Raw genomic sequence first — 144,179 nt, 5'->3', positions numbered from 1 at the left:
AAATGGAAAGGAAATGAAGAATTATTACACAAGAACACATCATGAATGCATTTTTTTTTTTTTAAATTGTCTTCAACGAATAGCCAAGACTGCGGTGGAATATTAACTTTTATTCCGGCAGGTCTGACTAATTCTGGCTTGTATGACTTGTTTTTTGGCTGACATTAATCTAAACTCTCTCTAGTGTTATATAGACGTATGTTCAACGATATGTAGGGCCTACTTTCCGTTCATCTGAAAGAAGACAAAAGGGAGAGGGGATTCATGGCATGCACCACTAAAATTTAATAATAAACCTTTTTTGTTTGATTTGATTTTTTTTTTTATTTTTTTTACAGTTGCACTAAATATAATCGGTTTCATCAAGCTATAGAGCTTCACAAATAAGCACGTGCGTCATAGGTCAAATCCCCAGGGACTGAAATGCCTGTATAGCCAGAGGCTGCTCCAAAAATACTGTGTGGAAAAAAAGCAAGCCATTCATTAGTTTTGTCTGTGTTTTGATGTTATTGTCCGATTTAATTAATTTGTAATAATAATAATAACAACAACAACAAAAACAAGAGCATAATTGATCATTCGATTTCATTCAGTGAATTGAATGTCACTTATTTTGTAAAATAATAATAAGTGTCATTCAATTCACTTTATGAAATCGAATGATCAATTAAATGCTATATTTTTTCGTTTCGTCCGAGGTTTGTAGCCTGTAAAAAGTGATCAGTTGACAACTTTACAAAAACATAAGAAACACGTTGCCTTTAGGCTAAACAAACTTCGTGCGTAAATGAAATTAAGTTAGGCGATTTGGAATTGTCGAGCTCACATAACTTATTTTCTTTTTATAGTTTATAAATTTTAAGGCAACGGTCGGTTTCCCTTTTTCGTTTTACAGTGTATTTGGCCTTAAATAACGGTATACGTAGTAGCCTATACTGTCAGTTGACTTTGGTTTTATATGAAGTCTGGGAAAGTATTTTGGAAACATGGAATATTTGAAATAAAAGCACGTGCACGATTGAAGGTGTGTAATTGGATTTTGAGGCATGTGTGGAATTCCCAGATGTCTATGAAATTTAAGCTGCCTTCAGCAGGACGGGAAGGTGGGGTGGATGAAGCTGGACTGTATGCTTTGCTGAGCATTAACTGTAATGTTAAACTAAATAAAAATCCTTTTAGGGACATAAACAATTACGTAAAGTTTTATTATTAATATTATTATTTAGGAATAATTTATCGTGGACAACTTTTCTAAGTGCCCAACTGGTTTGAATAGTGCAAATTTCTCATTTGGACAGACACGTCATAAAGATCCCAGTGAACTTTAGGAGAAAAGTTTTGAGTTCATTTCCACTTGTAAGGCTTTTGGCAGATGGATGTTAGAGGCACACGAATGAAACTTATTTTGAACAGATGTTAGCATTTTAGAGTCACGTGAATTGAGCAGATGTTCAGATGTTGAGGTCCGCCTTTAAATAGACTATACTGACAATCTTAGAAACAAAGCTTCGGCTTTTCATGAAGGAATAGACGCGCGTGGAGTGACGCTCGTTGTCCTCGGAGATTCGAGGTCTATACGGTGATTTCAGAATTTTTGCTCTAAATCACGGCCCGTGGGATCCAGTGTCGAGAAGAACGCGAGCGAGTTTCCCAAATAGGCAAAAGAAACCCGTGTAGAATTGCTGTTCCAACAGGTACTGTAGCCTACATCATGGTGATGCTTATCCAACGTCATTTTGCATTTGTTTGACTTTTGTTTGTTTGCTTGTTTGTTTGTTTGTTTTTATGCGGTCGAAACACGAATGAGTTTGTGGCCTACTTAGCCTATCTAGAACGCCAGAAATAAGAATATTTTTAGGCTATAAATAATAGGCGACACTTAACTATGTTCGATAATTCTGATGTGGTGTCACGTTTAGTTAATTTTATTATGACCCGATAATGATCGTTTGACGCGTAAATCTGCTCTGATATCAATAAGCTTTCCTAAACCATGGCTAAATAACAGACCAATATTAGCATATTATTATTTTTTTAACTGTTATTTCTAATACTGTGTTAAACATAGGATATTATTCAGATTCATTATGTGAGTTATATATGGAATTTCAAGGTACAAACAAAAGTAGTATAGGCTAATTCTATAGCCATTTGAACTAATTCTAGTCTATTCTTTTCCAACTTTTTAATTTAAAAAAATCTATGATCTGCTATGGCCTATTAAAAGGTTGTTCTTTGTTCCGTGGAAACCATGATTTAAAAAAAAAGTAGGCCTATTTTTAAAAAGCGAAACTAATCTTTAGTAAAAAAGTAAAAAAGAAAGAAAGTGGAGATCAAAGCGAGCACTTGTTCATCTCCACAGCTGGCTCGCTAAAGCTAGCTCAACAACTGCTGGAAATTCACTTTATGAAGGAAAATCATTTTCCACTAAAATGCCAAGCAGATCTTCTTCTCCTGGAAACAGGTGCAACTTGCAGCAAGCATTTTCATATCACACGCAAAAGCGTGCGAAAACCGATGCTACAATTAATCTTTAGACCAGATGCGCGGATTTAGGCCTACTTAATCTTTCAATATAATATTTTGTAGGGAAAAAAAGACACCTCATGCATGCGTAGTGATTTAGCGGAAGTAGGCCGTGCAGCAATATGTTTTATCATTTCTTTTTCGGTTATAACAAATAAGCCCCAAATAGGCTATTTCTTTCCCTTGAATTATGCATTGCAAACCATATATTTTTATGATCAAGATTTAAAACTTGTATGTTTTCAGTTGTGCATTTATGCACTATTAATGATCATTTTTTGAAAACTTATAGTTTAAATGTTAAAACTGTTTAACTGTTAACCGTTTAAACGTTTGTGGCTATGATACTTGTGCTTGCAAATTAATAAATAAAAGTACTTTAAAAAACATTTGTCATCTGACATGCTCCTATTTCTATATTAAAGGCTTGGGCTCTTTAGACAGAGAGGGACAATCTGGAGATGGTGCAGGGTTACAGTTACGCTCAGGTCAAGGTTTGTTCATAGAGTAAGAGTTAGGGTAAAGCAGAAACTGTAGGCCTACACCTTAAAATCCCTTAACGTCCGATTTATCTGAGCAAAGTGAATTAAGTCACACAATTGAATTTCAATATAATAATTTAAAAGCAAAACATCTGATAGTAAATCTTAAAATATAAAATCCTTTAATAATTCATGTGTAAAAAGTTAAAACAAAAATTAGAACTTTTAAACTTAGCTTATAATACACTCTGCTGTAAGGTCAAAAATGTTGTTTACGTCAATAAGAGGATTTTATCAATACCCTATAATAAGTCCCCTTTACTTATAGCAGTTTATTCATTACAGATTGTTATAAAGCTTTACAGTGATAATAGGAAAATTATGCATTTTGGCTGATGGTCAGTTCAGTGTTGATTCAGCTCCACTGTGAAGATCATCAATTATTAAATTAGTTCATTTAATCGATAATGCAGTTTTGCAATGATGTCAAAATGATGTCATTGCCAGCTCAGTTCAGTTCTCGTTCAACATCAGTTACAGTCAGATCAATAATATTGTTGAATATTAAGTACTAAGCAAGCCAGAGGTGACAGTGGCAGGAAGAAGGAATGGAGAAAACTGTTTTGTAATCGGATGTTGGGATGCTTTAAGGTGTTTTGAGATCTAGGCCTAATACTTATGTATATCGTCACCTTGGAATTATAAGGTTCTATCTGATATTTTTTGTCAAAATTGAGTTATTCACATATTCTTATTCTGACTTATTTACATTATGTGATTTAAAAAAAAAGTTGTGTACATTTTGTGACTTTTAAAAAACAAAACTGATCTATTCACAAAGGAGGATGACATCCCCAAACTTTAAAGCTCAATATACCAAAACTGCTCAGAATGCAGATTGGCCTTATAATTTGGCGATATATATATATATATATATATATATATATATAGGGCTGTCAAACGATTAATCATGATTAATCACATCCAAAATAAAAGTTTGTGTTTACATATGTGGGTGCACTGTGTATAATTATTTAAAAAAAAAAAATAATATATATATATATATATATATATATATATACACACACATGCATGTATATTTAAGAAAAAAATAGTATTTATATATTAAATATTTATATATAATATAAATTATATATAAATCTATATACATGAAAATATTTCTTAAATATATACAAGCATGTGTGTGTATATATAAATATAAATTATACATAAATTATTTTATATATATAAAATAATTATACACAGTGCACCCACATATATTATGTAAACACAAACTTTTATTTTGGAAGCGATTAATCGCGATTAATCATTTGACAGCTCTAAATATATATAAAACCAAATATGCTTTGTCACCAAAGCGGTTTAATTTAATGTCATTTCATATAGGAGGCAAAAACAGGCACATTATGGGTCTTTTCATTACAAATATCCAAGCTAAATAGTGCATTTAAAATCCAAAAATCAAGAATGAAAAATGTCTTGCTTGCTTTGAGAACACTACCACTACCACTGAGAAAGCTGTCATGCTTTTTGCTTTTTGGGAATGAGAAAAACTGACAGTTTGGTTGCCTTTGGCCTAGTGCTGCAAGTGTAGCATTAAGAGTGACAGAGCACCAAAAGTCCCCTTTCAAACTCATTCAACAAAGAGAGCGCTGAACCCCGAATGTTTACGGAATGCTCCGCACACGCCACCCAGGGAGCACACAAGACACGCACCGTGCTGCCGCTAGGGGATACACAATGATGTCACACACAGGAAATGGCTGGAGAGACTTGGCACTTCGCGGTGGTTGGCCCAGCATCCACTGGCTCAGGAGGGCTGCTGCGAAAATAAACAGGCAATCAGAACACTGCACGAGAAGTACACAAATCCATTGTAATGTTTCATGGGTAATAAAGGCAGAGTTTTCATATCTAGAGAACTGTTTATTTGTGTAATCTGCTTGTCCATAAATAGACTTGTCTTTTGCGGGACGGATAAACAGAACGTGGAATTTAAAGCAGTTTTTGGTCCTGCTTTCAAAGTTTCCTGTTAATGTTTAGTGATGTTTACCGGGTGCTCAGACAGAAAAAGAATAAGAAAAATTGGATTCGTAAACAAGCTTAAGAAACATCCTGGAAGCCGATTGGACCTAAAATATCATTTTAAGCAACATGATCCTATAATTATATGTATTTACCTAGTACATTCACATTATGATTTAAGGAATAGTTCTACCAAAAATGAAGATTTACTTAACAAAATCACATCATTTTCGTCTGTCACAAAAAAAGATATTTGATACGACTCAGCTGTTTTTGTCCGTATGTCAATGGGGTCCAAAGGTTTGATCAAAAACATTGATTAACTCGTGTATACAGAGCCCATATCAAATGTTGCAACATATTTAAATATCAATAACTTCAAACAAGTCGATCAAGGATTTAATTTGACCGACTTTTGGACCCCATTGACTTTCTCTGTATGGACAAAATCAGCTGAAACATGTCCCGCAGAAGAAAGGGACGGATTGAGGGTGAGTAAACGATGACAGAATTTTAATTTGTGGGCGAATTACTCCTTTAATAACATTGACGTATTATCCATTCATTTGTAGTACTATTGCTTAGCTTTTACTATTTCAGTGAATTGGTACTTATGTTGTGTTAAATGGTAAAGTCAGATTCTGAAATTTGATGAAACAACTCGTATTGCATTCACTTAACACTATATCTTCTGTTTGGCAGTAAAGTACCTCATCTACTGTAAATTAAAAGTGGTTAAAAGTCAGTTTAATGTAATTCATAGACATACACTAGACGTCACCTTGGGGTTTTAAGCATGCATCAAAACCACCGCCATCTTGGAACAGGGGTCTTGTCATAGGAAATAGCTAACGCTGATATCTCTGCCTTTACTTTGAATTAATGGATGGTGGCGGACTTTTGTGCTCCGTATGATGTTTACGAATGAAATCTGAACTAGGAATATTTTTTTTTTTTTTTTAATAACTTTTTTTCTGGAATCAATGATTAATACATGTCTGACCGTTGGAACGAACCAAAGAAACAAACAAAAAAATTGCATTCATGATGATTTATGGTGATTTTATTTCGGTTAGACCTTTGTCTACATTGACGTTGATGCATAAAAGTGGAGGAGCTCCCCTGTTCCAAGATGGCGGCTCTATTGATGCATTCGTTCCAATGAACTGCCGTAGCCAAGGTGACATCTAGTGCATATATCTATGAATGCAATTTAAAGGAGTAGTTCACTTTAAAAAAAAAAAAAAAAAAAACATTTGCTGATAATTTACTCACCCCCATGTCATCCAAGGTGTCCACGTCTTTCTTTTTTCAGTTGAAAAGAAATTAAGGTTTTTGCTGAAAACATTCCAGGATTTTTCATTGTTGACCTTTGTTATTTATTTATTAAATGAGCGATCGTTTCGCTCGATAAGACCCTTATTCATCGTCTGGAATCGTTTAAAGCCCTTTCAACAGTTTGCACTGAAACTGTCTTCTGGACATTAAACTGTTTTGGTTCCCATTGAAGTCCATTATATGGAGAAAAATCCTGGAATGTTTTCATTAAAAACCTTAATTTCTTTTCGACTGAAGAAAGAAAGACATGGACTTCTTGGATGACATGGGAGTGTATAAATTATCAGCAAAAGTTTTATTTAAAAGTGAACTACTCCTTTAAGTTGAAATTACCTAAACAATACCAGTTGATTGTACTTAAAAAGTTGAATCTTGTAAAACTTTTTATGTTCTGTGCAATCAACTTGGATGACAACAACATATGTTGTCATAACTTATTGATCATATAATATTTTTACAGTGTATAGTGATAATACTGCTAAATGCAATAATACAACTTGCAGCACTGACACGAAATAAGGCCATTGTCAGGCAAAAGAAAAGAGAACCGAATGTTGACTTTCATAAAGGAGGCCGACTCATTAGAATGGCCAACTTTCTGACAGCCCTGTTACATAAACACAAGTCTAAACATAAGTCCTTTCAGACATCTTAAAGCTTCTACAGAGCACCACAGATGTCAAATTAATGCACTTTTCCAGAATCATTTACTGGAGCAAAAAACTAACCTTTGGGTATGTTGTGCTTGGCTCATTATTAAAGCTCTCCATCTCATGGTATTTTAGCTTGCCTTGAAATGTTCAGTACTAAGGAATCTTTCAGAGATAATGTGTGACTGATGCTCTTACCAGTCAAGTGGCCCACGTCACTTTCCCCGGCCCAAGGGCACTCTCCCTAATGACACCCCCCACTCTCCCTCCTATGGGGTCGGCTCCTGAACAGCTACTAAGCTTCATAGAGTCATTAACCTGGAGTCCACCGGAGCACTGAAACACAGGCCTATTTTCACTACTATATGAGGAAGATAAGTGATGTGTTGTTTCTTGGGCATTACAATGATTCCCCTTTTCCTTCCTCTGGATGTCAGGAAGCGTAACTGGGGCTAACAAGACAAAAACAGCCTTGAGGTTAAAACAGGAGCGTCATTATCATTTAACCTCTACATCCTATAAGCGTGATTTGGCAAACATGCTAATAATTTCCACATTTCATGCTTTTATTTTGTAATTATATAGCTAGATTTTGTATTCTAATCTGGAAACTCGTGCATCTTAACACTAGTACCTGTCAAGAGTTTAGACATGTTACAATTAGTTTTAATGTTTTTGAAAAAAGTCAAATGCTCACCAAGGCTGCATTTATTTAAAAAAAAAAAAAAAATAATAATAATAATAATATATATATATATATATATATATATATATATATATATATATATATATATATATATGAAGAGTTCAGATGCAAAAGCCTCTAAGTGCCATTTGAAATTTTCTTCTAAAATGATCATTTTTATCAAGCTTGTATATTTAAGTTCAGTAATTTCACTTAAATGGCAATGAAGATTACCTATTAATTGTCATTTAAGTGAAATTACTGAACTTAAATATACAAGCTTGATAAAAATGACCATTCTAGAAGAAAATTTCAAATGGCATTTAGAGGCTTTTGCATCTGAACTCTTCATATATATATATATATATATATATATATATATATATATATATATATATATATATATATATATATGATGATGATGGTTATTATGATTTATTGTTAAAGGTGTCACGTTTCAGTCCAGCTATTTTAAATCCATAACCTGAGATGCAATAATTAGAGATGCACAAGCAAAGTTTTGATTGCAAATGACAGAATTATATAAACAAAGTATTAACATTCAAAATAAATAAGATTGAGGGTAGTTGTACACATTTATTCCAGAGAATATTTTTAAGCAAAGTTTATTTAAAAAAAAAAAGAAGAAGAAATTCTTTATACTATAAACACGGAAATAGCACATAATAGCGAGCCATATTGTCACATGAGTTGTCACTAACTGCCATTAAACAGCTTAATACAAAAATGTAAAATGAAATATTATAATTCATCAACTGTTACAAAGCATATAAAATGCATCTGACAACTATCTCAAATTAAAATGTGACATCTTGTCCTGGCATTTATGAAAAGATTAGTTTTAGTACTTTTGACTCAAAACCTTATACTGTATTTATTGAACTTCACTGTATCCCCTATTGTTATTGTTATGAATTTCCAATAGTAAAAGGGTTAAATCAGAGCACATCTGTTTGGTATAGAACAAGAAATTCTTTGTGGGGGTTTGAATCTCTTTATATTAAAGACTACTAGGCTTTATTAAATTTAAACAAATATACATCAAATCGAATAAGAATGTGACGAATCTCAGATCAGAAAGTTTTGATGTGATATGTGTACAAGGTCATTCTGTTTCTTATTCTCAGTGGACCTTTGATGTAGTTTCCCAAAAATCCTGCAGTGATTGTAATTTTGACTGTGCATAATGCATTTTGGTAATGTTGAAAGTCTGGTTTTCATACAGTATAGACTGCTAGTAAACCCGACCTTAAAGGGACTATTTCTATGTGCTGATCTCTGATCTCTGCATGGCAGCTTGTTAGTTAATCTCAAGTCTCTTTGACGTAACATGATGACATGAGCTCTGACTTTTCTGTGTGTAAGGGACTGGCGTCCCCGGGGAACCGGCTCCAACCTGCAGAGAGGCAAACCAAGTCACTTGTGACCCGGGCACTAAATCAAGTTCAAAGCATCCCACGGCATGCTCGCAGGTTTTGTGTTACGCATACGCTGTTGGGATCTGGTCAGCCTGCCTTATGTTTGGTCAACCCCGGGGTTGCCCCTTTGACTCTTTCTCACAGCTTGAAGTGTGCGGAGGAACATTTCTACTGGCAGGAAATACTCATTCAGACCTTAAAGGAATATTTCAGATTCAATACAAGCAATTGACCGCATTTGTGACAGTGTTGATTACCACCAAATTTGATTTCAACTTGTCACTCGTGAAGTCTCAATGCTCACCAAGGCTGATTTGCATTTCTGTGAAATGTTATTACAATTTAAAACTGTTTTCTATTTGAATGTATTTAAAAAAGTAATTTATTCCTGTCATGACAAAGCTGGATTTCCAGTCTTGCAGGATCCTTATCAATAAACATTTCTTATTATTATCAATGTTGAAAACAGTTGTACTGCTTAATATTTTTGAAGAAACTATTTCTATGGATTCTCTGATGAATAGAACGTAAAAAAAAGCTTTTATTGAAATGTAACATATGTTTTTACTGTCACTTTAATCAATTTGATACTTACTTGCTGAATAATTTACTATCTTGTCTAAAAGGCTTTCCAGTGACTGTAACCATGTGTCTTTTATTGCTTGTGGTGTTCTTAAAGGGATAGTTCAACCAAAAGTGTAAATTTTGTCATTTACTCATTCTCAAGTTGTTCCAAACCTGTATGAGTTTCTTTCATTGTTGAACACAAAAGAAGATATTTGGATGTCGGTACCGTTTTTTTCCTACTATGGAACTCAATGGCTAGCGTCAACTGTCTGGCTGAGACGCAGGTTTGGAACAACATGAGGGTGATTAAATGATGACAGAACTTTCATTTATGGGTGAACTATTCCTTTAAGATGGCACTGAGGTCTGTGCTTTAGGCCAAGCTGAGGGCCTTTGTCATTGTTGTATTCGTCTGCTTGTATTAGGTGTCTTTGACTGCTATGAAAGTCACCTACATAAAATAGTATTACTAAAGTATTCATTTCTTTACCAAATAAATAAATACATAAATCTTACTGACTCTAAACTTTTCAAGGGGTAGTGTATTTATTATTACTTTAATGCCATGACAGCGTAGTGCCTAAAACAAGCATCACATTTATAGGAACAATTTCACAACTCAAATAATACACTAGGTAATTCATGTAAATGCTTTATAAAATTATGAGAATCAATTTTCTACTTTTAAATAGTCCAATTACTTCTACTGTGCCTCTCTGTAGCCTTGATTTTTTGCTTATTTGGAAGAAAACAAGGGACCAGTCGAAACTATTTTTGGTGATATAATCAACATTTTGCCACAAATTGTATTGAACCAGTATTGTTCCAGTATTTACCATCTCCTGGCTTGCATATTTAAATGCATACACATAAAAACTTAAAATGCAGACTGTGATGAAAGCTGTTCGATGGCCGTGTTGGCAACACGTGATCAATCCTCAAAAATCATGAGAATTGCATAACTCATTGAGAACAAAGCAGACCCATTAGGTCAACAGCAGCCCATTAAGACGTTCTGCCTGGAATCGACATGTTAAATCTGCCCGCTGGCATCACTATTTTCCGACTGCACATACCACGAGTCCGATAAGACGAAACTGTGGGGAAACTAGGTTGAAGAGGCATGGCAGAACGTAACGCTGTTTTAAAGCTCAACTGTCTGGCACCATTGATCGTGTTGATTAGCCTGCCTAAAGAATGTGGACATTCACGAAAAGTGTGGAGCGTTCTGAAATGTGCAGTGGCATGGGACAGTAATTACTGCCTTTTCCTTGCGACACACCATTAACTCTTCATGGGCTGTGGATGAGTGCAAACTACCAGCCTTGAAGGAAAACTCCATTCCACCCTCCTTCCTTGCCGTTTCACTAACAATGTAAAGCTGCATGATGAGCACAAGGATTGATTGAAGAGTTATATTTAAATTATGAGCTTAGATTGGACAGAAATATGGAGAAAGACATGATTTAAGAGAATAATACCAATTTTGCATGTAGGGTTTGCAGGTGCCATATGCAATTATTTTGCTATGATGTTAAGATAAATGTACTTCAATGCTGAGCCAAAACAAACTGTGAGTAAGATTTCATATCATTTTCAAGAACTCATCTTAATCATTATTTTCAAAGTTTTAAATATATTTTTTTCAAGGTAAAACCTGATCAAGGTTAAAATTTGCAAATATCATGAATAATTAATTCATAAATATGCCTATCATTAGTCACGCCACATGATAATTGCTAATTTAATTTGTGATTTATTGCCATCTCAGGTTGGACTGGATATCATGACTTTGACGTGTTTTACAGAGACGTTTTACAAATATTAATAAGCAGTTTCTAAGAAATAACTAAAAGATTTTATTTTTATTTTTAAGAATGCATTTTTTTTATTCTGATATCAAGACAGTTGTAACATTCTAATATTTTTTTTTATGTTATGCCCTTTCGATAATATTAAAATAAATTTTTATAAACAAATTAAAAGGTTTTTATAAATGTAATTCTTTTAATTAGGCTATTTTCATTCTGATATCAGGACAGTTGTATCACTTTGTTATTATTATAAAATATTAAAATGATTTTGAATATACAGTCTAAAAACTGCTGGGTTTGTTTCAACCCGTTTGGGTCGAATATGGTCAAACCCAACCGTTAGGTTTAAAAAATGAATTACAAAATTTAAACCAATGGTTGGTTTCATCCAAATTTGACCCAAACATGTGGTTGAAACAACCCAGTATGTCTAAAACCCAGAGTGTAGAAGTCTATTTAAGGCCACATCGACACGAAGCCAGTTCGTTCCCCATCCAATTATTTCCTCGTTCAAAAAACAATCCGTAAACACGGCGCCGTCTCAAGAAAATTCTGCGTACACACGAAACCACTGAAACCGACTGAAAACGGTGTAGTATATATGCCAGACCAGTATGGGGTGCTGTAATTCTGCCACAGAGATGCACTATACACGGAGAAGAAGACTTTGAGCATGCGCATAACCTTTTGCGCTGTATCCACAAGTAAAAAATGTAAAAAATAAAGTGGGTGAAACTTCCGGTAAGGCGGCGGAAGTAGCATTCCAATGGTATTCTGTGTGTTAGTTAGCGAAGAGGCTAGCTGTTTTTCTGAGAATTATTTTACTATTTAAAGACGCAAATCTTTATGAGAGATGCCGTTACGGAGCTCAGGGACAACATGTGCTGTTCGCGGTTATGTATAACCGGACTAAACTAATTCAGTGGCTTAGACGTGATTGTTTTGAACATAAGCCGAAAACGAAATCAGATTGATCCTGCCAACGACTGTAGTTTCCATCACCTCCCAAAAGACGACGAATCTTCCTGTGTACATTTGTTTGAATTCTTAATGTTCTATAAACTCTATCAGCATGTGATTGGCTGTTCGCTATGATTTTACACCTAAACTCATGATCAAAGCCTGAGTTGACAGAATACCAAATGTGCCAGTTAATGTATTCAAGTAGCACATGCACTTTTGATGCAAGGTCTCATGGGGCGTAGGAAACTTGTGGATACAAGGTAGAGCTTTTGTGTGAGTGAATGTACAGTACATGTGTTGTATTATTTTTGTTTTGTCTCGAGGACCCCCTCCAAAACGAGATGTTTCATCTCAAGGGGTTATCCTCAACAACAACAACAATAAATGTACAGTTGGATACGAACCAAGAAGAAGAAGACAAAGATGGCGTGTGACACAGCCGACATCATCGTTTCACAAAATGTACAGATTGGCTGTACACACAAAACCGCAAGGGTGTCGTTTTCAGATTTATCCACTTTGGGACCTGGTTTAAAACAATAGCGGTTTCACTCTCCCAAAACGCCGGATTCATGTGGACGAAACGGCAATACGATAAAAAATGTATACGTATACAGCGAAACGCGTCTTCGTGTGGACGGGCTCTAAGTCATTGTGTATAATTATTTGAATGTATTTTTAAATCAGTTAATAGACAGGACAAAAGAATGAGTGTCACTTCCTTGACACAAAGTGGTTAGAGTAAAGCCGAGTTCAGACTGCACAATTTAGCCCCAATTTTGGCTCGTCGTCAGGTTGAGAAATCGACAACAAATGCCCGAAATCACAGGCAAATCGGTGCGCGTTCACGCGATTGACAATCAAGCAGTGTGAATGAGCAAAGACGTGATCTGAGAGAATCGCCCACAAGTCGCCGGCACCGCATGCTTAACATCTGGACCTGCCGGCGATTTAAAATCCTGCCATGTGAAAAGTGCTCTGACTGAAAACTACATCGGCGATGATCGACAGCCAAAGACAGAGCAAGATACAGGACAGCATGTTCGGGTGGAGTTAGACCAGAATATCAGTATTTAATAGACATTTTTACAATTATATCAAACAGAAACAAAGTATCCTCTGTAACACATTTGCTTAACCAGCAGCACATTGCAAAATGATTTTTCTCGTATCCCCAACCAACTCTCGTATCCCCAACTCCTGCATAATCTGTTTTTCTTTTCTCCTTTTCACTGCAAATCAGTGCACAGACCATTGCGATCGCAAGCTTCTTGCAGGCTATCATTTTTAATAATAGAGTCCCGCGCGAGAACTCCGGTCTCACGGGCGCGTGATCTTGTGTTATTTCCTTCTCACTTCAGTTCTCGCGTGTGTTTGGTTGTGAAATGTAGTTTGCGGACCAGGCAGAAGTTGTCGAAAACCTCCTGTCGCCGAGCCATCGTTCAGTGTGAACACGGCAGCAACAGAATGTTAACCCAGATAGCCACGCAGTGTGAAAAGAACAGCGACCCGAATACTTTGAAAATCGTGCAGTCTGAACTCGGCTTAAAGGAACAGAGAAAATTCATATTTTGTTGCACACATTGTTCTCCAGTTTCTTCTTCCACCCACACATGCATACTTCTTCTACCTTAGGACAGAAAGAAAGGCCTGGATGTCTTGGAGTCTTTCCACTTTATTCCCATGATTGTTTGCATCTCTTAAAACTAGTGGCCTGATCACAATCAAGTATTTTGGTACTAGTACAGTTACTTTAGCTTCTGTGACGGATGCGATTTGGTGATTGCAGCTTTTAAAATCTCAGATTAAACCAGTTCAGGTGACCTTTGACACTGGGCCCAAAACCACACGAATGCCCCAAGGCACATATAATAGCTGTTTTCCTTCATAATAAAGTCAGCATTAAAGTGCGCAAATTAGAGTAACCACAGCAACCAAATTAGAAGGCCAACAGCTCTCGAACACTTTTTTTGCTACTTCAAAAGGTCTGCAAGCCACAGACTATGCAGGGTCTGGAAGAACTGTGCCTGGTTTAAATTAAGAAGCGACTTCCACATGCCTCGCAAATGCAAACTCAAGAGAGACAGAAAAAAAATAATAGAAGGAAAACCAAAAAAAAAAAAAAAAAAAGTGAGAAAGGTCCTGGGGAAAGCCTCACTGAACCAGCTCTCTGGATTCTATTAGGGCCAATTATCTTATCTGTTTCATTTCAAAGGCTGACCCAAGGGGCTCAATGGCATTTCAATACTGTGTTCATAAACAGACTGCAGCCTGCCGACTGGGTCATTACAACACTCAGACCCCCTGCCTGGGGTGATTAAATATTTGTGTGCTTTTGTAAATAATGCTTAGTTTTTTTGTGTGTGTGTGCCTCCCGACAGGAAACAAAGGTTGGGTTTTCGTGCAATGTATTTCGCTCGGCAAAGTATTTCACTTCTGACATCTGGAACTGATAGTGCGCATGCATTTATTTCCATACATTATATACTGTATAATCTGTTTCGAGCACAAACAAACGTTTACTGCTTATCTTTCCCCTCATTGCACGTTTTAAATACATTGTTTCACAATTCAAGCCGTTCCGATAAGGTGAAAACTTGCAGACCCTCTTGGTTTCGTTCCCAGAGTCACTGTAATGGCTCCCAGTTCATGCATCAACTGTATCAGTGTGAGGAATGCAGTCCCTAAGCAAATCGATCAGTCCAATAGTATACTAGATGACAGTTCAAAGTTTCCACCCAGTAGTTACATAACACCCTTATGACTTAGTGTGATTTTCCACCCATGCTATTCTCACTGCTCTTTTCTTAAAGATGCGTCTATGTATGCAAGTTTCTTTTTCATGATTTACAGTATATCTGATGAGATTCCTCTAATTATGGTCCAATGCATAAAATAAAGTGTTTCTTCGAAGTTTTTAATCAGTTACATATACATTACGGTTTTATTACATCCAATGTTTAAATGTATGCATTTTATTGTCATGTATTGCAATGATGGTGTTTTGTATTTGTGTGAATGACACTGTAAACTTTATATTAATGTTAACTCTCAGCTTGTGGAAAAGCTGCTTGTGATGATCTTTGATTCATCCTGTGACTTTCTCATCACCACCTGTTTTTGGTGGTTGTCAGTGTATTACAAAGGTACAAAAGTTTAAGTTGGTATATTAACATTATATACATTTTTTAACTGTGAATTTGAGTGTATGCTTTCTTAGTGTGAGATGTGTGTGTCTTTGACATGCACCTCATTTATATATATATATATATATATATATATATATATATATATATATGTGTGTGTGTGTGTGTGTGTGTGTGTGTGTATATATATATATATATATATATATATATATTGTTTTAACTTATATCAATGCTTTAAACAAAGAATCATTGCAGTATGGGTCAATGACAAATAAGTGTGCCTGTGATAATACTTTAATTCAATAAATCCCTTTTTAATTTGTGCCATAAAGTCAAAAGTAATACAAATGGTGTCATAATGAGGGGGGAAATCTTTATTAAGAATCAAAATCTTTGAAAAAGAACCCATATTAACCAGCTTGGTATAAAATACCTAAATAAACAAAAATGATGATTAAAATGTGTAAGGAAATGATTCAAGGTAGAAAATGATATACGTTTTGCTCGATGTTCACAGTGCACTTTAAAAACAATTCAGTTGAAACCAAATAAAGCCAACGTAAATACAAAGAGTACAAAGTTGGCACAGGTGTTTTAAACTCATTTTCATTATCACTTATTCATCACTGACCCACAATGATTCTTTGTTTAAACACACAGAACAATGACGAGCTCATAGGGAAAAAACAGCGTTAAAGGACTGGCAATGAAGTAAGTACTGGATACAAAAAAAAGAACCCATAGGCTAAAGGCCAATTTATACTTCTGCATAGGGTGCGTGCAGTAGGTACGGCATAGCATACGCACAGACACGTACCATACCGCGTACCCTTCGCCGTAGCCTGACGTGCACCTCCTCAAAAATGTAACTACATGTCGCGACGATGCGGACCGCAAGATCTGTGATTGGTCGGCTTGGTAGCATAGCATTTCCTCCTACGCATTTCCGCACGTACCATCTCCTCCGACGTCTTCCCTCGTTTCTGCCTTTTAGTTTTAGTAATTTCACGAAAAATTAACTGTTTTTCCACCTCAATAAGCTCCAACTCCAACATGATCCGCTCTATTTCAGTCGCCATTGCTTGTAGTAACCTAGCCGCGAGGAATCTAAACACAGTGGAACAATAAAACCCTTCGCCACCAACTAGCGTTTTGGAGCAGTACTGCAGAACAACCAAGACCTGAACGCAGAAGTATAAATGCTCACGACGGCGTGCGTAGCTGGAGAAATTGGCCTTAAGCTCTGCTAAGATATTTACCTTTGTGGGATAGTTGACCCAAAACTGAACATTTTGTCATCACTTACTCACCATCAAGTTGTTCCAAACCTGTATGAGTTTCTTCTGTTGAACACAAGGTATTTTAAAGAATGTTGGTTGCCTGACAGTTGACGACACATTGACTTCCATAGTATTTTTTCCTGCTATGGAAGTCAATGGCTACCGTCAACTGTTTGATTACCAACATTTTAAAAAATAATAATAAACCGTCTCTTGTGTTCAAGTTCAAGTTTGGAACAACTTTATGGTGAGTAAGTAATCAAAAATGTTTCCAGTTGGGTGAACTATTGCTTTAAGGTAACAGACCACCTGCCTAAGCACAATCTGAATTCTGGACGCACGTTCCCACATGATGGTTCAGGGAAACATCATCCCAGAAATAACACTGACTGGTCATGCTCTCTGGCCTGCATCATCAAACAGCACATCAAGCAGGGGCCCAATTCATGGGCCCTGACAGGGCCCCTCTCCAGCTCCAGTGTCCAGAGTGACACCCGGGTGTGGTAGGGTCCCATAGGCCAATTTAGGTAATCATACAATTAAGCAGCTCCGTCACAGAACTTAAACAATGCAGGTCTAATCAGGCAGGAGCTCTGTTGTGATTGAACAGTAATGGGGGGAAGGGGGCAGAATGCAAGGGGTTTGGGACCTGGAGCTGAAATAGAGACCCTGCCTCATCATGGAGATCCTTGCCCCTGGAAGAGCCTCCCTTCATCACGGGCACACCAGGAAATGCAAAGGACGGTGGGGTCACCGCCGATTGGCCTGCTATGTGCAGTTGTCATGGCTACCATCCCTGGGGCCAATGAAAACAGATGACAGGAACAAATAATATGAGGTGTAATCACCAAGGTCAGTAGCCTTCACTCCAGTCCACCTCACCCTCCAGTCTGAGCAAACCCATCTAATATTGACATTTTCACAAGCATGTCACAAGACATTTGGAGGAGTTTTCTGTTCATCACAGATTCAGTATGGGTACACACTGAGAGAACCCTGCCCTAACTTTTATATACCTCCTTGTTGCATAATTTTGCTCTTGGTATTCAGCAAGCAAAGTCTGCCACCCTCACAATGACTTGCAAACGGCAGTGCCTGTTTTTAGACAATGGTGCGAGGACCTTCTTGGAATCGCTCTGTTTATTAAGACTTAAATTGTAATGATAAGCTTCCATTAAAATGGATTAAGTTGTCTTTAAAGGTGTACATTTGAATACGAACTTTAAAAACTTGACAAAAGAGCCTCGTCTTACTCCATGATAAAGTCAATAGGGTCCAATGATACTAATGTTCACTCCAAATATTTTTACATACACCCACATGTTTTGATATTTCTATATGACTCATGCAGATTCATTTATTACAGTAAAATCATTATTACAATCAATGTATATTCGAACATATCGCTCTCCTGACCCAACATCCCTGGTCATACAAATAGTAGCCTACAGTTTAATAATAGTGACTGAAAGCTTTAACATATCGCAATCATTGTACTTTTATTTTGTCACTCTGCCAAAGTATTTTGAATTACTGTACAGTTTTTTGAGCATTGTTTTTGTCTTGAAAAAAAAATGATGTCAGAGCTGCATGGCTAAATCTTTTATCACTTGCCAAAAAGAACGAGGGCAAATAATTGCATCCAGATGTGAGGCGTTCTCATTGATAGCAGCCTTCATTTCCTGCCTCTGCTTTTTCAGACAACCTATTACACCTCAGAGGGAACTGCTGTTAAAATATACCGTCATCTTGTAAATCAACACTAACTTTGGGCAAGTGTCATTTAAGAACATCTAAACACATCTCCAGGTCTGTTATGTTTCACAGCGAGTTTTTCCAAGAGTGTGCTGTTTACTATCAATCATGAATGTGATCGGTCTGTCATATCATCAGGACGTGCTAATCAGAGCTCATTAACGAAAGCTGAGTAATTAGTGGGTTCGCTGTACAAAGCTCATCATGTCCCACTGCCATTATCAGGTGATGTGTGAAATGAAGGAGGTACTTTTCCTTTTAATCAACTTTTCAATGTTTTATGCTCCTTTTGTCCTGGTGATTTGAAAATATGCATATGAATGCCAAATAAATACATGGCAATTTTTTTTTTTATAAAATTAAACTAAATAAAACGCTAAACTTTTTATTTGACATCTGTTTTTAAAGATAGGGTAGGCAATTTTCGGAGAGGCTAACATCTCCAAAGCCACGCCTTAACAGATGGCAAACAAAAGTGAAATGAGAGATGGCGTCAAACTACCTCATGTCTCAAAGCACATAACATTACAATTAAAAATGAAAATAAATAACTTAAAAAGGACAATGCCGGCGCAAAATTCCGAACCAAAGGGTTAATAACACATGGGTACAGAGTCGACCGTTCTTTGAGATGTGTTTTCATGATAATCGAATGTACCCAGTTTTAGCTCGAACCACTGATTAGCTTATAACGCTAGTATATAGGGCATAAAGTAAAGACAAATCGCTAGTTAAAGTTTGGTATTTTACACTTAAAGACCTGTTTTAAGATCGTTTCTGATAAAATAGAATTGTTAAGATTGAAATTTGGACACATGCTTCTGGGTGCTGGCGTGAGCATTTTCGGTTTCTGAGGAGCCATCTTTGGTAAACGGTCTTGACCAGTCAAACCACGAAAAGTGATGGTCGATAGGAATTACGTTTGTGAAATCCTATCGACCAGCTCACTTGTGTGATGTTGTTGTTACCGAAAATTATCCCCTGAATAAAGTACATAGATCCGACAGTTTAACGTATATGCTTTAATGGTCCAGCGGTAGAACTTTAACCAAGCATGTCAGAGGTTCTTGGTTCTAATCCGATTCTGGACTAAGAAGAACCGATGTTTTTACAGTAGTTGTATATCAAGCCGGGTCACGTTTGTTTGCATTTTGTTTTGTGATTTCACTGGAACGAATAGAGTCTCCGCAACGGATTGAAGCGGGCGTCCCAGTGAAGACTGTGGCCCGCGCCATTGATCGCAGCGGCAATGGGTACTTTGATCACTTGATTTTAAAAACAACACATTTTAGCACTAGACCACCTCTTATTCAACAAACAAATGACAGGAATGCTCTGCTAGAGTTAACTGGAGATGTTTTATTTATTTGTATTGGTACATCCGTGTCGCTAGATGTTTTAAAAGTGGTGGGGACACAATCGACTCTGGCACAAAGCGGTGGGGACATTATGCAAATTACTCCTATGCGCACACGAAAATTGGCCAAAAAGCTCATAAGATTTTATTGTCCAGAGGCCACAAATAAAGTGCAAGGTGCGCAAAACGTTTTCGGGTTCAACCCTTCATCAGTGCCATGTCATAAGGAAAGTGCTTTTGTTCATCATTACTGTAAATGAATCTTTTTTGTATAATATAGATTTTAAAAAAGTAGATGGCTTGTTTTAAGTGTATCTGAAAACGTACAACATAAAAGTGCAGCCTGTGTGCTATATTCATCAATTTTGGTTGCTAAAACAGCTTAAATTACTTAATTTTCAGCCTGTTGTTCACAAAGAGCTACTGTAGTGCACACAGTCTATGGACCACTTTTGGTTTGGTTTCCATATTGTTTGGCAAGAGCTGCACAAAGATTCTATATTTGTGTTTCCCAAGAAAAAGGGTGAAGGGTATAGTGGCAAAGTTGTGGTAAACTATTCCTTTAACATATCTTAAAACTGTATTCAAAAGTATCAACGTTTGATTTCCATTTCCATTATTTTCTCAAAAATAAACAGCCTAGAGGCAAAATTCCATCTAAGACTGATGTCGGGATTGTTTGGAAGCAAAAGTAAACAATACAGTGGGGTTGCCTATTGACTCAGATGTCGTGTTTAGACTGTGATTAGTCTTCACAAAATGAGAATTCCTGACAGAGGTTCTGAGACGGCATGGCATGATAAAATAAACGGAGAACCGCGCTGTTTCAAGGCGAGTTCCACAGACCATAAACTTCAAAATCCATAACCGGGCCCCAGCGCTCATTGTCTAAACGGGTGGTCGCCCACCTCTCGATTTTAATCTCCTTCATTTTCGTCTTTTTAGCGTGTGTACATACTCTCCATCTTTTCACCTCCTTTGCTTATTTCCTCCTCTTTCCTCACTCACTTTCTCCCTTTGCACCCCGTCTCTCCCTCATCTTTCACCATCTATCTGGCCTGTATTTGTGTTGCAGCTTCCTGCTTCTCTCCCACCCACTGTGTGGAGGGGCTGGGAGCTTACCTTCCCTGCGTGACACAACTTTTGGCCGCGCACGGGGAGATGGTGGAGCATGCTTCACTTCTAACTGTGTCACCATCCACCTGAGCAAACACTTTCTGGCGTTACAAGGGAGAGAGCAAGAGGAATGAAAGCGACCTGTCGGGGGACTATCAGTGGAGGCCTGGCATTGGTGCAGCCAATATATCAAAACATTAGTCTTGCGCCGGGCCCAGCTGAGATCTCCTTCTGGACATGGTTCTGCCTAGACTTCTCTTTTTCTTCTTTCCTTTGTATTTTCTTGTGAGGGGCTCCCTCCAACAGAAACACATACTTGTCATGCCTCACTGCTGTCCCTTGTTTGTATTTCTCATTACAAACAGCATTACGTTTGCAGGGCTTAGGCTAAGGCTGGCCAACACACACCAGCCAGATTGTCAGGTCCAATGGTATGCTGAGTTGGACCCAGACTAGAGATTCCCAGTTTCCACTTAGTGCATAAGGATAAGATAAAAGACGTTGTCAAAAATGCATTGGATAGGAGCAATGTTGGGAAGGCTATATGAGATTTTTGTTATTTTTCAAGAAGCTGTCATGTAGTTCAACTCAGGGGTGTTCAATCCTGCTCCTGCAGGGTTTAGCCACAACACACCTGCCTGGACGTTTCTAGTGTTCCTATAGACCTGTATTAGCTGATTCAGGTGTGTTTAATTAGGGCTAGAGCTAAACTCTGCTGGACAGTTGCCCTCCAGGAGCAGGATTGAACACCCCTTGAAGTGCCTGATCAATAACTGAACTAATTGGTTGACCCTTACCTAACACTCACAACTGAGTTGTTGCTTTTAAGATCTGTTCAAAGAAGAAACCACAACAGTTTATACATAGTTTCCATGACAGAGATCAAGATCAATCTTTTCATAGTGGAGCTGCCAGTTTTAAATAATTATTAAACAGCGATTTCAAACATGGCCAAATACAATAGTTAAAGAAAGGGGTCATGAACTGGCTTTTTAAACTGTATTATATTGTTATCTGAGGTCAACTTATGACGTTCGCTTGGTTTTTGCAATCAAAAACATCAAAAGGAATAAGTAATAGGCTATTTTGCACCCAAGTTTTGAGCCTAGCTGAAAAACGCTCGGTTTTTAAGGGCGTCTCGCACTGAAGACTTGGAAGTAAACGCCCACTGCTGTGAGTGGATAACCGTTTTGCATATTATAATGAGTTTAACTCACCATTGATGCACTTGGGGGAAATTGTTTTGAAAACGTCCAATGTTGTAAAATGGCAACCGGAATGATTCGACCCAAAGTACGTGTGTTGCACAATTCCTGTCAGATCCAATATAGACAGCACAGCACCGTTCTTTACTCTTCATCGGTCTGCAAATCCAGTCTTGTTTACAAAACAATCCTCAGTGAAATGAAGCGAACCGTTTGAAAAATGAGTCGTTTGCTGAGGCTGGTGTCAATAAAAGCTTTAATTGGACTAACAAGGACGTTTTCAGTTCTGAAACTTACTGGATATTCTTATAATATGATGACCTCTTAGATGTCAAAAGCTCAAGAAAAATTTGATTTCTCAGTTCATCACCCCTTTAAAGAAAGTGGAAACAACATATACGGATATGAGAGGAGGTCAGAATAACGTGCTCTTCAAATGAAAATAGCCTATCGTAATTAGTATTTACGAATAGGAAACTTTTTTGTAGAAACACGAATCAATAATATATACATCATTATCTATAATATAAAGTATATAATATAAAGTCTGTAGTGAATTAAAATGCTATTTTAATTTAACATGCATCATTTAATCATTTTAAAGGTAGTGTATAGTGTATAATCACTCAAATTTGCACAGTTTGCTTCATGTAACAAACATTTAGTTTTCAAACAATGTATAAATAAAAGAAATTAATGATTTTCCTAAATTTAAATTAAGATGTAGTTTATTGTTCATAATATATTTATTTTGTGTGTTAAGCCTCTGTGTTATTCATCAGACTAAGACAAAGTCTGATAAATATATATACATATATAGGAATAAAAAAGGTGTAATGCCCGACTCGGAAGTAGCTATAATACCATTGCTGCTTTTAGTTAGTTATTCCTCAACATTCAATCAAACATTTTTCAATTGTTCATTTTTTATCAAATAAAAAAAAAAAAAATAAGTAGGCTGCATGTGTGAATGTCTTCAAGCATACAACAAAATTAAATCTTCCACCAAATTCCTTACAAGCCAATGTTGTTAAAGTTAGATTTCACACAAGACCTTGGCAGTGGGGCTATAAAAAGTATTTTGCTGACAGCAATCAAACAAGCGATATATGATTGCACTGTCAGTCTTTCTTGGCCAATACCAGCATTTTATTAATTAAAACCAGCCAGTTGTCTTTCTCTTGATCCTTTTTTTTTATCTTTTGCCAATCCCTGCTATAGAGGCTATGTCACTGTGCCATACCTCAAGCAGACCGGAGCCCGTCTTTCAAAACAGTCCCGAAAAGCCTCATCTCTAGGAGCTGTGGAACATTATGTATTACGGAAAATAACTCATAACTCAAAATAATGCCAGTCAAAATATGTATGTCAGAAATATAGACAAAAATGAAAATTCAATTTCTTTTTCAATGGACCACAAACCATTGTTTATGTTCATGCTGCTCTTATCCGTTAAATTAAAGTGAATGGTGACGAGGAGCTAGACCCCCTGCAGTCAATCATTTCATCCCTAAAATGGGGACTTGCCAAGTCATTTGTTTGCTGATTTTCACTTTTGTTGTCGCATGTTTTCTCATCGAGCTCCCCATAAAAAAAAACTCACTTGCGGCATATTCCTCTCTACCCAGTCTACCGCTGCTCATGTGCATTTGTTTTTATCGGAGCCGGCCAACTTTATCGTGTGGAGCTGTGTCTACCGAGTGGGTAATAGATCATACACAGTATCATAGAATTATGTCAAATTGCCATTAAGCAGTTTGTGTTTCTCGCTCATTCTCGCTTCTCACAAGACTTCTACTTCCAACTCACCGGGATGTTAGTCCCCATGTTGCAAGGTTGGTTTTCTGCCTGGGGATGCTGGGGGGCACGGGGAAAGTCACCAATCTCATTTTTGAACCATTCAAATGATTTCTAAATGTTTTTTAAAAGTTGTAATAGTTGCCAAGTGCCCCTATCTATTTTTTCCTGTGAAAATAAATTTGTTCATGCTTCATTTAGTATACGGATACGTAGACTCATACACATAGGACACATAGCAGCAATTGGCTTGACTAACCTTAGGCTTGACTACAATATCAAACAGCTAATGTGTTGCTCAAGTTACACTTTACCTAGTTCCCATTCACCATTTAGAGTCAGACAGTAGCCTTCTAAAAGTCAGCAAAAAACGCTTTGAACATCATCGAAAGTCAGCGGAGAAAAGCTGTACAACACATTGACGGGATTGGTTACATGATGTCTATGACAGTAGGAAACGAAGGAGACTGTCTTAGATCTATCTATCTATCCATCCATCCATCCATCCATCTTTTTATCGTATGGCAAAAAGCAGCATGAAGATTCAACCTAAAATGTCCTTGTGTGCTCTACTAAAGATTGAACATCAAACAGGTTTGGAGTGATTTGCTGGCGAGTATAATAGAATTGTCTTTTTGGTTAAATTATTCCTTTAATCATTTTGCACCAACAATTTATATGGTGCACAGTTCCAATCCCATTTCATTCTAAGGCTTTTGACTCTTATCCCAGTGCTGAGGTCCATTCCTCATTCAAACAAAAATTACAGTGTCTCAAGCATTTACTACCCCCCTTAAAAACAAAACAAAGTGCCTTCCCTCAGCACAGAACAGGATCCCAAGCAATCTGTTATCAATTTGAGGCTGTGCATCCAGGGAAAAGCACATGATTCCATCTGAGATATAAACGATAACAAACGTGCTTGTCTTGAAGTCTTTTGAAGTTACGATGACCACATTCTCTGAAAAAAAAAAATAATGGTCGAATTTTCTAGAGTTAACAGATATAAACGGATGGGGAAAAAAGTCCAAGATTTCAAGCCTTATGTTTTTTCCTTAGGTGAGAGTTTAAGCATGTGGGTGGAGGTGATTGAGAGACTATTTTTAGTTTAAGTCTGCCATTTCTTTGCATTTTCTGCAGAGATTACATACAGTAAATGGAGAAAACATCTGCCACTCAGTAAATCAGTAAATCCTCCTGGAGGACTTGAACTAATCTTAACACCTCCTTTATTTTCTTTGGCAAGTCAAGTCAAAGTCTTTCCGTCTCTCTCTCTTGTTTTTTTTTTTTTTTTTTCACAAAGCTGTGGACTTCCAAAAATGTTACATTTTAAATAATTAATATTTTGAGGTCAGTGGATAATACAAACACACACACACACTTGCATCATACCCTTTCTGCCAAAGTAACAACGCATCCAACGACGCAGGCATGTGTTGGCAGTGTCATGTGTGACACTTCAGGCATTCAGTCAACATGCCTATGAGGCCAGAGCAAAATTCCAATCAAAAGAATGTCAGTTTCTCCATTCATATGAATGAGACCCACACTAGAGCTCTGATTATAAGGAGGGCAGCTGTGGAAGAAAGCACCTGTTCCATCGCCAATTCCCAGAGTTCTTGGCATTAGGTAAAATTTTTCATGGCAGAGTACCCTTAGGCCATATGAGTTGGCGGTGCCAGCTGAGTTTCAAAATGTAAATCAGGGCTTGTGTTAACTGCAGTACATTGAGAGCTGTGGCATCCAACGACTCAAATCAGTTGATCCCCGTTAATAAAGAGCGATTTCCCAGCATGTTACGACTGGCATGCCATCACCAGTCTCATCAGAGATTCTGTTCCTGTTAGGACGGATGTGTTAGCTTCATAGCACCCCAGCTGACGTTTAACCATTTACCATACAAAGTGACAAGATAAAACACTATTTAAAAATTTGTGGTTATAAGATCTTTTTTTTTAGAACTTATTATAGCAGCCCAGACTGGCCCACATCTGGGGCCTCATTTATAAAACTATGGGTAGGATCCTTATGAAAAATGTACATGTGCCCGAAAGCCAAAAATGGCGTACGCAAAAAAATATTCAGACTTATAAAACCGTTCGTACGCCAGAACCTGCGCAGAGTTCACTTTATAAATCCCAGTCAGTGGAAGAATGTGCGCACATGCTCCTCCTCCCCAAAATAACCATATATGGAACTTACAACGCCTAGTTTTACCATTCATATCCTCATCTACTTGTCATTTGCATATGATTATTCATCCACATGATGCCATGTTTAATGGTACAAGATGTTAGGGAATACCAATTATGAAATACAGATGTGTCACATTACATTAATATTTTTTTTTAGTAGCCTATATCCTTGCCTTGTGTTTGAATAAATATATCAAATAGTGTAAAATACATTTCAGAGAAAGTTTTTCTCAATATTTTCCACTGGCCAAATTGTATTTTTAATTGATTTATATTTTAATTGCAAACAGATAGACATTGTTGTGCATTATTTGCACGAAACAATGTTCTTAGTCAATCTACTTTTATAATGATAGCCATCAGTTAAAACATTAAAATACAGCATGTCAGAGGAAAAGTGTTCAAAAGCATTGCATCCTATTTATTGAATATAAAAAAGTTGTAACTTCTCAGTAATGATTTCATGTAGTTTAAGTGTTACTCCATTAATGAGAATGGCATATTTAATCTAAAAGTTTATATCAGAAGTAATGGGCATGGGTCATTTTGCGTGCAGATGCGCAAATTTTTCCGTCAAGTTTGTTTTTGTAAATTACAATTTATGCGTTGTAAGTGGCGTAGGCATCTTTAAGGGCCTATTTTGTGTGTTAGCAACGATTATAAATGAGGCCCCTGGTACGTGTGAAATCCACGTGTACCAGATGTGGGCTGGACACTATGTTGCTGACTTGGAAAGATGCATTAATATAATAATAAAAATAAAATTCAAGCAATTTGCATTGTTACAAAATCTATTTCAAATAAATAGTGTTCTTTCTATTCATCAAAAAATCCTGAACTAAAATGCATCACAGTTTCTACAAACACATCAAGCAGCACAACCTTTTTTTAATTTTGATAATAAGAAAAGTTGCTTGAGCAACAAATCAGCATATTAGATCAGATTTATGAAGGATCATGTGTAAAATAGATTATAATTGTAATAATGTGTTTACTCTATAAACCTATGACTTCTGACATAATGTTTCTAGTCCTTTAAAACTGTTGGTTAATGTGTGACTGTATTTTGTGCTTGCGGCCAAAAACACCAGGAGACAGCCTTTTAGAACCGTTTTCAGCTCATTTAACCAAGGGTGTTGGGCAGATGGTTGGGGCAGCGGTGCTTAGTCAGCTCTGTTAATTCATGCAACAGATGTGAACACTCTTTACTCATACTGTTTATTTCTAAATGGGCCCGACTTTCACTTCCACAACAGAAGATTGATTATGATTCTCTTTGTTATTCATCACTGGAAACCAGTGAATAAAAAGCATATATGGTTCTGACTGTGAGCAAAAGCATCTATAGGGTACAATCCTTTGGCAGGCCTCTTCGCACTGTAAAAGAGGCCTGCAAATTTGAATGTTACAAAATCTAAGCAGGTAAATCTCCAAAAAAAATCTCTTATCTAAGATATTCATTGGCTATCACATGTACTTGGAGGGAATAACAAAAACAAAATAGAGCATAGTAAAAGCTGGCTGTCACAAAGAGGCCCAGTTTCTCAGACAGGGCTTAGATTAAGCCTAAGTTTAATTAATTAGGACATTTAAGTAGCTTTTATAAATGTGCCTTAGAAAAAATAAACATCACTGGTGTGCATCTTGAAACAAAACAAATTGCTTCCAGTTGAAAGGAATAGTTACCCCAAAATGAAGATGATACCATAATTTACTCGCTCTCAAGCCATCCTAGGTGTATGACTTTCTTCTTTCAGTCAAACACAATTGGAGTTATTTTAAATAATGTCCATGCTCTTCCCAGCTTTAACAAATTAAACAGTGTTCGAGTTTTTTTTAATCCATATGACTCCAGGAGGTTAATACAGGCTTTCTGAAGCTAAGCTATGGGGTTTTTTTGTAAGAAAAATATCCACATTTAAAATTTTATAAACTATAATCACTGGTTTCCTGCAATGGCGGTATGCATGTTCACGAGAGAGAAGTTGAAGTTTTAAAGAAAAATGTTGGAGGATTTTTATATGAGAGAAGAGGAACACGTGAACACGCCAGTGATTATAGATTATAAAGTTTTTTTAAATATGGATATTTTTCTTACAAAACCCATCGCTTTGCTTCAGAATGTCTGTATTAACCCACCAGAGTCATACAGTTTACTTTTCTGTGGGCTGGATGCGCTTTTTGGAGCTTTAAAAACTCTAACACTATTCAATGTGTTCACTAACAAAACTGGGTCATATACACGGATGGCTTGAGGGTGAGTAAATTTAGAGAATTTTCATTCTTGGGTGAACTATTCATATATTAGGTTAGTCGCCCAAAATGAAAATTCTGTCAGTAATCACTCATGTTGTTCCAACGCCTTAAGACTTTCGTTCTCCTTTCGTTCACCTGAACACAAATACAAAACATATTTTTGATTAAATCTAAAAGGAGCAGGATCCCTCCTCCATAGGCTTCTATTGTAATTGAAACTTACCCCAGAAAGTAAATAAAAACATTGTTAAAATAGTCCTAGTGACAGTGGCTCATGACATAACGACTTTATTCAACTATTTGTTTTCTTTTGTGTGGTCCTCAGAGTGAGTTCACGTAGTGTAACAGCGCAGTGCTACGTCAGAATGTAGGCTATTGGCTGACGCTGGTCATGAGTGTGATGCTGGCCAATAGGGAGCCTATTAACATAGCTGGAGTGAGAAAGCTCTCAGATTTAATCCAAAATATCGTAAATTGCGTTCCTATGAACGGAAGTCTCACGGGGTTGGAACAACAAGAGGGTGAGTAATACTGACAGAATATTCGTTTTTGGGTGAAGTGAACTAACCCTTTAAGACTGCTCAAACATGCATTTTAGTCTGGGACTGTATGCTTAAGCCTTTTCAGTGAAACAGGGCAAGAGAAGTTGTCTCAAGGGCGATATAGCAGTGAATAAAAGGTTTTATGTTAAAGGTCCCCTTACACGAATTTGTGTTTTCGATTCAGAACATTTTATTCCAAAAGATTCTGTCGGTTGTTTTCCCAACACCTCTTTCAAATGTATTTTGAAAAATGGATTTTTCACTGGTATTAATATCAAGGTCAGGAACATAACCTCACACCCTCAGTGGAAACAGTATTACAGTACATATGCTTGGCTTTATGTAAAAGCAATGTCTGCACCATAAGTTTAAGAAACAAATTATATTTTCACCGGAAATTTGGCTCTAATAGATTTACACTGCATCCTTGATTTGAAATCCAGCCATTTCAGAAGTGCACTAAAAAGTTAATCTTTGCCAACTTTGCCCCACTAAGCGAGACAAACCTGCTACATTTAATATAAGCTTCAGCCCGAGGCATGCGAACATGAATTTTACAGTGACTTTTATGGTACCCCAGACTCAGCAGTGACTTAAAACTGCAAGAGCAAAGTAAAAAAAAAAAAAAAAAAAACTGGCCCACTGGTTATTCCTGCCAAATGTGTGATGACGTTATTTACACACTTCAAGGGAGAATTGTGGTAGTACTGACAGTTATAGTGTCTTGGGCCTGTGTTTTATGTTTAAAGTGCAAGGTTGCTGCACTGCATGCCTGTGTTATCTGCCTTATCTTCCAAAGTTCTCCTCAGAGAGCAGTCACTGACATATTGAGGATAATTAACACTTTTCTCTCTTCAGCAGGTGAAGAGATATGAAATTTCTTTCTGTTATACAAAATTGCACAGGAAAAGGTTTGTGCAAATGTGCTACAAAATGTTTTCGTGAACAAGCTTTTTTGTCTTCTTGTTAACATTATTTTCGGCGTAATGTTGGCCTAGCCTATATATGAAACTGGCCGTTAGACAGTAAAAAAATGCCGTGACACGGAGTTCTCTCGACTGACATGTTGATATAAGAAAAAAAATTAAAAAGCATTTGACACAATGATTTCAAAAAAGAAGGAAAACTGTGCAAACATGTAGTTCGTCTATTATCACGTAAGGCGTTATCAACTTACATATACAGTGGGCGACATCCTCCATTCAGCAGTTTACGCCCTTCCCTGGCAAAGGCAAACTTCCCCGTGTCGTGCACTCGTGTATGGTACGTCATTGCTTACGTTGCACAAGTGCCCAGTAGCCTACTGGCAGAACCTTCTTATACTGTCTGGCAGAGCCCTTGAAATTTAACTGTGTTTAAATGGAAGTTGGAACGGGTTCACACCGGACGCGGAAGTGGAGCGGAACGAAAAATCACGCGCAGTCCGGTGGCTGCCTGTTCACACCAGACGCGTATTTCGCGGAGGTCGACAAAGCGCTTCTGCTCAGTTGATTATAGCTATTTTTTTTTTTTTTTACATCATGGTTAAGTAACCACTTATTATAAATACACCACATTTCTGTAACCAAGAGGTTTGTACACTTCTTTTATTAATCTGTTGTCGTCTAGACACACGGAGCCAGAGAGAGAATGGTAGACAGTATTGTAGGCTATATACCGTTGAAATATACATCCTCTTTGTTTGTTTGTTTGTGTTCGCATTTGTCACTTGCGGTATTTTAATTTGAAAATTTCTTATATTTTGACAACGACACCATAGGTTAACATGGGCGCCAAAAGGAAGCGGCCTCCATTCTGCGCCGCTTCAGCGTCGCTTCAGCGTCCGTGTGATTGTGTGAACCTTTTCCATTCCGCTTTGCTTCAGCGTCCGGTGTGAACCCGGCGTAAGTCCTTAATCACTTTAAATCTGCGATGGAGTGGATATTGCATGGATATTGTTTTATGCACCAACTAGGCCTGTGTGCTTGGGTTGTTAAAAAATTAAATATAAACAAATATTAATATATATATATATATATATATATATATATATATGCTATTTATATTAAATATAAACTCTAAATATAAGATAACCAGGATTTCCTCGTGGTAGCCAGGATTGCGTGTTCTTTGTTGGATTTTAGAACAAATGACGAATGAGTCGCTATTTTTTTTAATAAATCAGTCAATAAGATTCACGAAACAATCTTGAACTCACATGAGATTTAGATATTTGAATCAGATTCACTCAGAAAGTCAATTGTTCCAACCCGATCTCACGAATTTTACGAGGTGGCTAATTCGTAACAATTCGTACGACCTCACTCGTACGAATTAGTAAATTTTGGCTAAATCGTACAGATTTTACGAATTGGCCAATTCGTACGAATGACCTACCCCTGACCCCGCCCTTAAACCTACCCATCACGTGGGTTTGGACAAATCGTACGAATTTGTACGAGTGAGGTCGTATGAATTAGTACGATTTAGCCACTTTTTAATCACTCGTACGAATTCGTACGAATTGGTCGTGACTCGTGACATAGTGTAGATTGTTCAGAGTAGCTTCTGGCCCTGTCCCAAATGGCACACTTCATATGCACTTTTGGTCTTGTGAACTTACAATGGCTCCCGCGTACACATGTCCATGAGACCATAGGGTGTCCCATTTGTCATCTTATGTTTTGAAGGGTGCACGTGAGCCCGCACTGAAGCAAATTTAGCAAGAGGCTTTCTCCCAAGACTCAAAGCAGCGTTATGTCACAAAAGTTCTGACTCGGAGCAAGACTGCGAATGTTTAGAGTGCCATTTAGGGACAGACAACTGTGGTTACAGTTCCCTCACTGAACTGCAAACAAGTTTTCGATTTAGTCTGATTCGAAATGAACTGGAAACCGTTATAAGTTTGTGAGACTCACATTCGTCTATGTGTAATTAAGGGTACATTTGACAATGATATGCTTAAAATGGAGAAGTTTTTCCTTTGAGCTTTCCACACATGTCAAAACGAAAGGTTAATCATTCTCAAGGATCCACGAAAACGATTAAAAATGCTGTATTCTGCTGCCAGGCCATTAGATGGCGATGAATCACTGTAGACTGAACGTAATGGGCTCTATGCACGGCGGTATTTCCGGTGAAGCATTAGGGATGCTCGATAACTTCCGCCGATCGTAGAGTCCAATGCAATACCGAGAATTTATATTGAATTTTATACTCCATGGTTATACTAAAGAAACGTTAGTCACAAAAACAGATAAAACAGACACCCCTTGTTGTGTTTATGCTTCATTTTAAAATTATATTAAATAAATATAACTATATATAAAATTACATCTAAACGTATGTACGTTTCATTTCAAAGACTGGAGGACAGTAAATATTGAAGACTCTGCCATAATCCCGTTTTCCTCGGTTTTCCTCCGCTTAAATCTCCACAACCGGAAATGGACGAGCATCCTTGCGTCAAATGCGGTATTTATGCGTGCATATAGCCCATACGCATGTGCATGAAGTCATTGTCTTCAGAGATTTGCGTTTTTGTTGTTTACACGGAGACCGTTTTCAAAAACTTGCACTTTCTCAAAAGTTTGCGTTTTCAGGAACCCAAAATGCTGTTGTCGTGTAAATGAATTGCCAAAACGCATACAATTTTTAACATTTTTAATTGAAAACGATGTCGTCGAAACAGCCCCTAAAGATCCCTGATCCAACACACCTTATCAAGTGCTTCTGAAGATATTAATTATCTGGTTCAGTTGAGTTTGATCAGGGGTTGAAGAAGCCATAGGCACCAATTTATGTTTCTGCAGATTGTGTCACCTCGGAGTAACGAAGGCTGTCACAATTTGAAGACTCCTCCAAATGCGGCTTTTGTTTCTTGTGAAATGAAGGATACATCAGATGGATCCTTCGCAGCCTTGCCTACCCTAGAATTCATTGCGCGCCAGTGACAACAGTCACTGAACAGTCCTCCGGTACAGACCGTCCCATTTAAAAACGCGTCTGACCTTCGAAGTATTCAGTTGGCTCCTTTCTTCAGTCTGAAGCCCTATGCTGTTTCTCTGTTCGTCTAGAGAAACTACAACACACCTGACAGGCTTGCGCATGAGTATCATATTCTATTATTACATGTATGCAAAAACACCAACGAGACGGATCCCTCAAACAGAATTATAGAAGTTCGATGATAAGTTCTGAAGTCAAATGGAATGATTTCCATTTTTAATAGGCCGCTCTGTCTGCAGCCCCTCTGCTCCATGATCACACAGGCTGCGAATGACACTTATAGGATTGAACTGGAAGCAGGATAAAACTCAAGTCGCCAGCAGCAAGCAGAAATCACAGTCTTAAGAGTCCTCTGGGTGCTGTTCCGCTTGGCGGTGCATTCAAGCAACACTTTCAAACATGTCCTGCCCAACTAACTCTAGAGGTCCCCAGCCAAAGGTCTGCTTTATGAGCCCTGGAGCTCACACAGTCGGACTGGGAAGGCAGGCACATAAAAAAAAAAACGCCTGGCCACGGATGTCAAAGCCTCGTTTTTTTCTTCTCGCCCGCTCTTTCTCATTGTCTTTTAGTTTTACTTTTTCTGTTTACCTAGGGATCGTCTCTGAAAGCTGGCAAACGTTCTGTAAAAGTTCTCTTAAAGTTGCAAACAACATGTTCTTGTAGTAACATTAATAGAATGTTCTTTCAAAGTGTTCTTTAACTGTCTGAGAGTTAAATCTAACGTTTAGTTTAATAGTTAGCAGTGTTTCATTATAGGTGCTTTGTTGGCCTCAAGTTATTTCGTTTGAATTTCGTTGTTAGATTGCATTTTTTTTCTTAACATGTTTAATCTAAATGAAGTTTGTTATTCATTTTCAGTTTGAAAACAACAATTTTGTGGTGCATTTGGATAATGAGGAAACGAATGTTGGCTAATGGTCTGTGAAGGTTCTCTTCTCATGTTTACCTAATTTCACCAAGTGCACCATGTTCCTGGATCAACATCTTTGTTGATCCTAGAACAACATTCCAATTAACCAATCAGATTTGAGGGACAGGTTTACACTTTATGTGAAGTTTAGGCTTACAACCAGCATTAGGTGCTTTCACATCAGTCGTTTCACTCATACAGTATATTAGGGGTAACTTATGGGTAGGGTTAGCCTTAGGGGTAGGAGATCATAGACTGTAAAAAATATGGACAAAGCGTCTGTGACGTCACCCATAGACTTTCTAAAGAACAGGTTTGAGGCTGTTTATGAGGGGTATGGGCGGCGCCGTATTGAAAAATCTTGGGAAATACAAAATACAAATGTTTAGAAAGGATACAGAGGTGGTATGATGAGTTGTGTGAGATCATAGCCGAGACGTCAAATTCTACTTGGCACAGCCCGTTATCAGCTGTTAATCAAAGTTAACCGCCCTTATTTGTCATACATTTTATATCTAAATACAATCTAAACTAACAAGTTAGAAAAAAATTCACCCCCCTCGGGGTGAAAACGGACATTTTAACATGGGGTCTATGGACATTTGCTCCCTTTTGGGACCTCCCTCTAGCGGATTTTAGATGTATTGCAGTTTTTAGCACTTCCGGGTAGGATTTTTCAGATTAGAATGTTGCCGCTTGGTTGGAACAAAAGTTTTGGCAAAATCATAGTGACCTAAATATTACAAACTCAAAATCACTGCACAATTTTTTAGTGTAACATTCTTTATGACGTGAGTTAATGAATCAGCTAGTCAGCAGTGTTTCATAGTTATGTGCTTTATTGGGCTCTGTTGATTGTATTTGTCCAATCTTGTTTGACATGTTGGAAGTCATATTGTCTAAATGTTTCAGTTCGAAAACAACACTTTGTGTTTCAATGACATAATGAGGAAGTTAAACGTTCTAATAACATCGGAAACTCAATGGCGAGATTACAAAATGTTCTTAAAAACATAAAATTGTTTTTCTGAAAACCTCTTCTTTGGCCCTGACAGACTGGAGTGCAGTCAGCTCTTCCCATGGGAACCCTTATCCCGGGCCACTGCTCTTCCTCACCCTCACCTATCAGCCCGACCAATCTGACTGTGATATACAGCAGGTCCCGCACGCTGCCTGCTCTTTGAAAATCCCCTTCTCCATTCATTTACCTCGTTAAACATGAAAAGGAAGATCAATGCTGTTGGAGTCACGATAACGGCGGGCTGGATGACGCTGGCCAGTGAGACCGATAACAATTCTGTGGGTCAATGTTATGGCAACATTTCTTCCTTTTCAGTCATTGAGGGTGGAGGACTGCAGTTCTCCAAACAGCAAAGGGCGAGACGAAAACTGGCTGTCCCGATGTCTCAATCTCCAATTTTGGCTGCTTGTAATACACTGACGTCTCCTCCTGGATGAGGTCTTGACCGTACAACGTGAAACGTTGCAAAACCACCAAATAGCTTTACATAATGGGTAATGATAACCCAGCATGAGCCACAACGTCCCCATCAAGCAGTTACCACTCTTATATTTTGCTTTGCAGATATATTATATGTCTCACGATGAATCCAATGACAGAATTTCTCCATTGATGTCATGCCCATGATCTGTCAGTTAAGCAAAGCATAGTTTATTGCCAGTCAATCACAGTCGGCCAACTTGGAAGCAGCCGAACAATTGAATGGCACGCCATTTATATTTGGTTTGACAGGCAGCAAAAAATAACACCAACACCAGGCCCCAGAGAACTGGGAATGGACGTGTCTCCAAAATAAATGATTCCACACCAGAGAGGAGCCTTTACAGTTCACACTCCTTTTTTATTCGATATAAAATTTGGATCCCGGGTGGGTGTTTTATAACCCTTTCTTGAAAAGAAACGCTGTTTCCTTTACTGGCTGCCGGGATAGTCTCAGCAGTCTTGTATCACACCTTGAGTTTGGTCAAGGCAAATGGAAAGGACCACAGAAAAACACACACACACACACACACACTGATTTCATCGTCTCACGTATCCATGCCAGTCCATTGAACAACAAAAAAAAAAAAATTACTTTTCAGGATTGTGGAGTTGTTGGTCTTTCTAATGTAGATGATACATTAACACTTACAAGATAAATGTTGACCATGTTGATCAAGATGGATCATTAAAATGTATAGCGACAGGAAAAAAAGTAACATTTTGGAAGTGAATTATTAAATACTTTCACCTACCCCTGATTAATAAGTTGTTTCAACCCAAATTTGGGTCAAATATGGACAAACCCAAATGTTGGGTTAAAAATTTAATTAAAAAATTTACAGTTGAAAGTGAAAGTGTAAGTTGGGTTCAAATTTAAAATTACATTTTTAACCCAACATTTGGGGTTGTCCACATTTCACCCAAATTTGGGTTAAAACAACCCAGCATTGTTTAGAGTGTAGGCAATTATGATGTTGAACAAAAGTCAAAAATGTATATATGTCATTTTTTTTCTTGTCTTCCAAACATTTCTGTTTGGGGCGGAACTATCTATTTGTCAACCAATGACAGATGAGAGGCGTGGCCATGAAACCAGTTTGAAGACTGCCATTTTCTTTGCAAATCCGATCCATCACGTCAGTGGCTCAGAAATTACACACTTAATTTATAAAATAGGTCATATCTAGTCAGAGAGCATGACAAGTGTTTTAAACAGAATTATATTTGATAGTTTTATAGTGAGTTATATTAGGTGAACGTTCCGAAACAGTCCAAAAATATAATCAAACTTTTAGAATTGCAGACATAAAACTGGCTATCAGTCACTAACACTGAAAATTTAAGATAAGACCTGTCGCACAAGTTTAAAAAATTTGCAATTTATTAGAGTCCACCTCTCTATATTCAAACTATTTGAATCAGACATTTGAGACATAAACTACTCAAACTGAAATTCTCCAAAAACAGCCTATTTACAGGTGGCACACTGCAGTTGGATCACCAGTTCAGACTGGGAATTGTCCAGGCTCCGGCTAAGCCTACCTTGCATAATTGGTTAAACTTGACCTGGTCGCTTTAACCCAGGTTATATATCACCGTCTTGAGGTTCACTTTATCTTAACATCTTTAATGCAGACTTAGGGAAGCTCTCATGTTCACTTCAAAGCCTCGTTCCGAAAGCCTTCAAAGTCAGAGACTAAAACCTCTGGATTGCCCTTAGAATCAGAAGCCGGACTCTGGCTGAGTGTGGGAAAGTTTGTCAGGGAGCGACTGCATTTTACACTTTATGTTTGGAAATTCACTCGACAACATCTTCATTGAAAAGATTGTCCAGAGAAAGTACAGGATGGAAAATAACTTTATTTATAAAAGGTGATTTGTGACAGAAGGGAAACACGTATGGTTACAAACTGTTTGTGGCGATCTATCGTTAGCGGACAGTTCTTATTAACATCCAGTGGAAAAGACAACAGGAATGAAACAGGCCAGCTCAGGTTGACTCACAGGCTATTTGTAGACATAGTGATGGCTCACATCAATTAAACATGGTTTCCTCTTTAAGTTGTTTTTTTTTTTTGTTGTTGTTCTTTTTCATTCACAAAACATAATATCACACCAAAAGCTTGAAATAAAAAACGAGGAATACAGGAAAGATGGCTCGCTAACAAAAAAATGACAAAAGATTCTTGATCACGCAAGTTGATCTGAGCACTTCATGAAGAAAGACGGCCAACGAATGGCAACACCGCCTCAGGAAAGAACAGAACGATTACCTTTTTTTTTTTTCTACCAAAGAAACATCAAGCCTGCGTGTCGTGGTAAACACATCACGTGGGAATACGGAGGAAATGATTGGTTTTAAAAGGGGGCTCCCCCCGCCGTCTCCTCACTCACTTTGTAATTTGCCTCAACAGTAAATCAGAGCTCACTGCTGGGCCCTCTGACTTCAGCGTGGAGTTGTCCTCTCCCAGCATTCCTGCACTCATGAATCATTCTGATTCCTGGCTTCCACCAGGCATTTCCTCTACAACTCTCTCCCTCTGAAAATTCAGCAAGGAGCAGAGTGCCTTCGGTTCGGGCCACGGGAGAACAAGGAACACAGAATGTCATTCTAGAGCTTTCCAGATCGCGTTCCAACTGTTAAAGGAATATTCCAGGTTCAATGCAAGTTATTGGCATAGTATTGATTGCAAAGAAAAAGAGAATGGGGCCTCTAATAAAATGCTCAGTTTTATTAGTATAACCAGATGTAAACAATATGCTTGTTAACATGTTAATGACCATACAAATTAACTTTACAGCTCAAATAATACACTACTTTCAATAGAAGAATATTTACCATTTACATAAAATTATTATATATTATTATTGACACTTAAAAAAAATGGCCATTAACTTTTAACCTTTTATTTATTAATATATATATATGAAGAGTTCAGATGCAAAAGCCTCTAAATGCCATTTGAAATTTTCTTCTTTAATGATGATTTTTATCAAACTTGTATTTTTAAGTTCAGTAATTTCACTTAAATGGCAATGATAATTACCTATTAATTGTTATTTAAGTGAAATTACTGAACTTAAATATACAAGTTTGATAAAAATCATCATTAAAGAAGAAAATTTCAAATGGCATTTAGAGGCTTTTGCATCTGAACTCTTAATATATATATATATATGTGGCAATCAAAATTATACCACAAGTGCTGTCAATTAATCATAATGTGTACTGATTCCGGAATATTCCTTTAATTTCGTCCTTGTTGTGTGCATTTACCGACTTTGTCCCCAGACGAAAGTCTTTCAGCAAACAAGAAGCTTACTATTACGTACTGTAACATATATCTTTATAATAACATTCATATAAAGCAAAGTAAGATCTATAAGAAATCCATAGTGCCATGGGGAAAAAAAAAAAAATCACAGAAAAATCCTACAAGAGCTTTGAGTTGCAGTTTCTCAAATGTGTGGATAGAAAGTAGAAAGATTTCTTAAATTATAATTTCAACAAACAATCAAAAATTGCTTCTTAGCATTTAAAAGACCAAGTGGCCTAAAATTCTCATCTTATTCAATTATATACAAAACATACAACGTACAATACACAGATCACTTCACAAGTTCACGAATGAGACCGGTTCCGAAGCTCCCAAAGCAATGGCTCTGTGTCGTGTAAGCATGTCGCGTGTGTGTCAGCCTGTGCCTTCGTGTGCAAGTGTGAAGATGTATCTGTCGTTTCATATCATGGCTTGTATCACCATCCTCCCGTTCACCTGGTGTATGTAGGAGCTCTGCCTGTCGGCCAGGCTCTGAGGGGCCATTGTCTCATCATTGCTGGCATCGGGCTCCTCTTTGACCCGGATGACCCCCCGGTGAGTGTCCAGTGGCTCGATGATGGGTGATCCGGAGCTGCGGTTGCTGTCGGGACTGTGCCTCCTGATGACACCACCAGAGGGCGAGCTGTCCTCCTGCATGGGATGGTCATGAAAATCCTCTCCCTCTTCCTCCTCTGACTCCTGCAGGTGAACGTTCGGCTGACGGAGCTGCTCGATGGATTTCGATAGCATCTGAGGAAGAGAGATACATGGTTTATTGTTATTGGAGGTTCTGTCAACATACTTGATCGCTTCAGTCGATGAGTGATTTACACAAACAGTGTCATTTACCAGAATTGGAACAGCTAAATAGAGAGGAGGAATCTAAACCTCATGTAAATATAGCCTACGTCATGTAAATATACGGGAATAAGTAGCATACTTTTTTATATCTCCAACTAAAGCTGGATGTAAAATTAAACAGGTGCCCTTTTTAGCACATGTAAAAACCTTCAGTTATTAAGGCAGGGGGCTAATCCCTGATTTCACACAGCATTCATGACCTTGTTTCCCTCAGAAATCATTTACTGTTTCAGACTTACTTATCTGTTTTAGGGTTACAGACCATCCAAAGAGAGATTATTTGCTCTTCAGTTGCTAAAAAATAGCATTTTTTAAATTTATTAAATTCATACACTGTATGACTTACAGTATATAAATCTCTTCTATGATAAGCATGTTTTTAATTTCTGAATTAATTTATTTTTAGATTTTTGGGGGTATTACAAATGTCAAGGTGATACAACTGTCCTGATATCATAATAATAATACAAAATTTATTTTAAAAAAAAGTGAAAATTAACATTAATGTAGCATGTCATAATCTTTAATACCTTTGAAAATATAATCGTAATAATATTTGGAAGAAAAAAAGTCATGTGGTGCAACCAAACCCAAACATTATATTATATATGTCTCCTACAATGTCAAATTGATCTTTTTGTGGCAGGGCATATTTAGGTGGTAAAATAGGCGGTCTCAAAAAAATGTATGACATGTAATTATTAATTAATGATATTTGTAAAATAAACTTTTTACCTTGAAAAACACATTTAAAAACCCTTTTGAAATGAATTGTTTCCCCCTCAAAGCCTTTTTTGTATCATATCTGTGATTTGCTTGTCTGCTATAAATGAAAAAAGCTAGGTGAACATCCTACAAGTGTGGCGACTCCATAATAGAGCACATATATACATAATAGTGCACAGGGAAAATGTTTAAGACCTCATTGCATTTTTTAGAATCAACAAAGTTTTCTTGAAAATGGTATAAAAGTTTTTCAAATTTATACGACACCAACATGACTCGAAACAGGCCTATATACATTTCTAAAAATCTGTTTTAAACTATATTTAAAAAAAATCTGCACTCTGCAGTTGACTCGTTTTCTATTTAAATATGATTCACATCATTTAAACATGAAAAACAAATCAGTTAGCAACTTTCAAACTACATTCATGCAACTATTCCAGTCAGTCATGTGTGACCCTGACCAGACTTCTTCTTTTTTTTTTTTTTTTTTTACATCCCCCTGGTGACTGAGGCTATAACAATAAATAGCAAAACAAGTGCTCTCTAGGTACTTTTGATCTTCATGTCTGAAAATTGCACATGTAACCTTGAATTTCCCATAGCACTCTCAGCAGCAATAATAAGGCAGATCAATCTGCAAGCTCCCGCTAACAATGGAGTCTTTCACAGCGCGAGCCTCCCGTGTCGCTAACCTTGCATGCGCGGCAGAATAATTGCACTTAAACGGATGGCCAGGTCACGGCTGCTGGTGCACAGAAACACAAATATTTCCTCAAGGGAACAAAAGTATGTATTCTATCCACTTTGGTGCACATTTGAACTTGTCCCTATGCAATTTTGTGGTGTTAGCATGCAACTGATGCCTTAAGCTATGCTAATTCATACGCCGCTTCTGAACCCAGTACATGTTTTCCCCCTCACATAATGGAGATGGGCTGTCCAACTTTAGTTCCCATGTGAACCCAATGGTATTTCAAGGTAAATGTGTTTTATGATGACAATATAATCATTCAGCTTCATCCTCATCTTCCCATGACAGCACTAAGAGCATTCTTGGTTCGGTTCGCTTTCATAAGGCAAAATGTTTTGATGTGGATCCAAGTGCGATTGCCATGATCAAATTTGCCTAAACGAACCAAACTAAGGGAGAAAACGTGCCAGGTTTTGAAAAACAAATTCTCCAAATGAGCCAGGTGAGAAAACCCCTTAAAATCAGTTGGCTAAATGTTTGTACCTTGTTGATGTGGATCTGTTGCTGGTACTGTTTCTGCTTCTCCAGGAAGTTCTGATGTTGCTGCTGAATCACAAGTTGAGCGAGTGTGCTCTGGGGCAGCGGAGCAGATTGGGTGCGGTTTAAGGGCCGGTGACGAGGCAGTTTGGGTCGGGTGCTGCTTGGAGAGCTTTCCATCATGGCCAGCGGAGAGGGAGGATGCACAGGACTCTGACCTATGTAACAAAACGTACGCATCTGGTAAATATAAATGTATAGACAATGTTATATTGTTTATGATGTGTTTATAATGAATAGATTTAGGAATACTAAGAAGGTTACTGTATAACTTTAAAAAATTAATCAGGGAAACTTCAAGGGTAGTGAAATATATCCTAGGTCGACAAAGACCTAAGGTATGCGTGTAAGGGTTAATGACACAATCATAATCTTTGGGTGAACTATTCCTTAAAAAAAAAAAAAAAACTTAAGGCCATAAGCTGAAAGGTTACAGGTTCACACCCCACAAGGGACAATCTTGAGCAACCAACGTTGTGCTGCTGATCAAGGCACTTAACCCCATGTTGCTCCGGGGGGCCTGTGCCCCATCTATCAGAAATCTACAGAGTTATACTATTATCCCTGTCCCAAAAAAGGTTAGATGTAAGGAGAATACTCATCGTCCAGTAGCACTCACTTCAATAGTAATGAAGTGTTTTGAGAAAAATATGATTCATTTTGTAAAAACAGAGGTTAGTGATCTACCAGACCCATTTCAATTTGCATACGAGGTACAGATGATGCTGTTATAGCTATTACACATTTTATAAATAAGCATTTAGAGGATCCAAGCTCGTATGCACGTCTTTTATTTGTAGATTTTAGTTCAGCTGCAGTCGTATCTCTTAAGGTTGAGTGATTTTAAAGGAGTAGTTCACTTTTAAAAAAACTTTTGCTGATAATTTACTCACCCCCATGTCATCCAAGATGTCCATGTCATTCTTTCTTCAGTCGAAAAGAAATTAAGGTTTTTGATGAAAACATTCCAGGATTTTCTCCATATAATGGACTTCAATGGGAACCAAACGGTTCAAGGTCCAAAAGACAGTTTCAGTGCAAACTGTTCCAAGGGCTTTAAATAATTTCAGACGATGAATAAGGGTCTTATGAAGCGAAACGATCGCTCATTTAAAAAAAAATAGCAAAGTTTAAGTTTTATAAGCTCAAATGGTCGCCTTGCTCTGTTCTGTGATGCGCGTTCATGACTCTCCTGTTCGAACTCGTTTATCAAAATGAATGAATCTTTTTTCGTGTCATTTGGTTCATTAAACGAACGAAATGAACGAGTTGACTCTGGAAAAGATTTGTTCATTTTGATGAACGAGTTTGAAAAGGAGAGTCACGCATCACAGAACAGAGCAAGACGACCAATTGAGCTTATAAAACTTAAACTTAGTTTGTTTTTTGTTTTTTAATGGGTGATCGTTTCGCTTGATAAGACCCTTATTCATAGTCTGAAATCGTTTAAATCCCTTTGAACAGTTTGCACTGAAACGGTCTTTTGGACCTTGAACCGTTTGGTTCCCATTGAAGTCCATTATATGGAGAAAAATCCTGGAATGTTTTCATCAAAAACCTTAATTTCTTTTCGACTGAAGAAAGAAAGACATGGACTTCTTGGATGACATGGGGGTGAGTAAATTATCACAGCAAAAGGTTTTTTTTAAAAGTGAAATACTCCTTTAAAGTTCATCCACTTATTATAAAATGATATTATTCCTTTTTGACCAATCATAGGCAGTGGGTACATTATCTGAATTCAGAACATTGAGTACAGGAGCCCATCAGGGTTGTGTTAGTTCACCGGTTTGGTTCACTTTGTCTACTAATGAGTGTAGAAGGCAGTTTTCTAATAATCACATCATTCAATTCTCAGATGATACTGCAATTTTAGGTTTATTGAAAAAGAAAGAGGACATTGGTAGGTTTGTAAACTGGCGTGAGGACAACCACCTTGCTCTGAAGGCCAATAAGACAAGGGAGATGGTGTTTGACCCTAGAGGAGTTGGTGATCACAGACGCCTGATGAAATCATCATACAGGTGCCTTCATATAAATATCTTGGGGTCTCTTTTGATAATTCACTGACATGGAATATTTATGTAGATAATCTTTGTAGTAGGTTACAACAAAGGTTGCACTTCCTACGTTGCCTGAGACTTTATGGTGTGGACCAAGGGTTTATGATCATTTTCTATCAGGCAGTCTTTGAGAGCTTAATTAGATGTAGCATTGCAGCCTGTTTGGTAATGTGTCCGTACAACGTAGAACTAAACTGTTCCGGATGATCCACACTGCTTGGAAAATTATTGGAGTGAAAAAACAGACATCATTACGGACTATTTATGAACATGCTACTTTAAAGGAGTAGTTCACTTTTCAAAAAACTTTTGCTGATAATTTACTCACCCCCATGTCATTCAAGATGTCCATGTCATTCTTTCTTCAGTCGAAAAGAAATTAAGGTTTTTGATGAAAACATTCCAGGATTTTCTCCATATAATGGACTTCAGTGGGAACCAAACGGTTCAAGTTCCAAAAGGCAGTTTCAGTACAAACTGCAAACTGTTCAACGAGCTTTATAATGAATCTTTTTCAGAGTCAATTCGTTCATTTTCTTTGTTTAATGAACCAAATGACTCAAAAAAAGATTCGTTCATTTTGATGAACGAGTTCGAACCAGAGAGTCACAAACGTGCATCACAGAACAGAGCAAGGCGAGCATTTGAGCTCATAAAACTTAAACTTTGTTATTTATTTTATTTATTTTATTATTTATAGTCATTCTGGAATCGTTGAAAACCCTTTGAACAGTTTGCAGTTTGCACTAAAACTGTCTTTTGGACCTTGAACCGTTTGGTTCCCACTGAAGTCCATTATATGGAGAAAAATCCTGGAATGTTTTCATCAAAAACCTTAATTTCTTTTCGACTGAAGACAGAATGACATGGACATCTTGGATGACATGGGGGCGAGTAAATTATTAGCAAAAGTTTTTTCTAAAGTGAACTACTCCTTTTACACAAGCTAAAAAGATTTTCGGTGATCCACTCCATGTTTTGTACAAAGAGTATGAGCTGCTGCATTCTGGGAGGAAGTTTAGGGCTCCTCGCTGCATATTGAATAGAGTTGAATTGACTGCAGCCCAAGACAAATTTCCCCCTGTGGGATAATAAAGTTTTACCTCCTTACCTTACTTTACCTTACCTTACCTGTAACTTAACATTGCCATCTGAAAGCCATTGAAATAAAATGTATTATATTCTATTGACCTAGAATAGAGAGTTCTGAAGTATTCTTGTTATGTTCTCACCAGTAGAGAGGATCTTTTGGTGGCGAAGTTGTTCCTTCTGGAGGAGGTGCTGCAGGAGAGCTTGGTGGCTGCTGCTCACTTTGGTCTCCATCGCAACAGACAGGGGAACTGGACCCAGAAGGTGCGTGGGCAAACCCTGAATGACCGCTGATACACCACCAGCCTCAACATGCTTCTCCTGAAGTCCTAAAGCAGCCTGACAGGTCACAGAGAGAGGACATGGTCTTTTTTTTTTTCCCCCCTTGCAAAAGTTTTGAATATACTGATTCAAACCTCAATGTGTGCGATGATAAACAAGAGATCACGTATTTATTTTGTCTTGAATATAGCATTAGCCAAATACAGACAAATTTATTCAGGTTTATTTAATTTTCTTGGGTAAAGAGCAAAAAGATATTTAAACTGCAAATTAACTGAAGATTAAACATTTTTTTGGACCTACATTTAATTATCCTGGTTTGGCTGGACTTTAAACAGCAGTAATGGATGAGGTGCATGGGGAGGGCTGGAGTGCAACTGACACCAGACACTTAAGCACAATATTTATCTAAGGCCTATAAAATCCCCCAAGGTCAAAGGCCAGCACCCTGAGGCTACACATATCATCCAGCCAGCCAGTGATGGCTAGTCTTTCAACAGTCAAAGCAATATGCAGCTGAGCCAAGGCCATAAACTAGATTTCTCCTCATTTATCAGCGTAAAAAAATCCCCATAAAATTAATTAAAAGTTAATCAGTTTTGGATGACAAGAGTTTGAAAGAGACATTCAAATTAAAAATCTGATTTAATCATTAGTCTTTTATTTTGTATTTCATAAAATATTAGAAAATATGTCGTTTTGCAGATCATCTTCATAGTTATTTTGAACAGTCTTGATCACTAGATATATATACAGTATACATCTATGTATATACAGTATATATATATATATATACACACACACACACACACACACATGAACGTCCTCTGTACTCATTACAGTCTAATTCAGTGTGTTATGTTATTCATGCCGAAAATCCAGACTTTTATGAATGAAGATGTCATTATTTCACTTGCTAGATGAAATGAACTAATTTAACAATTGATGGTCTTTACAAATGAACTGTATCGACACTGAACTGACTTTGAACTGTTTTGAAACAATCTGTATCGTATAAAGTGCTATATAAAAAAAAGGTTCCTTGACTTACACTGATGGGAGAGGAGGCAGCCGGGAGACCCAGGGAGATATTGGGAAGTGATGGAGACGTATAGAGATTTAACATAGACATTGAGCTTTCGGGCCCCAATAACTTCGACTGTGACGGCCACCGCTGTGATGGAAAAAGAGAGAGAGGGGAATGGAGGAAAGGGAGAGAGAAAAAGAGATATTTTGAAATCCCACTATGGACCATTGGAAAGCGCAACAGCAACAGAACAATAAACGTTAATGTACTAAAACGAATGACGGTTTTGTTCCTGCCACAGCGGAGCTGTATGAGCTCAACGTGGAGGATGTAAAACCAAGGCAACGGAGAAACCCACATCTCTATCATTTCACGAACTGTATTCCACTGATCAGTTTTCGACTGTACTTCCTCCACCAGCATGTGGCAGAGAGGCTGTACTGTTTATCCTTCAATCCCTCCTGCTTATTCACTGACCTGTATGTGGATATCCGGCCTTATTTGACCCAGGGGACCAGTTCCCTCTGAAAGAAGATACCCAATGTAACGGATCACAAACACGGCTCGCTTTCGAAACTGGCGCGCTGTCTGCGGGTAGCAACTCGACCCAGTGGTCCGATCCATGAGACGTCAAGCTTGTGTCAATACAATAGCGATCGGGCGTGTTTGTGTTGTTAGCGTGTCTTTGGCTACCAGCGGCTGGTGGATCAATTAAGCTCAACCACCCACCACCTCGACCCTGGATCACAGCGCAATAAGCATTCCTTCTCGGCTATTGCATTGGAGGTCCATGGGAGTGTAAACAGTGGTGTTAAAGAATAACACAGCTGCTAAGCTGAGGCTTCACAGAGACATGTCACATTTGCCCAGAATACACCTCTTTGTGAGCAAAGTCCACAGGGACCTGGAGGAACCGAGCCGTGAAGCCACCAGGAAGTGAGCCAGGGGGAGCTAATGAACATTTTGGGTTCAATACGTTATGCTCAATCGGCAGTAGGGATTCGCGATTTGGAGAAGAAAATATGTATAATCGCGATTTTTTTTTTTTTTATAAAAATCTCTAAAAAGAGCTTGTTTGAAGGGCTGAGTACTTTTTACCCAAAATTTTGTGATCATAAATTAATAATATTATGAGATTATTATTGTTATTATTAGCTGCTGACATATAAACGAACACAGTGTTGCGCTTCACCTTTAAACACGCAGCGCATATATTCATTTCATTAAATAGCAGCCAATTTAAAATCTGACATTCTTTAATTTATAAAAGCTCTTCATAAAAAATCAAATAAAAACTCATCTTAACATATATTTTTTTTATATTTAACTTGTGCTCATACTTTTGAGACAGTGAGTTTTTTAACATTTACAAATTTGTAAACCAGAATTTAGATTTTTTTTTAAAGAAATGGAAGGTCAAAATTATTTTTGTGGTGATCAACATAACAACAACAGTGCTGTCGATTGAGCATAACTTGTACTGAACCTGGAATATTCCTTTAAAATGCAGGCTGTATTGAAGGTGTAAATGTCTGGCTCAGATGTAATGTCTGTAGCTTTGTTTCAACCAGTATCTGATCTACGCTTTCTTGCCCTGCACTTTACGAGAGCCGCAGGCAAAGAAAACCACATAGCTGTGCCAGTAAATGTTAGCGGTTATAGAGCGGGAGTTTGTGGGAGGAAGTGAACTGACTCTTTATTGTCTGTGCTGGGAGCCGTTTTCATTGGACTGCGACGGACAAGCAGGTCACATGCTGTAGAGACAGAGTTCTGTTTTCATAGCTGCACAAGGACAGGCTGGGTTTGTGTCGAGGAAACGTATGGGTGTGGCCTGGTGGCCATCAACTTTTCTTTAAGTCGTACAGGGTCTAATCTTTCAGGAAAGCTTTGATGAAAATTCTGAGAGAAACCTAAACTGTTAGGGTTTTGTACCTGTAATAAAACATGTTTAATGTAAGTACCTCAGTGCGTGTGGTGACTGGTAATGAGGAGGGTCCGTTTTCAGCCCCTAAGGCACTGCAGGCCCCGTTGGGTGAACTGGGCCCCGATCCTGGTGCACTGCTACTGGCTGTGGATTCTGGGGAAGATTCAATTAAACAGACATAAGTTCAAGTGTATACATCATTGGCATCATCATTTATATACTGTACAGATCTATATATATATATCAACAAAAGTTTTCAACTAAGTATATTTTACCTGCAATTTTCAAGGTAAAAGAATTTATATATATATATATATACACACACACACACACACACAATTATGTAATCAGATTGCAAAAATTAAACTTGTAATAACAAGTACTTAAGTACTTGTAATTGAGATTACAGTTACTTTTTATGGATCTTTTTATGGACTTTTATGGATCACATTATTATATATTATTCCCACAATGGCGAATGAATTTTTATTTGTTTATTTAAAAAGATTTATTTAAGTCATTCAATATATATTAGATTTTTTTATGTACTTTAAAATAAATGAATAAATCCAGGCAAAAAAGTGCTGTCAAATCGATTAGTCATATCTTCTACCATCTTCTACTATAATGTGTGTGTGTATATACAATTATGTGTTTCTTACAATATATATATATATATATATATATATATATAAAATTTAATAATAATTATACACACATACAGTATAAATATGTGAACACACACTTTTAAGTTAGATGCGATTAACCACGATTAATCGTTTTGACAGCACACAAAAATCCATGTTATGTCATTGATCCATCTCTCTATGTATTATATGAGAAACTGACTGGCATCTGGCAAACAGCAATAGAATGATATCACATTTCACATCTTTACATAAGATTTACTGGATGACAATCTTCCCACTGTGTTTTTCCAAACCCAACCACCAACTGCTGCCACTGATACGTTATAAATATACATAAGCGACTGAAATACCATGGAAAAATCATTCAACCGGCCAAGGCTCCAAACCACATTGGATGGCACTCCGGATTACACCTGCCAGAGCGGCCGTTACATAATAACACTGAGCTTCACAGACAGTGGATGCCAACCAGTAGGATGTCTTATTGTTTATGCCCCAGGTATATTGTCTAATGTGAGATGCATTATGGGACGGCACTCCTACCCAGAAGCTCCAGGGCTCTCTTTTTGTAGGGTGTCATGATGCTCCCCTCCTTTCTCCTGAGAAGTGGGCTGCTCCTCCTCTCTGCAACCTTCTGCTTTAACCTGGACCGCACCTTTAGATTGGGCTCTGAGACTGAAGAGAAAACAGTGACACATTTAAATCAAATATTCCCAATCTAAAATCGACTTTAGATTCTATGCTTTATTTAGCTAAGTGTTGTCACGGAAATGTTTTGATGTATTTGTAGCTGTGCCTGTTAGTAAGCAGGAAAGGGGAATCCACAGTGTGGTGTAGTAGCATTCCTGTGCTGTGATGTTGTCGGTCTGAGATTAGATCTGTGGGCATTTAAAGGCTGTTTTCAAAGAGTTCAATCATCACCTGGAGTAAATTAGGCTGAGTAACACAAAGGTTTGACATACACTAACCATCAAAAGTGAATAATAATAATAAAATATATAAGAAAGAAAGAAAAATGTTGGAATGGATAATGTTTGAACATGGTAAAATAGTAATTTATAATATTAGTTTGGGCTCAGTAGGTTTTTTTTATTTATTTAAAGAAATTAATGCTTTTATACAGCAAGGACATATTCAAGTTATTAAAAGTGAAGACATTTATAATGTTTAAAAATATTACTATTTCAATCTTTATTCTTCAGAGAAGGTTTCCACAAATTCATTTTTAACATTGATAATAACAAATCAAACCAACATTTTACTGTATTTTAGTTGAACAATTTGTTATTATTAATGCAAATATATTATTATATTAAGATTTGAATAATATAACATTTTTAAAAATACTACAATAATAGTCACGGCAACTTAAATTGATATTATTAATCCAACTATTAAGATTATTATTAAGCCAATTTTATGGTTTTTAGTTGAGTTTTTTATAGCGAGTCTCTGTACAATAGTAATTAAATTAATAGACAATGTTGGCAGATGTTTTGGCGAATTAAAGTAACATGTCTTCTATGGAAAATCATATTAATTCAAAACATATAAAAAAAAATTCGACAAAAAACTATTTACATCATTATATTCAAATTACACCCAATGGAGCATTTTTTCATCATTTAAATACCGTTGGAATTATGGAGAAGTGTCTGTTTTGCATGACTGTAATCTACGGGCAAGTGTTTCTAAACAACTCCCTGATGGGAAGTGAGTGAGTAAGTCAGCCACACATTCAGTGCCTCCCTTTGGAAAACACCCACATCACAACTAGCAGCCAGAAATACGGAAATTTTGTCTCATTATTATAAGTGATGTTTTATTTTTTTCCACCATCAGTTCCCCATTGTGCAGTAGTACCACCCAGTGAGCAACTCATTATGTTGATCAGTGGTTCTCAACTGGTTTTGCTTCACATCCCCTATATATATATATATATATATATAATCCTTTAGGTGAGTGTATATGTGTGTATGTGTATATATATACACATACACACATATACACTCACCTAAAGGATTATTATGAACACCATACTAATACTGTGTTTGACTGCCTTACTTCAAAGTGGCATTGATTCAACAAGGTGCTGAAAGCAGTCTTTAGAAATGTTGGCCCATATTGATAGGATAGCATCTTGCAATTGATGGAGATTTGTTGGATGTTGGAGATTTGTTGGTTCCACCACATCCCAAAGATGCTCTATTGGGTTGAGATCTGGTGACTGTGGGGGCCATTTTAGTACAGTGAACTCATTGTCATGTTCAAGAAACCAATTTGAAATTATTCAAGCTTTGTGACATGGTGCATTATCCTGCTGGAAGTAGCCATCAGAGGATGGGTACATTGTGGCCATAAAGGGATGGACATGGTCAGAAACAATGCCCAATTGGCACTAAGGGGCCTAAAGTGTGCCAAGAAAACATCCCCCACACCATTACACCACCACCACCAGCCTGCACAGTGGTAACAAGACATGATGGATGTTCTCATTCTGTTTACGCCAAATTCTGATTCTACCATCTGAATGTTTCAACAGAAATCGAGACTCATCAGACCAGGCAACACTTTTCCAGTCTTCGACTGTCCAATTTTGGTGAGCTCTTGCAAATTGTAGCCTCTTTTTCCTATTTGTAGTGGAGATGAGTGGTACCCGGTGGGGTCTTCTGCTGTTGTAGCCCATCCGCCTCAATGGTGTGTGTTTTGTGGCTTCACAAATGCTTTTCTGCATACCTCGGTTGTAACGAGTGGTTATTTCAGTCAAAGTTGCTCTTCTATCAGCTTGAATCAGTCGGCCCATTCTCCTCTGACCTCTAGCATCAACAAGGCATTTTCCACCACAGGACTTCCGCATACTGGATGTTTTTTCCCTTTTCACGCCATTCTTTGTAAACCCTAGAAATGTTTGTGCGTGAAAATGCCAGTAACTGAACAGATACTCAAATACTCAGCAAATACTCATACCGGCCCGTCTGGCACCAACAACCATGCCAGGCTCTAAATTGTTTAAATCACCTTTCTTTCCCATTCTGACATTCAGTTTGGAGATTGTCTTGACCAGGACCGCACCCCTAAATGCATTCAAATAACTGCCATGTGATTGGTTGATTAGATAATTGCATTAATGAGAAATTGAACAGGTGTTCCTAATAATCCTTTAGGTGAGTATATATATTTTTGTATTATTGTTTGTTCGCCACTTTATGCCATTCGGCCCTCCGGTTAAGGTCTTATGATCTTGATTTATTTTAGAAACGTATTGTTGCCATCCTAAAAAGACAGTTGACCAAATGTAAATGACCTTACAGATGACTTGTATGAGCAGAGGGAGTCATGGGAAGACACAGCTGTAAGTAGTAATCTCAAGGGAAAGAACTGGACCGCAGGCTGAGCTGCTATTTCAGGCCTCTTCAAAAGCAGAGGCAAGACTGTCTGCTCCCATCCAGCAGTGCGCTAATGGGATGTAAATCCCGCAAGCGGAGTGGGCTGAGAGCGAACTGCAGGGAGCCCTCTCCAATCCGCCTTGCACCCCACACTGTCCTGATTGCCTTCTATTTTTATATCGGCGCTACAGCCTGTCACCACGGGAACGCTACCCTATTGCTGTGGAGGTGGAAGAGCGATTGTTGGTGGGTTTAGTAGGAGGCTGTGATCGTGATGCCATGGGAGAACTCATCACTCTACTCCACAGCTTCACTAAAAACAATGGCCATCACTCTGTCGGAGAGACAGGCCCGACACCTGCTTGATTTTTCCCCGAGCTGACGTATATGGCCTGGATGGCAAGCCAAATAGGAATATGTATGAGGCAAAGACTTAACAGGCCTATAAATCAATCATATGATTACCTTTGAAAGCAGCACTGGAGGGTACACACTGCCGAGTTCTATTTATTGTGTTGTCTCAACTCCAAGATGAAGTTCCTCTCAATATTGTGTGGGTTAGCATGTGTTGGACAAGTGTGAGGAGTGTAGCCTATATGTGTAAAGTGTCAAAAAAGATAATCTCTACTAAGATCATGGTCAATTAACACAGTTTTCCACGCAATGTTCTCTTACATCACCTTTCTTTACCATTCGATGCTCAGTTTTAACTTCAGAAGATCATCTTGACCATGTCTACATGCCTAAATGCATTGGGTTCTAGCCATGTGATTGGCTGATTAGGTATTTGTGTAAACAAGCAGTTGAACAGGTGTTGCTAAAAAGTGGCCAGTGAGTAGGTTGGATTCAATAGGTGTGAATTAATTCTATAGCCATTTCATTCTTAAAGCTACACTGTGTAACTCTTTTAGTTTATTCTTAGCTAAAAACACTTAGTTCTTTCAAAAATATATGTGCTCATTAATGTATATTTACTTCGTTCAAGTCATAAAGTATTCTCGTGAGTGTATAATATGCCATTGAAAATACATACGGGTAAGGGGTTCTAATGTCGGTCGCCATGTTGCCCCTCCATCTTGAAAGTACATTAGCCAAAGAGGGACATACCCGTTAATTCAAGCTTCGCCTTTCGTGTTTACGTTTGAGTTACACTCATGGACGAATTTGAACTGGAAGCCATAATCTTGGACTACATTGACCACCGAAATCGGAATTGAGAGGAACAGAAACTAATATTCACTGGATGATCATATACCTTTTCACCGCTAGATGGGGGTAAAAATCACACAGTGTAGCTTTAACCAACAAACAATTGGAAAACGGAATACAAATCTAGCATTCGAGCAACCGAACACACACCTTCAACCCATATTGCTCTGTGATGCGTCAACGGTCGCTCTGGCCAGGTCGTATTTATAGCATAAGAGGCGGGACGCTTTAGATTCTAGAGAGCATTTGATTGGACAGAAGAAGTCCTTGGTTATGCACTCTCAGAAAAAAAGGTACAAAAGCTGTCACTGGGGCGGTACCTTTTCAAAAGGTACACTTTTGTACCTAAAGGTGCATATTGATACCTTCATGGTACATATTTGTACAATTATGGTACCAATATGCACCCTTTAGGTACAAAAGTGTACCTTTTTGAAAAGGTACCGCCCCAGTGACAGCTTTTGTACCTTTCGTTTTGAATCCTTATATCTCCTAAATGGGAATTTTGTCATAGTTTTGGAACACACTGGCATTTTGCATAACCCTAAGGCTAACATATTCACACTAAAAGCTAAATAACTTAAATTTTGATTTCAGGGGGCCTTTAAAAGAAGAGCAGAGTCAGACCTTCTAAAGATAACCCATCTGTGCACACACATTATCCTGTCTATGGCCTCTTTGATACTTGTTTCTCTCATTAGTAAAAATACAAACACCTGTTTACCCAGGAGATGAGGGCTTTGTGATGCAACAACACTGCCCTTGCAAACATATTACTTCATCATTGGATCATAATAAATCATGCCTGGTCAGACGGCCCAAAATATCCACATTTAAGACACACAAACTCATATCCCCTTTATCTCAGTTGCACCTGCTCAACATGGTATGTGGGTCATAAGAAGGAGTTTTTCCCAGTCTTCAATAAGCTGGGCTATTCTTGCCCGCAGCAGTGTCAAGTGCCCCCACACCACACGGATCTTTTTGAGTCCAGAACTTGGCACAAAGTTAAACAAGCTAATCATGTGATTCTTTGGAGATAAACAGCTTGTTTTTCTTTGACAAGTTTAATCAAGGGTTTTTTCACAACAGTGAGAACAAACCAAAGCCACATTGAGCTATGTAGATGATACAGCATTGAGGACCCCCGGGAAATTAAGGATTACCTCTTGAAAAAGTGTCAGTTCTTGTAGCACTCACAAAACAGCCTTGTTTTGGTTAATTCTCTCTACAGCGCTAACCTAAAACCTTTGACATATGCCAGTCAAGCATCTCCCATGAGATGCTGGAAACAACCAGCATCTTTGTGTGGCTCCTGTTGTGTGCATCTAATGGAGACAGACAGGAAGAGAGGGGGAGGGGTCCTTACACGGGTGTGACCACATATAGCCTAGAGTTGGAAATCCAACTAGCAGGAAATACGTTTTAAAAGGTTTAGGCAAATGGATAAGATTAACACACATAAAGGACGGGTTATTCCTGACACTTATTTGGCTTTCGGTAGCATATATTGATATGATTTGGCAAACATTAAAAGTTAATTCTCTATGAAACGGTTTATTTCCAAAAATGTGTCACTTCAATAAGTTATATAATAAAAAACGTCGAATTTGTAATATAATTTAGTATTTTCGTATTTAAAAAAGTCATGTCGTGCAACCAACATGCCGAAACATAGAGACAAAGAACGTAAAACAGGCAATTATCATCGAGTGTCTGTCAAGGTCAAAAAGTCTCTGTGCAAAACTAGTAAAATATTGTTAGAGTTAGTAAAAAAAAAAGAAAAATATATTTTAAAATTAAGATGTATACACAAAAATACAGTTACACCACATGACATTTTTAGAGTTATTAAATTTAAACATTTTGTAAAATGTATAAAAAGGTTTTTTCAAAACCGCACAAACCCAATATAAGAGACATTTCTAAAAAAAAAAAAGAAAAAGAAAATTGGCATGTGTTTTAACAAGATTTTCCCTTTCCTTTATCATGGCCTATCAATAATATGTTACTGATCTTAATAATCTGTAATAGGGACCAAAGCAGTCCATATTTGTAAGTTTTCATAACAGCAACAGCTCAAGCCTTTTTTTCTTTTCTTTTTTTCTTTGTTGGGACTGCTTTCTCAGCAGGCTGTTTGGATTCCAGAACCTTCCGCTCCTTTAAGTTCTCAGGATATTGGCTGGTTTCAGTGGAGCGAAGCAGAAATTGATGCTGAAACTGGGAGGTTACTGTTGAAAAGCTAAGACAATAAACATGTCTCTTTCATGTGTCCATAAAGAGCTGATTTGAACAGAACAACCTACATAATTAACTTAGATTAGTTTACATTTGGCACACACAGTCTGCATAATTTGGGATTAAACCTCCATTGCCTGATCCCTAAATTACGTAAATACACAACATGCCAACCCATATGGTGAAGCATTTAAGCAGGTATAATTGTTTACCATCATAATTCAAAGGGACACAAAGGGGAAGGAATGTAATGTCATTTCCGTGACTTAACAGCATAGTTATGAACAGTTCGCCCTTTGCGAGAACTCGTGACTGGCCGGCCAAGTGGGAGTCATAACTCACACTAATACTGACTTCCTATGAGACTCCCTCCAACATTGAGTCAACAAACCTGTGGTGTTTTCTTGTGAAAGTCAAGGATTTTCAAAATTATTAAAGCCTCTTATATAGCTGAAAATTATATACCTTGTAGTGTTTTAGGAAATTTGCGGTTCAATCGCTTGCTATGAGGGAAAGAAATCCTACTGTGGAAATCTATTCATTTACTGTACTTAAACTATCCATTAAATAATGCAAATACGGGTATTATCTCTCTCAAGGGATCCTGTAATTCTGGGAAAAACACTCTAATCAGAACCCCTCCTTAGTGCAAGAAGCAATGAATTGTGGGCAGAGCTACAAATTAAATATTGTATGTGCAACACACATTTTGGCAATATCACAAAATGATATGGGAACGGATTGTGTGACTTTTGAGACAAAAAATGGATTTTGCGCGGCCAACTTTTAGAAAGCTACCTGTCTTCCTCAGAGGAAAGTCGTCCCGGCAGTCCTGTGGGGAGGGCAGGGAGATCTTGTAGGAGGAGGACGCGCCTCCCAAAGGAGGTGAACTTTGCTCCAGAGAGGTGTGATGGGAGGCCCTGAACAGAAAGGAGATGCAAACTGAACTCCTGAACTTACCTCACAGTCATAAATACAGCTGACAGCCCTTATGCGCTCTAGTACCATCCACCTTAGTATCACTTTATGGATTATTAGCTAAAATCAAAACTGTATTACGTTGGAAAATCTGAAAAGTGCTTCCAGTCTTGCTTAATTTATTTTATAAACAATAAGTAGCCTACATTTAACTTTATTTGTATTTAATATTTTTAAACACTACCCTTTAAAGTTGGGGTTTTCCCTAAAAAAAAAACCCTCTTACTGCTTATTGATAGTAATAAAGTACAGTAGTTGCTGTAGTAGTTATTTTAGGTGTTAGTATGCATGCTAATAAGCAACTAGTTAATAGTGAATATGTCTGAATAGTGAATCTAATCCATTTAAAATGAAAAGTCTGAAATAACACATTTCAGCTTATTTAAAAAAGCAAATGGTTTGAGGTTTGTGCAGGTTACTTACGTGTACCACATTTTGGAGCCCTGTGTGATTTTCTGGGGGACCCCATTCGACATGCCGTCTTTGGTGGATTTACTCAACAGAAACTCTTGTAGTTTCTGCTTGACCTCAGTGCTGGCCGCTGCACCTGTCAGACCAGGAAACGCACACAGAGAAATCATAAACATCTTGGGGTTTAATCAAATTATATTTAGATTTACAAGGCATTCAATAAAACTGAGACAATCCTGACAAAGCTCAGCTAGGTCTCTGGTTAGAGTCACTGTAAACAGAAAGAATGCTTGCAGAGTTTTGGCTTCATTTCAAGGTCAGAGAAATGATTGTATTACTGCCACTCCCAGACACAGCAGGATCAGCCTCAACTCAAACAATAGCATCTCTCCTACACATTCACCCACACGCTCTTCTCAAAAGCTACAGTTCAGATGCCTATATAGCATTATTGGCTAAATATGTTTGAGCACATTTAAACAAATGAAGGAATATCTCCCTCTTCTGGACAGCGGGAGTGAGGCACCATTCATGCATCGTACTTCATGAGCAAAAATGAAGTTCTAAGTGATCCGTTTATGGGTCAACCTTATGAAACCTGTCCAGAACATTCATATTCAGTCATATTTCCCATTAAAAGTGATTATGTCATGCATATAGAAAAGGGAGCCTATTGAAATTAAGTCTATTAAAATTTAATGGTCCAATCAAATTGTATTTTAGTTTGTTTTGTTGTTTTTTTTGTTTTGTTTTTTAGGGCTGTGCAGTGCAAAGATTAATTGCGATCAATCGCATCCCAAATAAAAGTTTGTGTTTACATAATATATGTGTGTGTGCTGTGTATATATTTTTTTGTATATATAAATATATATGCATGCATGTACAGGTATATATTTAATAATTATTTGTTTGTAAATACTATATATATATATATATATATATATATATATACATAATCAAACATAATCAAAACATAATCTATATTATATATAATTTTTTTATATATGAATAACACATTTTCTTAAATATATACATGCATGTGTGTGTATTTATATATCGAAAATAATTACAGCTCACACAAATATATTATGTAAACACAAACTTTTATTTTGAATTCGATTAATCGCAATTAATCTTTGCACAGCTCTAGTTTTTTTTACATTATGAGATGACAATTTCACATTTCCTCCCAAAATTTTTATTAATCTGTAATGAAGTAATTCTATATATTATTTATGCACATTTATACATATTAGTTGTAAACCTTATATATACACAGTATATATATATATATATATATATATATATAGTATATATAGTATATATATTACACATACATACATATTAAAGGGTTTACAAATATATAAATATGTATAAACAATATATGTACATAAAAATATATGTATTCTTTTAGGGAAAATGTAACATTCATACACTGTAAAAAAATATTTTCAAGATTTGTTATCACAACATATTTTCTTTTGTCAAATCAACTTTATAATAATTTATTTAGTTGAGATAACATATAATTTTGAGTTTCTGATGATTAAATCATTCTCCTTCATTGTATTAACTTACTTTTTCCAGTTCAATCAACTTAAAATTTTAAGGCAACCAGGTTACTTACTTTTTTAAGTTAAACAAACAATATTTTTTTACAGTGTATTCACCCATATCCGTTTTTTGCATTTGTTTTATAAAATAAACATACTGTTAAGGTTTAACTAATATATACATTTATTTGAAGTGGCATTGGTCACATTTACCCACATTTTACCCAATTACGCACATACATGTACTTTACCTTTTCCTTTGTTATTTTCGATGTTGCTTTTTCAAGAACTTTTACCCTCCATTATATTTACTTTTTAATGTCATTTGTTACATTTTCCCTTTAAAAAAATAAATATAAACCGGCGTACAGTTCAGATCTAGCCGACTATATATAGTAGTTTTTTGTCAGTTTCATCTTGTGTTAAAAGACCCAGACATCATTTGACTGACTGATGCCATTTTGATGTCATTAGACACAGACAGGTTGTGCAGTGTTTGAGTGTTGTGTGGGTGATCGTGATGATGAGCTCTTACTCTCTCTGCTCCGCTCTCTGTTGCGGAGGACCAGGACTTGTTGTTCACGCCGATGCCTCTCCAGTTCTCTCTCCTGACTCTGTAGCTCTAGTTTCCTCTCTTTCTCCAGCTGCTCCTGTTGTTGCTTCATGACATGTAGTTCCTGCTGCAACTGAGAGGCAGATGTTTATTACATATTCATTTATCTAGTCAGACTGTATGGTTGTATTGCACTTCTTGCTTTTTGCGTTGTATCAACTTAGTATGTCAATATGGTTGTGTTGTTACCTTCAAATGCTCCTGTATCTGGGCCTGGTGCTGGCGAACCAGGTTCTCGTGCTGTTTCTGGAACTCACTGATGAGTAACTGTTTCTGAATCTGCTGCTGCTTCTGAATGAGGAGCAGCTCTTGTTGAAGCTGTCTTTCCCACACAATGGGGTCCGAAGCAGAACCCTGCATCCTAACGTCTGTACGCAAGTCCAACGGGGAGCCTGGATCAAGAGCCAGTGGAACTTCTGGCTTAATGTCCACTGAGAAAAAAAAAAGGGGGCGAGAATGCAAGGATTTAGTACAGATGTCTTTATATGTTTTGAAGGGTTATTATTATTAATCATTCAGAGATATTGTAACGATCAGGTATGACATTCTTTAAACATATTACAATATTATTTTGTAACAAAATATGGTCTTGAAATTCATAATATTTGAAAAACATTTGGTGCAACCAAAAAAGTCATGTGGTCTAAACAACATGCATTAAAATATCAGAAAATTTGGCTTTTTTCTATTTATGGCAATGTCATGTGGTGTAACTTTTTTTCAACGGAACTTTTAACCTTGACAAATGTATTTTAAAAATATATAAAATAGAATAATGCGAATATATATGAATTAAAATGTGTACACTCACAAGTATTCAAGATACGAGGAAAATATGCTACTACTTTTTTACTTAATAGTTGCACCACATGACATTTTTAGAAACATTACAATGTAAAATTTCAAAAAATCTAAAACGTATGAAAACAGCATGCATTCAACGAGTACATTTCTAAACACTTTGCAGAATTGCGAGATATGAAGTCAGAATTGTGTGATATAAAGTTGCACTTCTGTGTTATAAAATCAGAACATTTTTGTTTTTTGCGAGTTTTTTTATTTTGATTTTTGCGAGTTTATTTCACAATTCCGAGATAAAAAAAAGTCAGAATTGCGAGAAAGTCGCAATTACCTTTTTTATTTTTTAATAAAAAAAGGAAACAAGCTTCCATAAAAAAATAGCAGTAACACTTGCTTTTACGGTCCAGTTACCCATGTAAATACTGTACTTGTACTTATTTCCAATGTACTTATTTTAGTAACTACAATTACTGGGTAATAACTAGTACTGACCCTGTACTTATACCTTATATTAGCCAGTACTTTCTAGGTAAGTACACTGTAAATACACTGTACTGTAAAAAGAAATTGTTACCAAATTAGCTTTAGTTATGTTCAGTAAAAAGTTAAGTCAAGTTGGCTTTCAATATTGTCAATGTTCATCAGCTGGGAAAATTGCTCTAACAATATTATTTGTCATTATATTAATGTAATTATGGTAGAGCGATTTTTAAAACTTATGATAGTTAGAATTTTTCATATAATTGGCCTTAAACAACCAACTACATCTCAAAATCATCAAGAATGTATGGCCTCATAGGAGTTTCTCTGATATAGCAGTAGAGAGAGCTGAAGCAACTCTATTTTTATTTGTTTATTTGCATTAGTGTGTATATAAGAATCTCAGTATGACTAATTCCAAAGCTGACTAGCCATGATTTGGTCCAATGTGTACTGACTCTGGTTTGAAAGGAGACTGCAGTGCCACATTGTTATGTATGTCACATAATAGTTGTGATGTTTGTGTTCCTGCCTCTTATTCCCCTGCCGTTCTTCCCCCTTAGAGCCAGCATCACACCTTCATCATTATGGAAAATTGCTGCTGTAGTCTTCAAGCTGTGCCTCATTACAAGTAATGCACCAGGTACAAAAAACAGGACACCCCTGAGGCCCCAAGAACTATATATAAATATATATCCAACAGAGTGAAAAATCAATAGCAAGCCTGAAACACAGAGGAGATGTTTATCATAAGAGAATGTGTCTCTATGAAAGAGGAAAAGCAATTACTTAGAGATGGGGTTTGGAAAGTGCACGTATGGACAGAATGTTCTATGGGTGTGGAGAACAAAGACAAAGAAGTTTACAGAGAGGCTTGTCAAGATGTACTTATGGTTCAGTGAATCTAGGTTTCACATTTAGGAAAAGTACTCGCTGAAGTGGTTGTTACACAATTGGGAATGATGTAACATCAGGAAGCCCCACAGAAAACAATTCACTTTAAGATCATCTGAGTAATCAAGTGTCTGGAAACATGACTGAGTCAATAGATTTTCCTCTTGGTCAACATGATGGATTAGTTGGCTAGTTTTTAATGAGCATTTTAGTACACAATGTCAATGCTGATAAACTGCACAGAATCGATAACTGAGAATATGGTTTCAGGTTAAAAAAAAAAATAATGTTCTCCAAAACCTGCATCACTCTCTTGTTCTGTAAAACACAAAAGAAGATATTTTGAAAAATGTCTGATTTATTTTTTGTCTGTGCTAAAAGTCAATGTTGTTGGTCCCGTCTTTGATTATGTAGACAAAAAATGTAACACTTGAAATATTATTTTAATTAGACTTCTTTTGTGATTTTTTTTTATTCAAATAAACTTTACTGTATTAATCCAATTGATTTGTCCAAAGTATTCGAATTGACTAAATAAATAAAGTTACTGAAAAGTTATTAAAGTTATTAAGTATTGGGGGTAAGTAAAACTCAAAGGAGTCAGTGCAGGAAAAAAAAAGATACAAAGTATACATGTAATAATTTGAGGAATTTTACAGTGCAGACAAATAAATAGAACGAACGATAGAATGACATGGAACAAATGAATGATAGGATGGATGGATGGATGGATGGGGATAAATGGATAGATATATGGATGGATGGGTGGATGGATGGATAGAAGGGGATAAATTGATGGATGGATGGATAGATGTGGATAAATGGATAGATAGATATATGGATGGATGGATGGATGGATGGAAAGAAGGGGATAAATGGATAGATAGATGGATGGATGGATGGATGGATAGAAGGGGATAAATGGATGGATGGATGGATGGATGGATGGATGGATAGATGGGGATAAATGGATAGATATATGGATGGATGGATGGATGGATGGATGGATAGAAGGGGATAAATGGATAGATATATGGATGGATGGATGGATGGATAGAAGGGGATAAATGGATAGATGGATGGATGGATGGATAGAAGGGGATAAATGGATGGATGGATGGATGGATGGATAGAAGGGGATAAATTGATGGATGGATGGATAGATGTGGATAAATGGATAGATAGATATATGGATGGATGGATGGATGGATAGAAGGGGATAAATGGATAGATGGATGGATGGATGGATGGATAGATGGATGGATAGAAGGGGATAAATGGATGGATGGATGGATGGATGGATAGATGGGGATAAATGGATAGATATATGGATGGATGGATGGATGGATAGAAGGGGATAAATGGATAGATATATGGATGGATGGATGGATGGATGGATAGAAGGGGATAAATGGATAGATGGATGGATGGATGGATGGATGGATGGATGGATGGATAGAAGGGGATAAATGGATGGATGGATGGATGGATAGATAGATGGGGATAAATGGATAGATATATGGATGGATGGATGGATGGATGGATGGAAGGATGGATTGATAGAAGGGGATAAATGGTTAGATATATGGACGGATGGATAGAAGGGGATAAATGGATAGATGGATGGATGGATGGATAGAAGGGGATAAATGGATGGATGGATGGATGGATAGATAGATGGGGATAAATGGATAGATATATGGATGGATGGATGGATGGATGGATGGATAGAAGGGGATAAATGGATGGATGGATAGATAGATGGGGATAAATGGATAGATAGATAGATAGATAGATAGATAGATAGATAGATAGATAGATAGATAGATAGATAGATAGATAGATAGATGGGGATAAATGGATAGATAGATAGATAGATAGATAGATAGATAGATAGATAGATAGATAGATAGATAGATAGATAGATAGATAGATAGATAGATAGATAGATAGATAGATAGTATTTTAGTAAACACACTAGATGCAAGACACTATATTAATTAGCTATGTATCTTTAATCCTTATAAAGCTTGTTGGCATAACACACTACCACCTGTTCAATGCTCACACACGCACACACAAAATAGAGGCAAAGCCTTTAAAGCATGAATTCTATCCATGAACCAGTGTCTCTTAAGCCTAGAATATTCCCCTAATGAGTTGCCATAGCAAGGCAATTATTGTGACACACGCAGCAATTCACACATTAATGGTGAAGCATTTCTATGCTTGTTTGATTGAACATAATGTTCTTCACCATCATCAAAAATGTCTGCATGCGCAACCGCTGATTATAAATAGCAACATAAAAGCAAGTGGTGCAATCTTAGACTATGACAAAACGCACACCCAATCCACCACCCAAACCGGCTGCCATGGCAACACTGGCGACATCATAACGACTCCTCTTCCTGCAGATATTGAGCTGCGCTGTATGGTGTCTCCTCCCCGAGAGCACCCATGGATATTATATCATCCCTTATATAAGACAGAAACAAACACACACACACACGCTCGCTCCCTCTTTCTGTCGGCACTCATACACGGTCAGCTATGCCTGTCAGCTCCAGTAGAGCTCGAAGCAAGCGTTTGAAGCCAACTTCTGGGTGTTTACCAAAAATTCACCTTGGTTTGTTGTCACTTCTTGGAAAAGAGTTTGAAGAGACATTTGCGGCTCTCTGTAGTGATGACCCTAAGCATCCTGGAATGATGGGGGGAATATTAATTCTGACTTGAGAGAGCTCTTCACAAAGAGGAGCTTGTTACAGCACTCATGGAGTCAGCCAATGAGCTTCAACAATGAGTCACAGGCATTGGGCTCGCTGCCCTAATGGAGCTAAAAATAGCCTCAAAAACACCTGCTGGCTTGGAGCGCTTGCCACGGTGATATCTCATTTATCTCATGTTTCCCTGCTTGCCCTCCCCGCTACCGTCGTTAAAAAGATACACTTTGATCGACCATCCAACCAAGATCTCGGTGAAGAAACCTCAGGTCAACTCAGCAGGTAGCAGGCGGTTTGGAGATTAAGAATGGCCAGGTTAGACCAAATGGACCTCTGGATGACACAACTTAACCCTGTTCCAGGCAAAAGGCGTGACATCATTGTGACACATTGCTGGAAAGAGAAGCTTTGACGTCATTGAAGGTCAAAACTAAGACTTCTTCTGATGTGAAATATTAGGCCTAGGGATGGAAACTGTAAAGAATCGAATGATTCCAGTTTTGATTCCTCATCAACAGTTGCATTAACCATTCTTTTAATACTTTTTAGGAATAAATATTTAGGGGGGGATGAAATTCCACTGCTAAATGAGATAAATTCATTAATAAATGTCAAACAATTCTTGCAAAAGGTGATTGGACTTTTTACACTGTAAAACTGTATTTTTTTAAGTACAATCAACTTGGATGTTGAAGTCATTTCAACTTAGATTACAAACTGACCTAACAAATGAGTTGAATCATGAATAACAGTATAATAAAAAGTATAATCAAAAGTAAATTGATGAGACAAACACACACAGAAAGAACTTATTTTGATGAGTTAAAGCAATGTAAAAACAAATGTTGTCAAAAAAACTTGTGTGTGTAGGCTATCTAAACACATTGTCATATGAACAACCAGCCAGTTACTACACTGGGTTACACCTTATATTAAGGAGACATTGTTACAATGTAATTACATAATTAAGTACTAAGTAATATTAATTAATTACATGTACTTACTGTAGGGTTGAGGTTAGGGTTAAGGTTTGGTTTAAGGTTAGGGTAATGTAATTATCCATAATTAACTGTTATTAAAAATTGTAAATAAAGTGTTTTTTATTAACAAAGAACCGACTCATTTGTTTGGGAATCATACTTTACTGTTGCACTGAATGTTACTGAGGGTAACATTTCCTTTGCGTTTTTTGCGTACAGACGACAAAGTTGTCAAAACCACGGATCCACAAAAACGACTAAAACCGCTGTAGGCCTATTATGCAGCCAGGCCAGTATTGTCACTTTATAGGCTAAAGAAACACTATCCGCCACATAATACACATGCAAAAAATTGCGCATGACGTCACCGGTTTCACAAATTCGCATTTTTGAAAAGTAGCGTTTTCAAAAACTTGCACTTTGAAACCCGTTTTTAAAAGTTTGGTTTCAGGCCGCCAAAATGCTGTTGTCGTGTGAATGAACTGCCAAAACACATAAAAGATTTCAATTTTAGTTGAAAATGATATTGTGTAATTCACGACTGACTCACTACGAGTCATTCGTTTGTGAATCAGACTACACTGGTTGTTTTGATTCACTGTTCACTTCGTTCAGGAGTTGCACTACACTGGTCGCGCTGGTTGTTTCATGCTGGAGATTTTCAAGCACTGTTCAGGAAACTTCGGCTGTGTTAGTACAGTATCGCCATATTAATTTTTAGTACAGAAAGCATGTTTTAGACAAACATCAACAGTTTCTGTCATTGGATTAGGTCCATATTGATTGAATCCACTGTGATTTCCTAATTTATTGTTAAAGCAGCTCTATGCAGTTTTTTTACCTTAACTGAATAGATTAGGAGTTATTGCAATGGTTATATGACTATTTTCGGGTTGAATGTTGGGCGTCTCGCCCCCCGGTTGCCTGTGAGCGGAAAAAACACACTTGCAACTTTGCATCAGGAAGTGTCGCGTGATATCAGGTCTTGCGATGTAACGAATTGCTTTACGGCAAGAAAGATCTGCTAAAACGAGCTTCAAACAGAAATAACCCGGCGCCGTATAAATGTGATGTTCGAGGCACATACAATACAGACTGTCGACAGTTCAACAGGGCGCAGCTCTTAAAGGGGCCACACCTTATTTCCACTCATTACAGCTTCCATCCAACTGAACAGGTACCGGTATACAGGGGGAGGGGATCAGGCCGTTAGTGCAGAGACATCTCTGCGTGAATGCTATTTACGACAGTACAAGTACTCCACGGCAACTCTTGGGGTCACAATTTGACAAAAACGGAAATCCTGCATAGTGCAGCTTTAAATAAACGTAGTAAATGAAGCAATAGGTTGGATGCCGTAGAACTGCTATGACGTGCATCTTATTTGTCAACAAGGCACTTGTTGAGAGTACAGTAGGAAGCGGTCCATTATTGCATCACCTGACATCATCACTAAATCAATGTTATGAGACAAAACATGCTCACACCTTGTGTTTTGGCCTCGAGCCTACGCGAGAACATTATGTGCAATGAAGCCAAGACGAGCTGTCGATGTATTAACGCCAGTTGAGCTGAAAAGAGTCGCAAACCAGCAGTAACTGGGCTAAATATAACTGCATTTCTGAGCACACTCTTAATATAGGGAATGTGTGAAAGACTGTCAAACGTGTGGAGCCATCTGGTAATTTTAACTCGGGCAAAAATAAAAGCACCCCGTCAAATTTATGTAAGCTATTGGGCGGCCTGCTCCCACCCTTACCCCCCCCCCCCCCCCCCGCCACAAACATTTCAAGCACCTTAGCTTTCATGAACCGTCTCCTTTAGTTATGGTTTCACTTTATGAATTCTCAACTAAACGGTATGACACGAGAGGAGAATTGTGGTGCAGATGTGGCACTGAATCAGTAAACACAAGTTCAAAGACCGTAAAAGCACCCTGTTTTATTTTTAGCAGGAAGGGATGACAAGCATCCTGGCCTGTGTCCAAACGGTTCCCTTTCCCCCAGAGGGTCAGACTCAAGGGATATGGTGACACATCTGCTCTACTACATTTCCCATAATCCCTTGAGCAATGCATTTCTCATAGACTCATGTTTCTCATTACTGTTGATTTCAGAGATAATCAGAGCGTCGAGTTTGTAGTGCTGCATCCAGCTACAAAAGCAAACCACCCACACACCGTTAAGTGAAAAGGTACTAAATTAGACTCGTAATGAACCGTCTATACATGACACTTTTCATTGGGAGGAATGTGTCACACAAGGATTTGCTACCTTTTAATTTGAAAGGAAATATACTTAAGTTTAATTTGGCTTGACAGAGTCGGTGGTAATGTTGAATACCTAAATTAAATTACATGGTTCATGACATTTAAGAAAAAAAAGCTCATATTTTAGTATGCATCAAATGCTGCATATTATGTTAACCTTTCTTGTAGTGAGGCACAGTTAAATGGAAATCTTTTTTAACCTCTGTTGTCAGTAAGATTTTTTTTTTTTTATGTTGGAGGTGGGGGGTTACGTACGGTATGTTTCTTAGCAAAAACAGGGTGATGCTTTTTTGGCTGTATATGCTGCGGTGACTGAGTGCTCATTACGGCTGATGTTATTCTGAGCTGCAGGCGTGTCTAAAGCAGGAAACGCTGCTGTATTTTTAAGTAGAAGCTTATTCCTCACAGCAAAAACAGGACAGGGGGAATCCAGATCATCCCATTCAGCAAAAAAAAAAAAAAAAAGATATTTTCGGGGATATTTTTGGATGCATTATAAAATATGGGGGGAGGAAATTCCACAAAAAACATGATCAGAAAAAAATATACTGGTAAAATATGAGTGTATAAAATACTGGTTTATTTAAAAATAGCCTTCCCCCGACATTCATTGTAAATTTTATTTAGAAATTTGAGGGTTTAAATAAAATATATTTCAACAAAACATATTTTATATTTTCATTACATATATACATACAGTACATACATACTGTACACACACAAATGTTGGGTTTCCATGATTTATCGGGAAATTCAGACATAATGCTTTTTTTACAGTACAAACTGTAAAACAACAAAAAAAATCTGGGATTACTATCCTTGTGGGGACATTTTAGGAAATACCTAAATTACGCACATATATTTTCCTAGAACCTTTTAAAATTTGGTGAACCAATCAAAATCACTTATTGCAATAATAAATAATCACATATCACATAAAGCTCACGTTTAATAAATGTGATCACATCCATAACATTAAGCATCAGTGAGAGAGTCATTCCACTCATAATGTTGCATATTACATTCATAACAGCCCAACAAAATGTTTAATTTTCGAGTAGTCTGCATGGTCAAATTACTTGCTTATCACTGTCATTAGCATAATCCAAAACTCTTTTTTTTTAAATAACCTGGGGTCATAGAGTGAAAGGTTATAGATAAACAACAAGATGATGCATGAACAGCCATTCATTTTATTCAGAAATATCTTAAAAACCACAAGGATGGCAAACTGCACAAATCATTTAATTGTCACTAATTATCACCTACATTAAGGGACTTCTTGCTCTGTGAGCATAAAATTCCTGCAAGCGTATTAGAATAGATTTATGAGTTCTTTACACTTGAGACACTGTGTTTTGTTTGAGCTGAAATGCAAAAGTCAAATAAACTACAAAATATTTTCCTCCAACGCTGACTTCAACCTGTTCATTCAATTTATTTTGTTGATTCAACACAATATTTAGCCCTCTGAAGTGTTTGCATTAATCCACATAATCAGAATGACTGTGACATTTGTTCAAAGACTAGCTTCAATGGTTTAAAACTGACAGTGAGCGTACATTAGCATTACAAAAAACATCTTCCGACAGCAGCATTGCTCCCATTGATTTCTGCCTCGACTCTTGATCACATATATTCAAAGCTGTTTCATGAGTTAGTGTTACAGAATAAATCCTTAAATCTGCACTCTTAAGAGTTAAACAGTTCAGTTTTACCATTTTCGAATCCATTCATTCAACCATCCATTCTGATTTTCTGATATTTAGAAGAATTTCAGTAACCAGACAGTTTCTCTCACTGACTTCCATAGTATATTTTTTCCTATGGAAGTCAATGAGACCAGAAATTGTCTGGTTACTGATATTCTTCTAAATATTAGAAAATCATCTGAATGTATTTGAAAACGGTGAAACTCAACTGTTTAACTCTGGGGGAGTTGTAAAATGAGCCTATTTCCAAAAAAAAAAAAAAAAATTGGAGTATCCCTTTAACTTGCCCTAATTGCCTCAGTTAACTCTCAAGATCACAATGTTATGAGAACTGCTTAAGATAGGCTACTCTACACTCAGCGATGCTATTTGCATCGAGTATAACGACAGAAATGAAACACAAAAAGAAGAAACAGTCTTTTTTTAAAACAAGTAGACCCTCGTTAACAATAACAGATTTAAACCCGACTGCTATCACATGACGGTGAAAAACTCTGTTCCACTGTTAGGTTATATTAAGAGTATGTGGAGATGGTATGATGGCGAAGCGCCACGGTGGCTAATCTTAGCACGCTAATGCTATAAGCTGAAAATAACATACTAATAATAGCTGACCCATAGAGCGTGCAACAGGCCTGCCTGCCTCACTCGGGTGGCTGTTGTTTAACCACATTCTTCTGTATAATGCCTCACATGCTTGTAAAGGGCTTTGACTAGACAGATGAGCATTAATTGAATTGTTTGGTATCAGAGTTTTGATGGGTGGAACGGGACGCCCTACTGACCTGGTTGGTTGGATTTAGCCTCCTAACAGGTTGCTCCGCAGAGCCTTATTGAAGACGACAGCTCAGTCTTTCTCATCTTTGTGCACAGTACACAAAAATTAGGTTTGGAATAAAAAGGGTTCACTGTAGAACACTAGGTTTCTTGACTCATTTGGTGAAAAGAAAGTTTAAGTTTCTAGATAAGGAGAAATGTCTGTGTATTACTTTCATGTTTAATTGGGGTATTTCATTTTTCTAGTGATAAAGAATGTTTCATTCAGAATATTTGATTAAAATTAATAATTAATGAAAACAAAATGAATTAAAACTAAATCCATGAAGTGATGGGAACCACTGCACTGTAAAAAATATTGTTGGTTTCACTTAAAAAAAAAATTAATGGTTGCCTTAATTTTCAGTTCATTGAAATTGAAAGTTAATACAATGAAGGAGATTGATTTAATCATCAAAAACTCAAAATGTTATGTTATCTGAACCACATAAGTTATTTAAGTTGATTTGACAAAAGAAAAAATGTGTAAAAAAAATATTTTCATGATTTGTAATCACATTTTTTTCTTTTGTCAAATCAACTTAGATAATTTATGAAGTTCAGATAACATAATATTTTGAGTTTTTGGTGATTAAATTAATCTCCTTCATTGTATTAACTCAATTTTTCAATTTCAATGACCTTAAAATTGTAAGGCAACCAGGTTACTTATTTTTTAAGTTAAACCAACAATATTACAATATCATCACAACAGTTTGTCTTTTGTCAAATCAACTTAGATAATTTATGTAGTTCAGATAACATAATATTCTGAGTTTTTGGTGATTAAATTAATCTCATTCATAGTATTAACTAAATTTTTCCATATCAATGAACTTAAAATTAAGGCAACCAGGTTACTTTTTTTTAAGTTAAACCAACAATATTTTTTTTTTACAGTCCAGAACCCTTTAAGATTATATGGAACCTTTTTTTCTAACAGTTTATATTTAGAACGGCGGGATTGCAACTACACTTGTGCTGACTGCTGATTAAAAAATTCAGTGAAATTTCAGCTATGTTGCAACAAAGCTGAAATCTAGGCAGACGATCTCCTGCGGTTCTGCAATGATACGTCCAAGAGACAAAAATCAGAGGTGAAGCAATGCCCTCCACCCTTTTTTCAGGAACTGAAATGACTCCATCTGTCTTCTTATTATACAATTCCCCCATTCCACCCCAACTTTCATATCATGGATTTCCCACCACATTCTGAACAGGTCAGAGGTTGTGAGAGCAGATTTCTGGCAGCAAGCGCAAGTCAGAAACAACAGCAAAGAGCAAAAATGAGTCACGCTCGAATTTTAGACAATAAAGCAAACACGCACTCGCTCAGTGATGTCAGACCCGAGCTCTCAGCAAACAGTGTCAGGTCACAAATAGAACGGGTTGATTGTCTTTGGCAAATGCAAAAAGTAACGTGCCTCTCATGTTGACAGCGCATTTCTCAGGAAGTTTCCTCTCTCCTGAATGAAAGGCTAAAGTCGCATAACATCCTGTACGTGTTCTGTTTTCATGCCCATTATAACCTACGCTTTCTGCCGAAATGACGTCTGACAGGATAATTACACACACCTCAAGCCGCCTCCCTGTTAGTTTAGTGATTTAAGGTTAAACCAACGAATTCACATCCACAGAACGCTGCTCTCCTGAAAACTTTACCCTCAGATATCATGACAAAATCAAAAACACAATCTTACAGTCCTCAAAATCTTGCAACCCAGCAGAATGAAACTCTTTTGATGATGCTGCCACAAGTTTAGGATGATGAATAGCTTACAGAAAATACTGACAGAGATCTAAAAAAACAGTCACCTGAGTTGTTGACGTTGTGCATATCAGCGTTGTGAGGGGTCAGAGGCAGCCGGTGTTTCCCGATGCCGTCTGCAGAGAAACAAGAGTCAGCCTCGTAAATGGTCTGGAGCATTAGTACTTCAGTTAGCAGCACATCGTCTGCCAGCCCTGCTCTTCCTGTGTTGCTGTCAGCTTGTCCCCTCCTCTTCTCTCGGTCTCTCTCTGTGTGTTTGTCTCTCTCTCTCTCACACACTCTCTCTCTCTCTCTCTCTCTCTCTCTCAAAAGAGACCAAGAAACATTCGCCCCTGCCTCCTCCTCCTCCTCCTCTTAAGCGACACCCGAAGAGTGACAGAGCTCTCCCTCACTAACACTAAAAAGCTTCACTCCTCTGCTCTGCTCATCTCCTCTCTTCGATCCTTATCCAGTCGACACCTTAAGTGGCTCTGAGAATCAGCAGGCGAGTCTCTCACACTCTCTGCGCTCTGCCTTCCTCTTGTCCCGACAAAACTGCTTGTTATTTTTTCTCCGTTGTGTCAGATTCACTGATTTCGGTCCTCCCTCCCTCTCAAACAGTTTTTTTTTTTGTTTTGTTTTCTAGTTCTCCAAGGTGGCTCTCGGCTTCATCAGAGTTGCAGCTTCTGTTTATCTCTCTCCCTCTCGTTTTCCGTCAAGTTGCTTGCTGCAGAGAGGAGGAGGCTGATTTGCATGTGAATCAACAAGAGCATGGCCCACAGGTGACAGAAATAGAACAATGGCCGGCTCGGGCTATAAATAGGTCATGCGCGGTGCGGGGATTGGAGCAGCATTGATGCGTTTAAAAATACCACACCAAACACAGCTGTGGCCCTCATCTACAGCCAGAAGGCATGTCTCTGTGTCTACCTCTCTTTCAGTTTTAGTATGCTGTCACTCTTTATCTCTTTTCTCATTTTCTTGCTCACTCCATCTCTCTTCTATTATCATGCTTCTGGCCTCCATAAAAAGACACACTACCAGTTTTTTTTTCTGCAGTTATAAATATAACCTCCCTGCATTTTGCTTGACATGTTGCTGCTGCTCTGAGCCGCAGCGCTGACACTCTCGCAGGGGGTTATGTGCACAGAGAAAAAAATGATACATTTCTAAGGTTGTGTACAATATACATTTCAGAATTTGCATTCAATGCCATATGCTTGGTGTTGATTAAAATTTTAATGTGCATGTTGCATAAGGAACTGCAAAGGCACAACCTGACAGTGCATATCCACTCTATTTATAACAAAAGATATTTTATAGCCTGATACTAGTGGTTTTCAAACTGTTCTGGACGCGCTTACAGGGTTCCCTTCCTAAAATATAAAGGCAGCTGTATATTTTATAAGATTTGTGAAAGCAGATAATAATTTAAATAATTTGTATTAAATATGAAATCATCTTTTTAAAATATTAAATAAATAAAATTACATCACTTTTTTCTAAATTAAATAATCAGGTTTAATTATATTGTACTTTTAAAAATATTATCTTCATATTATCTTCACATTTTATTAATATCATAATTGCTAACATGTTAACTTTGACAGCCAGGAAAAATAAATAAATATATATATATATATATATATATATATATATATATGAAGAGTTCAGATGCAAAAGCCTCTAAGTGCCATTTGAAATTTTCTTCTAGAATGATCATTTTTATTCAGTAATTTCACTTAAATGGCAATTCATAGGTAATCTTCATTGTCATTTAAGTGAAATTACTGAACTTAAATATATAAGCTTGATAAAAATAATCAATTTAGAAGAAAATTTCAAATGGCACTTAGAGGCTTTTGCATCTGAACTCTTCATATATATATATATATATATATATATATATATATATATTAATCATTTTTTTTTTTGTAATTGAAAAATATACATAAAAAAGGGTGATGTGGGGAAAAGTTATATTTAGATGGTTTTGCATTCTCTTCTAAAAATGTTTAATGTTCCCAGAGAAACATTATGTTGGATCGCAAAATTGTTGTGCTTCCCAGGAAACCTTGCCTTTTGTGATGGAAATATGAGGTGGGAAAAACAATATTTTAACGAACAAATGCAAAAGATTTGCAAGCGAATGCTGCGTTTCTCTGCGAAATGAGAATGCAAAAGTCTTGCGAACAAACGCAAAAGCATTGAAGGATTTTTCGACCCATCTTATATTTTTCACTTAGAGGATTCGTAGAACCTTTTGACTTCCACAATGTTTTTTAAAAACATATCAACACACTGACCTGAAGAACCATTAATGAAACACCAAGAACTTTAACCACTATAGAACCAAATAGCAACTCAAGAACCCAATACAGCCAAAAATGGATCTTGATAAGAGAGGGTTTCTTGAGCCTGAGGTTCTGCACTAAAGAACTTTTATTTTTAACAGTGAACTGTATGCGATATTTCATTCCTACTTTCATTGCCAAGTAGTTCTCAGGAGAACACATTCTTTCCTAGCTTGTGTAAACATAACGCACATCGGTCTAAGCTAAATTTGGCTTGTGTTTGTGGTCATTTGTGGAGCAGGTAAGGTGTATATTGAGGCCAGTGTTGCTCTTCAGGAGGGATTTCCCAGCTGGCCAAATGTGTTTAAGATGAATTAGTAGCTCAGAGCTCACAGGGGGAGCCATCTGTGTGACAGTCAAACTTTATTTAAAACTCTCACTCCAATCCCTTCTGTTGTCACACTGCTCTGAACTCTAAACCATATTTTGCTTTGTAATGACAAAACTGATTCTCCTGACATTGACAATTTAGAAAATCCAGTTTTGCATTTTTCACTTCCTCAATTAGATATGCGATCTTTTTATATTAATGCTATATAATTAATGCTATTAACTTATTAAAACATTTCCAGCACTGCCAACCGACATGAAATTTGATGCTGTGTTGGAATTTCTTATCACTTTCATCTTCCATTTCATTATGTCTCAAGATTTAGTATGCATCCCCATGCACCAGCCTACTACACGCGACGCGACGCCGCTAAACGCGATTATGTATCTTTTCCATGTTAATCTGAGATTTTGTCCAGCCGTGACGGTGACACGCAACGGTTTTATTTTAGAAACGGTTTCTATTTTTCGGCGACGTCGCACTGGAATAACAAACACAAAGTGTGCCAATGATAATCTCTAAGGTACTGTTTATGTTCATTATTTAATGTTATAGTGACTTTGAATAGCATTTAGTGCTCTGCAGCTGTAAAAGCAACAATGGATAATTCACCTCAGATCTTGAAATTAAACAAATGGAAACAAGAACGTTCATACTGTGAACAAACAAGTGTATTATTTGACAAATATTGTTTTAGTAACTCAGTAGCCTATGTATTTGAATAAATGGTGTAATATTTGTGAATATAAGTAGCATACTAATCCATCTGGTGATGTGCGCTTGCCGCAAGTTCCGCCCACGCACTGTTCTGATTGGCTGTGGGTTTTGATTGATTTTTAACATAGACAGTAAAAGAAATGGACACAGTGACCCCATAGACTTCAACGGAGAAAAGTGAAGCCAATTAGAAGCACTCACTTCCTGATTGCAAAGCGCACTGCGCAGGCTCAAACTGAGCTTGACGACGTAGATGAGACGTGAGCAACCTGTCTGACAGTTGTACACTGTAAGAAATGATTCTGTGGTGATGTAGATTTGAATTAATGTTTTTGGTTAAAATGTATTCAATATAATTGTGTTTTTGATTTTGAGGCAAATATTTAATTAAATTTCAAATAAAAATGTTTGGAATAAAAACCACCCATTGTTGTTAATTAAAACTTAAGCATTTTTATTAATTTAATTCAAATAAAAATGTTTGGAATAAAAACCACCCATTGTAGTTAAATGAAACTTAAGCATTTTTATTAATTTAATTCCAAATGGAGAGAATATTGAGTGAATTCAAATTAATGTAATCAGGCAAAAGCACTTCCTGTCAAAGTGCACCAGACGGCGGAAGAGATACGTTAAGCTGCCTACAGACGGTGAATGTTCGTCGTCTTCCACTTGCTCATCTTGCAGCTGTTGACTAAGGTAAGAAAACTTATTTTGTTTTCACTGGACTAGTAAAGAACGCATGTAGTGGTTATATGAAAGGGATAATGTCGAGCGAGGCGTTGTTATGGCAAATAGAAAACCTGACAGGCTGATTTATGACCGCGATGCGAAGCGGAGATGAAGAAGGGGTCGTATTCGCTAACAACCACCTTGCTCTATATTTTCCTGCTTATTACATGGCTACTTACCAAATAAATAAATAATTTGACACGATTTACTGATTTAAAAAGGAGTTTATTGATTTAAAAACGATTGTATTGCTTCCGCTAAAGAAAATAGTCCGTTCCGTCTCTACGGTTAAACTCCATATGGCAACGCTTTTGGGAACTTTGATTGATTTAAAAAGAAAACTCCTTATTGTGTCACGCAATGTAGTTTTAATAGTTTTTCAGTCGACAATGTAGTTGTTTAAAGCTCAAATATGTGGTTTGTTTATAAAGATAGAGCCTATTTAAAAATTTGATCTGAAGTTTTCGGAGTTGCTGCGCCCCCGCCCAGCGCTCGTCTCCCCCGCCTGGAACAGCCGTACCACGGCCAGTGCTTCTGACGGTTGCCGCTGGCTCGGATGTCTCTAGTCAAGAGGTTAAACATGAGATATAATTCGTATAATTTGTGTTTATCTTTGGTCTCATTAATCTATTAATGGTTCCCTGGTAAATAGTTTTGGCTGAAGGCAAAGTAAAGTTTCATAACTTTATATTTAGGCTAATTTAACAGTATGTTTGACTGAAGCTACTTCTGTTATAATGGCTAGCCTATTACTGATCAATAAAACTGAAATTTAGCACAAAGAGCTAAATATTAAATATATTTTTTGTGTGTGTTTATTCCGCAGCAACTTTCCAAAGCGGCCATTAGGGCGTCTATGTATATATTATGTCTATGGATACTGTAGCCTACATAGAGAGGGATATAATAGTAGTGGAACACCATAAATCCCTCATTACAATGGAATAACATTTGTAGACTACAACAAACATAAAAAAATAAAGAAAAAAACATCAAAATAGAGAAGAAAACAATTTGAGACCAAGGCCTGTGAGAAAATAAAATGTAATAAAATAGATTTATAAGCTATGAAAACCATAATGAATGTATTGTCTAGTTCTGCTATATGCTTGCAATATACTTCTGACAGTTTTATACTAAGACACTACAATTTTATGTTGCAGGACACTGAGAACTTGAAGGAACAGTTCATAATGGCCATTACTCTGACCCCAAAACCTGAAGCTTCTACAAGCAACTACCCAAAGAACATTGGAATCGTCATCACAGGACTTGGAAATATTGCAGCGGCCTTGCTCTGTCCTCCTTGGCTTGACCTACGCGCTAAATCTCGATTATCACCTTTGTACACCTTTGAGGTATTCCAAAAACGTTTCTTGGAACTGGATCAACAAAGTCCAATCCCTCAAGAGCAAACTTCAGGCTTGAAATGAGACTGTATTGCAGTGCAGACTTTTGTGCTACACAATATCTTACTTGAGAATTGCACATTGATGTTTGTAAGTTAGTACTGATTTTTCCCACGAATGTCATGACATTTCAATTGTTGTAAGTTCAAAGTACAAATGTATTTTACTCTGTACAAATTGCACTTTAAAGGTCCCATTCTTCTCGATTCCATTTTTTAAACTTTAGTTAGTGTGTAATGTTGCTGTTAGAGCATAAATAATACCTGTAAAATGATAAACTTCATAGAACAAGTAAGTCAATCGGGCCGTTTTTTGGACAGTGAAAACAGCAGTATACAGATAAGTAAATTGTGTGAAAAATACAGTTTTTACACGCGAAACATGAACACAATCAAAGCTTAAAAAAAAACATGGAGAACGGGACCTTTAAGGATTTATGGAGTATTTATGGAGTATTTTTATTTTAAGATCTTTATTGACCCAATTTAGTGGCTATGTGAGGTGAAAAAGCATGGAAACAGGTTTATGGATACGTGTATGGCATTTATTTTTGTTTTTACTAAATAGTTTGAAGTCAGTATTATGTCCTTTTTAAATGTCTGGTTTGAAATGCAAGATCCTACTTTTGTCTTGAAATGAGACTGTGAATGCAGTGTACAATGATGTGCTACAATGCGTTGAAAGCACAAAAGTGAATTGTTAATAAAATTCTCATTTGTTAAGTTCTGTACTTTCTGGGCCATTATTTCTAGGAAAGGAATATTTAGATTTAATTAATTGCATTGATTAACTCAAGTTAACTCAACATTTTTGTTTAGATTATAATTAATTCTGTTCTGTTTTCTATTCGAATCTACTCATTTTAAATGGATAACTTTTAAGAGTCTTGTTTAATTAATATTTACTCAATACCAAACCTTGTGAAATTTAATTAATAATATTGCTTGTAATCTGTTGCCTCATTTTTATTGAGTAGATTTGGTGTATCTTTTTTTACAGTGTACGTCTTCTAGTAGCTGTGCCAGGAGGAATCTGAATCATTCCCTCCTGAATCTCGCAGAGCTGGAGATCGTGAGTATTAGCTGTCCGTGAGCAGCAGGATCAACTTTACAACTCTCTATGGGCTTCTCCTTTGACTTTATCGGATATTATACCTCCACGTCCTCCCGATTGTGCGCAAGCTTCTACTTCTGTCTATAAGGTAATTTCTGTACTGCGCGACAGAGAGTCACGTGTTATGACCCAATCGTTAGCCTATTTTTACAAAAACTGCTTCTACAGGGCCATAACGTAAGATACAAGGTAATGGAGCCTTTTATACATTGTTGTGTTTCTTTAGAAATAAATAATGGACAGTTGGAGTCTTTGGACGCTTCAGATGTAAAGTTATTCGCTGTCAAAGTGACACCAAAATGAATGGGAGTCAATGGAATGCTAACAGCAGGTGAAGGCTTGCTAGCCAATGGCAGCCAATCGCGGACTTTAATTTTCGGCTGGTGGATTACCCACTTGATTTTTACGCATCTCGCAGTCACATCGCGTCTAGTGTGAACACACAAATTATTTGTCGCTGGAATCTTATTGCATCACGTCAGGTTAGGACACGTTTTTTTTTTTTTTTACACAAAACTTACGTACCGCGAGAAAAATTAAGTAATAACGATATAAATCTTTTTGTAGAAATCCTGGAAGAAATCAACAGCCCATTCTCATCTCAAAGCGTCATGCACAACGCTTTTGCCAAAGCGTAGACATCCAACGCACATGGCACTCTTTGGCGTCAATATGAGACACAGATATATATGGGGCAGATGGCGCCTCCTAGTGGTCTAACCCTAACCCTACCCCAGACCTAAACAAGGGGGTAATCCATCGACTGGAAGTTGAAGCCTCGCGGGAGCTGACATCTTGTAGCAGAACTTCACTTGCGTTTGCATTTCCATTGACTCCCATTCATTTTGGCGTCACTTTGACAGCGAATAACTTTACATCTGAGGCGTTTGAAGAACCCATTTATCCTTTATTTGTTTCTAAAGAAACACAACAATGTATAAAATGCTCCATTACCTTGTAGCTTATGTTATGGCCCCGTAGAAGCAGTTTTAGTGAAAGTAGGCTAACGATTGCGTCATACCCACGCAACTCTCTGTCGCACAGTAGAGAGATTACTGTATGGACAGGAGAAGAAGCTCGCGCACAATCGGGGAAACGTGGAGGCAAAATGACAAAATAATTAATCAGAATACCTAGCAAAATTGTCCCCTTCTCCTAGCTCATGGACAGCTCCTACTCACACTCTCCGCCTCTGCATGTTTCGGAAGGGAATGATTCAGATTTCTCATGCCACAGCACTAGAAGACAGACGGGTCACTCACGTCCCACTACGTAGTCAAGCTCTGTTTGAGTCTGCGCGTCAGGGACGGAAGTGCTAAAAAATCACCAAAAACGGGCTTCAATCGTCTCAATGGAGTTCCAATGAGATCGCTCTGTCCATTTCTTTTACTGTCTATGGACCTAATACCCATACTCTGTGCGTGTTATATTGACGCTAAAGGGTGCCATGAGTGTTGGATGGCTTTGGCAAAAGCGTCGTATATAACGCCTTGGGATGAGAATGAGTTGAAATCACATCTAAAAAGTTCAATACACTTCCATACTTTGTACTTCCTCTTCCACACTTCCTCTTCATGAAGGTCATATTTGTTATTTTTGCACCATCATCACAGACTTTGTGAGGCAAATTACTTTCGTAGGGTAAATTTTACTGTCCTTCCGATGCAAAACACACTTGTCAAACTACAAATTTTGTCAAAATTAAGTTATGACTGAAACAAGGTTAAGGCTTGGTCATATTAGTGAAACATTGGCAAAATTGACTTTATGTTATAGTTAATGAAACGCAAGGATGTGATGGGGGGGATACATGCTTGTTCAAGTTTGAAACAAGCATACTTGGAAAAGGTTACTGATATAAGTAAATGAAGAGTTCAGATGCAAAAGCCTCTAAGTGCCATTTGAAATTTTCTCCTAGAATGATCATTTTTATCAAGCTTGTATATTTAAGTTCAGTAATTTCACATAAATGACAATTAATAGGTAATCTTCATTGCAATTTAAGTGAAATTACTGAACTTAAATATACAGGCTTGATAAAAATGATCATTCTAGAAGAAAATTTCAAATGGCACTTAGAGGCTTTTGCATCTGAACTCTTCAAATATTATAGCAAGAGCTTAAGTACATGTAACTCAAGTAATTAATGGCATAAGCATGCATCTATAAATAGCGCAAAAAATATATATAAAGCAGTCTGACATCTTGAACTCACTGAGGTAGTCAGTTAATGGCACTTTCTACTACTGACATGCACATTTAATCAACTGCACTATAGAGGAAGGTTACTATCCAAGACAGCCAATTGATTAATCTATGCTCTGACTGGGTATCAAGAAGAACTGGTTCCACTTTAAAACCAGTTCTAAATTTCCAAGAACCATGGATTCGATAAGACACACATTTTGATACTGCTTATCGTTTCCTACAATATGTGTGCATTTAAATAGAATTTTAAACCAAGTGAAAGAAGACGCATACAGAAGAACTCATCTTTGACTCAATAGAAGTCTTTGACTCAAAAAATATGAGCAACAAACTTTAATTTTCTATAAAACAGTTTGCATCGCTTCTGGTTCAGGTATGTGCTTTGATAAATACCAAAAACAACATTTTATTTAAAAGAATTTCAAAAGAGCTACCAAAGATGAGCATAATCGATGTCTATCGCATATGCAGATTGATATCTGAAAGTGTTTATTTTATTTTATTTTTTTCTCCTTAACATTTAGATATTAAAATAGGATAAAACACCAACAATAAAAATAATTATCTAGGTTACCGGACCGCTAGTCCGGTTCTCTAAGTCCATAGATAATCTGACAAGTCGATGAGACTTTTTCCTGTTTGCTCATGTGACGTTCGGCATACAGCCGATTTGCCTTTTTTGTTCATGGTATTCAGCTGCAAAAGAAAGTTTTGCAAAATGACACAGAATAAATATGTTTTAATTTTTTACCTTATTGAGATCAAAACAGAGAATCGATACGCAGAACCGGAATCGCTAAAATTCAAAGATATGCAACCCTACTAATTATGCCATAAGAAGTCATAATCTGTCATAAAAAGTTAACTTAATTTAGACTTTTGTCTGTTTTTGGATGTCAGAATTTCGATATGTAATAAATTTGTTTTGCAGAAAAATGTCATACGACGAGGTTTGTACGACATGAAGGTCAGTAAATGGTGACTTCTGGGTGAACTATCATTTTAAATGTGCATCTTCATAGTATTTCATAGTGTTCAAGAGACTTAGATCACCTCTGACCCCATCTCCTCTGCATAAAATACTCTTTGCAATTTACCCTATTCACTGATAATTGTAATTGCACATTACTTCCCCTGCTGGTTTTTGAAAGGAAAGGGTATGTATTTTTGTATCCATAAAGAGCGAGTAGCCCTGATCAATGGACAGAAAAAAGCTAAGTGGCTGGGGGCCAGTTATAGCTCATCCACGTCAGCACTGGCCTTTGTTCGTTCTAGTCTTATTAAAGCATTTAAGTGTAGCGTCAAAGTGTAAGCTGGAGTTACTCACACAAACACAAATATCCCTGGCTACTGCTGTCACCTCCAGGACATGACCTGGATCAGACAAAAGCTCCTGCGTTTTCTGAATTTAAATGTGAGCTAAATGGAGAGCTCTCAACAAAAGAGGGTGATAGAGAGAAAAGGAGAACAAGAGAGCACATCAAAAGGAAAGGTCGCCACAATGGGCTTTGTGTCGCATCACAGACATGCTCTGCATTTACACAGGGAAAAGGTGATGGAGTTCAGTTTTTATATAGATTTATATGTTACAGCTTTTGCATCAGAAATGCATTCGACTATGTGAAGTAACTCACATACACAAGACTCAATTGCATAATGTCCATTTCTGTCCAAGCACATTATATATACTTTCTTTCAAGGGCACCAAATGTGTTTACTCTGAAAGCTCTGCACTCTTTCTTTGGTTCTTTGCTCTCGCCTCATTCCATATAAAGGCAGAGCTGCATTAGCTGTCCTCCGGGTGAGCAAATATTGCTCTTTAGTTAATTAGATCAGACTGCAGCGTGTTTTTGTTCCATACTGGATGATGACCACTTTGTGTGGGAGAAGAGGTGTCAGTTCCAGAGTGTCTGCTCACTTGTTTTTCTTTGCTTCAAAGATCTCTCTCTCTCTCTTTTTTTTTTTTTTGGTCTGTCTATCTCTTTCTCTCTGCAACTCTTAGATCCAATAAATGGATTAGGTGCACTATCTGAACAAGAAACTATACTTTTTCATTAATGGCAGTATCAAAAGATAATATCAAAAGAAATTAGCTACACCTGAAAAACAACCCTTTTATGAATGTCTTCAAATGAGTAGCCTTAAAGATTCATAATGATTAAACAACCTAGGGTTTACAAGGAATGGTGTGAAAAGGGAAAAACATCCAGTATGTGGCAGTCCTGTGGGCTAAAATGCCTTGTTGATGCTAGAGGTCAGAGGAGAATGGGCCGACTGATTCAAGCTGATGGAAGAGCAACTTTGACTGAAATAACCACTCGTTACAACCGAGGTATGCAGCAAAGCATTTGTGAAGCCACAACACGCACAACCTTGAGGCGGATGGGCTACAACAGCAGAAGACCCCACCGGGTACCACTCATCTCCACTACAAATAGGAAAAAGAGGCTACAATTTGCAAGAGCTCGCCAAAATTGGACAGTTGAAAAATGGAAAAATGTTGCCTGGTCTGATGAGTCTCGATTTCTGTTGAGACATTCAGATGGTAGAGTCAGAATTTGGCGTAAACAGAATGAGAACATGGATCCATCATGCCTTGTTACCACTGTGCAGGCTGGTGGTGGTGGTGTAATGGTGTGGGGGATGTTTTCTTGGCACCAATTGGTCATCGTTTAAATGCCACGGCCTACCTGCATTGTTTCTGACCATGTCCATCCCTTTATAGCCACCATGCACCATCCAGCAGGATAATGCACCATATCACAAAGCTTGAATCATTTCAAATTGGTTTCTTGAAAATGATAAATGAGTCAGGTACTATTTATATAGAGACATGCCACTTCCTCAATCCTTAATACAAATGTATAGGGACAATCCTGGAATTTTAATTCCAAATGGCTACAGGTTATTTTCACTGTGTATAACAGGCTTCAGATAATTATTCATATATGTAAATATGCACAACAAAACAAGGCGATGCAGCTGTTGTGGAGAAAACTAATGAAGAATACCAGTCACAGCAACAATCGTAGTTACACTTTATTTTGATGGTCCACTTTAGACATTCAAACTATGAGTAACTTTGCAACTACATGTCAACTAACATTCATTCAAATATTAGTAGACTGTTAGGTTAGGGTTATGTGTTCGGGTAAGTTGACAAAGTTACTTAAAATAATGTCTGTTAGTGGAGCATCAAAATAAAGGGTCATCAAATATTAAGCAGACCGTCAAGAAATATTTCAATGAGACTTAGTTATAGTTGCAAAGTTATTTATAGTAATATCTAAAGTGGACCATTTTCTCCCCTCCGCCATGTTTAAAGTTGCGTATCAAATTTATCACCAAGGTTCCCAATTTTTGGGCTGAGGTGACTAATTCACATTGAGAGATTGAGCAGGTCTTAGTGAAGGATGGCAGAGAGCAGAGGAGGGAAAACCTCAGGATAAGGTGGGAGGAGAGAAGGAGAGCTGATGCAAGTGTGGAAGCGTGGACCTTAAAGGGTTAGTTCACCCAAAAATGAAAATTCTGTCAGTATTTACTCACCCTCATGTTTTTCCAACCCCGTGAGACCTTCGTTCATCTTCGGAACACAAATTAAGATATTTAGGATATTAAAATCGCTCCTGCATACAGTCCATAGGCTTCTTGAGGGACTGGCTCTTGCTGTCCCCGAAAAGTAATTGAAGACATCGTTAAAATAGTCCAAGTGACTACAGGGGCTCAATCTTAAGTTTATCAAACGACGAGAACACTTTTGTGCGCAAAAAAACAACAAAAATAACGACTTTATTTCAACTATTCACTTCCTTCTCCATAAGCCTGTAGTCCGTTAACGTAGTGTGATTGCGTAGAGCTACGTCACACGTAGGCTCACTATTGGCCGACGCTGGTCATGTGTGTGTGATGCGTGTGACGTACAATAACAGAAGCGTACGCTATTAAACTAGTAACCTGACTCGCGCAGAGAGAGAAATAAACGAATAGTTGAAATAAAGTCGTTATTTTTGTTGTTTTTTTGCGCACAAAAGTGTTCTCGTCGTTTGATAAAGTTAAGATTGAGCCCCTGTAGTCACTTGGACTATTTTAACGATGTCTTTTATGACTTTTCGGGGACGGCAAGAGCCAGTCCCTCAAGAAGCCTATGGACTGTATGCAGGAGCGATCTTAATATCTTAAATATCCTAATTTGTGTTCCGAAGATGAACGAAGGTCTTACGGGGTTGGAACAACATGAGGGTGAGTAAATACTGACAGAATTTTCATTTTTGGGTGAACTAACCCTTTATGTTGCCAGTGTGTCTGTGAGGTGTATTGCCCCAGATGAGCCAGGACCCAGGGGAGAACAGATATTTCTTGTTTGCTTCCAATGGAGAGACATTGAGCAAGTCTAGAACCAACTGTTATAAAAATGTACTTTACATTTTTTAATTTAGTTTTAGTTTGATACAGCAGTGGGATTTCCGTTTCTGTTTGGTTGGTGGGATGTCCCAACCCGATCTAAAGGAATAACAAGATGGCTATTATGTATGAATTTCAATAATTTGACTTGAATGAGAATGTACATTTGTATTGGGATATATATTGGGAAGGCATGCAGGTCTACCCCAAAACATAACCGCCTGACTGGGGCGTAAACATAAAAGTGGAAATAAAAAAAATAATAATAATAATTGTACAAATTCATGCGATAAGATAGTGTTATGTTTTATCTGACATGCGAATCGTTTGAAAATGGTGACGATAACAGAAACTACTTTTTTCACCTTGGTTTTTATTTTTAGTTTTATTTTAAAAGGGGAAAATATTCTCAGTTACTACAAAAAGATGTGCAAATATATTTGTTTACATATGTGCTGTTTATGCATGGCTACGTATATTTGCTCCCCTCAGAGTTTCATCATAATTGTTTGCGGCATTATAAGCGGGATGTTTCAGGTTGCCGTTGGCAGAGGAGCCCAGTGCTGTTGGTGTAGCTGGAAACAAACGAGAAATATCTGTTCTCCCCTGGGTCCTGGCTCATCTGGGGCAATACACCTCACAGACACACTGGCAACATTTCAAGTTCACGCTCACACACTTGCATCAGCTCTCTTTCCCTCCTCCCACCTTATCCTGAGGTTTTCCCTCCTCTGCTCACTGCCGTCCTTCACTGAGACCTGCTCAATCTCTCTCCATGTGATTTAGTCACCTCAGCCCACCTCTATCCTGATGCAGCCACTAGGTCGAGCATGTAGAAGCCCAAAGGCATCAGGGTTGTTGACTGGAGGTCCAAACCCAATAAGCATCTCCATCTGGCTGTATTAAAGGGGCATGTTTCCTGCTCTGTCTGATGATTTAGGCGCTGTGGCTTTATTAGGTTACTCAGTCTAGCCCCCACTGGTATTTCCTGCAGGACATTTAGCTTGAGAGTGAGAGCACTTTGCGGCTCGGATCAGATAATGTGCAGAAAGTGCTTCTTCTGTTTACTTCATAAATTTCAGTGGAAGTGTCTAATAATGAGGCAAGAAAGAAACCTTAACACACATCCTTTGTCATTGTCAAGGGACTAAATGTAAAAATAAATGTAAATGTGAAAATCTGTCATCCATCCTGACTTTCTTTCTTCTGCAGAACACAAAATAGGATATTTTGAAGGTTGTTTCAAGGTGTATTTTGAAGGATGTTTCCACAATGAAAGTCAATGGGGTCCAAAACAACTAGACCCCACTGACTTTCTTTTTATAGACGAAAAAAATAAAAAATACTCAAATTGTGTTCCACATCAAAGAAAAAAGATTGGTAATACAGGTGGGACAACATGTTTGAATTGTCTGTTTTTAAAAAAAATATACAGTATATGGAAGGTATGACTCAAATTTAGAAGGAATAGAATGGGCGGTTACTGCCACAGAAAAACACCTTTTAACCAACAATAATCATGCAACTTAATCATTGAAGATATGAATAGGTTTTTCTGAGGTATTTAGCATTTTGTGAGAAGACTGCATCATTGTGGGTAAAAAGGCTGTTTCTACATCAATGGCCATTCAAAAGGTAGAGTGCATATTTAAAAGCAACCTATAAATGAGAAAAAAAAATTCATGCAATTTTTGGAGGGCCCTTCCGAGGCTGTTTGCATTTTTGATCAACTCCCGTTGAGATGAATAGTAATGTTCTCCAGCTATTACATACCTCCTGGAGAAAACTTGTTGTGCATAAATGATGTGTTCAGGATGGTTTCAGATCGTAAAATAATATTCCTACCACTTGAATATTTTATTTCCAGCAGGTTTGAATAATATTCTTTGTAGATTATTTTAGATCACCATAGATTCTTTCCCCCCAGATGAACGCTGCCATTTGCAAAAGAGATGACATCAGAAATTTCTCCTCATCCCATTTCTATTGGTATTCTCTGTGCATTGCCTGTCTCTGAAGAAGCTTTGCTGTCTGTCCTTTCAGTGCTGTATTGATAAAGTTCTATAAATAGACATGTTGCTGTGCATGTCGCTGGGAGGGAAGGGACAGTTCACTGAAATCCCCCTGATCAATCATCAGACTACGACTGCTGGAGCATATTGATATACCTCAAAATAACAGATAGAGTTCAGCTCAACCACACAGTCCTCTCTCTCTCTCTCTCTCTGTCTCTCTCTCTCTCTGACCTTTAACCTGATCATGAGTATTAGCTGTCCGTGAGCAGCAGGATCAACTTTACAACTCTCTATGGGCTTCTCCCTTGACTTTATCGGATGTTATGCCTCCACGTCACCCCGATTGTGCGCAAGCTTCTACTTCTGTCTATAAGGTAATTTCTGTACTGTCCAACATAGAGACGTGTGTTATGACCCAATCGTTAGACTATTTTTACAAAAACAGCTTCTACAGGGCCATAACGTAAGATAATGGAGCCATTGTTGTGTTTCTTTAGAAATAAATAATGGACAAATGGAGTCTTTGAACGCTTCAGATGTAAAGTTATTCGCTGTCAAAGTGTTGTAAAAATGAATGGGAGTCAATGGAATGCTAACAGAAGGTGAAGTGTGGCTTCGGTTCAGTTTCCGGCTGGTGGATTACCCCCTTGAGATGAACTCGCCTATGGAAAACGTCTATATAAATTGACAAATAGGCACTATGTTTATACATCACATATTTGAGGTCTAAATAGCCTAATGTAACTACATTCTCTCCTAAAAACTCTTAAACTCCATTACGTGACACAAAAGTAGGCTATCTGTAAAAATATGGTAATTTGCTTGTCCGCCATGACACAAAAGTAGGCTATCTGTAAAAATATGGTAATTTGCTTGTCCGCCATGACACTCGCTGTGAGAAATGCTGCAAGTGGAGTGATACTGATTCATATAATGTCATTATATCAGTGAGTGATAGATACAAACCATAGACATATACACTAGACCTCACCTTGGATACGGCAGTTCATTGGAACGAATGCGTCAACAGAGCCGCCATCTTGAAACAGGGGAGCCCCTCCACTTTAATGCATCAGCGTCAATGTAGTAGACACAGGTCTAACGCAAATAAAACCACCACAAATCATCATAAATGCGATTTTCTTGTTTTTTTGGTTTGTTCCAACGGTCAGACATGTATTCATCATTGATTCCAGAAAGAAATTTTTTTTTTTACATTTTTTAACATTTTTTGTAAAACATTCTTCCTAGTTCAGATTTCATCCGTGAACTTCATACGCTGCACAAAAGTCCGCCACCATCAATGAATTCGAAGTAAAGGCAGAGATAGCAGCGTTACCTAGCTACTTCCTATGACAAGACCCCTGTTCCAAGATGGCGACGGTTTTGACGCATGCTTAGAACCCCCAGGTGAAGTCTAGTGTATATGTCTATGGATACAAACACTGAAACTGTTCCCGTGGTGATACTGGTAGAATATCGCATGGCTGGAAAAAGGCTCTCAGCCAAGCAAATCGAGAACCAGAAAGAACAACTGTTGTAAATATTATATTATATTATATTATATTATATTATATTATAATACTGTATAGCCTGAACAAACCAGTGAACTGGATGCAACATGCCACAGTGTTTAGAGATCAGAGATCACAACACAGTAGTGGAATACTGAGCCTCCTCGCTGGGTTAATCTGACTGGTTTTATCTCACAATAATCTCCACATCTCAATCAATCTCTCTGGAAACATTCCATGTCCTCACGAGCACAAATATACACTATAACGTGCACACAAGGACTCTCTCTCTCACACACACACACACACACACACACACACACACACTTCAAGGGCCTTTTTACCCTGCCGTTGACCGTCTAATCCATTACCTATGTAGGTATGTTACTATTTTGGGGATATTATCCGCTTTACAACCAAATTGCTCAATCTCAAAAAATGTTTAATGATCATACTTAGTTCGAGTCTCCCAGCCCATTAATAATGCAATATTAATTTGAAATATCTTTAATGTAAACAATGGGGGGAAAAGCATTAACAATGAAGATGTCAACTGACCATATACAGTAGCAAGAGTCCAATAAATGGCCAATAAAAGTAACTGATCTGAGGATGTTTCTTACAAAATAGCTTAAGCTTCATTTGACTCCTGTAAATCAGATCCAGCCTCTTTTCATTTACAGAAAAGCTTGCAGGAAAGCTCAGTTCAGCACTGATCAGGTCTAATCCCAGTATATTCGTAAAAAAAGGTAGGGGAAAACAGGAAATTATACATTACAGCAAAGGAAAAGGCAGATTTCCTTGACTGCTATTGTCTTGGATGTTACCACCTACGCCATTGTGGCTTTCCATGACCGGGGTGAATCAGGTTTCCTAAAGTTATTCCCTGAGAGAAGTACAGCACAATGAACAAAACAGATGACGAATTTTTCTTTTTTTATTTGCAGAGAAGAATGAATGACATTCTCAAAAGGAGACTCAAGCTTGACAGCAGTATTAAAATTATTTTTAAATAAACCAAAATAAGCCAACTATCTCTTTTCACACTATCTGGCCTTAAAACTGAGCTCAGACCTCTTTTTGGTCCATTTTACTAAGATAACTTGTAATTCACACTGTTGTTACTGTTGTTATTACTGTTGTTTTTGTTTAATTCACACTTTATTGTTTTAACATTATTGTTTTATTGTATTAATTCTAATTTAATTTGTATTTTGTATAAAACAACTACAATAATACGAATTGTAGAATCGTAATTTACAATATTAATATTATTAAATGAGGGGTTCAAACAACTTCCAGTCACTTTGTGTGTGTGTTTGTGTTATATAGGGCATAATATAATATAAAATATAATAATATAATATAATATAATATAATATAATATAATATAATATAATATAATATAATATAATATAATATAATATAATATAATATAATATAATAACAGTTCTAATATGTATTTGTGTTAACAATGCATGTAATAAAAACAGTAATAAGTATACTATATAGATTACTAAATTGTATTTGCCATTTTATTTAGTATTAGTATTACTATTATTATTATTAACAATAATAATTTAACTGTAGAATACAGTTGTATAATATTAATATAGTTACTATCTAAAAATAATACTAATTATAACTGTATTTACAATTACTGTATAAACAATAATGCATGTTGTAATAATAATACCATTATAATACCGCCACTTTTACCATTTAATTTATTACTATTTTTATTAATTAATCATATTTATAATAAAAATAATAAAACAGTAGAATATTTTTGTACAATATTAATACAATTAATACATTAATATCAGTCTCTTCTCGTTATCCCTGTGATGTTGTGTGGGAGGAGCGGGTCTTCATTATTAATTGTTACAGGAGCTCCCAGAAACCTGTTATGAGGAGTGGGACACAGATCAGAGGGTACATAAGGTCAGCCCACTCATTTGGCCAGAAGCTCACAGTGGCGTAACCTCCCACATAACGTTTCTAGAGAGCACATTTACCCCATCCATCCTTAGCGTCATTTATCCTTCTTGATCCCTCCTTTCTCTCCCTTCCGAAAAGGCTCAATACAAATAAAGAATGTCTTAAGTACTGTTATAAAACACACAATTGTGCAGCAAAATAAAAACTGCAACCTAATCATAAAATATGAATCCAAATACACTTCCACTAAAGTGATGACTTCGCTTTTCTGAATAATCGGTGTCAAAGTTCTTTCAACTGTGATTGGGTTTCTATTATTATTTAATGGAAAAAAATATATATTTGTACATTTTAAGTGTGAAGTAGACTTCCAATTCTACTCCAAAGGGAGTTATTTTTAGTTAAAGGGGTGGTATTCACTTTAGTTAGTGTGTAATGTTGCTACTTGAGCATAAACAGCATCTGCAAAGTTACAACGCTCAAAATTCAAAGCAAAGGAAGATATTTGCTTTTAAAGAAAAGGCTGGTACACGAGCTTCCTCTCGGGTTAGTGACATCGGCAACCCTAAAATGTACATAAAACCCCCGCCCTTGTGAACACGCAGTCCATTTTGAGAAAAGAAAAAGTTGTTGTATAAGAGTACATTTGTGAGTCAGTTCAAACCTTGGCATCCATCTTTTCACATGCGATAGAAAATCACTATGACAGAAAATCCTAATTGAAGACATGTTAACTTCACATCTAAACTTTCATTGTTAATCTGATTATTCTTTTGGCAAAATTTTACATTTTTAAATGTAAGTTTGTGCATATCAAAAAAACCTTTAATTGCTTTTAACAATAAGGTAAAGCAATATGTCAACACGATTAAGTATATTCTCTTATTTAAAAGGCAAAAAAAACTGTGAATCTGTGTAAACAATTTGATATCTTTTTGTAAATCTGTACTTCCCCTGGCAAAATGTGATGATGTAAGTCTTTGTTTATGTTTAATGTTAAAACACCCACAATGTTGGAAACTGCACAATGTATTATTTTTATAATGGAGAGGAATGTTCACGTAAAAAAAAAAAAAACTTCACATCAGCAACATAATAAATTCATCCACGAACCATTCAGAGACTTCCTGTTGTATTCTATCTTGTCACTTCTTGAGTCTCTCCATCTTTGCCTGACTCCATTTTAACATTAAAGGCAGAACAGTTTCTGTCATTTTAGTGTGTCTGCGTGAGGTAATTGCAGCTGCTAAGACAGGAGCATTTGCATTTAAATGGCCAGGCACAAAACCTGAGTTTTTTGTAAAACCCTCAAAAAGTGACAACTTTAACTTTAATATCTGTGTGCGGTATTTTGAGCTAAAACTTCACACACACACACACACACACACACACACACTGGGGACATCAGAGATTTATTTTACATCTTGTGAAAATGGCATTTTACCACCCCTTTAAGCACAGTTTCTGAACATCCTTCCCTGAAACACTGCTGGGAAAAAACACAACACAATATTCCTCATTTGAATAATTCCTGCCCAAAGGATTCGTAAAAAAAAAAAAAAAAAAAAATGGGAATGAGTTGTGGGATGGAGCATGACATTTCTAAAACAAAATCACAACACACTTAGCTGACCAATCAGAGCACGTGCTTTTAGGAAGGAGGGGCTTCATAGAGACTGGAACTATTAAAACAGAGCATTACTGATAGACTGGGGAAGAGAAGTGCAGTAATAATATAAAATATGTGCAATATATATATATTTTTTTTTTTAAAAAACATGAAAAATCTTTTTTGGGGCCATTTAGACTTTAGGTCTGAAAAAGTCATTTGAATATGCTTTAACTATTGAATCTTCCCTTTCCCTTTTTTTACCATCTCAAATCACCCCTCCACAAAGGGAAGTGAAAGTTTATGTATAGACATGCAGTCAGTCACATGCATATACACCGCATGCTGTGTTTAGGAGTGGTTTCAGAGAGCCTAACCGCTCCTTTCATCCCAGATCTAGTTCCGCCCTGGTCTTTCCAACGAAACCACTGCGATGTCAGCCACACTAACAAGCTGCAAACCTCTCATCTTTGTTCTCTCGCTCTCTTTTAGACAGTAGTGCTAAGAAAGGCAAGAGATTTGTTGGCTTTCCACTACAAACAGAATCAAACAGATGCAGTTGCAGAAGCAAACATGACATCAGAGCCACTAGCTGCATCCCTGCCCATGCAGGCCAGAAGGACTATGGCAAGGCTTAAAATAGAAACTCCATCGCCTTCATCAGCCTTATCATCAAGCTGCAGATGACAAGAGAAAAAGAAAAACAGAAGACAAAGAGAGATGGAAAAACTGTAGTATTGCCTATCTGTTGCAAAGATGCTATTGTATGATGCATGCACACCACTAGTATAAAGTTTCCTAAAATAAAAAATACAAATACTATAAAGATAAGACAACATTTATTTAACCCTCTGGTTATCTCCGGGCTGGGGTCTCTTCTGGTCAATTTTAAAAAGCTGTTCTTTTTGTCCAAATGGTATGAAACTTTCTACGACTCTTAACATTGTCTAGATCTAATATATATATATATATATATATATATACATATATATATATATATATATATATATATATATATACCGCATAATATACAAAATAATAAATATACAAAATTCATCATCCAAATCAGAAAAAAGTCAGAAAAAACGAAGAAACAAAGCAGATCACATAGACAGAAATAAAGTGGCACACAATGCAAAAAACATCCACACTGCACACTCACTCACACACACACACACACACACACACACACACACACACACGAATACATTTGTAAGGCTATAAAAGTCTTATAATTTGTCAGATAAAATGCAGAACCACCACGAATATAAACTAGTGACACTGACACAATGAAAATGTATACAGACACACACACACACACACACACACACACACACACACACACACACACACACACACACAAACACACACACACACACACACACATTGTGATTTTATAATATTTAGATATGAAAAACTTGTGAAAAGATATGTAGTTTGGTTAGTCAAATAGAAAAAAATATTTTTCCAAAAAAATGTCAAAAATCTTACATTGGGATGTAAAATTATCCATGTAAAATTATCCATGTTATCTCCATGAATGAAAATCTGGGTATTTTAATTAGTGAATTTTAATGCCATTTTTTTAAAGCCTATTTAAAAAAATATTTATTTATTTATTTATAGAAATTTAAAAGATATCAAAAATACTCCCAAAACTGCACAAATGTTGAGTAAAAATATTAATAAACAGAATAAAAATACATTTAGTAAATATATATATATATATATATATATATACTGTATATATATTATGTTACAAAATTGTATGTTATTGTCTGGTGTCCCTGCATGGAGACTCCAAAGATATAATAAATGTATACACAAATGAAGATAATACAAGTTATATATGTTATAATATAATATAACAACGATTAACAAATGTGAGACAAAGCAAGTTAATCGAGACAAGTTCAAGCAAGAAACAATTTGTTCACAACCCTAAACTGTTCCGATATGTGACACAGTCTTAGTCAATCAGAAAATATTTCATGTAATATATGAGATGGGATAATTTGGACCAATGAAATTTCTAAACAGAAACCAAACTAATGACAAAACGTGTGTCCTAACTGCCATGACACATTCTAGGAAGACTCACTGTGTGTATTAGATGGGGATTTTTGCGATAGTGAATGTATTTGCAGGTTACATCGATACACCAGTAGGTGGCAAGAAGTGACTGCGTGGGTTTATAAGCAAGTCACTTAATCATTAATTTAACTAATTGATCCAAAACATAGATTCATTTAGGAATGACACAAGTAACTGCTATTTTAAGAGAGTACTATCATTGTATCATCCCACTTAACCGATTCATTCCAAAAACAAGCTGGACCTGAAATCACGTCTTTGAAGGTACTATATTTTAGTAGTAGTTTAGTAATAGTCGTTTATTATCATTTCAAAACATGCTGTACATTAAAGGAACAAACTTTTGTAGTCAGGTCCCGGCAATATATTGACGCTGAAGAAAGGATGGACAAATTGCTCGTCACTGGAATTGTATCAGACCATATCGTGCTAGAAAAATATTCAGAAGCCTCCTGTCAATCATACATATCTGGGGTATATTGCTTCCTTAGACACCAAACAGGGGCACCACTTAGTGTGACTAAAGCATGTGGAAACTTAAAGCAACTTCACATTTCTCATTTCACGCCTTTCTATGCAGCGCTACCCCATAACTCACCAGGACGGCCCAAGGGAGGGGCAGAGCAGGTGCACTGCACATTAAAGGCCAGAACAAAGGGCCGTCCAATCACAGAGCGTGGTGACCTGGGCCCCGAGGATGATGGGACCTGGTCAATGTCACCATGAAATGTCTGTTACTGCTATCAGGGTCAAAACAAGTATGTGTGGTAATGGGAATCACAGATCTCACGCTGAGATGGAATGCAGTCGTTTGCACCTGTCTTGTTGAGAACCGCTAACCTTCCACTTATTTACTTACTTGATAATTCTAACTTGCTATAACACAGATTACAAAGGGCTCAGCAAAGACTTTTTTTGTTGATTTTAGTCAAATTATATTGCAGTTAATTGCAATATATCAAGTCTTTTTGGAGAGAAGTTCAGATAGCTGAAGATGAGAGAAGGCGTAGTAAATTAGGCCTGCCCTAAAATAACTTCAACCTTCAATGTCAGAAGCATTTTATGACCCTCCAGAGAGTGAAAGAATTAGTTCTCTTTCCTTTAGACTTCTCTTGCCCTCAGCTTAACAGACAGTCCTGCAATAATTAATTACACTCATTATTACTCAATGTGTCTGTCCCCAAACTGAGATATTCCCCCAAAGTCAAGAGTTTTAGAATGTTATGAGCTATCATCTGTCTATGTTATAAATCATTTTTTTAATTGTTTATTTTTTTTTTTCGTGCTTTTGAAATGAAACTCCTTTGAAACACTTTTCAAACTCGCTAGTTTAATGTGTCTGCTAATAATTTCCAACAGTGGAAATACATGCATGAAGGATAATGATGTTTTATTTGTTTTTCCCAGTCATTCTGTGGTGGAAATTACGTTTTAATTTTGTTTATATATATATATATATATAAAATGCTGACTCTCTCATCTTGCTAAAGCATATTTAATAACTAGCTAAATGCTGGGGTGTTTCAACCCATGTTTGGGTCGAATATGGACAAACTCAACCATTGCGTTTAAAGTGCAATTTAAAAATTCGAACCAACGGTTAGGTTTGTCCATATTTGATCCAAAAATGCGTTGAAACAACCCAGCATTTTTTTTTTTTAAGAGACCAAATACACATAGGCTACTACAATATTTTCACACTTTCACCACTATTTCAGCTTGACTGGAATTGGCACGATCAAAATATTACAGTTTGAAGTCTTATGATATTTGCCTTGAAAGTTCTTTGTTTTCTTTACACATTATGTCTCATATTTCAAATCAAGAATGCACTTCACTGACACTGTTGTCTCCATGGTAACTAAATACACTAAGCTTTTGGTTTGCGGTGGAATGGATTACACAACCTGTGAGTTAAAATTTACATCTATTATTTTCACACAATAAATATTGAAATAGTTTAAAGTGTATTTCACCGTTTTGATTAGTAAAATGTGATTTGAGGTCACACATTATATTAGGTGTCTCTATGTACATAAAATGTACTCATTGTTCATGTTGTATTGCAAAACACTTTAGCTGCCATTGAGGTGGGATACAGGAAAGTACAATGGTTAAGGGGGTTAAGGTGTAAAGGAAGGTTCAAGAGATGCAATTATAGAAATTAATTACAGATATACACTCACCTAAAGGATTATTAGGAACACCATACTAATACTGTGTTTGACCCCCTTTCCCCTTCAGAACTGCCTTAATTCTGCGTGGCATTGATTCAACAAGGTGCTGAAAGGATATTGATAGGATAGCATCTTGCAGTTGATGGAGATTTGTGGGATGCACATCAGGGCCATGAAGCTCCCGTTCCACCACATCCCAAAGATGCTCTATTGGGTTGAGATCTGGTGACTGTGGGGGGCATTTTAGTCCAGTGAGCTCATTGTCATTTTCAAGAAACCAATTTGAAATGATTCAAGCTTCGTGACATTATCCTGGTGGACGTAGCCATCAGAGGATGGGCACATGGTGGCCATAAAGGATGGACATGGTCAGAAACAATTCTCAGGTAGGCCATGGCATTTAAACGATGCCCCATTGGCACTAAGGGATCTAAAGTGTGCCAAGAAAACATCCCCCACACCATTACACCACCACCATCAGCCTGCACAGTGGTAACAAGGCGTGATGGATCCACGTTCTCATTGTGTTTACGCCAAATTTTGACTCTACTATCTGAATGTCTCAACAGATATCAAGACTCATCAGACCAGGCAACATTTTTCCAGTCTTCAACTTTGGTGAGCTCTGGCAAATTTTAGCCTCTTTTTCCTATTTGTAGTGGAGATGAGTGGTATCCGGTGGGGTCTTCTGCTGTTGTAGCCCATCCGCCTCAAGGTTGTGCGTGTTGTGTCTTCACAAATGCTTTGCTGCATACCTCGGTTGTAACGAGTGGTTATTTCAGTCAAAGTTGCTCTTCTATCAGCTTGAATCGGTCGGCCCATTCTCCTCTGACCTCTAGAATCAACAAGGCATTTTCGCCCACAGGACTGCCACATACTGGATGTTTTTCCCTTTTCACACCATTCTTTGTAAATCCTAGAAATGGTTGTGTGTTAAAATCCCAGTAACTGAGCAGATTGTAAAATACTCAGACCTGTGTTGGCCCGTCTGGCACCAACAACCATGCCACACTCATTCTTTCCCATTCTGACATTCAGTTTGGAGTTCAGGAGATTGTCTTGACCAGGACCACACCCCTAAATGCGTTGAAGCAACTGCCATGATTGGTTGATTAGATAATTGCATTAATGAGAAATTGAACAGGTGTTCCTAATAATCCTTTAGGTGAGTGTACATATAGCTGCAAGCAACCATAAACAAGGCCAAGCACAAGAAGCGGCAACAGATGCCATCATGGCTGGGAGTGGCAGATCAACTGCAGCAAGGATCAAGGCATTGATGCTGATCAACTGCAGCAATTTCGAGGCTTTGCAGATATAAAGCCTGAATAGTCCTTTTGGCCACATGCCTCAAAAATGCTGCTGCAGTAAAAGAAAACAGTTTTGTCTATCGACACAAAATCCATAACTTTTATTCAGCGTGGTCTGGAGATGATATGATTCAAATTTGGTGAAAATCGAACAAACCGTCAAGGAGTTTGAAAAAGTAGGTATTCAATGAAAATCAAGATGGCGGACGTCAAACTTGGTATCTATGTCAAATAGCATGACCCAAGGAATCTATTAAGACCAGTGTCATTACAATAGGCATATTTATTCAAAAGTTATTTACTACCCCTTAACTTTCAATATTTTGGCATTTGGGTATTAACATGTTCCCAGCAACCTATGTTTTCAAACTAAGTTCTGGCGGTGGTTTTGTCTCGATCGGACTAACGGTTTCGAAGATATCGGCAAATGTTTTTAAGCGCTAAATCACAACGTTACACAAACCGTAAGACGAAACCAGCATTTTTGGTATCTGTGGACTCAGCAAGGATTCAGGAACCCAACGAGAGGTGAATCGTGAAAATAAGTCAACCACACCCAGAATTATAAACATTTGAAAATAAATTTTACCACTAGGTGAACCTGTTTCGAAACTTCTCAAGGCTCTTTCATGGCATTGTACTGATGACCCATATCGAGTTTCGTAACAATTCGTTCATGCGTTAAAAAAAAAAACAGCCTTTTAGCACATAATTCAAAATGGCCGACAGCCAAAATGGCCGATCATGGAAAATTGGATATCAGTCGACGCGGCATGAAGCCCTGAATATAACAATGCCACTTTTATGATTTTTTGACAAACCGTTAAGAAGTCATGAGGAAAAATAGCCATTTTCAATATCGCCCAACCAGTAGGCGCCGCTGCGTCATGCTTGTGATGACATGTAAGTTTGGTCTGAATACAATTTAGCGTTGCGAAGATACAGCCTTACATCTTGTTTTGCAAGCGCTACTTTTTTTGACAATTCAAAATGGCGGACATATTTTTTGAATGAAAAATTACGTCACGATTGAATTGTCATGAGCTCAGGAATAAGAGGAAAATTTTGTTGACAGGCCTTGCGGTTCAAAAGTTATAGTTATGGCATAATATGAGTAAAACTTTGGACATGTGGTGGCGCTAGAGGCAATGAGTTAGAGAGACCAAAATTGGCGTATTTAATGTTGGGACTGTCAAACCAAAACAACTTTCCCGCAAACAGTTCTATGGGCTGCCATAGCTGCCCAGTCGGAGGAGAAGGAAGAAGAAGAAGAAGAAGAAGAAGAAGAAGAAGAAGAAGAAGAAGAAGAAGAACTGGAACAGATACAATAGGTGCCTCCGCACCTTCGGTAATTATTATTTATTTTTTTTCAGATGCTTTTTCCAGTTAATGCGTGACAAATAAATGTATTTACATTATTTTATTTTATTTTTAATGTATTTTTGATAAATGTGTATTTATTTCTGTGTTGTGTGGCTACATTGAATTTTAATTGTTTATATTATACTGTGTGAAGCGCATTGTATTACTGCTATGTATGAAATGCACTATACAAATAAAATTGCCTTGCCTTGCCTAATTGGCTTTATGCCCAGCTGCACTACTTCCTGAACTTCAGCCAGCTCCTTGTTTCCTGTCTGCCATTATTGGACAAATTGATTTATTCAGGTACGTGCCTGACCTCAGTAGTCATGGCAACAATAATCAGACATACCTGAATTAATCAAGTTTGCCCAATAATGGCAGACAGGAAACAAGGAGCTGGCTGAAGTTCAGGAAGTAGTGCAGCTGGGCATAAAGCCAATTACATGTAGGTACACTTAAAAAAAATGCAATCAATTAGTTATGACAGCATGTTTTTACATTGCTTCAACTCTTCAAAATAAGTCAAGCAATTTTCTGCTTTTTACTTTAGAGACCAAGCACAACCAAAACAATGTTCTTCAGCAAAATGCATGCAGTTATTTTAAACCACTAAAGGGCCAGAATTACATAGTACCCTTTCATGTGAGCTTCATTTAATACAAATTTAATACAAAACAACCCCTAAGAAACAGAAGTGCCAGAGTTGAAGAAACATCCATAAAGGTTTTAGTAAGTAGCTCAAAAAGCTGTGTGACTGTCAGCTGGTCACATCTCCATTCTGCCAGCAGTAGAAGGATGAGTAAGACATGTGTGAAGGGCCACTGCTGCTGAGCGATGGAGAAAACCACAGATGCATTTGCACAGAATTATCACACTTTTCCGCACACGTTTTCTCTCTCAAGGAGAAGTACAGGCACAAAATCTGTTGATTTTTCATATTTTTACATCCACTTGCCTAGTTAACAGAACAGAAATGAATGATGCAGTACATTGTGCATTGCTTCTTTTATCTTTTACCAGCAGGTGGCAAAACTTGATCGCCACAGTTTAATTTATCGATCCGTTCGCTCAAAATGTAATTCTGTACTGAGGTTTCTGAGGATAAGGGCTTCTTTTAATCCCAAGTACATTTTTAACGGTACCATACAATCACAGAGGGTCTAATGCAAAAGACTCCCCAAAAATCTATTTAATGAATTGTGTTTTCAGATATGTGTGCGGGTAAGTGCAGGTAAGTTGTTTGCCTATACCGCTATGGAAATCTAGACAGCTTTGTTACTTTAAAATCTGATGCTGTTGCTTAGAGACCATGTTCTGCGTCAAGCCTGAAATGGCTCCCAATATAGAGCACAATAGCTCTCGTTCTGTTCGGCTCCACCCCGGTCTGCACTCTTATTGATTGATCTCCAAATGGATTAAATCTAAGATTAGATCCCTGGTACGCATGTAAGCTCATCATTACGGGGGTACTATGATGCATGGTGTACTCTGATCCGTACCGGGCCACAAGTGTGAAATCGACCCATGCTGCTCTCAACGTTAGGGTTCATCGTCCTCCTAACACTGTTTGACAAGGAAATATTTTCTCTGAACTACACACTTCAGATCAAAAGGTCTTATGAGGTGAACGTGTTTTTCGTATGATCTCACATCATTAAAATGTCTTAATCACCCATTTGGTAAAAGAAAGCCAACTCATTGTGTCTCCCTTCTGTTTCTGAGAAACCCACAAATTACAAAAGAAGCCTTTCAGTTTTTAGAGTCAAACAGGAAGCTTGTGAAAGGACATCTCATGAATGTACCATCCTATTTGCGCAAGGATGTGTGAAGCTTTCAGCATTTCCTCTTTCAGGCGCATTACACTTCCCCATCCAAGTTTCTCTCTCACAATAACAGCGACCAAATCCCTGCCCACACTCCAGTTTTCTTACGATGAAGAATCAACAGGGATATACAAGTTGGGGAAAAGGCACATTATATATGCAACTTTTCAAAAGTTTGCACTTGGTAAGTTTCTTGCACCAAGGCTGTGTTTCTTTCATCAAAAATCCATTAAAAATTTAATTAGGACCTGATTTCAATTGTAATATATTTCCTCTGATAGCAAATCGGCCATTATGAGTGAGTGAATAGGTGAATGTGAGGCAAAATGTTGAAAAAAGTTGAGCAGCGAGATCATTGGCTACTGATACAGCAGGAACCAATCATCTTCGCCCTATAGAGAATGTAGGCCTACCATTACATCTTCAGCTAGTCAGGGGTGCGTTTCCCAAAAGCATCGTTAGCCAACTATGGTCGCAAGTTCCGTCAATATAAAAATGGTTCAACGAGCCGGTGTTTCCCGAAACTATCGTTCCAACGAAAATTCGCAAACAGCATCGCAAAGTTGTGTGGTTTGAAGTGAACGACAGCTCTCGACCTGTGGTTAGAAGCATTGTTTCTATATTGCACGACATTTGGATTTAATAAATTCTTATCTTGTGCAAAATAAGCAAGCTGACATTCAGTACAACCGATGCCTTTTATTTAGAATACATACAAATGTAATATATGTCTTTTAGTTTGTCAAAAGATTTCAAGTACCGTCTTTGAAGAGTGCGCATGCGAACGTGCTCTACTATGTAAGAACGAGCCAAATATTGAGTCTGGTAATCAGTGTTGGGAGTAACGCATTACAAAAGTAATACATTACAGTAACATATTACTTTTTGCTGTAACGCTGTAGTGTAAGGCATTACTAATCAATTTTCAGTAATATTTTACTCGTTACATGTTCAGTGAGGCTTGTATTACAGTTGTATTACAGTGTATTGTCTGCTTTTATTTCTTAAAGGCAACAGACTATGTGAAAGTTTTAAAGCAGTCTTTTAGTGCCAGTTCAGAGCGGTCGCGTCTGTAACATTGTTTTTTCCTCATAAATGCGAACACGAAAACTAAAATAAAATGAATATTTTAAGTTCTATGGAGACTGGAGAGCCAACCCTTCCTCATCCGATTTGCGCAGTGTAATTAACAGAATTACAAAAAATATATTTTGCCTCCTATGTTTTTGTCACGCATGAATGTGTGTCTTTTCCCTAATATTAAAAATAAAACATAGACTGATATTTGTCTAATGTCTGGAGTCCTTTAAGGAAGTAGCCTATATACGTTTCAATACATGTATTTTCTGAGACTTTTTATTTCAAGTTTTGACTGCAAATGTCATGTCCATAATGCTGGACTTCCCCAATTTTAAATAATTTATCCTCAACTAGTTTTGTGGAGTAGATCTACGTATTTTATACAACCCGATCTCACGACCAAGTCGTACGAATTCGACGAATGATTAAAAAGTGGCTAATTCGTAACAATTCATACGACCTCACTCGTACGAATTAATACGATTTTGCTAAATCGTACATATTTTACGAATTGGCCAATTCGTATGAATTCGAACGAATGACCTACCCCTTACCCCGCCCCTAAACTTAACCATCACGTGGGTTTAGACAAATCGTACGAATTAGTACGAGTGAGGTCGTACGAATTAGTACGAATTAGCCACTTTTTAATCATGCATCGAATTCGTACGAATTGGTCGTGAGATAGTGTTGATTTTATAATGTTAACTTCAAATAATACTAATAGCCTAATTTAAAGATAAGGCAGCATTGGATCTGGACGGTAAGGAGAATAACGCTGGAGTTGGAAGAGGTGTGTCGCGATTCTGTAGGTTCGTGGATCGTCGTGTGGCGAATCGCGATTTCGGTTTCATATTGCATATCGTTACAGCCCCAAAGTTAAGTTCTACTTAGTTATTTTGGTGAAAGTAACTCAAAAGTAATACATGAGTAATGTAACGCATTACAATTCTGAGACAGTAATATTGTAAGGTAATGAATTACTTTTAAATAACAGTAACAAGTAATACCTAATGTATTACAGTTTGGAAGTAACTTGCACAACACTGCTGGTAATAAAGCAAAATAGCTGAGAACAATTAGAAATAGTCCTCAGATGACATGGCTGTAATTTATATGAACAAATCTAGCGTTAATTGGATCTCAAACAGTTTCATTAAAAGTAGTTACTCCACCACGTGCGAAACCAACGTGGTTGAACGATACTTTGCGACAGTGGGTTTCAGGAAACAGTCGCGACTAGCTAGTTGATTTCTCTAACGATGCATCGAACTGTGGTAGTGAAGCAGCGAGTTACGTCGTTGTATGGGAAACGCACCCCAGCTTGAGATCCTTTCCATCTAAACTAGATATATCTTAAGGCAGCCTAGAAGTGAGTGTTTTATGAGCAATCGGATAACCAATTGCACCCGTACGGTCACGCAGAGCCAAAGCACAACCAAAACAATGTTCTTCTGCAAAATACATTCAGTTTTGTTTACAAAGATACATAGTATCCTTTAATGTGAGTTTCATTTAATATAAATAAAACGTTAAATATGTTGCATTTAATACAAATAATCCGCTAAGAGACGTTATGCGTTATTTGTTATTCCATTGTTATTATTTACTAGCAATTCCGGTAACACTTTACAATAAGGTTCATTAGTTAACATTAGTAAATGCATTAATTAACATGAACTAACGATGAGCAATGCATTAGTTACAGTGTTTATTAATCTTTGTTAATGTTAGTTAATACAAATACAGCTGTTCATTGTGCGTTCATGTTAGTTCACAGTCCATTAACTAATGTTAACTAATACAACCTTTGATTTTAATGACATAATAGTAAATGTTGGAATTAATATTAACTAAGATTAATAAATGCTTAAGAAGTATTGTTTACATATTGTACATGTTAACTAATGTAGTTAACTAATGTTAACTAATGAACCTTATTGTAAAGTGATACCGCAATTTCTTAGTGAAAATTTCAGGACATTGTATTTTTCTTTACTTCTATACTTTAAAGTATCAATACATATTCTACAAAACTTGCCTTTGATGCACTAACCTCATACTAAACTCTTAAGTCTATAAGAATTCCAAAATATATCAAATATTAGATAATGTTATCAAAAGTTAGATAAAACAGTAATTCATTATTTCTAGCATTTTTCGTGAATTTTTGCACATTTTAAATAAAGCATTTTTGTCATATTCAGTGCTTTTGCCCGAGCCCTGGTCATTTTTGGCCGTTGAACACAAAAAGCTAGAAAGTATTGTCCAGTTTTGCAGAGTAGTAATTTGTTCTGTCACAAATTCTTGTTTTTTAAGTCCACAATAACACCATCCAGTCCTTGTTACATAGTCAAACACATACTGTATGATCATGCCACTCACCGTAGCCCCAGACTGAGTGCTCTGGCCTGATTAGAGTGTTAAAGGGAAAGAGGTGAGCTCTCCTGTCCCATCCCAATGGCCCATTGGATCCGTCGTCACAGGCATCACCTAAAGCTGTCATTACAAGAACAACAAAACATTTACTTTTACCATTTAACATTTATATATTAAAATATACCATATCACTATAATCTAGACTGTATCTTTAATGTTAGGATTGGCCATAGACTGGTCACAGACTCATATATTAGTTATCGACAGTTTATTGTGCACTTACCTTTCTTGATCTTCATAATGTAGTCACTCCTCTGTTGCAATCTGAGATCAGTCTAGCACACGCACTTCATTCATACACTATTCCACTGTGTAGATTCCGGTCAGAAAGTCAGCAGCAGAGGAAGTGGTGTCTGATGGCCATCTGAAGTTTAAAGGGCTCTGAACATTGTCTGAGGATATGAAAAAGTCGTGCTCTCACAATTCCTCTTTCCCCATCTCACCGGTTTTGAAAGGATTGAAACAGCAGTTATGTGGGGACTGAGTCATTGGCTGCCTCTCACTTACTGTCACACATTATTACAGCACGTTCTCAGTCCTACGCTACTCTCAGAAAACTCACGCTTGAACGCTACAACATATTTTGGTAGCACCTCCCAGGACACCTGCAATAAAAAGCATAATACAACAGTTAGTTCAAGTCCTTCAATTTGATTGGCTGGGTGGCTTCCAAGATAACCGATATTGATCACAAAATTTCCCGCCAACTTTTTTCAGCGGCTTTGGTTCTGTTTTTTGCTCTCTTTTTTTTTCCATAGGGATTTTTAAAAGTCTTTGTTAAATTGGTATAAACTATGAACAAACTATCCACAATGTGATTTACAACATTACAAACTTTGATTTGAAAAGGGCTTTGATCTGAATTTGAAATTTGAAGACTCAGTGAGAGAGCTACAATAATGCATAGAAACAATATATTTTTTGTTTATTGCAAAATATGCATACATTTCTATACTGAAATATACACGAAAGTGTTATTTTGACATAATTTGTTTTTAATTCTCTGAGTTCTTCCAGAATCATGGGTAAAATAGGCATTTGTGCTTATAAAACTTAAACTTTTTTATTTATTTTTTTAAATGACCAGTCATTTCGCTAGATAAGACCCTTATTCATCGTCTGGAATCGTGAAACTCTCATTTGGACCTTGAACCGTTTGGTTCCCATTGAAGTCCATTATGAAAATCCTGGAATGTTTTCATCAAAAACCTTAATTTCTTTTCGACTGAAGAAAGAAAGACATGGACATCTTGGATGACATGGGGGTGAGTAAATTAACAGCAAAAGTTTTTTGAAAAGTGAACTACTCCTACAAAAAGCTATGACAGGATGTCTTCTAATAGCACTTTGTCGAGTTTTCCTTCAGTTGAACAGGTTTGTAATTTCAAACAAACTGACACAGCGAACAAACAAATGTTACAGTATGAATTACTGACTGTGAAAAACATGAACTATTGTAATTAGTAGCTATTTATGCCTTCTTTATTCGTCACATTAGTCACACAGAAATAAATAACTGTTAGGTTTCACAAAAGAAAGAGGACACGTCTTCAGTCGCGTCTGTTTCTGTTTGTTTGGTAACTCAGGACTTCTTTCTAAATGTGATATATGTCTTGTAACTATATTGGGAGCTTTACTACTCTCTCGACTCCCAGTATAGGCTACAGATATTTTCAGTCAGAGAAAAAGAGGAAGCTCACGAAAAGAAATTTGCTTTATTTTATGGTAGTCGGGTATAAAGAGATGAGACGTAGGCTATCTGACAGATAAAATAAAACATGATTGTGATAGTCTTTGTGATTGGTCTGATTTCTTACTCGTCCATGTTCTGCTGCTTCAGTCACGTGACGCTGGCTCTGAACAAAACCGCGTTGTGGAAACGCGTTTGCCTAAAACTTTTTGATCCTCTCTGCTATTATAGTTTTTCAAGATGGCGGAATGACATGGAAGCCTCCGTGGACCTACCCGTCCCATGTATATAAAGATAAATTCTTTGTTTACGAGGATAAGTCAGATAATTGACAGAGGTATTTGTACACCACCGAGGACATATTTATGAATAAAAATATTGATTTTAGATAACAAATTACATAAAAAGTTACACATAGTCCCTTAAAGGTTTATAAGTTATTATAATCAATTCCCCAATTGATAAAACAATGGGATTTTTACTTCAATGGGAACCCGACTGTTGCAGACTTTTCACACTTTCAAACTATTTCTGCAAGTTTCAGCCAGTAGGTGGCAAATGACCATCTTTTTGATTGAGGCATTGAATTATTTAGTCAAGCAATTTGTTCCAAACACTGGTTCATTCAGTAACGAAATGAAACTGTTGCTTAGATGTGATGCACGATATATCATGTATCAGCTGCTATTAATGTTATCGTTATCTGCCTGATAAGAAAATTTGGCGGATTATTTCCTTCAGCTGCTGATGCGCACTGGTCGCCATGATGTTTTTGAATTGCTTCAAAAGGGAAAATACAGTTAAGACCAGCTACATAAAATTATAATGAGGACATCATTATAATTGTGAGCTTGGGACATGGCTTTTAATGATGACTTGTTATTCTTGTTTATCGGTTATCGGCTAATATATAAACTATCGCTATAGACCAAAATGGGGTACATAGAAGAGTGCGACGGGAGATTTTGTAAGCTGTAAGCTACAAGTGATGATCCAGTAATGTGAATCTCAGCGTTATCATGAAATGGAAAAGTACATTGTTGATACTCTGAAAGCTTTCAGTTCTCACTTTTTCACAGAGAAATGCCTTCAAGTAATAGTAAGGAATACCCAAAAATGAAAATGAATCCAAATGTACTCCCCCTGTGTCATTTACAAATCTTTTTTTCTTCTGTGGAACACAAAAGAATTTTTTTAATGAATCTCATTGCATCTATTTTACATAAAACAATAGTTCCCTGTCCACATTTACCCCATCAAATGTTGATATAAATAGCGCTTCTGTTCTGCACATTCTGACACAATTGTAAGAATGAGTCATTTGAATGGCCATTGTTTATCCAAAGAAAATTCTAGACTTTCTGGAATATGTTGTTCTTACATTTCCAACTCACACAAATCTGTGGTGAGAATGATCCTGGGTTCACGAGGACTTTAGTTGGCAGTAAGGCGATGACACTGCCCCCTCAAGCCATCTGACTGGAGAATCATACACCTGCTGGGCTTCATCAGGCAAAAGCTGCTCTGTGCCAGGCATGCTACACATTGTACAGAAAATGTTACGTTTAATGAGAGTCAACAGAACCACGGACCTACTGACTATTCATAGCCGTATTAAAATACACTGCCGGGGTACATTTTTAAGCATGTCTCACCTTTTTTAGTGATTCGTCCCACTAAGTTGTCCTTGTGATATTTTTTTTTTTTCAGTTATCAGTAATTTCTTGACTTTCATCACACATTCTGTCAGACCTGCTGAACCATGATTAATTATCAACCAAACACTATGAGTGTGACTATGTTGATCTGGGGACATAAAGTGTGAGATTTTTTTTTTTTACCAATAAAAAAATGGACTGCTTACTCAGCTCTTAAAAAATAGCTTTTATAGATCTCATTTAAATATGTTTTTTTTAATGTAATGTCCCCAGATCCAACATAAATAGTTCTCTTCTACTTTATTCATTGATGTGAATATACATATACATGTATACACTCACCTAAAGGATTATTAGGAACACACATTTATGTTGCACCATGTAAAAATTAATTTTGCATAATAGGTCCCCTTTAAGGCTTACAAAACAAATTAATAAATTATTCAGAGCAGTAGCTATTTTTGATATAAAAAACAACAAAGGGTTTTGAATAAATGAACAAACTCTGACAATAGGCCTTTCTATGAAAGCTTGTTTCTGCCACAGATTATATGTATATATATATATATATTAGGGGTGGCACGGTACATGAAAAAACACCCGAACCGTTCGGTTCGCTTGTCTCGGTTCGGAGCGTGTGTGCGTCTCACGGTTCGACGCATGCGCAATGTAACCTCGTGCCCGTATGTGACGTGTGTTTTCTTTTCGCGCGACATAAGCTTGTTCGACTTGGACCGGCGCTGCACAGAGCGATCGGTGAATAACATCAGTCTAGCGCGAGTCGGCTCCGTATGCATTCATCACTTTCGCGGTATTTGATGTCATTACCGATCGCTCTGTGCAACGCCAGTTCAAGTTAATAAACAAGCCAGTAAAAGTGGAGTATGGAGCGCTGCAGGTCACGGCACGCGGAGAAATGGAAAGTGGGAGAGATGAGGGAGTTGGAGGATGCGCCAGCGTCGTATAAGTCTATGGTATATAGGTGTGTGGGAACATTTTGGATTTCATGTTATGATATTTTAATTTAACTACAGTGGCAGCTTCAGTCATACGTTTCCAAACCCTGCACTTTAATTTTAAGTGGAAAAAAGTACCCTCACATTTTGGGAATAGAAGCATTGTTGATAGTACTATTTTTGTGTTGAGGTTGAACTTAAATTTCACTTTATGTTTATGGCCTTTGCTATTGCTATAGCTAAATTATCTATAGGCAATGAGGTTTCATGTATATTGACATTTAAAAGACAGTGTTTTAAGAGTTCCTCTCTTTTTCTTTTAAAATATAGAATTTTGGTAAGAGCTACAAAAGTTAGCAGTTGATACATGAAAGTTAATTTCTTTGAGTAAATAAGATTTAGGTGATAAAAATGCACAAGTTCTTGTAGAGATAGTGATACACATTCTCCTTTTTTTTTTGCCAAATAAACAAAAAGCATGTCAATTTCTTCTCTCTTGCTGTATCTAAATCTCACCTAGCTTTCCTCTGAGATAGTCCAAAAATGTGCTTAAAGTCAAAGAGTCAAATTCAGTTTGTGCATGATTGCATGAATATAATATATATTTTTTTAATACTGTATCCTAAAGTGTGGATAATTAAGCTATACATCACATGCTGAAGTACATTTCTGGAGTGTTAAGATTAAAAGAAAAAATAACAAGAACCGTACAGAACCGAAAACCGTGACCCTAAAACCGTGATACAAACCGAACCGTGGGTTTTGTGAACCGTGCCACCCCTAATATATATATATATATATATGTATGTATATATACCTGACTTTTTATATGACAAATCTTATAACAAAACAAGTCAGAATAAAAAGTTTCACTTTATTTTGATGGTCCCTTTAACACATTCTGTTGACTAAGTAACGTTTCACCTACATGTCTACTAACTCTCATTAGGTTTAGTAGAGTATGATGGTTAGGGTTAGAATAAGTTGCAAAGTAGTCAGTAGATTGTTTGTTGGAGGAGCATCCCAATAAAGAGTTTGCCAAAATTATGTAACCAGACAGTCTAAATGAGAGTTAGCTGACATGCAGTTACTTAAAAGGGACCATCAAAATAAAGTGTTACTGAATAATACAAATAAAATCAGAGTTCATATCTCACAGTTACAAGAAATAGTTGTGAGATATAATATCTGAATTCTGACTTTATTTCTACACCCTTTATTTAGATATTTGAAATACAACACACTTTTAATCTGTTCAATCTGTTTGGGCCACTGTCCTGAAGAGTTTAGCTCCAATCATTATTAAACACACCTGAAATAATGAAGTGGATTTCCCAATACTAGACATGAGAGAGAACAAACTGATTTACTAGAATAAATCACATGTTCCAATGCTACTGTACATGCGAGAGAGTGCAGTTTAGAACAAACTGATTCACTGGAATGACCTTCAATGACTTTGTTCAATCAGCTTAAATTAAAGTCAGGATGAAACAGATGTCGCAATAGTCTTTTTCCCCAATTGTGATGTACAATACGAATGAAATGGCTTCTCAAACAAGAAAAAATGTGACTTGGATTTGTCCATCAGCAATTGATTGGATTGCTGTTATTTGCTATTGCTAATATCATGTGAGTGATCCTGATCTCGCGCCAGGAAACGCGTCATTAAAGAAGTGATGTCATTTAAAGATGGGAAAATATTTTGATTAAAGATTACAAGGGGGTAAATTATTTAGAATAAACACTGCAATGCACCATAAAAAAAAAAGAATTGTCAAATTTTGAATTGTGTTTGTTACTGAAAAAATCACCTGTAAAAACAGCTAAACTGAAAATGGTGTTAAAATTAGAAGTCACTCTTCGTTACTCTCCAACACTGATGATGAGTAAGATAATGTATTTAAATACATAACAGATGCATGCTCTGATCATCACTGTGTCCAGGGTTTGTTGCATGCAATGACCTCAAAATAACAGCTTGTGGTAGAGTTTTTTTCATACAGAAGCATCTTGTAAAATTATAGAGCAGTTTTATTTTAGCTTGCTTCTCCATCTGCACTCTTCTCTGTTCTTCTTTCAAAAACATGTTTAATGTTCTTATGGCCTTGTTTGACTGAATTGTGTATCTACAGGTGTCGAATTAATACCCAAGTTAAATTTATTAACCTCAAGCGTTGGTCTCCAGCCAGGAGCACTGCGCTCATGCGCATGTCAACATGACTACAAATTCTCAAGCTTAGAGTTTGTCCCCTGCTAGCACAGTAAATACATCATCGCGTTTGTTTGCAGGTCTTGCGCATCAACACAAATCCCTCAGGATCCATTTACACATCTCCCAACCATCTTCTCTCCATACTTTTTGTGATGATGAAGAGATGCAATGGGGAGCTCCTCTGTGATGGATGACGTAGTTTATTGTGCAGAAGACGAGAGTCTGCGGTATGAGGGAGAGAGCGCCAGTTTGTGCAGGTGTACCAGCCACAGTAGTGTTTATCCTGGCTCGGTATTGTGTCTGGAAACGGGGGCTCTGACGGAGGTTAAACGTCCCCTGCGGCCTCAGTCAAAAACACTCTAGAACATCAGGCAAAGGAGGAATCCAAGAACAGAGCTGGTCCTCTTAGAGTGTTTCCTGAGAATATGGGCAGGTCGTTTTTTAAGGAACTCTGCTTTTAAAAATGCTTTATCAGGTAAATGACGTACGCATGTCTTGAGATGAGATCGTTCGCTTATGATGAAGGTGAAGTGCTACTTAGTCTTGAAAATAAAGTTCTTTATTGCCATTGATGGGTCCACGGAGAACATTTAACATCCATGGAAGCTTTCCAATGCACAAAAAGTGCTTTGTACTGTTCACTGAAAGGTTTTTATTTAGGGAACCAAGGATGGTTCTTCTATGGCATCGCTGCTAAAGCACCTTTTGGAACCTTTATTTTTAAGAGTAAAATTTGGCCACTTATATTACATTGATTCAAGGCATACACTGTAAAAAAAAATGTGTTAAATTTACGGTAAAATACCAGCAGCTGTTGTTGCCAGAAATTTATCGTATAAAATACGGTAATAAGGTTTTACAGACTTAAAATTTACAGAAATAATCTGTATTTTATTATCTGATGTAATGTTAAATTATCGACCAATCGAAGTATTATTATCTGTTTTGTAATATTGTTATACTGACAACCCACAACACAGCAGTGATGAAAGTCACATGATATATGGAAGCTCATCACATGCAGCTCTACCACAAGAAACTTAATTTAAATATATAGAAGCTGCACAGTCTCATTCACTCAAACATCAAACACCGTCATGGTAACACACATGAAAAAAGGCAATAAACATTAATTTAACAACATTAAATGTCACATAAAACCCTAGTGTACATAAATGATTAGAAAAACAAACTATGAAGAAACAAGTTATTTCAACAAAAATACATCAAATGCGAAGTGTCACGCGGAGAATTGTGGGAATGTCAATTTACGTTTTTTTTCACTGTAAATTATACAATGATTGTTCATTTTCACTTTAAAAACAATTTCCCATTAGATCTATCACAGATATTTACTGTATATAGAAAGTAAAGGTTCTGTTAACCATTTAACAGTTTTTCACTGTAGCATTTTTACAGTATTTTACCGTTAAAATCACAATCATTTTTTTACAGTGTACATTTTTATGGGTCAAACCCATGATTCTGCTGTTACTGCCACTCACTGCTGTTTGAGCTACAGAAACATTTGATTCTGATGTACAGTGTGTATTTACTAATAAAATTAAACATATTTTAGAATTTATGAGTTTAGCTTGTCCAAGATAATGATCATGTCAGCTAACAGGAAATGTTCTCCCCAGGCAGAAACATAGCCTACTGTACAGTAGTGTCGGCCCAGATTCGGGACACATCTGGTACATGTGGATCAAACACGTATACCAGATTGTGGGCTGGATCTGGGCAGACACTAAGTTGCTGTCTGGGTCAGAACTTATGAACAATGTTATGAACAAACGTTCTTCTAGTAATGTAACAGAATGTTTGTTCAAAGTGGTGTTTAAAAAACGCCAAAACGGTTTTTTAACGTCTCAAGACGTTAGCAAAAAAAAAAAAAACATTACTTATAAATCTTTCATTGAACGTTTTTCTGGATTTGTTTCTCGTTTTGGTGCCTTTTTTTAATCATTTTAGATAGATGCTTCATCTACCTTTTTGTTATTGTTACTACTTACTAGTTTCACATGTTTCAGAGAACAAATGGAACATTCCATTAATGTTCACATAACAAAAAAAAAAGTAAGTTTTTCAAACATTTTTTAAAAAAAAAACTGTTTTTAAAAACCTGGACATTTTGAACATTCAGAGAACATTCAGAAACACCGTTTTCATAGCTTGATTGGAATGTTAGCAATAATGTTCTTGGAAAATATTTTTGTTAGCTGGGATCTAATTTATTGTTTATGAAAAGTACTGGACTCTTTAACTACTTTACAGTAGTTGTTCTTGCACAAAAGTATGAAAAGGGGCGATCTTGCCCCACTATTGTGGTGTGATGACCCACTATCTGAAACAAGAAACACCCTGGTGTAAACTTAGACCAACTGTTATTACAGAATATCTAAATTACATCTGAAATTAAGTATATCTTATGTATTTTTGCAAAGAAAGGTGTCATTAATGTAAAATGCTAAATGGAATTCTGTGTAAATATATGTTGACAAATAATACATTTGAATAATTAAATGATGACAGTTCAATAAAATAACAGAATCCCACTCAATGAGATGCATGTGAATAAGTGTAATTCTATGAATTATGCACAGTCCTATAATTTTAACTGAAGTGATATAATAAATAACAGCTCTACTAACAGCTCAATAAATTATAATAATTATTTATAAGATAAATCATAAAACAAGCGCAACTACATGCCTTCTGTCTAATTTCTGAGAGAGGAAAGTCTAAGCATAGTTTTAATTTATGACATTAGTTTTTAGGTAATCTATAGGCTATGATTCAGTAGGCTATATCAAGTACGGTGTCCTTGAATTTCTTTCAAATTTATTCCATGGCTTGATGTTTTCTTATTTAAAGGGTTAGTTCACCCAAAAATGAAAATTAAGTCATTAATTACTCACCCCCATGCTGTACCAACCCCGTAAGACCTTCGTTCATCTTCGGAACACAAATAAAGATACTTTTGATTGAATCTGAGAGCTAGATCAGTCTTCCATAGACAGCCTGAGGGACTGCCTCTTGACGGCCCAGAAAGTCATTAAAAGAAAAGGTTTAAATATTCCATGTGCCTACAGTGGCTCAACTATAACTTCATCAAGCGACGAGACTACTTTTTGTGCGAAAAAAAAACGTAAATAACGACTTTATTCGACTTTCCATTACTTCCTTATGGGCGCATGCGCGAGAACTGAGACGAGACCGTTCTTCTTCGACTACTTTTTGTTACCGGCTGCTCACCGCTTAGGAGTTTTACCGCCCCCTACCGTATAAGATGACGTACTGATATAGCCGGAGGCGCAAAACGTTCTGTTTACAAGCAGTACGTCATCTTATACGGTAGGGGGCGCTAATACTCCTAAGCGGTGAGCAGCCGGTAACAAAAAGTAGTCGAAGAAGAACGGTCTCGTCTCAGTTCTTGCGCATGCGCCCATAAGGAAGTAATGGAAAGTCGAATAAAGTCGTTATTTACGTTTTTTTTTGCACAAAAAGTAGTCTCGTCGCTTGATAAAGTTATAGTTGAGCCGCTGTAGGCACATGGAATATTTAAACCTTTTCTTTTAATGACTTTCTGGGCCGTTGTAGCAGTCGATTCTGTTCCCTACCGGAATTCCAGTTCCCCCTGACAGCGCATGCGTAGCAGTTGCAACGAAGCTCAGCTGGATGTACGGAAAGCGAAAAAGGCCTAAAGCATTGGCGCAACATTTAAATGTATTGCTACACTGCAGCATAATAAAATGGCTCTCTAACCCCAATCATATTTCTGTGAATTAATTTAATTAATCTTGCACTTGTTTATTGTTTTTGTATTATGTCTGAATATACTCAGTTGAATTGTGCCCATACAAATTGCCTTTTGATGTCCATGTTGACTTCCAAACTCAATGCTTCATATTATTGTCTTATTATTATTTATAAAGATTGCAAAACGTCAGAGATGACAGGTTTCTATGTCACCAAAATACACATGAGAAAAAGAGTTCTTCACATTATTGTCACAAGGGAAACACATTTTCAGGTGACACCTTGTGTTCCCTGTATGAAATAAAAATAATTAAATAAATATGAATAAAACCATATGTTGCTATTACTACCTTAATTTTTGTTTTTCACATGCAAGATATAGACTATGGGTGCAACATAACATTCTAATTATAGCCTGATTAATTCAATTTCAGAGGGCACTAATTAAATGAATAAATTAACAAATGGTGTTCTAAATTGGGGAGATGACCACACAACATTGTCTCCTGAATTTTTTATTCTTGCTGGCACATTCCAACAATGGATCCAAAAATGTATGAGGTAATCATGAAATACAAAACTCAAGGCACATATTCATTTGACATAAAAAAAATGTAATTTGCAATTTCCAAATTGATGGCAAGTAATTCCAAATGATAATTATTCTATATAGTGGAGAGAGAACTATACAGACAGAAGTGAGGTATAGTGATACATCAAGACTTGTTACAACAAAAAGCCCATACTTTTCCATGGACTATAGTTAAAAAAATAAAAATACTATCCTGCAATTTCAGTTTAAATTAGCCTATTTCTTTCATTTGGCCTCTAAATTGTTGTTTAGATTTATTTTACTAAAGCTAATAAAGCTATTTCAATGGATGGCCAACTTTACATCTCCTAAAAAATGGAATCAAAACAAGCATTATTTGTTTTATAAAATGAGACATTAAACGCAGTGAAGTGATTGTGGTTCAAATAGTCCTGCGCTAGAGGGTTATCTGTATTTTACAGTCTATAAAACATCACATTGAAAATGAAATTAGTAATACGTTTTAAATTTGAAAAGAAATAACCATGGATTGAATTGACAGATATGAAAACTCAATTAGTGCTACAAGTTTCGGAAAAAAAATTCAATCCTTTTTTAACCTTTTGGCTTCCCGTACATCCAGTTGTGCTTCTTGCTCGTATTCAGTTCTGGTGGTACGCATGGTAACTCGGCAACTACGCATGACTTGTAGTATGATTGCGTAAAGGGAACAGGAATTCCGGGAGGGAACAGAATCGACTGCTACACCGTCAAGAGGCAGTCCCTCAGGCTGTCTATGGAGGACTGATCTAGCTCTCAGATTCAATCAAAAATATCTTTATTTGTGTTCCGAAGATGAACGAAGGTCTTGTGGGGTTGGTACAGCATGGGGGTGAGTAATTAATGACTTAATTTTCATTTTTGGGTGAACTAACCCTTTAATACAGTGACATCTATCCATTTTTAAGTGTGGCTTGGGAGTTCAAATAATTTTGGAGCCCCTGCATTTTGTCTGAATTGCATTGTTGTTAAGTCTGAGTTAGTGGGATATTCATTCTGCACAGAAGTATTTATGCACCTGCTGCATTTCTCTACAATTTAAGGAAGAGGAAGACTGCCACCTACCGTTGAAATGACAATAACTGAACATTATCCTGCAAAAAAAAAAAAAAAAAAAAAAAAAAAACTTTTGCTCTGCAGCCATCCAGCCTGACTTTAAATACATTAATGATCAGTTATGCCTCATAACACGAAGGTCTTTCCCACTCCTGCCGTCTGTCGCTGATGACTGTTGGGAACGCAGTAGTAGACAGGGACTCTTTCATCCCTCCTGAGGACTGGTGGAGGATGCGATTAGCACCGATTATGTACAGATTTGTCATCGTCATAAATCTACAGCTGTCGGAGGTTTCACATTTTACACGTCACTTCAAACACATTCCAGTTTGTCTCCGCCTGCTTTTACAGCTTCTGTCCAACTCTACTGACGGCAGCCGAAGAGGGTCACTCTTCTTCAGCACTTCTCCACCGAGATGTCACGTTTCACGTCATGCTGCCTGAATGCTTGTTAGGAGCAAATTGGAAGCCCAGTAGTCATCCGCAAGGTGTTGTCTGACTCTGAACCTTGGATCATTTTTCATCCTGACTTTCCTTCCTCTTCTTAGTCTTCATACCCTTTCTTCTCCTCTCACCTCCTTTCTTTTATGTCAAGCATCTGGATGTGTGTGTGTGTGTGTGTGTGTGTGTGTGTGTGTGTGTGTGTGTGTGTGTGTGTGTGTGTGTGTGTGCGCGTGTGTGTGTGTGTGTGTGTGTGTGTGTGTGTGTGTGTGTGTGTGTGTGTGTGTGAGAGAGAGAGAGAGAGAGAGAGAGAGAGAGAGAGAGAGAGAGAGAGAGAGAGAGTGTGTATACCTAAAGTTCACTTTGAAATTAATTTTTGATTACCTCAAGGGCATCCAATATGTCGGTGTCTTTGTTTCCGCAGTATTTTTAATTTTGATATTTTTAGAACAAACCATTCTTGTCTGTCAGTCATATAGGCCTAATGGAGGTATGGGGTCTTCGTTTTCTCACACAAACCGCTCGTTTCGTGTCTTAGGCCATCAATGTGTACTTACATTTACGAGTCATTAAATCATGTTTAATTTGGACTTCTCTGTGCATGCTCTTTGAGGAAGACCCGATAGACCTCCATTATTTGACTGACAGACAAGAACGGTTTGACCTAAAAATATCAAAATTAAAAATACTGTGGAAACAAAGACACCTACATCTTGGATGCCCTTTAGGTAAGCTAAACATATCAAAAATTAATTTCAAAGTGAACTATCCCTTTAACTATATTTTGTGGACAAATTTGTACCCAGAAGTGACCAAAACAAAATCTAAAAAAAAATCCCTTTAGGGACATCCTCATTTGTAAACTGTTATAAAAATACAGTAATACAGGTTTTTTTTAATGTAAAAATGCAGAAAGGTTTGTGTGATGGGTAGATTTGGAGTAATGTAAGATAAAATATACAGTTTGTACAGTATAAAAACCATTACGTCTATATGTGCCCATTTAGATGGCTAAGTAAACGTGTGTGTGTGTGTGTGTGTGTGTGTGTGTGTGTGTGTGTGTGTGTGTGTGTGTGTGTGTGTGTGTGTGTTGCCAGCTGTTTGCTATTCCTCATGCTGACTGCCTGGGAGTCTCCCTTGACCCAGTGTCCCCATGACCCCATCCTTTCGCAGATCTGCCTTGAGCTGCACTGCATGGCATGGGACAATATGAATTGCTTCACAATTACAGCTGTTTTTATTGTGCACATATTGATTGTAATGTAAAAATGATAGCAATTTTACCTTTAAAAGACTAAAAAAATGCTTCAGTAAAAATATTTTATTGGTTAAGTTCCTTTAGCCTAAAGTAAAATATTGTTTAATGCCATTTTTGGAAGTAAAAAACAAAACAAATCTACAGTGAAAAAATGTAAACGGATATTCCCAGAATTCCCTGTGTGACACTTCACATTTGACGGTTTTTCATGTTTCATGTTACAGGTTGTTCTAAATATGTTTACATTTATTGTCACTGTATTTTTACAGTATTATTTTGGCAACTAGCTACAGCTGCCAGTTATTTTTTCTGTAAAAACAATAGGATTCTTTTTTTCACATTGCTCCATTCGGGCACACCTATTAATTATTTATTACTATTTTCCAAATTTAAAGCGATAGTAAAATTCTAAAATTCTAAAATAACACAAATGTAAGTATTATCATTACGTATGCATGGGATTATGTATTGCCCAAATAATTTTTGAGCTTGTTGTACATAGTCTAAGTGAGACCCTTTTGTTTTAGACAGAGAAAGGCGGTAATGATCATCACATATGTTCATTGACATAATGAACCATAAACCTCACGGGAAGTGTAAAGTTCAAAGGTCAGCAGGTCTCCGACAGGACTGGAATACAGTGGCTTGACCTGCCTTGTGCTTTCCCCTCACTGACAGTCTACTAATTCAATTTGTGGGAACATTCAGCCATGGTGAAGGCAAATTCCTACTGGTGTTAGTGGGGTTTCATGGGGCTTATGGAGCCCAATCCATTGGGATTATCCTGCTATGAGTGGGTTTGCCCCAGAAGCTATGACACTATTAGCTGTAAAACTAAACATCACCCCATCTGACAAAATAAATAGCCTACTCACCGGCCACTTACACTTTGCTAGTACTGGATTTGGACCCCTTTTGCCTTAATTCTTTGTGCTGCAAAAAGGTGCTGCAAACATTCCTTAGATATATAAGCATTTTATGTATAATAATCATTTCTATGGAATATTCTGTCATATATATACACACATTACATTATTACATGATATATTACGGTTTGTATTTACACTACAAATACACTTTAGATTTTCATGATTTAATAAATATGTAATGTAATATAGAAAAGATTTAAAATAAGCATTATTATGTAAAAGGTATTTCTATGGAATATATATTCTATTATTATGTCAATATAAATATAATTGGTTTTAAAGAAAATTAAAATGTAAAACATTTTTATTATAATTTTAATTTCCATTAATCACCAACCAAATCACAAAGTTGCCAATGCCGTTGCAAACAACAGAGGGCGGTATTACACAATCAAAGAAGAGAAAAACAACGGGAGAGGTAGCCTACTCAAATACAGGAAATGTTTCAAACAGACCCAGTAATCTTAAAAATGATGAAATAATCATAATTCATGTATCGCAAAATCCCACCAGGATGCCACATTCACACTCGATCAGCTACACGTTTTAAAAAAGCTTTATTAAACTCTTCATTTGAGAAGGACGATGAACTTTTAGTGTTCTTTCAGAACATGTTACCCGTGTTGCTCTAATTGAGTAGAAGGAATCCATTCATTTACAAGTTCTGAGTTCAAGCTGTTATTTCATTTGATTGTGCAGTGAATAGTAGTGAATATCTCCAGCATATATATATATCCATTTACACTAATTAGATAAAACATTGTGACCAGTCACAGGTGAAGGTAATATCATTGATCATCTCCTAACAAGGCCAGATATTATGAGATGAGATGGTATAGCAAACAATCAGCTCTTGTAATTCTTGTAACATGTTGGAGGCAGGAATAAAGATCTGAGTGACTTTGACATAGGCCAAATTTTGCAAACAAACTGTCAGAGTATCTCTGAAACAGGTTGCTCCTGGTCCAGCAGAGGTAAGTATTTTACCAAAGCAATCTGAGACGGGACAAACCACAAACCGGTGATAGTGTGTTGGGCACCCAAGTCTCATCACGAGAGCAACGAAGGCTATCCACCAGAAGGTCTACTGTGGCACAAGTCACACAAAATTTGAAAGATGGCCTTGGAAGGAATGTGTCACAAGAGACAGTCTAAAGCCACTGTCTAAAAGCCCTTTCAATGGGCACGCAAGTTTCAGAACCTTAAAGCAGAGGAAGGTTGCCTGGTCCAATGAGTCACGCTTTCTTTTGCATCACGTGGACCGCCCTGTACATGTTGGCCATTTACTTGGGGAGAAGTGATGGCATCAGGATGCACTGTGGGACTATGACAAGTCAGTGGCGGGGGTTTGATGCTATGGGCAATGTTCTGCTGGGTAACCCTGGGGTTGTATGGGTGTAAATTTTTTCAAGTCACCTACTACCTAAACTTTATTGCAGACCAACAGTACACCCCTTCATAGCAATGGTGCTCCTATGTTGGAAGTGGCCTCTTTCAACAAGGTAATGCACCCTGCCACACTGCACACATTGTTCTGGAATGGTTTGAGGAACAAGATTAAGAGTTCAAGGTGTTGCCCTGGCTTCCAAATTCCCCAGTTGTCAATCCAGTTGAGCATCTGTGGGATATGCTGCCCCAACAAATTCACTCCGCAACTCCACCTCATAACCTACAGGACTTGAAGGATCTGCTGGTAACGTGTTGGTGCCAGACACCACAGAACACCTTCAGGGTCCTATAGAGTCACGCCTCGGCGGGTCGGCGCTGTTTTGGCAGCACACAGAGGACCAACAGCATTTTAGGCGGGTGGACATAATGTTTTAGCTCAACGGTGTAGATTCAATGTGAACAAACTTGCAGGACTCCTCAACTTTAGGAAAAACAGATCCACAGACATCTAACTTTACCATCACAGGAATGTTACATTTTAAAATATATTGAAAAAGCAAACAGTTCCTTTAAATTGTAATAGTATTTTACAATACTACTGTTTTTATTGTACTTTGTATCAAGTAAATGCAGCCTTGGTGAGCAAAAGAGACTTATTTCAAAAACATTTTTGAACCCAATTTTTTCAGAAGCATTAAGAAACTGCTTTGGTCGTCTGTCAGAATATTTGCCTAATCGTTTAACAATAGTGCTTTATTGATACAACATCCCTGAAGAAAAATAGACATTGCTTGATTTACAGTTTGGTCAATGTTTGTGTCTCCTATAAAGTTAAGGAGCTGAGTTCACTTTGAATGACTTTACTGATGAAGAAAGTTGAGATGAAACTCTGAATACTAATACAATTTACTAGAACATGATATAAATTAGGACTAATTACATGGATGTAACAAAGGTAGGCTATATAAGTAAATAGCCTAGCGTCATCTGGTGCTCAACTTTTCTTTTACTGTCTATGTGCACAACATTAAGAATGTTCTCCATTTATTTAACTATCATCTTGTCTTTAAAGCAACTAAAGCCTCGTTTAATCCAAATGAATGTAGTCTCTCTTTATTCTCATAGTTGTATAGGCCTATGCCTATTTTATGGAGACAAACTGTCAGTAGGCTATGATTTATGATATTCATTTAATCTGTCTTCATAGCATATATTTGTTATCTAACACAACTTTAGCAACTATATCTTCTGATGAGCTGGTTCTTTAAGGAACAATACAAGGAACCGGTTTCATTGTTTTCTGTACAGTCCTATGAAAAAATGTATTTCCTGTAACACAAAGTGAAGACCCAGCAAAGAAAATGGGTAAAATATGGGTAAAGAATATGGGTAAAATTGTATCATTGATACATATTACATTTTGTTAGCCTATAAAATAATTATATCCCCCACTTGAGTAGATAAAATATGACACTTTTACATTAAAATGTAGGCTACCACTTTAAAACAGGTCCCTTTACCTAAAACAGTGACATTTAGTTGATCATTGGGACAAATAATTAGACCTATCCCAGTTGATATTGGCATATTATTATAACACATATCATTTAATGTTCATGGTCATTTCACCACTTTACATTAAGTTTTTAAGTATTTTCTTAAAAGACTTAAAATATTTTTTAAAAAGAAACCGTTATAAATGTAGGCTATAGCATACTATGTGTAGGCCTAGTACTACTAGCCTACATAATATAAATCCTAATCTACCGTCTTCTGTTCATTTCAGTTCAAACATGAAGTGGAAGTCACTTTGTGATTGAGAAACACACACTTCTCTTTTACTTCTCTGAAATAAACACACACACAAGCAGCTCCCCATCTTGCTTTTAACCAATCATCGTTCTTCTTACTCTCGCTCAAACCACTGTCTAGCCAATCGTCGTCTCAGTTCTATGTGAGGCAGCAGTGGCGGTAATGTTATGGAGTTTTCTCCCCTGCTCATCAGTGGCACATAGGAAACCCCAGGCCTACTGGAAGCGCTAGAATTACCGACAATAAAACATCAGCATTCAAGTGGTGGTAAATAATATCCGTTTAGTCCTGCATGAGAGCCAAAGAGAGCATCGAAACATGGTGGTTCTCAAAATTAGAGACCAGGTGAGTGATGTGTGATACAGCTAACCTAGCCGAGTTAGGCTAATAAGTGCTAACACGCTAGTGAACTATCCAGAAGCGTTACAGACTATTAGACTACAAACAAAGTCATTTAACTAAAACTGAGAATGGGAATGAAGAAGTGATACACAATTCTATAAGCGAATAATCACGGAACGTAGTATTTAACGTTAGGTATTTGTCATCTCGTATAGTAAGGATGTGGCTAATAGTTGCTAAGCTAAATGTCCGCGAGCCACGATATTAGTAACGGATTATGACGGATGAAGTAAAGTTATAACACTTTATGTCTTCAATAATCTACTAAATGTAATTCATAAATTAAATCCCTCTCCGGGATTAATTGTTATCTTGGCTCAGTCAACAGTTGGTCTCGTGTAGATGACATCTCGTTATACCATGGCTGGGCTGGCTATGAAAATGCTCAGATATCAGAGATTATTATTATAGTGGTTTGATTATGTAGCTTTATTTATCATAAGTTGAAGGTCATTTTAAGATTGATAACTTTATCGTCATTCTGCGTTGGCTTACAACTTTGCAGGGTGCACGACAGGTGTATGGTCGCCTATCAATGATTTACAAATCAAGTCATGCACAGCAGTATAAGAATAATTAAATGTGGTGATTTGAGTTTTGCAGTTGATGTTTTACACTTTGCATGTTACGTGAACTTTGTTGGCTTTTGAATATGAAAGGAGACTGGTATAAGCACATTCAAGATGTTGAATATTTTGCACATTTTGACGTTGACCTTTGTAGTGAATAGTAATGAGACTACTAAAGAGGCTTTATTTAATTACTGACGTCATAGATTTCACCTGTCACATTACATTGTCCTGCTGGATATCTATCTATTTTTACATAATTACATTAAACTTTTCTTGTTTTGACCAATTTGTGATTTTACATAGGGCTGTCAAACGATTCATTGCGATTAATCGCATCCAAAATAAAAGTTTGTGTTTACATATTATATGTGGGTCAGTGGGTGCACTGTGTATAATTATTTTGTGTGTATATATATATATATATATATATATATATATATATATATATATAAATACATACACACACATGCATGTATATTTAAGAAAAAAATATGATTTATATATAAAATATTTATATTTACATATATAAATTGTATATATATTTATATACAGTATATACATGAAAATATTTCTTAAACATATAAAAGCATGTCTGTATATTTATATATACAAAATATAATTATACACAGTGCACCCACATATTATGTAAACACAAACTTTTATTTTGAGTGCGATTAATCGTTTGCCAGCCCTAATTTTACATTAATGTAATTCCTGGTTTTCTTTGGATAACACAATCTTATATGCTTGATGAATCCTTAGCAGTGCTCAACATTAAGGACTTTTGCTACCGGCCCAATGGTTTTGATTTTCACTTGTCCTGTCACAAAAAAAGGTTGTTACAAAACCAGCATTTTGAATCCAGGGAAATTTCACAATTCACAATTTTTATACCACAGCAAAAACTACTAGCCTTACATAATGTTATAAAGTTCAAACATAGCAGGTACAGCAGATTACATTTCTTACTGTTTATGTTCACTCATAAAATAGCCAACTGTTTACAAAGATACTTCCCAAGACCTCACTTTGAATATTTTTACATGTATGTCTGTTCAAGCGTGATATAAGACACAAAAGCGAACCCATTTTCTGTACCAGATTGCAATCTTTAGCATGTGAATGGATTTGAATCAATTAAACATTTAAATTGGCGAGACCAAAAAGCAATTGCATATAATAAACGTCTGTGACAATTCCCTCAGCTGGCCGTCAGACGTTTCTTATTGTTGAGCCCTGCTTATATGCACTTGCAGTGCATTCCAGGTGTTCTCTGGGAGTCGAAGCAATGACCTTGGCATTAGTTCCATGTTCTCCCTGTCGACCTCCAGGAATAGACGATTTCATTATTACGTTGTTAGTGTTTGTGCACATGTGGTTCTCTGGTTAGAGGATGTGGAGATAGCGAAGAGCTCATCTCCATGGTGATGGCATTAACTAGAGGAGCTTGTTATAGGAGACAGAACACGATCGCAGTGCTTGAATAGAAGTTTAAAACCCTGTATGCATCCAGTTGAGCACAGGCCACATGTGACAAATAGAGCCTTGTCTCAGCTTAGAGCCACTAAAGAAGGCTTTTCAAATGAAGCTTTCTTCAAGCACAAGTGCTTTCTTGTTATGTTCTCACGACTCTCAGTGTGAGCCTGTCCTTCCACTGACAACCTGAACTGAGACTAACTGGATTTAGATGAGCCAGTGAAGATCTGGGTTGATGAACTCTACCTATTGTGTTGATTTTTGTACTACATATTGTATTGATTGAGACGTAAATGTGTCAAAAGAAGAGATCTTTCGTATTTTCTTGTTGTGCTTTTTTAAAAATATCCATTATGTTATCTAATATGACCTCAGATTTAATAAACTTCTCAACCTCTATATTGCTCATAGAAAGAACATGTTGATGTTCATTTAAATGCCTTGCTGATGTTGTTATCCTCAAAAGTAGTCCATGGTGTACTGTGAAACCTTGGGCAAATTAATACTTGGCTGTTATCAGAATTTTCTGTGTCTCATTTCACAACGCTCAAGAATGTGTGACCGAACACTTCCTGTAACTCGGGCATAGTGCACATACTTCCCATGAGTCACATTGCGTGCTCTGCAGGAGATGCGGAAGACGCGTGCATTGTTCTAAACCCCCCTTTTTTCTTTATCTCTATCATCACTTTCAAAAAAAAAAAAGAAAGTATGGAATACTTGCATGGCCATATACACACGGCAGCTAAATTCAGTGCCGCGGTGGGTTAGGGATGGAATCAGTTTGCGGCTTAACACCGAGTACCGCAGGAAGCCTACGTTTTTTTGTCACTGTACGTTGCTAATGTGGCAAAGCTGAAGATGGAAATGAGTCTCTGCTATGGAGAACTGATGTTAGCACTCAATGTGTCATCTTTTTCACAGTGTATTTGGCTGCTCCTACTGACATTTTCTTGATTTGTTTTTGTTAAAGGGATAGTTCACTTTGAAATAAATTTGTGATATGTTTTAGCTTACCTCAATGGCATCCAAGATGTAGGTGTCTTTGTTTCCACAGTATTTTCAATTTTGATATTTTTAGGTCAAACCGTTCTTGTCTGTCAGTCATATAATGGAAGTTTATGGGGTCTATCCTGGGTTCACCTCAAAGAGCATCCACAGAGAAGTCCAAATTAAACATGACAATGTAAATACACATTGATGGCCTAAGACACGAAACGAGTGGTTTGTGTGAGAAAACGAACAGTATTTATATCGTTTTACCTCTTGTAATCACAGTCACGCCCAAGTGATCTGAGGGCGAGGGCGCTTCTGTCTGCGCAAGCGCGCCGGAAAGCCCTGGAAGTGACCTCTCTGTGTTGAAAAAGTTATAATGTTACTATATGTTAGTTTGTTTGCTATTTGCGAAATTTGGAGTAAACTAGATCAACATTAGAATAACAGACGCACCATATTCTAACGTTTCATCATGTCGAGCTAACGTTATATAACATTGATTTTTTTTATGTACATTTGCTCACCTGTCTAATAAAGCTTTCAAGTCGTGACTCGTGAAGCTCTGTCAAGTCCAAGTTAGTTGCGGACGTATGTCTCAAAGTCTGCTTGCCATGGTCTGTTTAAAAGAAACCAGAACTGCGTGCCGCTAGATGTCACACACTACGCAGTTGTCCACGTCTGTCGCCATGGTTACGTCATGGCTATGGCAGTATATGAACAGAAATCGAGGATACTGTGGATATTTCGTCTTTGACAGACGACATTTTTTCCGGGACGGCCACTAATTCAAAATTGGAATTTCTCTGAAATAAAAAATCTTTTGAGACTTTTGGGATATTTGTAAGTACACAACTGCTGGGAATATATCACAAAGTGATATAGCTGGCTCAATATTTATTGATAAACACAAAATTAGCCATTGTTATCCTTAATAAACCAGTAGCACAAGCTTCACTGCTGGAACAGTGTTGTCCAGCATCAACTGGCTTGCCAATTTGGAGCCGATTTGCCTTGTCTGCAGTGCACCATCTGCTCTCTCCAAACTAGTGGAGCCCATCGTATTATTTTGCATCCATTTTTTGCTGTTTTGCTTTCAATTAATGAAGAAAATGTTTGGATTGATAATTTTGAGGTTTCTCGCTGGTTGGGATTCACTGCTGTTGTTTAATCCCATTTAACTAATATAAGGGGTTTCTTTTTTCCACCCCCAATTAGGTGGATGTTTGACTGCTCAATCTTGATAAATTAAGATTCTTCAAACTCTTTCATCCATGTTATGTACCACATTTCTAGGATCAAATCAAATGGTTTTAACTTTAAAGTTGATTTTGGGTCAGTTTGTGTAGGTGTGGATTTAAAATATTGTGTCTGTAATGGCAGTTTTTGAAGTTATTAATGTAATTATCATTTTTAGATGCTGACTGTTTGTTATTGACACCTAATAGAGTAGAGCAACTCTCAAGTCATGAATAAAAAAAGTAGTATTACATTTCTGGTTTTCAATGTCGCTCTGTGGTTCTGGCAGAGATGTGTCGCTGATTTTTGTCAACCAAATTTACAGATGCACCGATTGGAAAGTTTTGGCCGATACCAATAATACTTTATATTTAAGAGGCGATGACCGATAAATCTAAATCTAAATGTTTATATAATTTTGAGATCATGATTAACACTAATCGTAATATACAATGCCAGGTTTATTAGGCAACGAGATTAGAAGGAGTTGAGGCAAGCTAGAGAAGAGGAGAAATGCAGAGGTAATGACAACATTGTTGGATACAGCAATTCCCTTTTTTATAAAAGAAATTACAAAATATCAACAAATAGGGGATATTTCTTCTTTCTAAACAACACAAATCATACTTTATCAAATAGTATACAATTCAAAAATATATAGATATTGTAGATATTTATTACAGAGTGGCAAAGTTAAGTCTGCATGGGGATAAGCTCCAAATTGAAATGAAATATTAATTGGAGACATTGTTTAATGCTATTATAATCGATCCTTTAAAACTTGAATGTTTGTCAACTAGAATAAAAGCATGCTTTCTTTCATTGTAAGGGAAAGAAAATTGACTGATTTGAAGAATCACCCATTAGTGTCAATTTGCACTGCAGCTCTAAAAGTCGAGGCGAGGCGGCAGAGTCTGGTTTTATTTAGAATCATTCTGGCCCTTGAGGATGCACTTACATAACCAATAAATATGCAGTCTCATGACAACACTACCTCAAGGTGTTTTTGCTTCGGTTTGCTGTCAGAAGTCTTTGGGGGAGAGATGCAACCATGTTTATTCAGTTGTTGCGAACACAATCTCAGACTCTGCATTTAAGTTCACCGCTCAGGACACAAGTAAAATGTCACGATTCAGACTAGGCCATGTTTCTCACTGTCAGTTGTGTAACTTGATGATTTTCTGTCTGTCTTTCAGCCTGCCCTGCTAAAAGCTATTTTCAATGTTGATCCGGATGAAGTACGCTCTCTCATTTTCAAAAAAGAGGATGTGAATGTACAAGTAAGATTTTAACCTGCTTTTAACCTGATTTTAACCTTGCTTAATTGATCCATCACGTTTTCTTGAACTGACTCAATTGTGATTAAGAACTTTCTTAATTTCTTTCAGGACAATGAGAAAAGGACACCACTGCATGCAGCTGCTTACCTAGGAGATGCTGAAATTATAGAGCTCTTAATTTTATCGGGTAAACGCACCTGAAATATTCATCATGATTAAATACATTTTCTGAAGCTTCTCGTATCTTCTCCCTTTGATTCCAGGTGTCTTCAGATCAGATGTGGCTTTGATGTATTGTTATACTGTTATTCATGAATCTCTTGATGTTTCAATGTTGTTCGTGATGTAGGGGCGAGGGTGAATGCCAAAGACAACAAATGGCTGACTCCTCTTCACCGCGCAGTGGCATCCTGCAGTGAGGTACTACAAGCACAGAGACATTCGACAACCTATACATGTAGACTCGCGCCTTGGACTTCCTGAAGAGTAGGATTGTCACAATAGCAAAATATCAGTAGTGCATACCTGGGTTATTATAGTTAACTGAAACTAAAACTGGTATTTAAAAACATTTTTGTTGTTTAAAATAAGAGCTTAGTGAAATAAAATATTACAAAACGTATTTTATTTCAGCTATTTTATTTTAGCTTAACTTGATGTACTGAAATAACTAAAGGTGAAGTTGAAAAACCGATGTAGACACTAAAAAGTAACAAGACATTTATGTAGACATAAAATACGTAGAACAAAATTACTTTAAAATTAAAATGGAAAAATAATTATAAAAACTATCGGATATCAAAATATTGGTGTACTAAAATAACACTGGTGAATACCAAAATTCTGATATAAATTTGGCATCAGAGCAAAAACTGATTTTGAAAATATTCTAAACTATTTTAAAACTAAAAAAATATTTTTATTTAAAAAGTTAAATTAACTTAAAAAATTAAATTAAAAACAATAAAATATAGCCTACATTAAGTTGAATCTAATAATTAAAGTAAACGGTTATAAAATAAGATAATTACAAGCATAAATAAATAGAAACAGTAGAATAAAGATATAAGTGAGCTAAACACTGCTGTAAGATATCTGAAACTTCAAGCACTAAAAATGGAAGAATATTAAAAAATTGTCTTGTTTTTATTTTTGCTCTCAATAATTTGCAGTGCAAAAATACCAGTGTTTTTGACTTCAGCTCATGCGAGTACATTGACTAATTATTACTTGACAAAATAAGGCAAAAAAAAAAAAAGTAATGTTTCAGATTATTGATCTGCTTCTTCATATAACCTTGTGTCTTGCAGGAGGCAGTGCAGGTTTTGTTGAAGCACTCTGCTGATGTAAACGCTCGAGATAAGAACTGGCAGACCCCTCTACATGTGGCCGCTGCTAACAAAGCAGTTCGCTGCGCTGAGGCGTTGGTGCCGCTGCTAAGCAACGTTAATGTATCCGATCGGGCTGGACGAACCGCTCTGCACCACGCTGCCTTCAGTGGCCACCTGGAGGTCAGTGAAGAAGCATTTGCATATGTGTGGGTTTGTTGAAATTATGGTTCAGAATTCATTAAGAGCTTGAGGTACAATTGAGAGATGAATATTTTAACATTATATAAATTGAGGGGTTTTTTTTACACTGCAGATGTATTGTTTAATTAATGTCCTCCATGCTTGTTTTTCTTTTTTCAGATGGTGCGGTTACTGCTGTCCAGGGGAGCTAATATAAATGCGTTTGATAAGAAGGACAGAAGGGCGATCCACTGGGCGGCATACATGGGTGAGACAGAGCAATGTTTGTTTTCCAGATCTTTTCACAGCCATATGTGGGATCTATAAATTCAAAACCCATTCAAATCCTCAACTATTCATTTTTTTCTGTAACCCAGGTCACATGGAGGTGGTTAAACTGCTGGTGTCGCATGGCGCTGAGGTGACGTGTAAGGATAAGAAAGCTTACACACCCCTTCACGCTGCGGCGTCCAGTGGGATGATCAGTGTAGTGAAATATCTGCTGGATTTGGGAGTGGATGTGAGTGTTAACCTTTCACAAAAATCGAATTAAATATAATGTTTACTATGGATCATATTGAATATACAGAAATTTTGCTGCCGATATTAAAAATACAGTTGGGGTCGATTGCGGATATGGCTGCAATTAAATATAATTTTAAAAATGTAAATTTTACATATTCACTTAAAATTAAAATAAGTATAAATTAAAAAGTAATTAAAAAACTATAAATTAATATAATTAAAAAAAATTCACTTGAAACTATACTTTAGTTTAAATAAAAGCTTTTTGAATTTGTGATCCTAGTATTTTTCACAAATTAAAAAATTGTAAAAAAAAAAAAATAAATAAAGTACTAGTTAAGGAATTAAATACTAGAGATGTTCCAATTGCAATTTTCCTCAATTTTTCTTTTGACGATTGCGATTTTCCTTCTAAGAAGTATTATTGAAAGTATATGCAAACTAAAATCTACTTTTCTTCAATGCAAAATGTATTTTTTTATAAAAAACACAAGTAAAATGAAAAACAATAAGAACAAATAAACAAATTGCATGTAAAATACATTTACATATGCCTGCCTCCAGAGCAAGATATCAAAGAATAGTTATACATCATCACACTGCTGCTGCCATTCTGTCAGTGACTTATATTAGTTTCTCTCAAATTACCTTTCCTTTTTTTTTGCAATGTGCAATTTTCATTTTAAAATGCACAATGGCATTTTTCACATGCATGGGCATTTGTAGTTTTGGGATAGGGTGATTTGGTCCAAGTATGTTTCATAGGGCATTATGCTAACCATTTCATGCAGAGACCCACTTTAAAGGCACTGCTGTGCATTTTTAAAAAGCATGTTTAGATAATTGGGTAACACCAAAATGCCTAAATTAGTTCAGTTTCATTCAGTAGCACATTCTATTTGACACATTTGTAATTAAACTCTTTTGAAAGCCTGTGCAGTTTAAAGTAGTGCTGTTATGTGGCATTTGCGTAATCGATGACGTTGATTTGCGACAATGCGTCTCACTGCATGTTCGCACAAAACAAGACTCCTTTACTCACGGAGACCGAGAAATGATATGCGCCCACAGCAGCTTCAGTGGATCTTCAGATGCAGCTCAAGCGTACCCTACACTTGGTTACAAAACTTTTTGAATATCTAGTCGTTTCAAAATAGCTGATACATGAACTCATGCCTTGTTTAGTGTTATGGATGCTATGGTTTTCGGAGTTAGAATGGGGTTTTGACTTTAGCTGTTCGTTTGACTTCTGCTGAATGAACAAAATATTTCAAGACTCATACCTGTAAGGAATCCCAAACAGTGATTGAATGCAGCCATCATAATTTGTATTACTGATGGATGTCTTTTCATTCTTGGGTCGCTCTTATGAGAATTTTTTTTTCGAAAAACATTGAAAGTTAACAAGTTATGGTTATTATTTTTAATCTGTTAATCTGAAAAGAATTAATATATTTATTAAAATTAAAAATAATCGATAGATTGCAGCCCTAGTGTGAATGTTGTGTACCTGATCTTTTAAACTGTTGACATGCTTGCAGATGAACGAGCCAAACGCATATGGGAACACTCCGCTGCATGTGGCATGCTACAACGGTCAGGATGTGGTGGTGAACGAGCTGATCGAGTGTGGCGCGAATGTGAACCAGGTTAATGAGAAGGGCTTCGCACCCCTGCACTTCACCGCAGCCTCACGGCACGGAGCGCTCTGCCTCGAGCTGCTTGTGGGCAATGGAGCTGATGTCAATATCAAGGTAGAGCGTCTATTAGGGCTTCACATGTATGACAAAAATTACCACTGGATTTGATTAGATTAATAGAGTTTATTTATCACTGTTTTCTGCTTGTACAGAGTAAGGACGGTAAGACCCCTCTACATATGACCGCGATCCACGGGAGGTTCTCCAGATCTCAGGCGATTATTCAGAATGGTGAGTCTTCATTTTTATGTGCTCTATTTTTGAAACCTGCAGTATCTGACTGCGTCAAATTTCGTGTATGTGTAGGTGCTGAGATAGACTGTGAAGATAAGAACGGGAACACTCCTCTACACATTGCAGCTCGATACGGACATGAGCTTCTCATCAACACACTGATCACTAATGGAGCTGATACAGCCAAGTATGAATTTGCATTCCCCATGCGCTTGTTAATTATTGAACATAACAGCTTTGTTACATTTGTGGACTGACTGTTGACATAATGTAGGCAGGAATTCATTATATATCTTCTTCGGAAATCCCAAGAATGTTGTAATTGATCCCACATGCACACAGTGAGATGCTCCTGGCTTTCTGATTGTAACATTGGGTCTTTAATTTAGGAGGGGAGTTCACGGCATGTTCCCACTGCATTTGGCTGCTCTCAGCGGCTTCTCTGACTGCTGCCGTAAGCTGCTGTCATCTGGTAAGACGCTTTCTGTGCATGGATTACAATGTTTGTTGTTTTTAAATAAAAAGATGAACTGAATAGGTCTCTGTCTTTCCAGGCTTTGATGTAGACACCCCTGATGACTTTGGAAGGACCTGTTTACATGCTGCTGCTGCTGGCGGGTGAGTTTCTTTTTCATTTTATGGTCTGTGACATGATGCAATGTTTTTCTTGGTCCAAATCTTTTTCTTTAGAATTTATTCAGAAAAAAAGAAAGAAAAAATAGATATATATTTATTGATTTCGGAATTAAATGTTATAATTTTAAGGTATAATCAGGGGTTTTGTGGCCGATTCTACATGAAAAATAGAATGCTAAAAAAAGTTATGAGATGAGAATGGGTCATTCATTGAATTCTAACTCACCGATCTACAAACTACAAATATCATAAATAAGATAAAATAAAACAATTTAAAAGAGTACAAATTTTGAAAGGAAACTTAGTTTGGCATAATTTTTATTTATTACAGTAATTTATGAAAAAACAATAATTGTTTGAACAAATAATAATTATAATAAAAAGTAATAGTTTAGAAAAAATGGCTTCATAGTTTAGAAATATTTTAAAAACTTTGTTTTTTAAAAACATTTGGTGCAACCAACGTGGAAACAAAATTATATCATAAAGACCCTCATGACTGTGTGCCAAGGTCAATAAGTTTCTTAAAATACCAGAAAATTTGACCTTTTATGGTAAGGCAAGGTTAGTTCAGTTTGCAAAATGCTATGTGATCCCCCCCCAAAAAAAATTAATGGTATTTATAAAGTATAATAATAAATAAAACACTTTTGTCAAGTTTCACATTTGTACACTGTGATGTAAAGAAGCACACAATGTATGAGGAAAATATATTTAAAAAAAAATAGAAATTAAATAATTCAATGATTGCTACACTACACATTCAATTTAACATCATTAAATTGAAACTTTATTGACATTTTAAACCAGACTAAACATTTCTTATTGTGAATACTTTTTGTTGTTGTTGTGATTAACCACCTAGTGTAACTCATTTAATGTCATTTGTGCATTTTGAGCATGTATTACAGTATTTAATGAAACATGTTTTCCACTGCAGGAACCTTGAGTGTCTGAATCTCCTCCTCAACACAGGGGCAGACTTCAATAGGAAGGACAGTTTTGGAAGGTGTGTTTACCTGTACACTACCATTGTCATCCATTATGCTAATAGTTTTTTGATATGTTTGATTCTGGGGCTTGAGGAAATATTCTCTTCTTTAGGACACCTTTGCACTACGCAGCTGCAAACTGCAACTACCAGTGCCTGTTTGCTTTGGTGGGTTCAGGAGCCAATGTCAATGAGCTGGACAAGAGGGGCTGCACCCCCCTCCACTACGCCGCTGCCTCTGACGCAGATGGAAAGTGAGTTGCCATAAGCACTATGGTTGAGTTGGATGGGTAATTTCAAAGCAAATGAATCTACCAGTCTCTCTCATTCCCTCCCTAGGTGCCTGGAATATTTGCTGAGGAATGATGCTAACCCAGGGATCCGGGACAATCAGGGCTACAATGCAGTGCATTACGCCTCTGCTTATGGACACCGCCTGTGTCTGGAGCTGGTGAGACGACTTAAAATCACGTGATAGAGCTATGCTTTTAATATTTTCAGCTTACTGTATTTCTGTCCTCTTTATTAGATTGCTAGTGAAACTCCTTTAGATGTGGTAAGTACTATGACACTCAACACCTTTAAGATCATCACTGCCCTTGAGTTGATCAGACCTAATTAAATCTGTTGTGTCTTGTCTTGAAGTTAATGGAAACCTCAGGGACGGATATCCTAAATGACTCTGATGTACGTGCTCCGGTGAGCCCACTCCACCTGGCTGTGAGTACAATCTCCATCTGTATGTTCAACAAATGTTGGCAAATTTTCTTGCGTCCTGGCTGGGGTTCATCTCAGATTTTATGTAATGGTTGTCCTCAGGCGTACCATGGACATCACCAGGCTCTTGAGGTGTTGGTTCAGTCTCTGCTGGACCTGGATGTGAGAACAGCACAAGGGCACACGCCGCTGGACCTGGCTGCCTTCAAAGGCCATGTTGAATGTGTGGATGTGCTAATCAACCAGGGGGCTTCCATCCTGGTGAAAGACTACACGCTCAAACGCACCCCCATCCATGCCGCTGGTATGTTGTACATATTGAAGTTGTTATCCCCAAAATTTGTGACAGTTTACCAAACACAGATCAATGTGTATCTTAACGGTAAGGCTGGGTGGTATGATGGTATATATCGTTACCGCTGTAGAAAATGTGAACCGTAACCCATTTTTTTAAATCTGTGTATACCGTGACATGTAAATAAGTGGGCATGGTTAACTCCCGTGCAGCGTACATGAGACTGAGACACTGAGATTTGCCAAAGCAAAATGGAGAAAGCACATCAATAGGATCCAGAAAGGAAATACGTTTTCTAAAGGGTTGTTGTTATTTACGGGGGAAAAGGCGCAGCAGTCAACTAGAGCAGTGACTAATGTTAGTAGGCTACAGTTTAGAGTGCACATTCGCAACAGGGAAAGCATAAAGCTTACTTGATAACATTTCATATATCAATTCACGAATAGAAATAACTTTAAATATAGCTGTCTGCATCTTTCTGTCTCTTATGTATAGTTACTCTTACATCAGAGGACCATGCATGGACATAAACACTCATGACGCGTGTCTATTCTCTTGCCTTGCAGCCACAAATGGTCACTCTGAATGTCTCCGTTTGCTCATCGGAAATGCTGACCTCCAGAGTGCAGTGGACATCCAGGATGGGATTGGCCAGTAAGTACAGGACACAAAAAACAATGTTCTTCTTGTGGAAGTCAATTGAAATTACAGATATATTCATATACGTGATCCCAGGACTCCTCTGATGCTGTCAGTTCTGGGCGGACACACAGACTGCGTTTACTCCCTTATTAATAAAGGAGCCAATGTTGATGCCAAAGACAAGTGGGGCCGCACTGCTCTGCACAGAGGGGTAAATCGCAACTCCTTGCACTAGAAGTATTTCTACTGGCACTGGCTCTCACCTGTGCTAGTGCTTCCTGTTGTGGCTCATGGATGTGTGTGTTGTTCTAACCAGGCAGTGACGGGCCATGAGGAGTGTGTGGAGGCTCTGCTGCAGCACAGTGCCAGTTTCATGGTACGGGACTGTAGGGGGCGCTCTCCAGTGCACCTTGCGGCTGCCTGTGGCCATGTTGGGGTTCTGGGGGGCCTTCTGCATGCTGCCCAGTCAGTAGAGACCATTCCTGTCATCACTGACCACCAGGGCTACACGCCCCTTCACTGGGCCTGTTACAACGGTGAATAAACGCACTTGCCAGTCACAGATGGACACACTATACCTGTCTAAAGGCCTGCTCACACCAAGTCTGATAACTTAAAGGAGTAGTTCACTTTTAAAAAAAACTTTTTCTGATAATTTACTCACCCCCATGTCATCCAAGATGTCCATGTCTTTCTTTCTTTAGTCGAAAAGAAATTAAAGTTTTTTTATGAAAACATTCTAGGATTTTTCTCCATATAATGGACTTCAATGGGAACCAAACGGTTCAAGGTCCAAATGACAGTTTCAGTGCAAACTGTTCCAAGGGCTTTAAACGATTCCAGACGATGAATAAGGGTCTTATCAAGCGAAATGATCTCTCATTTTAAAAAAACTAAGTTTAAGTTTTATAAGCTCAAATGGTCGCCTTGCTCTGTTCTGTGATGCGCGTTCGTGACTCTCCTGTTCGAACTCGTGTATCAAAATAAACGAATCTTTTTTCGTGTCATTTGGTTCATTCAACAAACGAAATTGAACAATTTGACTCGGAAAAAGATTTGTCCATTTTGATGAACGTGTTCGAACAGGAGAATCACAGAACAGAGCAAGCCATTTGAGCTTATGAAACTTAAACTTAAACTTATCTTTTTGTTAAATGAGCGATCATTTCGCTTGATAAGACCCTTATTCATCGTCTGAAATTGTTTAAAGCCCTTTGAACAGTTTGCGCTTAAACTGTCTTTTGGACCTTGAACCGTTTGGTTACCAGTAAAGTCCATTATATGGAGAAACATTCTGGAACGTTTTCATAAAAAAACTTGAATTTCTTTTCGACTGAAGAAAGAAAGACATGGATATCTTGGATGACATGGGGGTGAGTAAATTATCAGCAAAAGTTTTTTTTTTTTGTTTTTTTTAAAGTGAACTGCTCCTTTAATGCAGGGTTCCCACACTCAAGAAATATATCAGGGAATTTCTGAAAATCTGTTTGGTTTTCCATCATCTGTTTGGAGGCTCAGGAAGCTGAATCCTCTTTTGAGCTACATTCAGATTTCAGGTTGTTCGCCATTTTTAAAGTCTTTCATGCACAGATAAGCATACTTATTGAAATTTTATTTTAAGGAAAACAACCTGGCATACAAAGGAAATCCTCTTTAGCAATTTCTATGTAATAATAATAAATTATAAAAATATGTTGTAATCATAATCTAATAGATTCACAGGTCATGAAAATTCATTGGTCAAAATGTGTGGGAACCCTGTAAATGGCACTAGGATGTCTATTTTTGTTTCTTGTTCTGCAAAATGTTTAAATCTGAATGAAAGCATGAAATGGTCTGAAACAATACAGATTCCACTTGCATTAATCTGAAACAACCCTTATTTTATTTATAGAAGTGACATATATGGTAACACTTTACAATAAGGTTCATTAGTTAAGTTGTTAATGCATTAACAATGATCAATACATTTGTTACTGTATTAGCTAATCTTTGTTAATGTTAGTTAATAAAAATACAGTTGTTCATCATTTGTTCTTGTTAGTTCACAGTGCTTTGAGTAACAAATACAACCTTTGATTTTTAATAATGTATTTGTAAATGTTGGAATTAATTTTAACTAAGATTAATAAATGCTGTAGAAGTATTCTTCATTTTTAGTTCATGTTAAGTATGGTAGTTTACTAATTAACCTTATTGTCATGTGTTACCATATCTATCTATCTATCTATCTATCTATCTATCTATCTATCTATCTATCTATCTATCTATATATCTATCTATATATCTATGTATATGTATACTGTATCTAGGGGAGTGAAGACAAATCTCAATGGCCTTATTTGTTGTTACTACACCCTAAAAAAGGTCAAACCAGCTAATCACAAAATATGATCGCTGTCACATGTTCACTAACCAGAGTCAGTCATTATTCCTATTCTAAATGACGTTTGAGTTACAATTCTTATCACTCGATGTCTGTGATTTGATACCGATTCGGACGGGACTGACATCTCATTGTTTATTACAGTGGTGGTAGTGCGTGTTTTCTAGACGTGGGTGTTGCAGAAGTTACATTATATTTGTTAATACAATTTTAATTAATTATAAAAACCCTATTTAAGTAAACCTCAAGTTTTTAGCAGTGGCTGTTTATAATAAACTTGCATAAGTGAGCTGAGAAATCTAGACGTAGAGATCTAGAAGTATCTTACTCTTACCTACCTGACACTGTTATTAAAATGTGCAGTCTTTGAAGTTTCCACGATTTGGCTTTATTTATTGATTGCATGTGTTATTTTTTTCCTTCGCATAACATCTATAATGAAATAAAAGCATCCCAAAGATTGGTGCCGAATTAGTAGCTCAACAATCACAGACATTCACATTCCGACAGGATTAGATTTCTCAGAGGACCGTTGAGTTTGTGAGTTACAGAGGTGTGAGGAAAAACAATGACTTGGCAGATTGGGACGGGATTAAAATTGCAAAGTACGTCTGTGAAACATGAATTTTTTTTAAATGTCCTCCTGGAGAACTAGTCCCATCCGAATAGGGTTGTTGAGCGATATCCAAGTCTTGTGGGATAAACTACATCAGATTCTCTCTCTGCAGGTCATGACACTTGTGTTGAAGTGTTGCTGGAGCAGGAGTTATTTCATAAGACTGAAGGGAACACCTTTAGCCCCCTTCACTGCGCTGTGTAAGTGGATTTAGGTTGGTTTGGTGTGTGTGTGTTTGTAAGAAGTGCAAGAGTATTGAAGCTCTGTTATTTTATGACCTTCAGTATAAATGACAATGAAGGAGCAGCTGAGATGTTGATAGACACACTTAGTCCTGCCATCGTCAATTCAACTGATTCCAAAAACAGGTACCACTCATACTTCTCTTTATTCATTCTATGCTACTTTCATTTCTTTCTTACGTTTCTTTAATGAATGTCAAGGCTGGGCAAAAAAGTTTGGTTGGGTTTTTTTTTTTTTTTTTGTATGTATGTATGTATGTAAAATGTTAAATTCTCATTATTTAGCTTCTTTTTGTTGTGGTTGAGATCCAGGCTGTAATTGTTGTTCTCTCTGTAACAGGACTCCTCTTCACGCTGCAGCATTCACAGATCACGTGGAGTGTCTACAGCTCCTGCTGGGTCATAACGCACAGGTGAACTGTGTGGATGCTGGAGGCAAAACCCCACTCATGATGGCTGCTGAGAACGGCCAAACCAATGCCGTCGGTAGGCGTTTGACACTTTTGTGTGTGTGTGTTTACAGTTAACTGAGTTTGTGTTTGGTTTTGATGTCTGTCTGTGTTTGGCAGAGGTGTTAGTGAGCAGTGCAAAAGCAGATCTCACGCTACAGGATGCCAACAAAAACACTGCTCTCCATCTGGCCTGCAGTAAGGTAAGAAACTCTCTGTTCTGTTATGCCTTCATTTCTGTTGAAGTTGTTTTTGTATTCTGCATTGAGCTCAAGCAATGGGACATTGCATTTAGTATAGATCTCTTACTCACACTATTGATTTTCATTTGCTCTCTATAGGGTCATGAAACCAGTGCCTTGTTGATCTTGGAGAAGATCACTGACAGAAACCTCATCAACTCAACCAACGCAGCTTTACAAACGTACGGTCAACACGTAGAAATGATGCACTGACGTACCAAAATATATTAACAAGTGATGTTTTTTTTTTTTTTTTTTTTGTATTAATACGGATTTCGGTATTTTCTGACCTTAAAGGGACACTCCACCCATTTGCATCGTTAGAAATCCAGTTATACTATTGAATAGTCGCATTTTCCCCTGAGACGAGAGAAATCCGCTATTTACCTTTTTCACTTCCTCCTACAATGAGCAAAAATTGTCTTTTTATGTCATTGTAGGAGGAAGTGTAAGAGGTGGGGATTTCTGTAAAGACTACAAGCACTAGATCCCACCCTTTCAAACCCGCCCATAGGGGGCTGGGCCTAATGCGCAAACAGACCAATCACAGATCAGTGCTAGTGCGTTTGATTTCACCGGCAGAAAATTTTTTGCAAATATGGACGAAGGTACTGAATATGCAGACGGATGCATTATGGATAGGTTTGGGTACCGAAACGCAGTGACAATAGGGAACGGGTTCCGACATAAACGGTAATAACCAGACCGAATAAGAACGAAAATTTCATGAGGCGCACACACGCAAAGTCTCTCTCAATATACGGTTTGATCTGTCTCGCATGCGCGCTCTTGCTCACTCGCTCTCGAAAAAAAGAAAGAATAATAATTTTCTTTTAGTTGATCACATGCCTGATTTATAGAATAAGCCTAATATTACGTTCTCATTTTCCAGGCCCCTGCATGTTGCTGCCAGGAATGGCTTGACTGTGGTTGTCCAAGAACTACTAGCTAAGGGTGCTAGTGTGCTAGCCGTGGATGAAAATGGTAAATGCTGATGATTTGTAACCTTACCGTAATCATGACCATATAGTTATTAATGTGTGTTTAAAATAAATAGCATGTTTAGAAATGTGCAAAAAGTTGGTGATCCTTTTACGTACATATACATTACCATTTAAAAGAATGTAGAATCAGTAAGATTTTATTTATTTTAATACTTTTACTCAGCAAGCATGTATTAAATTGATCAGAAGTGACAAATATTTTGCACCAGATCAGCATATTAGAATGATTTCTGAAATATGACACTGAAGACTAAAGTAATGATGCTGAAAATTCATGTGTTTTGCTATCACAAGAATAGATTATATTTTAAAACATTAAAACGTTTATTGTAAATTGTATTATTTGGTAGTATTACTGTTTTTACTGCATTTTTTGTTTTTTAAATCAGCCTTGTTGATCATAAGAAACTTTCAAAAATATAAAATAATCTTACTGACCCTAAACGTTTGAGTGGTACTGCGTGTATACGTTTTTATATATTTCTTTGTATAGACCATTTCAAAAGATGTAAACAACACTGGCCCAGAAACACTTCCTGTTTCAGTTTGTAACTGTTTTCTTTATTTCACATGTAAAGAAAAGATCTTAAAGATGTTTTTTTAACTTTTTGATTCAATTTTAAATGTTCTGTTGGTTGTATTTTATCCTAGCTTTTATGTAGTGTTAAAAAACTGAAACAGGAAGTGCTTCTGGACCAGTGTTGTTTACATCTTTTGAAATGAGTAACCATAGAATCGAATTTTGGAAATCATGGAAATTTAAAAAACAAGAGATCATGGAATTTTGGTTGCAAGGTTTACAGATAAATAAAACAAAACATTGATCTCCTAATATTATTTTTCTATAATAATATTTATCATTCTTTATCCATACGTTATATTGGAAAATAATTGTTTTATCATTAGTATCAGTCCAAATGTCTCCTTTGTCCCTAATTCTCACATGGCAGTTTTGTTAACCATAATAGCATAACACCATTCTGAAGGCTCTCCTCTCATTTCTCTGAAAGGCTACACTCCGGCCCTGGCTTGTGCTCCTAACAAAGACGTGGCAGATTGCCTGGCGCTAATCCTGGCCACCATGATGCCAGTGTCTCCCGGCGGAGGTGCGGTGCCCAGCCTCACGTTCAGTGCCATCAATCACTACACCAGCCCCACTAAAAGCGTCACGTTCGACAGTCTGCCCATGCTCCGCTCCGAACACAGCTCCTATTGCAGTTTCAACAGCATCAGCCGCCACGACGGCTTCAAGGACGACGAGCTAAACGACTCTGACTCAGAGACTTACTGAGGTGGAGGAAAGGAGAGGCTCACATCTTGTCTTAATTTACCCAGCGGCCGGCCACTCCGCAGAGCCTTAACTCTCTACACGTGTATATGAGGCGCAGCAGGCTGGTGCTCCCAGTCCCTTTATCCATCAGCTCAACCTCTGCCAGCACATCTTGCCCTACACAAAAATAATGGATAAGTGGGCGGGCGGACCTCCCGACATGGCAATAACGAGACAAGAATCAGCAGCCTGGGACCAACGTTTGCACGGGCAGTTTGACTCTGTCTGATTCAGATCGTGAGGGAAGACTTGAATCAGTCCCCTTACGAAAGACTGGAATATTCGTGATGCTTTCAACAGTTTCAAGTCAGTGTGCACTTCTGAATCGATCATTTACAACTTGGGTAAAGAAATGATTTATTTTTTAAAAAAACGATTTTAATACGTGTCAATTTCTCTGCCCCTCTGAGGGGGGAAAAAATTATAATCAATAGTTTGCAAAATTGAGGACATGATATGAAGATCAGCATTGTAATGCTTCTGGCCACAAGCATGAGTGATGTTAAAAAGCTAACTGTCTCCATCTTCAGTTTTAGGATAAATTATTCTTTTTATCTATGGTATTTATTTTTACTTTCCATATTTCATCATCATTTTGTGCCTTCATAAATTACTGTATGGAGGGAAGGGGCAGCTTGTGAGAACAAATCTACGATGCACAAGAAGTTCAACACTACGTCTGTGAAAAGCACTGAAAATGAAGGGGCAAACGACTCCCAGCATGCTTTGCTCCAGGATGAGGAACACTGTGTAAACCAATGGTAGAACAGCATTTGATCTCTTTGTATGTTGATATATGGATATAAATATATATTATATTTTTTCTGGCTCTTATTAACATGATGTTTTGGGCATGTATGCTCGCTTTGATTTAGCAAATGAAACCACTCGATCCTTTGATGACCTGTCAGAAAACCTGTGTTTGTCTCTTTTCAAGTTTTGATTTTTGGAATGATTGAAACTGGAAAACGGTTTAAAACGGCTTCCCGGCTGAGAGGGGGCCAGCAGGTGTCTGTTAGCTTTCCTGTCCTTTTTTTTTTGTGTGGAAAAAGAGTGATTGGTGCAGTCGATGGCCCCTGCTGTCCCTCAACTCAGAACAAGAGATTCCTGTATATTTTATGGTTGTTTAAATAAATAAATGAGTTCAGTAATTTGAATAATCTTTTTTTCTTGGTAAATATTTAAAAAGGACCTGTTATGTTTTTTTTTTATTATTGTATGTTTTGTTTTTCTATTGTGTAATGGTGCTGTTTGGGCATGAAAAGGGATGGCAAAGTTATATGTCCACTCCAAAGTGTTATGCTGCGTTCATGTGCTATGGTAATTATGGTAAATACCAAAAGCCGACGTGGAAAATGCACATGAACACCCCCTCATGTGGTATTTTCCACTGGGCAACTCGTAGAATATTTTGATGGACGAGTTGCCGAGATGAGATAAACCTTTTCAAAATGGCGGAGAGCCCTGCGAGAGTTGTGAATGGTAAAAATATATATGATCTAGAAAATATACAGCATATTATCTACCTTTTGAGTTTTGATATATCATTTTCTTGCTGTTGCAGATGACTTAAGCAATCTAAAATAGTTTTAGCTAAATAACAGGTCTGGATCTCCATCTTTTTACCACATTACGACAACAAACGCACTTGAACGCAACACACTGGTAAATACCACTTCACAAGTGGTAAATATCCTATTTTCCATAGCACGTGAATGCACCATTATTCTCTATGTCAGTCCGGCTCAGCACTGTTTCCTGTCTCCCTGAAACGCCTTAATTGTAGTCTTGTAGAGTTTTCTTCTGGGAATGTATGCTTTACAATATTTCTTGTTTAAGGAAAAAAGGGGTGGAGGCCTGGTTAAAATTTGCGTTAATAGTGTTTTGTTGTAGCCATGTAGAAGTTATGGTTAGGGGTTACAAACATGCTCAAAGAGGTTGACCAATCGCAACACTGGTCCAGCAGACCAATTGGAGCACATTGTGCTTTTCATGGCTTCATGAGACAGGATCCAAAAATGGTTACAGACTGGTAGAAGATGTGCTGCAGCAATGAAAAATAATGTATTTTATGAGCATTCATGCATGAAATCCGATTCTAGTAGACCCACCCCAAAAACAAAACTTAGGTATACTCCCCTTTTTTGGAAATAGGCTCATTTTATCACTTCCCCAGAGTTAAACAGTTGAGTTTTTACCGTTTTCGAATCCATTCAGCCGATTTTCTGATATTTAGAAGAATATGAGTAATCATACAGTTTCTGGTCTCATTGACTTCCATAGTATATTTTTTTCCTAATTTTTTTATTCCTAATTTCCTAAATTAAAAAAACTTGAAATTTTGACTAATTTTAAATAAGTTATTAATTGAAATTACATTCCAATGTGTTATTCAATTACCTATTCAAAGGGTTCATGAAGGGTCAACACGTGCTGCCTTTGTGTTTCCTGTATGGACAAGTTGCAGTAGAGTTCAGACAGTTTATCTCAATTACCACTGACAGGTGAAGCAAATAATATTGATTATATCGTTACAAAGGCACCTGTCAAGGGGTGGGATATTTTAGGCTCCCTGAAAGAGAAGAAGCTTGAGGCTTCTGCTGCTGCTAAGGGATCTTCAGCTTTTGCTTCTTAAGTCGGAGGCCGATTATGAATATAATATGAAACTTACAACAGATCATGCCCAATTGTGCCGAGTCAGAGATAG

At 37.1% G+C, this 144,179-nt stretch overlaps 3 protein-coding genes and 1 long non-coding RNA gene across 7 annotated transcripts; 2 read left to right on the top strand and 2 right to left on the bottom strand.

Annotated features, from left to right (window-relative positions):
• The first annotated feature begins 5,463 nt into the window (after nucleotides 1-5,463).
• On the top strand, nucleotides 5,464-9,632 carry LOC148976981 (uncharacterized). Its single transcript, XR_016145707.1, has 2 exons — nucleotides 5,464-5,545; nucleotides 9,114-9,632. It is a non-coding gene; the product is annotated as an uncharacterized LOC148976981 (long non-coding RNA).
• Nucleotides 9,633-37,402: 27,770 nt separating this feature from the next.
• Nucleotides 37,403-104,756, bottom strand: hdac9b (histone deacetylase 9b). 4 transcript variants are annotated; one of them, XR_016145704.1, is made up of 14 exons: nucleotides 104,456-104,756; nucleotides 104,179-104,292; nucleotides 71,669-71,737; nucleotides 59,368-59,609; nucleotides 59,101-59,251; nucleotides 57,025-57,148; nucleotides 56,422-56,543; nucleotides 49,334-49,465; nucleotides 48,178-48,293; nucleotides 46,241-46,363; nucleotides 45,051-45,246; nucleotides 41,702-41,913; nucleotides 37,755-39,627; nucleotides 37,403-37,721 (listed from the first exon to the last, which is right to left on the bottom strand). XR_016145704.1 is itself a non-coding variant. In XM_039694364.2 (13 exons), the coding sequence occupies exons 1-13, from the start codon at nucleotides 104,469-104,471 to the stop codon at nucleotides 39,298-39,300; spliced, it is 1,947 nt and encodes a 648-aa protein (XP_039550298.2). In that variant the 5' UTR covers nucleotides 104,472-104,756; the 3' UTR covers nucleotides 37,403-39,297. The 4 variants fall into 4 exon arrangements, 1 of the variants encoding a protein (XP_039550298.2); XR_016145705.1 differs by lacking the exon at nucleotides 71,669-71,737 and having other exon boundaries at nucleotides 104,456-104,486; XR_016145706.1 differs by lacking the exons at nucleotides 104,179-104,292; nucleotides 104,456-104,756 and adding an exon at nucleotides 72,119-72,310.
• LOC148976980 (uncharacterized) lies at nucleotides 62,380-63,102 on the bottom strand (the record flags this gene model as incomplete). Its single annotated transcript, XM_089117553.1, has 1 exon — nucleotides 62,380-63,102. A coding segment is annotated over one exon (723 nt), but the record flags the coding sequence as incomplete, so codon positions are not given.
• A 17,385-nt stretch (nucleotides 104,757-122,141) lies between the features above and the next one.
• On the top strand, nucleotides 122,142-141,829 carry ankrd28b (ankyrin repeat domain 28b). Its single transcript, XM_039694472.2, has 28 exons — nucleotides 122,142-122,335; nucleotides 127,869-127,952; nucleotides 128,061-128,139; nucleotides 128,302-128,372; nucleotides 129,263-129,463; nucleotides 129,644-129,731; nucleotides 129,841-129,983; nucleotides 131,530-131,742; nucleotides 131,841-131,919; nucleotides 131,995-132,109; nucleotides 132,312-132,394; nucleotides 132,477-132,540; nucleotides 133,499-133,567; nucleotides 133,663-133,803; nucleotides 133,889-134,000; nucleotides 134,079-134,105; nucleotides 134,195-134,269; nucleotides 134,369-134,570; nucleotides 135,128-135,215; nucleotides 135,297-135,414; nucleotides 135,520-135,739; nucleotides 138,318-138,405; nucleotides 138,490-138,573; nucleotides 138,788-138,933; nucleotides 139,017-139,099; nucleotides 139,238-139,320; nucleotides 140,031-140,122; nucleotides 141,153-141,829. Exons 1-28 carry the CDS (start codon nucleotides 122,309-122,311, stop codon nucleotides 141,431-141,433), a joined length of 3,156 nt encoding a protein of 1,051 aa, XP_039550406.1. The 5' UTR covers nucleotides 122,142-122,308; the 3' UTR covers nucleotides 141,434-141,829.
• Nucleotides 141,830-144,179: the final 2,350 nt, after the last annotated feature.

The sequence above is a fragment of the Pimephales promelas genome, chromosome 12, assembly GCF_988280905.1.
Source record: "Pimephales promelas chromosome 12, fPimPro1.hap1.1, whole genome shotgun sequence".
NCBI lineage: Eukaryota > Metazoa > Chordata > Actinopteri > Cypriniformes > Leuciscidae > Pimephales > Pimephales promelas.
The sequence above is the reverse complement of the archived record's forward strand: the minus strand, read 5'-3'. Positions and strand labels throughout refer to the sequence as shown.

Excerpts from the sequence above, each read along its gene's own strand:
- hdac9b (XM_039694364.2), bottom strand. Across the intron at positions 57,149-59,100 it reads CAGAGAGCGGAGCAGAGAGA|GTGCAGCGGCCAGCACTGAG; the intron begins GTAAGAGCTCAT and ends CTGGTCTGACAG. Across the intron at positions 49,466-56,421 it reads CTTTCCTCTGAGGAAGACAG|TCTCAGAGCCCAATCTAAAG; the intron begins GTAGCTTTCTAA and ends TTTTCTCTTCAG.
- ankrd28b (XM_039694472.2), top strand. The coding sequence starts at position 122,309 with ATGGTGGTTCTCAAAATTAGAGACCAG. Across the intron at positions 127,953-128,060 it reads AAGAGGATGTGAATGTACAA|GACAATGAGAAAAGGACACC; the intron begins GTAAGATTTTAA and ends AATTTCTTTCAG. Across the intron at positions 135,740-138,317 it reads TCACTGGGCCTGTTACAACG|GTCATGACACTTGTGTTGAA; the intron begins GTGAATAAACGC and ends CTCTCTCTGCAG.